Source organism: Vidua macroura, chromosome 6 (genome assembly GCF_024509145.1).
Source record: "Vidua macroura isolate BioBank_ID:100142 chromosome 6, ASM2450914v1, whole genome shotgun sequence".
Classification (NCBI taxonomy): domain Eukaryota; kingdom Metazoa; phylum Chordata; class Aves; order Passeriformes; family Viduidae; genus Vidua; species Vidua macroura.
In genome coordinates, this window is record NC_071576.1 from 4,707,758 (window position 1) to 4,849,833 (window position 142,076).

General features: G+C 43.9%; 3 protein-coding genes across 11 annotated transcripts; 2 read left to right on the forward strand and 1 right to left on the reverse strand.

Annotated features, from left to right (window-relative positions):
* Window positions 1-4,886: 4,886 nt before the first annotated feature.
* Window positions 4,887-12,035, reverse strand: TIMM9 (translocase of inner mitochondrial membrane 9). Of its 4 annotated transcripts, none has more exons than XM_053979661.1 (4): window positions 11,956-12,035; window positions 8,110-8,173; window positions 7,699-7,794; window positions 4,887-5,378 (listed from the first exon to the last, which is right to left on the reverse strand). In XM_053979661.1, the coding sequence occupies exons 2-4, from the start codon at window positions 8,146-8,148 to the stop codon at window positions 5,244-5,246; spliced, it is 270 nt and encodes an 89-aa protein (XP_053835636.1). In that variant the 5' UTR covers window positions 8,149-8,173; window positions 11,956-12,035; the 3' UTR covers window positions 4,887-5,243. The 4 variants fall into 4 exon arrangements, with proteins under 4 accessions (XP_053835636.1, XP_053835635.1, XP_053835638.1 ...); XM_053979660.1 differs by lacking the exon at window positions 11,956-12,035 and adding an exon at window positions 11,553-11,873; XM_053979663.1 differs by lacking the exon at window positions 11,956-12,035 and adding an exon at window positions 11,478-11,498.
* Window positions 11,353-80,896, forward strand: KIAA0586 (KIAA0586 ortholog). 6 transcript variants are annotated; one of them, XM_053979649.1, is made up of 32 exons: window positions 13,065-13,089; window positions 13,192-13,411; window positions 14,047-14,123; window positions 14,681-14,750; window positions 15,872-15,938; window positions 16,154-16,331; window positions 16,721-16,954; window positions 17,594-17,762; window positions 18,545-18,718; window positions 19,515-19,632; window positions 20,578-20,710; window positions 22,069-22,110; window positions 23,424-23,650; window positions 24,544-24,616; window positions 24,997-25,248; window positions 25,434-25,608; window positions 31,153-31,335; window positions 32,216-32,403; window positions 33,565-33,672; window positions 34,811-34,894; window positions 39,124-39,320; window positions 39,523-39,644; window positions 40,225-40,406; window positions 43,190-43,349; window positions 43,929-44,151; window positions 44,748-44,989; window positions 45,404-45,480; window positions 47,117-47,251; window positions 48,848-49,028; window positions 52,340-52,479; window positions 56,090-56,177; window positions 80,551-80,896. In XM_053979649.1, exons 3-32 carry the CDS (start codon window positions 14,121-14,123, stop codon window positions 80,694-80,696), a joined length of 4,371 nt encoding a protein of 1,456 aa, XP_053835624.1. In that variant the 5' UTR covers window positions 13,065-13,089; window positions 13,192-13,411; window positions 14,047-14,120; the 3' UTR covers window positions 80,697-80,896. The 6 variants fall into 6 exon arrangements, with proteins under 6 accessions (XP_053835626.1, XP_053835625.1, XP_053835623.1 ...); XM_053979651.1 differs by lacking the exons at window positions 13,065-13,089; window positions 13,192-13,411 and adding an exon at window positions 11,353-11,389; XM_053979650.1 differs by lacking the exons at window positions 13,065-13,089; window positions 13,192-13,411 and adding an exon at window positions 12,057-12,136.
* A 40,188-nt stretch (window positions 80,897-121,084) lies between these two features.
* On the forward strand, window positions 121,085-130,706 carry DACT1 (dishevelled binding antagonist of beta catenin 1). The gene is made up of 4 exons (XM_053979657.1): window positions 121,085-121,441; window positions 123,745-123,877; window positions 125,496-125,651; window positions 127,955-130,706. Exons 1-4 carry the CDS (start codon window positions 121,085-121,087, stop codon window positions 129,811-129,813), a joined length of 2,505 nt encoding a protein of 834 aa, XP_053835632.1. The 3' UTR covers window positions 129,814-130,706.
* The last annotated feature ends 11,370 nt before the right edge of the window (window positions 130,707-142,076 follow it).

Consider the following 142,076-nt stretch of genomic DNA (forward strand, 5'->3'; position numbering starts at 1 on the left):
CACACTATTAAGTTATTGCTCTGAGATTGAGAAAATCTGTCATTCTCCCATATTCACCTCACACCAAATAGGATGGGATTTCAAGAGGTCTCAGTGTTTAAAATTATTCACTTTTATCAGTTACTACTGAGTAGCTGGGACTTATTTGGGGTCTTTTGTTTGCTCTGGAGATCTGCGAGTTCTCCAAATTGCATGAGTATTTATTTATTAGTCCCATCTATTGCTTTGGGTGGATATGTAAATTTGGGTTTTGTCCCAGTGTTTTTTGGTCTGATGGTGTGTTTGTTTCAATGCTAATGAGTGGTGGATTTTAGGATTAGCCACAGCCCAATGACAAATACTCACCATGCTATCATTTAAAGAAAACTGGAAGGATCAAGGTGTTCATTGTGAAAGCAGTTTTTCTAAGAATAACACTTGTCTGGTGTCATCTTTGTTTTGAACTATCTTTGCTCTTTATGGTGTTATTCCTGCTCCTTCCCATTGCAGAGGAACCCTAAATTCTGGCTCAGAGCAGGTTGGTTCTGCTTCAGCTCTGCAGCTGTTTGCATTGCTTAACACCCTTCTGCTGCTGCTTATCCCCCACCAAGAGTTTTCAAACATGAGAAGTGGCTTTGTTTGATGCCACTTGGCCTCAGTGCACCAGCACAGCTCACTCACTGCACTAACCAGGGCAGCTTTGCTTCACTTTCCCTCTTTCAGTGTTTGCCAGCAAAGAGAAGCTGCCCTGGAGCTGTGCTGCAGCTGTGACAGCCTGCAGGGGGTTGTCACTCGTGTGTTTAACCCCGACCCTGAGCCTGCTGTGGGGGACACACTGCTCTGGGTTGGTGATGTCTCACTTTTCCTGCTCTTCAGAGTAACCCAACAGCATTTCTATTCCAGCACTGTCTGTGTCTTCAGCTGTTCCTAAACTCCTCCTCTAATCCCTCATCTGGGTACAGCTTGACCTAATTTACCAGCTATGCCAGTTTCATAAGGAGGGGTAAGATGTGGAATTTGTGTGAAATACTTCGCTATATTGCACAAGAGTGTGTTTTCTTTCTGCTTCAACAAGGAACTTGTTTATGTGTATGTGTAACTTAAAACCATCACTCTTGATGCTCCTTTATTTCCCTTCTGAATAAATAAAGCTATTTTAAAAGGAAAAATAAGGAAAGCCCCAACCCTTGATTCCTTCTGCACGTGCTCTGCTTCCCAGCCTGCAGGTGACATGGATGGGAGCAGGTGCTCGGGGGCAGTGGCTGCTCTCAGGTGGGCACGAAAATCCCTCTCTGATAAGGAAATGTTTTGGCAGTGGAACCAGTGAGAGGTAAAATTTTATGTTGGTTTGTGCAGGTATTTGTACATGATTAACTCAGAATGTGAGAGCAGCCCCACTTAATCCTGTGGGAATAATTATGGAATAATGTTATCCACAGGCAGTGCAGGAGGGAGCTGATCTTTGTGGCTGTGGTTTGGCTGCTGCTGTTCTTGTTTCCTGCTTTTCCTTTGGAGAGCCCTGAACAACTGATGAGAATGTGATTTCTCTTTGGCTCAGAGGCACTGGGCAGCATCCCTGTGCAGGGTGACACCTCTCTGTGCCTCTGAATGATCAGCTGATGTTACATTCAGCCCAGAGCTGGTTTCATAGAAAACCTTAATGTTGGACTGTCCCAGTGCCCAGGGATGACACTGCTCACTGCATCCCCTGCAATGTCCTGCCTGCCTGCCCCAGAGCCTTGCTGGAGCTGGGGATGTGCAGGCAAGCAGAGAAATGTGTTGTCTTTTCTTCCAGATCTTCCATAAGACATTTTCTTATGTCTCTGCAGAATCAAAAACCAGTTTGGATTGGAAGGGACTCTCACAGATAATCTACTTCCAAACCCACCCCCCCTCCCCCCTCCAGGAGCATCTGCTTGTGCCCCAGCAGTCTCTGTGGTCTCTCAGTGCTCCAAGGGTGACCCTGCCCCTTTCCTGGTGCCCCAGGATCCATCCTCCAAGTGCCTTCTGGTGTGACCCAGCCACCTCCCCGTGCCTTTTGGTGCAATATGGCCAGTGAGAGAACAACAGTTTAATCTGCAGAAACAGTCACTAATGTACTTCCCCAATCTAATTCCAGTTGTTGATGTAAAACTGTAACGTGCATTTTACCTGACATGCACTGTGAAGAACCTGCTGCTCCCTGACACCAAAACACAAAGGAATGTGAAGTTAAGGTAAAATGTAATTTTAAAAACCCTTCAATATGAAGCAGAATTGTGACTTTTTGAGTTCTTTTAATGCTGTCCTCTGGAAATCCAAGGTGCAGGCATGATGCAGGTTCAGGTGTCAGAGGCTTTAATTACTTTTACAGCTTTTAGAGTTTGGGCCAGACTCATTCAACAAATTTTGGAGCTGAGCTTAACAGACTTCCTAAGGTTTGAACTGGATTCCTCAAATACCATGTGCTCACTTCCCAATTAGCTAAGAGAAGATGCTGAAACAAGAGCTGTTGCTAAGCTCCAGTTCCCAGAGTGGGGAATGTCAGAGCACACAGGATTTGCCTCCTTGTTCTGAAGCTACAGCCACAGTCAGTGTTTCACCCACACTCCCTGACAGCTCTGCAGTCACTCCTTTTCTTGCCTTCCAACAGAGCTCAGCAGTTGAAGCTCTCAGCAGGGGATTACATAAATTGGGGCTTTGCTTTTTTCCTGGAGAGAATTCAAGGAGCCTCTATTATAATCTTCCAGCTGATTGATCTGATGGCTGTGCCAGCACTGTGCTGTCCAGGGCACTCTGGAGCAAGGCTCTCATCTGACCCTTGCTGCTGAAATGGTTCTGGTTTGCGTGGGCTGAGGAGGAGTTGTGTGTGTTTGCAGCGGGAAGGATCCGTGTTCCCTCACTGCTGCTGCAGTGAGCATCTCCCCCAAATGAGTGTCTGTTTACCAGCTCACTTTCCTTGAGCTGGTTTTTGGCAGGCTGCCCTCCTGCTCCCTCCCCTCCCACCTCCACTTTGGCTCACTTTTTCCACAGCTTTCTCACTACTCCTGCCTCAGCAACTTCCCACTTTTCACCCTTTGCTCCTTCTTCCAGAGTGGGATCCATTCCTGCACCTGTTGTGCCTCAGCAAGGTGATTCACCTGCTCTTCACACCCCTTAATGGCATTTAATAAAATGCTGTTGTCTCTCTGTTAGGATCCAGAGTAAAACCATTTTTATCCTATTTTCTATTATTTATTTTTGTCACCTGGATGCTTTAGTTACATGGATGCATTTTATTTCCAAGCTCAAATATATTTGTACTGTCTGTATGCAACCTGTCACCTGGATGTGAAAGACCACAAGATTTTTGTAGAGAAACAGAGCTTTGACAAAACTGGTTATCCAAACCTGAAAGTGGGTAATTTATTAACTAAGTCCCTCTAAAACTTGCTTAACCTTTTTTAAAGGAAATCTGGCCTAATATTTAAATATTTTCCTAGCTCCAAATACTGAAATGAGAGAAAATCCTCACTTCAGCCCCAACGTGCTTTGTTCAGAAGACATGAAAATCCTCCACTTCCATCAGTTAAACTCTTCAGGCACTTTTCTTTGCCCATGAAGATCGAGTGGAAAATCTCAATCATGGATTACTTTCAAATGTTTAACAAAAAGAGACTGCTTCAAGGAAAGCCTTCAGTCTTAACTATGCATGTATTGATTCTTATTTGGCTGCAACATTTGTGGCAAACAATCTGGACAGTTTTAGCCTGATACTCCTCTGAAAAAACAGGACATTGCAGACTTGCTGCCTCATTTGGGCTGGCTTTTAGCAACTTCACCATTTCAGAGTGAGCTCTCATCATCTCCACGGTAACAAGGCACAGGCAAAGGAGGAAGGGGCTGTGATAGAGCCAGTACCGACACAGGGATGTGAGACTGGAGGCTCACACTGGCTCCTTCCACCTTTGCCAGCACAGGAGCAGGGTTCCAGGGAGAGCTGCAGCACAGAGAGCAGTGGCTGTCTGCTGCAAGTGGCAGGGGCACTGTGCTGCCCTCAGGGGCCAGGAATCCACAGCCTGGACAGCTGAGTTACTCATTCAATCTGCTGCTGGAAAGAAAAAGGTAGAGAAGGTAACATAAAAAAAAAAAATCCTCCTGCTCTTTCTGTTCCTTGCTGTTGCCTCTCTATAAATAACAGAACCTGGCAGCTGACATGAAATAGCTTTGGTTCACTCCTCATCACCCGGAATCTCAAATTGGTGCTCTTGATGTTCTGTTCCCATTGTTCCTGTATTTTATGAGTGAGAACTGAAGCACAGGGTGCCTGTTGACTGTCATTCTGCTGCACTAATGCCCTGACTGCAGGTTTCCAGCTGTTAGGATCTTTCCAAAACACTGCTCTGTTTCCTAACCCAATCTAGCTGCCTTCCAAACCTCTCTCTGGGCTCATGCAGCAGCTGGACAGACCCTGTGCTGTGCAGAGCCTGTATTTCCTGCTGGCATTCACAGGAGAAAGGAGGTGTTTTAAAGACTGGATGTAGCACTCGATGCCTTGGTTTAGTTGAGGTGTTGGGGCATGGGTTGGACTCGATCTTTAAGGTCTCTTCCAACCTGGCCATTCTGTGATTCTGTGAAAACTGCAGCAAGCTCAGTGCTTGGAGTGTGTCAGGCCAGGGAGCTGGGCCCCCATGGGGCTCCCTCAGGGAAACAAAGGGTGCACAGGAGCTGCCTCAGGCACAAGTGCTGCTAATGCCCCCCTGTCCCCTGTAAATGACCCAAAGATAACCTGGGGCACCCCTGCCTGAGCTCCCTCTGGCATCTGTCAGCTCCTAAACCAGCAGTGAATGAACAGAACTCTGGAGTAGCTGAGCAAAGAGTCCCCAGCAAAGAAAATGCTGCTTTCAAATGTCCCGAAAATGGCTCTTTGGAAAGAACACACGCATGTATATGGCTCCCGTTGAGTTTATTTGAATTAAATATAAAACTGTATTCCCCACGTTACATTGATTCATCTCAACCAGTCTCAGCAAAAGGCAGGTGAGCCCTCCCACCACCCCTGAAATTCAGACACCAGTCTGTGGGCCCTGGGTAAAGTTGTATCTGCATCATTCCCCTGTGGAAACAAACTCCACTGCCAGGCCACCAGGACTGAGCTCCTGTTTAACCCTTCTGCTCCCACTGCCTGAGCAGCACCCACAGCTCTGCTCTGAGCTGCTGACACACATCCTGACAGTAGGAATCCCCCAAAGTGTTCTTGCCCAGGGAACACTGGCACAGCTTAAGTCTGAGCACAGTGCTCTGCTCTAGCGAGGTTGGCTGAGCAGTCCTGCCTTGGCTGCCAGAGCCTCGTTCTGCTGGATGTGGTACTCCTGGAATCTCATGGAGATCCTCTGTGTCATCTTTAGATACTTCTGCAGGCAGTTGTCTGAACAAGTTATCTACAGCAAGAGGGAAACACAGGGCTTCAGACAGTAAGTCAAACACATCCCCAACCAGGACACAAAATATCACCACAGACAGGGATAAACAGGTGAGTTCACCTGGTCAAGATGAGGGCAGTAGAAAATGTAAAGTTGAGTTTTTCTGGTATGCCTGAAACATTTACTAATATTCATTCTCAAAATAAAGTCTCCATGGAAAACACCCTGGACCTAGCAGATACCAACCATCCTTTTGTCTTGGGCTCCTCTTGTGGAACTGAACTACGTATTTTGAAATCAATAATAAATCTATTAAATTAGTAAATTTTGTTTTAATTCTGTTTACAAACACATACTGGCTTTGACAGCCAAATATGATCTGCTCTCTGCTAACTCAGTTTAACCCTTTTTTACTCTTGTTCCCATTGGCTCTATCAGCCTTCTGGTACCTGCCTTGCCACCAGAGTACATCAGTCAGCTGGACTGGGAAATAAATAAAGAAACAAACACCAGAGCCTATTCCATCCACAGTATTTTTCAAATTTAAAGTGTAGAGAAAGAGTTGTGAGGCTATTTCTGAGCTACAGTCCTACTAATTAGATATTCTGTGCCATGGCTCAAAACCTTGCTATGACTGCAAAGGTAACAAATTTGGGTAGAAAGGAAAACCAGTCCCTTTGCCTGGGAACGCAGACATTGCTTTGGTTCTGCTCAGTACAGAGGGATGCGAAAAGCAAAAGGGTTGAAATGAACTGGACAAAACCCCAGCAAGCTCCACACACCACCCAGCACCTGCCTTCCTCTGTCCTCAGCCTGGCACCAGCTACAGCCAAACCTGCTGAGCAGGAGTGGAGCCTCCCTAGGAAACAACTTCTGGAACTGCCCCAAGCCTCTGCTGCCAGAGGGAGCGGCGTGTGTGACACGCTGCTGGGGAGTCCAGACTTGCACTGGGACTGGGGTGAGGAAAGAGCTCAGAGGTTGGCTTTTTTCAAGTGTAGGATCCCAAAGGGGATGTGTGGAGGCATTAATCTCAATTATTTAATAAGGAACTACAACTCTCAAGAGAAACATGGGAATTTCCATAGCAGTGTCCATCTAGACAAGTGTCCTGTTTCCAGAGACAGGTGCTCTGCAGGAAATCCCATAAAGGACAATATGGGCAGAACTTGCCATAAGAAAGTTTCTTCCCAGTTCCACTGTTAACAGATGGCTCCTGTGCTACCAGACATGAACCCTCTGCAATCCACAGAAGCAAAAAAAGGCAGGTCACAATCAGAAAATGGTTTGGATTGGGATGGACTTAAAATATTATCTCATTCCAACCCCCTCCCATGGCAGGGACACCTCCTCTAGTCCAGGTTGCTTCAAGAATCTAAGAATATTTTTTGGACCTAAGTAATCTTTAATCCAGAATAATTTTGACCTGTAATAGAATTCCATTAAAGCAGATGCAGAGAAGATTAGGGAAAGAAGAAATCTGTCTTGGGAAGCTAAGACAGCTCTGTTCAGGGCAGCAGAACCAAACCTGGAAGGAGACATGAGTTTTGCCTGCAGTGAGGAGCTGAACTCCAAGGAGACAGAAAAGGCTCAAGAACAATGGTTAATTTAAAATTTTAGGCTTTTTTTTTTTTCCTGCCAGCAGAGTCAAGCACAGGTTATTACATTTTTAACCAACAAAATGATTAGGCTCTGAAACAGCCTCTCAACAGGCAAGGAGAAGCAAAACCATGCAACTACTCTTATGGAGACTTAATCTTTCTGCAGATGACGACGTGAGGGAGCTCCCTGCAGTGCAGGGAAGTGGATTTAACAGCCAGAGCTGTGTTCCCATGATTCACTACAAAGCAGGAATGTGGGCAGGTAAACAAATATTTCAGCAGGATTCCTCAAAGAATGAGATGCAGGCTGTAGGTGGGCAGCTTCCATGTCCATGGAGTTACCATCCATGAGAAGTTAAAGCACAAGAACCTCCACTGGCAGCTCAGGGAATGAAACACATGGAACTGCAATGAGCAGCCAATATTCAGTGGGGACTGGGCAGGTTCTGTGTGTGACAACCACTTCTAGAATGGTTTTGGTGGAAGGAACCCTTAAGAGCACCCAGTTCCACCCCCTGCCATGGGCAGGGACACATTCCACTGTCCCAGGCTGCTCCAAGCCCTGTCCAAGCTGGTCTGGGATGGGACACTCACTTGGAAGCAACATGCCACACACCCACACTCCACTGAAGGCTGCTGCCTGGCTTTGTATCTTAAAGATCAAAACTCTCTAAGTTGCTTCTGAAATTTGAAACGTGCACAGCAATTCTACCACAGGGTCATTAGAAGCCATCACCTACCTCTTCTGGTTTCACATCTCTGCTAGTGAAATCCTTTATGCAATCCACGAAGCAGTTTTCTGTAAGTTTATTGTATGTGCCAAGAAACTCCTTGAACTGTAAATAAAAATTGGACAATGAATATTAGAAAAAAAATTTTAAAACAGTGTTTATTTTTCTTACATGGAGCTGCATGGTATAAGAAAAAGTGAAGGACAAGTCACTAGAAAAATTTACACCCAGTCAGAAGATTTCAGCACCAAAAGCAGCTCATACACAAAACATGCTGTTTGTCAATGGTCACCTGTTGAACTTTTGGTTAATTCAGATAACTCAGAGTTTCTGTCCTTCCCTATGCACTACACCTTCCACTCCCTGTGACAGAGCAGCACAAGACTTCCAAAGCCACCCCTCCCAAATGCAGCATCTCACCTGCTTGATCTGATCAGACTCTGATATTTGTCCAGCCATGTTGCACCACCTGTGACTCAGTCACCTAAAGGCGAGGATGGAAGTCGAGTTTTAAATAAAAAACATAAATATGAACTGCAACATTTTACATCAGAATGGAATTTTGTGCATCCTTGAAGTGTGTTGAAATGCAACTTTGCTAGCAAACTTCCAAGCCATTCACTCAAAGGGAAGTTACCTGTTGGGAATGTATTCAGTTAAAAAACCATCCAAGGTAATTCCAGGTATGAAACCTTACCAGAGCCACCTGCCAATTGCTGTCCTTTAAAGACTTTTAGGGCATTTCACACAGCTGAAGTGACTTACAGAATACCTTATTTATTTTTATAAGTGCTGTCAAACTTACTGAATAAGCTAGGGCAGGAGCTGGGGAAGAAGCAAAGTCATAACACTTTCTAGCCTTAGAGTTTCAGTGACTATAGGTGTGATTTGTAAAAAGTAAGGAAAAAAGGCAAATATAAACTGGCAGTCACTGAACAGATGCAGCACAAGGTGCAGGGCCTGGTTTCTGTGTAGCTGCATCAAACACCTGAACTACAGCAAATGTGGTGGTTATTGTAGTGAATTAAATGCAAGAAAAACACAGAACAATGAAAATGGAACGAAACAGACAAAGAAAAAGGGAAGAAGTTAACAGCCATGGATCTAAGAATTTAAACAAGCATCCTCAAGGAAGACACATTCCTAATCCAACACACTGAACAAGTTAAGGCTTGAAAGCATCCCTGCAGGTTTCCTAGAAGACTGAGGCCTAGTCTCCTTTTCCCTTAATTTCCATGTTATCTAAGACCTGTTACCACAGATGACAATGCAAACTAATATCACGTGTTGGCAAGAAGAAGCTCCTTAGTTTAATTCCACTTGTGGAAGAAAAATGAGCACTGAAGTGCAATCACTTTGGGGAAAAAAAAATCTCTTAATCCTTTAGCAAGGGCTACTTACAATTAATCTTCTATTATGCTTTGCCAAGTTTTGGGCAAGATATTCATGTTTTAGAGAGCTCGAGCTATTGCAGTCTCTCAGCAGGGGGAAGGGAAGGGTTACACAAGCTGCCTGAACATGAACAAAGAGACAGCAACAATTATTTCTACAACAGAAAGAAAATGAAGCAACTAAAAATAGCATCAGGGAGCTCTCACAAGAGTGAACTGTCCCTACAGCCCCTCCCAGCAGCACAGCGATGGTGACATCTTCCTCCTGACACCACACTTTATCCCTGCACAGGGAGCCAGTTCAGAGATTGGAGGCCAAGGGCACAGATGATTCTGGGAGCTAAGATGCAAGAATTCCTCATGGGCAGGCAGCTCACACGTATCATTCTGAAGGAGAACCTGCAGGATATGGTGGCTAACAAGGAACCAGGTTTTATTCAGGTTGTCACAGAATGACAGACTGGTTTGGGATGGAAGGGACCTTCAAGATCCTCTCATTCCACCCTCCTGCCATGGCAGGGACACCTTCCACTATCCCAGGCTGCTCCAAGCCCTGTCCAACCTGGCCTGGAGCACTGCCAGGATGGGGTACCCACAGTATCTCTGGGCACCTTGTGCCAGGGCCTCACCACACTCACAGTCAAGAACTTCTTTCCAGTATCTAACCATGCCCTGTGGCAGTGCAAAGCCACCACCCCTTGTCCTGTCACCCCATGCCCTTGTCCAAAGTCCCCCTCCAGCCTCTCTCCTCTACCCTAAACCCCTAATTTGTTTCAGGAGAATGGACATGCCCATCACCTGGAGTAACCAGTGAGAAGTGATGGCAACTCCACTGTCTCTTTGCTCAGCCTGTGAGAAAACAAGAGCAGTGACAATTTTCCCAGGGCAGGGTATGTAGATAATTAAACAGAAACTGCAGGGAGCACTTTTGTCCTCTGCCAAAGGCAGGAAGCTCAAAGTTTCAACTGTGGGTGCCATTTTCCCACAGTCAGCGTTGCTTCATGAGCTGTGTTTGTAGCAAACCTGATCCCTGTCTCTCTGGGACTGATTTGGCAAGACTGGAAATGGCACACTGAAACTGTAGCTCCACAGAGCTTTGACACCTGGGAAAGGCTCTGATTCACATCAGCACAAGCTGATCTGAAGTGCCTGAAGCTCTTGACCCTGTGCAGGTATTTCACACATTCCACAGGGGAATCGCAGGGCTCTGCTGCACCCTCAGCTATAAATCAGCCTTACATCTAAAAACGAGCTACTGAACATTCCCAGGAATGTGCATATCTACTTTGTTCCAAAGTCTGCTAAATGTATGCTTTCACGATTTCCTGCTGCTTCTCCCCTTTCCCTCCAACTCTGAAAAAAGCTTTTAAAGGGTGATGAAAGAGTGCTCAGCACCTCAGCCAACCCAGCCCAGAGCTTCCTGCAGAGCTCTTCACACCACTCCTGCACGGCTCACGTTTAATCCTACAGAGCCTGGAGGACTTTCCCGTGGGCTAAACACGATTTAAAAATCCAGCACTGCCCCTCCAAGCAAGGATATTCACACTGCAGGAAGCAGAGGTGTCTGAATAAACCTCTGCTGCAGGGGACACACAGTCTGAGTGTGCTGGGTCACCAGAAAGGAGCAAGGACTGGCAAATCTCCCTTCTTGAAAGGCTCTGGGGCTCTTCCAAATATATTCTGCTGTTCTAAAGTTTCATTAAGAGGAGTCCCTCTGATCAAAATAAACAAGCCCTGTGTTTGGGATCTCTCTCACCCCAATCTTTTTGAGAAGAGCTGCATTTTTCTGGGAAGAAGAGTGATGGAGAGACACTACAAATCCCTCACACTTGTAATCCCCACTATCCATCTGAATCAGCTGTAACGACAACCTACTCCATAAAAAGAAAGCTGAAATGTCTCTTTAAACCTTTGCTTCAAGCTGCACACAGAGAACACCATGCAAGTGTTTCTGAAAAGGAAAAGGAAGGGTAAAAGCATCAAGTCAAAGAAATGTCTCAAAGAATAAAAATCTCGAGTCGAAGAATTGTGTCAAGGTAAACTCCCCACAGCTTGTAGAGAAAGTTCTTTTATCATGGGGGATTACTGGGACTGCCATCAGATTGAAAAGACACCCAAACAAATCGATTTTAAGAGGCTAGAGGCATTTAAGGAAGTGAGAAGGACAGGGTGAGATGAGAGGGGCTAGTCAGCAGCTGGATAACCAGCTGTAGCTGGTGCTCGGCTTGTTGTCATTCACTGTCTCCTGCATTTGGCCTGCAGCCTGCTCTGAAGGAGAAGGGATCAGAGGAAGAAACCGAGCACCAAAGGTGAGTGAGGAGGGTCAGCCTGACCTCAGGCACCAGGAGAGCCTCACGTGTATGGGCATCAGGCCTGAGGGGAATCACAGTTACCCACCAGCGCTCTCCTATTTACGTGAGATCACACCTGGCTGACGCTTCTCACCCGATAAAACCAAAACCTGAGGCGAACCTGTCGAGCTGTATTTTTGGGGGGGGGCTTTTCCTTCTACTCCATCCTCCAGTTCTCCCTTCCAAGGGCACATCGAGTTCCTCTCCCTCGGGAATCACTCGCTCAGCCAAGCCCAGGCCCAACACCGGGCACAGAGCGCAGATTTCCCCATTGAGGGCTCTCGGGAGCGCTCCCGGACCCTCATAGGCCACGGGGAGGCTCCCGGTGTCTCCTGGGCCCTCACGGGGAGGCTCCTGGGCCCTCTACGGCTCTCCCAGGACACAGGGAGGCTCCCGGTCCATCAGGACAGCTCCTGATCCCTCCCGGTCCCTTTCGGTCCCTCAGGACCACTCCCGGTCCCTCCCGAGCGCGCGCCCGTTCCCGCGCCCGTTCCCTCACGAGCTCCGGGCCCGCGCGCACTCACCGCCCGCGCGCCGGCCCCGCAGATTCGCCACGCGCGCGCGCGCACGAGGAGGGCCCGGCCCGGGCCCCGCAGATTCGCCACGGGCCGGCGAATCGGCCGCGCGCGGAGCCGCCGCCCGATTTACCCTCTCGGGCCGCGCGTTTCCCGCCGGACGCCGGTTAAGGCGGACGCCGTGGCCATGGTACCGCGCGCTTCCGGTGCCGCCGGCCGGGCCGGGACTGCGGGAACGGGGCTGGGATAGAGAGATCGGGGCCGGGACAGCGGGAACGGGGCCGGGATAGAGAGATCGGGGCCGGGACAGCGGGAACGGGGCTGGGATAGAGAGATCGGGGCTGGGACAGCGGGAACGGGGCCGGGATAGAGAGATCGGGGCCGGGATAGAGAGATCGGGGCCGGGATAGAGAGATCAGGGCTGGGACAGCGGGAACGGGGCTGGGATAGAGAGATTGGGGCCGGGATAGAGAGATTGGGGCCGGGATAGAGAGATCGGGGCTGGGACAGCGGGAACGGGGCTGGGATAGAGAGATCGGGGCCGGGACAGCGGGAACGGGGCCGGGACAGAGAGATCGGGGCCGGGACAGCGGGAACGGGGCTGGGATAGAGAGATCGGGGCTGGGACAGCGGGAACGGGGCCGGGATAGAGAGATCGGGGCCGGGATAGAGAGATCGGGGCCGGGACAGCGAGGTCGGGGCCGGGATCAGGGCCGGGTCGGCGGGAGCGCTGCCCTCTCGAGGACGGCAGCCGTGCCCGCGCCGTGGGAGCGAACCGCGGCCCGGAGCCTCGGAGCCGCTGCCGCGGCCGCCGCCGTGCCCGGCCCGCCCGGCCGCTGCTTTGAGGAGCGCCGCTGGCCGCAGTCCCCTGCATGGACGCGGAGAGCGGCTCCGGCGGCAGCCGGGACTCGCTGGGCAGCCCGGGGGCGGCCGAGCCGCTGCTCCGGCCCGCGGCGGCGCGCAGGGAGCAGCCCCCGGGCGGCGGCCGCGGCCCGAGGCCGGCGGCGGCTGTGCCGAAGCTCCGCGCCGGGGGCTCGCCCTGCCCGCCGGATCCGGCTGCGGACGGAGCCCGCGGTGCCGCGGTGCCAGCCCGGGCTCCGGGCGGGGCCGGGACCAGCCGCGAGTGCCCCGGCGCCGCTCCAGGTCAGTGACCGCCGGCTTCGGCACAGAGCTGGGCCGAGAGGCGATTTCAGCCGCGGAGGAGTTGCGCGGTTAAGGGAACTTTGCGTTCTTCTCGCCCCGCAGTTGTCCGCACTCTTTGTTCTCCCGAACTGTTCTGCGCGTGGAATGTGAGTTGTGAGGGTGCCCGCAGGAGCTGTGGCTGCCCCTGGATCCCTGGAAGTGTTCCAGGCCAGGCTGGACGGGGCTTGGAGCAGCCTGGGACAGTGGAAGTTGTCCCTCTCCATGGGGACAGGAATGCTCAATCCCTGTTAAACATCCCTGGTTAAAGGATGTGATGCCTCAGGTTTTGGCTTTTCTATTTTTCACATTCTGTGCTGCTTTAGTGTGCAGGTTCATATGAGGGGATGGTGAGCTCTCTGCACAGAGCAGGGAGACAAAACAATTCCTGCTCTAGCTGGACACCAAGGACAAATGATCCAAATCTCAGGGCCAAGAGCACAAACAACATGGGCTGAAGGGAGAAAAACAAGAAGGATGGGACTGCATGGGCTAAAACTGTAATTGGACAATTAACTCCAATATGCAAATGAACCAAAACTTATAAAAGTGTGAGACCCCATGACCTGTGGTCCATTTTTGTGACCATTTTGGGTTGTGCTGCCCAAGGTGGATCTATTTGAGGCCTCTTAATAAATCCCTACTTTATTCTTTAACTCCATCTAGTTTCTGTTCTAGGTCAGCCTTTACCAGGCATCAGTTGTTTAGTAATGTTCTGTTTTTCAGAGGTTTCCCCATGCTGTAAATCAAATTTCTCATTCAGACTCACAGAATTCCTTGATGTTTTTAAGCTTCAGCACAATCTCTGTGGTCATTTGTGTTATGAAGGTTGTGATGTCTAGGCCTTCAGAGGAAATGTGGAGCTGTACAGAAAATGCACCACAAGTGATTCTGACCACAGTAAAACTGCTTTTATTTTAGGAGTCCTAAGCACCAAAGCATATCCAGAATGCGTGCTTCCAGCTGAAAATTCCAAGCCCGTGTTTTTATCCCAAATGGTAAGAAAAGCTGCTGCTCCTTCCTGCAATCCTGAGCTAAGAGAGCACTGTTTTCCTCAAAAAGCTGTAGCTCCTCTAAAAGCAGCACAAGATTTTGGCTCAGCCTCTGCACCACAGCTGTGCAGCTGCTTTTTCTCTTTGAGTTGCTGCTAGTGTGGTGTTACTGCTGGTGCTTTTGGAGGGGCTTTATTTAGCACTGAGTGCTCAATTCTCTGTGTGTGAGCAATCCAAGGTTAACAACTTCTCTAAACTTCAGCAGGTACAGTTTCACTACTGCTTCTTTGGCCACAAATGAAAAGAATGAACTTCCTTAGCACATAGAATATATGGTTTTGATTTGAATTGTGTCTGTGGAGTTTTAGTCCCTAAAATTCCACATGAGTTCTTGCCAGCAATGTCCAGACCCTTCTGTGGCAGAGGTCTTCACATGTTTTGTGCCAAGACCTTTGTGTTGCTGTGTGCAAATGGTTCCATTTGTGTGCTCAGCAGTTCCATCTGCCTCCAAAATTTTGGCTTCAGAGGCTTTGATCTCTGCTTTTTCTGCTCTTGTCCTCAAGGATCCTCCTGGAGAAGCTGCAGCACAAGATGATCCTTTGGTGCTGCTGGAAGATAGCAGAGGACCTGAAGGTAAAACACACCAATCACCCTTTGTTTGTAAGGAGACTGATTAATTAAAGGAAAAGGGAAGTTTTAGGTATTATTTTTTTTCATTATAGAAACTTCTGAGTGAAAATATTCAAAGGTTGCTTTGATAAAAAGATGATAATTGTAACAAACGTTATTTAATTTTGCGAATTTTATCTCATTGCTGGCATTACATTTTTTTAATGAACTGAGTGGGACTTCTGCCAGTGTGCCAGTGTTGAGATTCCTTTTGTCAACCAGATATTCATGTCTCTGAATAGGCACTTTGGGGAAGGGGCTTGTTTTGATCCATTTTCCTCTTATGAATTATTGTACTATGAAGGCATATTTTTCTTCAAGCAGCCTGTACCAAAAAAGTGTCTTTCTAATCCTTAGGAATCCCAGAAATCACAATGTCAATGTCTTTTCCTTTAATTTCTGAATCTGCCAATTTCAATCAGATTTAGGGAAGTGAAGGCTTTTTAAAGAAAACACACTTATGCAGGTTTCTTGGATATCTGGAGCTGTGCAGAGGAGAAAAAACACAAATCAATACCCTGGTTAAGACCAAAAATCAGTACTTTTACACTCACAGGCTGCAGCTACCTGACTTAGCAGCATTTGCCTCCTCTGCCCAGCTAACAGTGGGTGAGGGAGAGCCTGCAATGCTTTTAGCATGATTTACACCTATTAAGAAAACTTGCTGTAATTTATGATGATGGCAAGGAAATACTCTTTCTGGGGTTTTCTTAATTAAACTGTTTTTCAAGTCAGAATTTGCAGCATTTTATTGACTGGGTTGTCTGAGCTCGAGTTAAAGTTATTGAGACTTTACTCAGCATTATTATATGGGCTTTATTGATAGCAGCATTCAGTGCTATAAAAATTGTGTTAAATGAAGCCTGCTCTTACTCTTACCCTTATTTAAGTTTTCTACTTACTGAAAGGAAACGATTTGTTACTGAAAGGAAACAATTTGTTGTTGCAATAGGTGATGTAATTCCTGCAGGTAACAGATTCTTCACAGTAAAATTAACTGTATTGAAGTAATACTTTGTCCCTACCTGTGAAATAGACATTTTGTGCCAATTATCTCAACAAAGGATGTTTGTCCTTCCCCGCAGATGATGTTTTTATTTCTCAGTATGCTACTGGCCAGAAGGAGGCTCTGAGAGCAGCATTAATGCAAAAGTAAGTGTGAATTGTTGTTGGTGTCTGAGGAAGAAGTGTCTTTTTACAGTTCTCTGTCAGTGTTCTTTTTCTGTGCATGAAAGTGTTTTCAGTTGATTTTATTCCCTGGAGTATCTTGTGTCAAAACTTGCAGGAGAAATACTGTGTGGGGAAAATACTTGCTGGGAGGAGATATGAAGAGAATGCTGTTTACAGGCACATTTTTATTTTTCTAGAACTCAGATTGTTCCTGTTCATAAAGAGGTGAAGGTGCAGCTCTTGGGAAGTGCCCCCACAGAAAAAAGGGAAGGTGCTGTGGGTGACACCAGGTCAGCACCCAGGGAAGTTGACTCTGCAACAACCATTGCAGCAGCCACTGCTGCTGCCATTGCCACGACAGCTCCCCTTCTCAAGGTGAGTGGGAGTAGCAGTTCTGTGTCCTCTTAAAATAGTAAATGCTCCAAACAAGCCTGAAATTATTGATAGTAGCTCCAGAGAGCCTGCATGTGTCTGCTCACTGCTTTGTGTTTGTCATCTCACACTCATCAACCAATATACCAGAGGGAGCTAATTTGGATTTAACTAAATGAGCAGAAGACAGAGAATATTTGATTTATCTATTAGAAATTCACAATATTGCTAAACCACCAAAAGTTTAAGGCTAAACAGAATTTTGTTTCTTTTGGGATGCAAATCCAGGATTCTGTGAAGGACGTTTTGTTCTTTTGATGCTCACACATTTTCTGCAATAATGGGTTCCCCCCTACCCTTTTTTTTTTTTTTTTTTTAATCCTTTCTTGCAGGTTCAAAATGATTTGGAAGCGAAAGTGAACTCAGTTTCAGAACTGCTTCAGAAACTGCAGGAGACAGACAGGCAGCTGCAACGAGTGTCTGAACAGCAAAAAAGTATGAAGGCTCAACATGAGGAACCCCACTACCACCAGAGAGTCAGCAAGCTTGAAAAACAAATGAATGCTTTCATGGTGCAAAGGATTCAGCACCTGGAAAAGCTACAGGAGCAACAAATGAATATTCAGGTATCTAAATCACAAGGCAGAAACTTCAGGTTAATAATTTCTTCTGTATCTCAGTATTAATGTTATAATAATTTGGATTGTTTCTTAGTAGTAGAAAGAAAGAAAGTTCAGTGGAAGTGGATCAAAAGAAGTGAAAGCATTCAACAATGAGAAAGACACTTAGGGGCTGGAATGTCCAGAGAAGGGAATGGAGCTGGGGAAGGGTCTGGAGCCTCAGGAATGATTGAGGAGCTGGGGAGGCTCAGCCTGGAGAAAAGGAGGATCAGGAGGGACCTTGTGGCTCTGCACAGCTCCTGACAAGAGGGTGGGGCTGGTGCAGGTCAGGCTCTGCTCCCAGGGAACAGGGACAGGACAAGGGGAAATGGCCTCAAGCTGCACCAGGGTAGGTTTTGGTTGGGTATTAGGGAAAATTCTTCACTGAGGGGTGGTCAGGCATTGGAACATGCACAGGGCAGTGGTGGAGTCACCATCCCTGGAAGTTTACAGAAATCATGGATGTGGCACTGGAGGACTTGGTTTGGTGGGGAACGTGGTGGTGCTGGGAGAAGACTTGGATTCAGTAATCTTAAAAGTCTTAATCTCATCCTTAACAATTCTGTGATTCAATGACCAGAAATACTCTGTACTTTTGTCTCCCAGTCCCATCTCATCAGCTCTGCAGTGAACACCCGTGGGCTGCAGCAGGGTCCTGTGCCTGCCCCTGGGCCCCTGGCAGGGCACTGGGAGAAGCCAGAGCAGAGATCACTCACTAATGAAGCACCTTCATCTCACAGGGGTTTATTCCCTGCCAGTGCTGCACCTGCCCAAGGTGGAGACAAATTCTTATTTTCACTCTTAGTTTTGCATTAATTTTGTGTCCATTAATACTGGATTGTGCATCACATCAGTAATGAATAGTAAACATTTCTTCTGTGTAATTTGTTTTATTGCCCAATGCTCTTTATAATTTTTCTGACATTCTGAAGATGTTCTAGTATCTTCCAGTTTAAATTAAGGTGAGACTTTTGGTTTGCTGAAATCTGCATCAGGAGGGGCCTGGACTTAAAATAATCTTATTGAGACATAATCTGTGTGGAAGCCTGTGGTGAACTGCAGTGGGGTTTTGGTTTTTTTTAAATCCCCTTATGATAGCAGTCAGAAGTATGAATTTTTTTTCCTGTTTACTTAACTAGTGCAGTAATGCTTTGCATTTTTGTGCAGAATTTATAGACCTGGCATGGAGTTTTTTCCCTAGATTTTTTTTTTTCCTAGAGTCTGCAAGGGCAGGTAGTGATAGAACAAGGGGGAATGGCTTCAAACTGAAGGAATGTAGGTTTAGATTAGATGCCAGGAAGAAATTCTTGTGAGGGTGCTGAGGCCCTGGCACAGGTTGCCCAGAGATGCTGTGGGTACCCCATCCCTGGCAGTGTTCCAAGCCAGGTTGGACAGGGCTTGGAGCAACCTGGGATAGTGGGAGGTGTCCCTGCCCATGGCAGGGGGTTGGAACTGGATAATCTTTAAAGTCCCTTCCTTCCCAAACCATTCTGTGAGTCTATGATATAATTTCCTTTCAAGAAAATTGTCAACATTTAAATAACTTTATTTTTTCAGTGTTCCCTGAAGCATATTCAAGCAATTTTCCAATTCATGGGGTTCATACACAAAAATCTCCTCTAAAGACACCAGTTCCTCGAAGATATGCTCCAGAACCTGTGCCCAAAAATGGGAAAATCTCAGAGAAAGAAAACTCTGTAGCAGAAAATATTCCCAAACCTACAAGAGAAGGTATTGTCCTCCACTGGCCTAACTAATATGGTCTGGTGGTTACTTTGTGTATTCCTCACCTTTGCTGACCTTTTCCCTTGGGTTGCTGGCACTTAAATGCATTTATTCAGAATATTTGGAATCTACATTTGGGAAGGGTTAGTTTTGTGTATAAGTCACTTGCTCATAAGTAACTAAAGACTTAAAGACAGTGCTGATTCAATCTACAGAGTTTCAGCAGGACTGCTCACTGAAATATTTTTTCAAAGTCAAGTTTCAGGAAGATTAGACAGAATAATGTAAAACTTGGGAGCTACTCAATAACTTTGTCATTATCCTTGGTTAAATTGAATTTTCATTTTATTTTTTCATGGGTCCACAAGGTCTCTGGGTTATTGTATTGAAAGCAGCAGATGTAAAGCAAATGTGATTTTCTTTTCTTGCTTTTGATCAGGTTCTGTCTGTGTTACAAAGCTGTCAGGTATTCCTATTGTTCAGTGGGTCCAGGAATAAATGAAATAAGACAAAAGAAGAAGCATGCTGTCCCTAATGTCACAGATTTGTTCTCAGTGACTCAGTTCATTGTCATCCCAGTTCCATCTAGCTTTGCTAATTTAAAGCAATCTCAGAAAGACAGATTAGTGTGTGTGGTTTTAAGTGACTTGCCTTATCTGAAATAAATCTATGTATTTAAATTTAAAAAATATTTTACTCTCCTTGGTGAGTATAGTGAAATACCTGGAAAGGAAAAGAAAATACTAAATATATTGAACTAACTTACCTTTCTTTTTTTCTCCTTCATTTCACTTCATTGTAGGTGAAGGGAAAGGTCTGGAACACGTTTTGAATTCTCAAGAAACACTAAACCAAAGAGAGTATTCCAAGAAGACAGCATTAAACAGCAATGAAAGCAGCTGGCATTCTGAGAGACACAGGTGGATAAACACAACAATCCAAAACTGAGGGAGAGTTTGTGTTTCCATGAAACTGAGAGAGGTGCATTAGACACTGATGCTCTGGCAGTCCCTGGTGTGGCCCTGCAGTCTGGCACAGCTGTGCTGGAGTATTTCTGTGTTGCCATTATTTTTGGCAGGACCTGAGGGAATGGCTGGAGCTGTGCCAGCGCAGGTTTAGGTTGGATATCAGGAAAAGTTCTTCACCAGAGAGTGCTGGGCACTGAACAGGCTCCCCAGGGAATGGGCACAGCCCCAAGCTTGACAGAGTGCAGAGTTTTGACAACACTGAGGGACAGGGTGGCATTGTTGGGGTGTCTGTGCAGGGCCAGGAGTTGGACTCTCATCCTTGTGGGTCCCTTCCAGCTCTAATATTCCAGGATTCTGTGGTTCCTGTTGAACTGCAGGCAGATGAAGTCTATCATTTTTGCTAAGGATAGCTCACAACACCTTTCTCAGAGGTCAGCAAGTTGCACTTGGAGTGTTTTACAGGAGCAGCATCCACCTAACAATTCCTAAGATTTAAAATGGGTGAAAAAATATTCTTAGCCATGCACTCTGAAGCATATTTTCCCCAGGCAATAATTTAAAGTTATAATTTCACTAATACAGTGAGGAACTGTCTAATTTAGAACAGTGTGCACAAAGATGCTAATTGCTTCAAATGGAAAGATATCCAGAGTTTAAATGTTGCTCTATTAGATGTAATTTCACTATTGAAAATAAAAGGATTGGGCTGAAGGTGTTAAGTGGTAAACAGAGAAAACCCAATAACTTCTCTATTACTTCAGATGCCAAAGCAAGTTCCAATTTATCTAAAGGTTTGGTACTTGCACTGTAAATTCCTGCTTGGTTTCACAGTTGAATCCTTTCTTGGGGCACCTCAGGAGCCACGAGAGGTGTAACCAGGAGTGTTTCTCCCCTCAGACACAATGCTTTGCCTGCAAACTCAATTTCTTCTTTTGAAAACTACAATTCAATTGAGAAAACAGTGCAAAAAGCAGATAATTTACTTCAAGATCTTGGCAAGTTGAGAAGAGAAATGCACAACATTCTGCAGGTAAAGTCAGTCTAATCACAATGAGCAGGGGTTTGAAGAAGGGAAATAAAAATGTGGAGAAAAACATAGAGGTCTGATATTAATAAAAGTGTTGCTCTTGCTTGTACACCTGTAAAATTATCCACATCTGTTTACAATTAATTGAAATATTGGAGTCTCTGTGTGTGGAAGAGCATTGAGCCTGAATAGTGCTCTGGGTGTGCAATGGACTCTGACTGCCATTGTCCCAGACATAAAATAGGTGAGAGAGGGAAGGACAGAGAGAGAAAAAAATAAGTTTGTTTATTTGTTTGTTTTAAGGTTTTGGATATTTTCAGTGCCTGTTCTCTGCAGATCTACAGAGCTGATGTAATTTTCCCATTTGGGAAAGAACAATATTCCATTTATCTCCAGTCAGCTTTAGGGCTGATTTAAGCATTTCCTTTCTCATTTTGCCACTTGTTTTTTGTCTCGAGTGCTGTTTACTAGGAATTGCCTGGCATGGAATCCTTGTGCTGTTTCTTGTGCTACTGATTTTGTTCCTTTGAGGGTGCAAGATCTGCTTCTTTGCTGGCAACATGGAGCTTTTGACAACTGAGGCTTTTATCTCTTACCCTGGTGCCATTCCTGGCTCCACCTGTCTGCTGTGGTCCTTTCTGTCCTTGTCAATATACACAGTGAGAAAGGAGAAAAGCTTGAAAATTCACCTTTGTGAATTGGCTTGAAATGTAATAACTCTAATTCTGCTGGTTCATTTCTGTGGCTGGAAGTTTCAACTTGCATATTTCCCTAAAAAATATTTTGTATTACCTGTCTGGTTTTTATTGCTGTATCTGTAGAAAAGGCAGCTTCATCTGTCATATAGCATAGCTGATGTATTTTTTATAGATTTTGTAACACTTTGTGGATTTTACATTTAACTATTCTTACTAGGAATGGAAACAGATGCCACTGAGGTTGCAAATATTTTCTTACCACTATTGCTAAAAACTTAAATAAGTCACATACCTTAGTACAGGCAACAGAGCAAGATGAGATGGGATAAGGAATGGGAAAATGACACAGTTACAGAAATTATTTGAAATCTCTCTTATGAAAAAGGTCAATAGACAGAGATGTGATGACCTAGCAAATGGAGGGGTGGGTCAATTAAACACTTAGCTACTGCCTCCTCATCACTGAGAGGTTTGTAGAGTGAGATAATGATACATTTTTGGGTAAATGATAAACCAGCTCTGTCATAAAGCAAAGGTGTGAATTAGCTGAGGACAGAAGGTGGTGCTCTAACCCAAAGAATTAATTGTGGCCAGAGGAATTGATTCACTATCTCCTATGGATTTTACCTTAAAGTTTCAACAGCTCTTCTTCTGTCTTTTTAGGAAGCAAGTTCATGGAAATCTGGCATGAATGATCTTATTAAGGTAGACCTTGAATTTTTTATGTGTGTTTCTTTTGTGGGTTTTTGAGCTTTCTATAAAATACTCAAATGCTGAAGCAGTTTTGAGCGTGTTTGCAATGAAATCTCAGTGCCTGCCTGTGGCACACCTGGATGTTTGTTAAAGGATTGCTCTTGGACAGATCACATTGCTCCTGTCTGGTTCAGTCCTAGGAAATCCCTTGAGGGGATAAGGTCAGGCAGGAAGCTGCTGTGTCAGATTGGCACAGTGTGGGCTGCTGCTGCCAGCATTTTTTACATATTTAACAGATCCAGTTACCATTTCATGATCTGAGTCTCACTAGCAAGTCCACACCATTTTACAATCAGTCATGTATCTGTATTTCTTACCTTTTCTCACAGATTTTACCTGCCTTACTCAGTTAGTATTTGTCAAAAAGTTTCATTTTTAAATGAAAGCCTATATAAAATTGATAAATAATTTGATATATTTTCTTGAACATAAACTTTAGTTTAATTCTGATTTGACAAAAAAGTAACCTTAAAGCCAAAACTGAGTTGTGATCTGTGAGATTTTTTTTTCTGTTCTTTCAGTTGATGTTTTCACAGTCTAGGCATTTTGGTTGTGATTTGAGGTGTTTTTTTTTTTTTTTTTTTTTTAATGTACCTTTATTGCTTTGATTTTTTTTTTTTTTTTTACTGTTTGATGAAGTTTTCATGGGTCTCTTGGTTTTTCCTCAGGAGCGTGAGAATGAATGTAAGAACTTGTTTCCTGTGTTTGTGTCCCTTTCTTTTGTACTTAGCAGCTAATTTATGCTCGATTTTTATCTCTGTAAAAGGGTTCTGCAAAGTGAGAGGTTTTATTGTTCCTTCTGAAAAGTGAAAATGAGTAAAAGTGGAAGAGGATCAAGGGGCTGCTGAGGGATTTAACTTGTTAAAACCTACAAATATTGCTTGGTGTTTCTTGGGGGCAGATTGATGCCAAACAAGTGCATATATTTAGAGGACTTGGGCTTTTATTAGGCTCTTAATTATATTTAATTACTGTTACATGGAGAGATTTGCTTGTGATACTTCATGGCTCTAATTGCCATCTTTTCACATGCTTATTAGCCTCATTAGCATTGCCTCTCATACTTCACATCATTTTCCATTTGAGATCTTTTGGATGTCTTTCACTTCTCGAAATATATTTGCACCATAATGAACATTCTTGAGTAATTGAAGTTGCTGCTAGTGCACATGGGCAGTATTTTATATGATGGCATTGATGTGATAACAGATTAATAGGAAATGACAATCTCTGATTAAAAGCTAGAGGTTCTGTTTCAATTTTAGGCAAAAAATCCTCCTGTTGCACCTGATCCTCCTGAACATCATCTAGTCAGCAAGCCATCCATCCTTCAAAATGTCCAAGTGCCAAGGTCTATACTGACAGATGCTGAAAGGATTTTGAGAGGAGTGCAAAACAATAAGAAAGTCCTTGAGGAGAATCTGGAAGCTGTTACTCATGCAAAAGATGGAGATGCCATGTATGCTTTCAGTAACTCCTTGACTACAAACAGGTCAGACCCTACAATTCAGTGCTTTGTGAGATTGATGCTTCCAAATCTGGGCATTGAAGAACTTGTGTTCTTCCCTGCAAAAAGGATTTATTGACTCTTGCTAGCAATCGTTGTCTGATTCTTGAAATTCAGATTTTTTTCTACCCTCGTGGTATGAACTGATTTTTGTCAGGGGCCTAAATCTGATTTATGAGGCTTTATCAGCTGGACAAACTGCTCTGCTGCCAGGACATTTAACTGTTTCCATACCAGCTTGCATTAAAAAGAAAATTGAAGCCTAATTTAATTGTTCAGTGCAGAAGAGGCTTCATAAGCTTGTAAATTTACTGAATTTAATCATTTTGCAACAGATCTTTGGCTTTTGAACTTTTGCTTTGTTAGTTGTGTTAAATACTCCTGTTTGAATCATAATGGAAATTTTCTATTAAAATACAATCTAAATTTGCATTTTGCTGAGGAAAGTAGCTATTCTGTATGCATAAGGGTTTTTTTTTTCAGGCATGTTACCTGCCCTCATTATCTTTTAGAGGATGTAGTCATTTGTCATCTGCTTTTTTGTTGAGTTGGAATATTTTTGTTTTCTTGGTTTTTCAGTTGTGATCAAAGTAGGAAATGACACATGGCTGCCTCTTATTCCTAAAATATTTGTAATGATGTCAGTATTTAGCAGCAGGGAGTGGGGTTTGCAGGTGGCACCATGCAGGAACAGGTTTGGGGCTGGGACTCTTGATGGACTTTGCTTGGTGTCTTTTAGGAAGTGTAAAGGTGCAGAATCTCACTGTCTGTGTTCAGGGCTTCTGTTTTTAGAGCATTTAAAGGTCACTACTTTCCCAGGAACAAATCTGTACAATTTGAGAAGCATTGACCTAAAATGGTTCTTTCTTCTGTTTCAGAGATGTCCTGGAAGAGATTCGTATCCGAAGGACTGTGGATGAGAGGATCAAGGCAATCAGTGAGGAAATCCAGGTAGGGCTGGAAAAATGAGTTCAGATTTTTGTGTTAGGTTTTTCCACCTTGAATTGTTCTTTCATGTCCACCTCTTAAAATTGTGATTTATTCACCTCTTAAAAACATGAGAAAGCTGCCTATTATTGCTAGCATGCAGTAAGCTATAGTAAAATAAATATAACAAATAAATGAATAAAAAAATAATAAGGGATAAATAAATAATAAATAAAATATTTACTTCTGTTTTAAAACTGTAGTTGTGTAATGAAAACCCCTGGTCTCACTTGCTGGCTAACATGAAAAACAGGCCCTTTCTCACAGCTTCAAAGTTATCCACACAGTGCTGATAACCTTGAAGACAAAAATCTCCATTTATTACATTTATGTTTTCTATTTAGGCTGAAATGGCAAGAAATTATTCAGAACAAGGGAAACATGATCAAAAAAGTAACAAGAGAGCCCAAAACCTCAGGGCAATGAAGACCAAAAAAGAAACTAAAGAGAAAACTCAAAACATCCAAGGATGCTTGACAAAAAAGCTTTCAGCTGCAGCTAAGCCATTGCAGAAGCAAGTGGAAGATAACACAAGGAAACAGAAGTTTAGAACTTACTTTTCAGAAAATGTGCAGAGCAAAGAAAGAAGGGCAGATGTGAGTTGCCAAGTAGTTGGTTTCTTTTCTGGGAAAAAACTGTTCAGTATTGACATGAAAAATGGTGTGTGCAGGTGTACTAATTCAAAATGAAAGTGATAGCTCTGTCCTGCTCCAGTTTACATAAATGAAGAATTGTAAACTACTTTTTTTTTTTTTTTTTTTTAATTTTTGGTGTCCATCAGGGAGCTGTAGGTGGAACTACACTGGTCCAATATGAAGATTATCTGTCTCAAGTTTATGGAAAACCCATTTACCAGGGCCACCGGAGCACGCTTAAAAAAGGACCTTACCTGAGATTCAACTCTCCCTCTCCCAAATCTAAACTGCCCAGACCCAAGCTGATAGAGACTGTTAGAGGTAAGTGATTCTTTGATGGGAATAAGGTGTTCCTTCCCAGTTTTTTACCAGGAATTCCTTGTGAAAATGAATCTGTTAATTTTAGTTCATCTGCTTTTCAGTATAAAGTTTAAGCAACTGCATGGGCTTTTCAGAGAGGTGGTCACTGCCTCAGGTTGGTCAGGGCTTAAGAGGCATTTGGAAAATGCCTCTAATTTAAGTTTTGGTCAGCACTAAAGTGGTCAGGCAGTTGGACTAGATGGTTGTTGTAGGTCCTGTCCATTTGAAATAGTTTATTTAAGATTCTCTTTTCAAAACTAAAAAATATCAGAAGTTTTTCAACTTTGCTTAATGTGTCTCTCACTTATTTTAGATTGTCAAATAAATACTTATTTCTAAATATGATAAATGTATTAGTATGTATTTATTGTTGTCCAGGATTTAATGAGCTGAGTTGCTAAAATTAATCACAAGTGAGTGTGTTGGAAAATGAACTTAGTTTTTGATAAAGGTCACTGGGAGTTGTATTTTTTGTGTCAGGTTTATCCAGTGATTTATCATTTAAATATTTAACTCATTCAGAGTTCAGAAATGTACTGAGACTTGAGAACTGAAGGAACTCTGATATTTAATTTCTTGTTTCAAATGCATCGATTGAAATATGAAAAATTAAATATATGGCCATGAAGATGAAAATACTGAAAGATGTAATCAGAATAATTGGTTAAGTTCACTAAGTGCAAGTAACTCCTTTTTCTTCATCCAGTTAGAGTTATAAGCAGAGTAGAAATCCTTTCTGTGATAGCTTGTTAAGGTATTTAATTGATAAAGGTTATTAGTTGGTTAATAATGAATTCTATTCCTTAGTTTTGTTGGCAAAGTGTTAGGATAAGAGGGTCCTAATTTTCTAACTAATAAAAATGTGTAAGAATAATTACAGAGGGAGACTAGATGATATCTGACATAGGTCAAAGTAGATAAACTTCATCTAGAGTTAGTAATGTTTTAATTAGATCTGTTTTATTTCTTAATTACCTTTTCAAAACTTAACTGATTCTTGATGCAGAAACTAAGAATACTTTTTAACTGGTATTAAAAAAAAAACAGTGGGGATCATTTTACTGGGGAGAAATGACATGGAAAAAGATAATGATGAAGGGAAAGTGTGGAGATGGGAGAGATGCTTAAGAGGAAGAGGTGGTTAAGGTGGTGGTGGGCACAATGGAATTAATAAGATGTGCACCCATGGAAAAATATTAACTGGCTCCCTCCATGCTTCTTGCACTTAGGCTGTTGTTACCCATGCAGGGAAAATCTACTTGATGCAGTCTTAAATGCCATGTTTAAAAATGCTGCCTGGGTTTTTATTACAGCAGTCAAAACATTACATTCTGTGTGAAACATGAGAGATTAACATCAGAAGGCAGCCAGTCACTTGATGAAATCATGTTTTTAGGCCATTGCAATGGGTGGTGTAAAACATACCTGTGTTCCTGAAGACAGGCGGTGCTGGGGTTTGAGGCTGGGGATTTAAAAACATTATTATTATTATTATTATTGTTGTTGTTGTTGTTGTTTGAGGCTGGGTATTTAAAAACATTATTATATTTCTATTTATGTATTTATTTATTTTAATATTATTGAGTAACCTGGTCTAGTGGAAGGTGTCCTTGCCCTTGGCAGGGAGTTGGAACTGCTTGACCCTGAAGGTTCCTTCCAACCCAAACCCTTCAGTGTTTCTGTGGTTATGATGTACATCCACAGTGGCAAGTCCTCAAAATAGTACAAGAATCTCTTATTTGGCCTGACCTGGTCTTCATGGCACTTTCCTTACCTGTGCTCTGGAGCCCAGTTGTGATCTGTGAAGAGGAAGTGTTATTGGTAGAAATTATTCCCAATTCTCATCACCCTCCTGGAAAATGTGGGTTATAGTCCTGGCAAAAACCTAGAAAACTTTTCAAAACTCACCATTTTTTAAAAGGTCACATGAAAACTGCCAGCCTTGTGACTTAGGTATTTTGTTTGCCCTCTCTTGAATGTCTTTTCTTTGGTGAAAAATAGTGTATCCTCTGGTATATTCACTTGAAGCATGATATTACTGTGGTTTTGACTATTGGCTGTGCTGTGCACCCATAATTTAATTTATTCTGTATAGATCTTTTTGGGTGAAATGTGTGCTAGTAAGCACTTAGGGTAGTAATAACAGTGACACAGTGACCACTAAGATTTGGATTGAGAACAGGCACTTCTTTAAAAATATTTAATCAGCAGTTCTGCTTTTGCTGAGTCCTAAATGAATTTTCTTCTCTATTTATTGGGCTCTTGTCCTTTACAGAAGGTCATAACCTTTCCAGGAAGGCCAATTTCATAATTCCAGAAACAATATCTTGTAAAGTGGCAGAAAGAGTGCCCCCCTCCTCAATCTACTTATAACAAATAGGTCATTTGATCATTTGAAATCACCAGCAGAAATTCAGTGACATGGAAAGGTGCAGCTTCTGTGCAGCTGGAACGAGCTGCTCCTGTGCTTCAGCTTTTTTCTGTTGGGGGCAAATAGAAATGAAAGGGAAAACTGCACTGGATCAATGCTGCCTTCAAGCTTGCAGAACTCCTGTGAGTGACAAACAGCTTCAAAGCTCTTTGCTGGAAAACAGAGTGAACTCTGGATAGCCTTTTCCCACAGTGGTTCCCTTCCAAGCCATGAAGTCATGCTGCAAAGAAAAACGTGTGTTTGCAACAGTAAAGCCACCATAAAATTTGTTTCTCTATTTAATATCAGGCTGAAGTTATGGTTTTGTCTCTATCCTGGCAGTAAATAAAATAAGACACCTCCTTGTGTTCTTATCTGAGGGAAAAATGGAATTTTTTGCACGTTGTGTAAAGGAGCAGCACTCCAGTGAGTGTGTCCTATTCCCAAACTTTCTGATTTTAACTGAGACTGAGGTTTGTTTGATACTGGCATTATTTATATTTGTCTCTTGGTAAGACTCTTGGTCAAACTGCTTCATTTTTGTCCTTTCCTTACCTTGCCAATAAAATGGAAAAATAATCCATGATGTTTCACGTGGGTCTCATGAAGACAAACCAGTTCAGTAATTCTGGGAGCTGCTGTTACGGCAAAGCAAAGTTTAAATAATAAAATCAGGAACAGTTCTGTGCTCCTCTATAGGAGGAGTGTCAATAAAATGCACCAAGGTTGAATGAGCACTTCAAAGCACCAGGTTCTTAAAAAAACAAAGAATAAACAAATCTCTTTCACCTTAGGCATGGTGAGTTCTTCCCTTCACAGATGTGCACCCACAGATTCCCTTCCTGGCCTTGATGTACCAGATGATAAAGGCTCCAAAATGATTGGAAGTCTTTGGCCTTGGGTTTGATTGGCTGAAAAATCCAGACTCATTAAATGACTCTATTTTGTTAGAGAAGTCCACTGAGCTGGTTTTAAATTAGTGTTAGAATAAGGATGTTTATTTAAGACTGAAATGGCCATCTGGAGAGTCTCTTTTCAGTCATTTTATAACTCTCAACCATTTTCTTTGCAAATAAACTATGGTGACTAATGCTTAGTTTCTTATGGGAAGTTAGGAAAAAATTCAACTAGCACTTTTATGAGTAAGTGATCATTTCTAAAAAAAAAGCTGGAATTATTTTCTTGCATAATACGAACTGATAAATACATGTAAAACACTGTTTTTCTAAAGCTAAGTTTAATTAAATGTCTAGTTTCTGCCCAGTGCAAATAAACTTTGCAGGGAAAAATGAAAAGTTGCAAGCAATTAAAATGAGGTGCTGTGTGTATACAGTACTTAATCATTCTCACTGTGAAAACCTTGTTTTTACAAGTTGGCAGCATTACAGATACGCTGCCAATTTCTGCTTTTACTCAAAAGTTCAAGGCCAAGGGGGACTGTTAGATCATCTAGTATGACCTCTTCTAAATCACAAACCTCTGAACTGTATCTGTTTATGTTACAGAGTCCAGTAGTTTGTCTGACTGCAGAACAGTTTTTTTTGCTAACCTGTGCTTTGCAGAAAGGTACAAGCTCATCATTTAAAGACAGAAGAAATTCTGCTTCTTCCCATGGCAAAATACCTTGTGCTTCAAAAGCAAACAGGACACTTCAGATTTATTATCTGATTTGTAGTGAGGTTTTGGCTTCAGTTTACAGCTACTTCACTTTCCAAGTGACTTTTCCTTAAAAAATGAAGAGTGCCTATTAATGGCTAATTTATTTTAATATTTGCAGAGATACAGAATTAATGCTGAATGCAGTGTTATCATCTATGGAAGTCTTCTCCTGCTCCATCTCAGACATTCTGCTGAGACATCTGGGGGTTACATTTATCCTGTTGACCAGGGCACTGTGTTGTGATTTCTCATTCCAGTGCTTACCCAACATGACCATAAAGCCTTTTCTAGAGGTGATTCTCTCTGACCTGTGTTTGCTCACTGAGGAGTTATGACTTGTTCTTGTTTCCAGGCTTACAACCCATAATTTGTCTGTACAAAAATACCACTTTATCTGCTTGTCTGCATCTAACAAAACTCGCATTATCATAATTTATTATCCTTATATTTTATAATAATTGACTTTCATTCTTTAATTAATTAGGAGGCTCTTAAATGTGAACAGAGCTAAGAAGTGCTTGTTGCCATGTGTTAACTGGCTGCAGGTACAGGGAGGTGATTATTAGAAACAACAAAGGAGCAAAATGACATTTTTTTGGCTGTAATAAAGGCATGGAGTTGGTTATCAGCATGTTTCTTTCCAAATTCATTATCCTAACACCTACAAAATAACAGTAGAAGCACTTCTGCCTGATTGACAATTGTTGACACCTTTTTGGGGGGAATTTTCAGGCAGTTTTATTAATTTATATTAAAGTTAATAATTTCCCTAATAATATTAATTGTTTGCTGTAAGTTGAGTAAGACCTCGCATGACTGTGTGGTGAGAAATGCACATTGTAGTAAATGCTCTCCTCTGCTCTTTGCTTGAGACATTTTTGCATATAAATTACTTCTGGCTGGCTATTTACAATACACTTGAAAAGCTGGACCAAAAAATCATGATGGAAGTCAAGACTTTTGGGTTTTAGCTATGGCTTGATTTTGCAGTAGCACTGAGTTGTTAAAGCAGGAATTTACAGATTATACCTGTTCCTCTGAGTACCTGTCAGTTTTGTGGCTGCATTTCAAACCTAAATCCTGGATTTCTTCTTAGCTGCTAAATCACACATTCAGTTCCAAATTTCAAACTTATATAATGGATTTCTTCTTAGCTGCTAAATCACACATTTTGTTCCAACTTACTGCTGTCCTTTGGTTCCTTTTCATATTTCTCTGTCCTTATCTGTTAGATTCAACTTAAAAATTGCAATTTTAACTCCTTCATTGCTACCAATACCGAGACATCTTTCAGGTTCTGCCCTTTGGGCCTCATTCCCTCCATCCCACAGCAAAAATTTGGAGTGGATTCAGTAGGAAGGCTTGGCTCAGTAGAGTGTTGTCACTGGGTTTGTGCATGCTTTGTGACCTTTCCAGTTTGTGTGCTCTTGTTTCAGGCACAAAAGTGAAATCAGCAAAGACCCAGACCTGCTCTCACACACAGGTGGTCATCAGCAGCCCCAGGAAGAAGAATGCTGTGTATGCCCAGCAGAGCCAGTACTTCTTCAGCCCCAGCCAGGATGTCCCTGCTGCCTCTGGTCCTCTGGAAGGCCACCTCATTCCCATGGCTGTTCCACTAGGTAGGCACAAATAACCTGGAGCAGATTGTGTGCAGGTTACCTGCTGCTATTTCATGGAAATACAGCTTTTATCTTCTTAAGTCAATGGTTTGGGGGTTGGGATTAGATCTCTGAGGTCTCTTCCCACCCAAATCATTCCATGAGGTTTGCACCTGCCCTTCTCATAGGAAATCTGAGGGATCAGTTGAAAATGTTCTGGTTTTCCTCATCCTTCATGCTGGATATCTGCTGACAACCTGACAGAGCAATTACTTGCTTAGCTGTACCTGTATTGGTTAATTTTGATTTTAGGCTTCATGTTCTTTCAGTTTGGTATTCAGGAACTGAATCACTCAACCTTGGATTCAACTTTTGCAATGACTTCAGCCCAACAGTTTCAGTAGGACTGTGCCAAGCACAGTAAATTCCTTGTCATGACTTCTGGATTTTTGCACTTTCAATAGAACCTTTATATAAGGCTTGTTTTGAGAAGGGTTAGAATTATATAGGCATTGAAATAAGGTAATTATTTTTTTAAAAGGCTGTCTCAGACAAAAATTTGTGGGTTGTTACACCAAGTGTAATAGTACTTGGGGTGTGATGGTCTGTAGTTTTTGAATGGAAACACAATTCTTGTTTTCAGCAGTAGATGTCACCAGAGTCAAGAAAAGTGAATAATTTGAAAAACAGGCAGTGTTGAGTTGACAATTTCTGCTGGGAAAGCTTAAAATTAGCTGGTGAATTACTGTAGTTTAGCTAATGTTCACAGGGGGCTTTTTAATTGGTCTGTAATTGCACACAGAATCTCGAAACACACAGAATATAATTTTAATTAATTTATTAATTTACTGCCTTTGGAGATGGATATATGAAGTTTTAATTGTTTTTCAACTGTCTTTAGGTCAAACCCAAAGCAGCAGCACATTATTGCAGCCTGCTGGAGTAATCATAGATAAACCACACCCTGTCACAGTTACAACCTCCCTTCCTCAAGTGCCACCAAAGCCTCCAGTCGAGGTAAAAAAACCAAATATAGCTGTGATAGAGATGAGATCAGAGAAAAAGGACCCACCTCAGCTCTCTGTGCAGGTACATGTCAAGAGTGATGATGATTTCTTTGTTTATTTTAATGAGTGCTAACTACAGGCAGCCTGATCCATCAGTAACACACTTGGACATCAGTAGATGGTTTCCAGTAAGAATTAGAAAAATATGGAATGGAGGGACCAAGCAGTTCTCATGCTATAGTAATATATTTATTCATATTTTAACAATTATCTTTATTAGAAAATAGGGAAGAAATACAAAACTATTTCTTCCCTAAGTCACCTATGCAGGGCATTTGTAAAATTTATGTCACTTTTTTTTTTTTGAAATGAGATCTTTGAGCCAGAGCAAACTTGGAATAAAAGAAGTATAAATATAAATGTCAGTTTTCTTGGATGATTGCTTTGGCCTTTAAGATTTCTGTTTCAAGCATGATTGTCAACCCAAGGGTTTCACTCCTGATTAATCAACCCTCGCAGTCCTTACCTTGTGGGTTGGGATTTGTTTTCATTTTTTACATGAGTCTGTTGTCAAGGAAGTGAATGTTTCTTACATGTTCCTTGTTTTGGATTCCAATTGTTGAGATGCACCCACTCCCCCCACACCTTTCAGACACAAATGATTCATGGGACTCAGAGTTAAACACAGGTAGGGTGTTCTGTGCTTTGTTCCCCTGCTGTGTCACTTCATTCCACCCACCTGCATTTTGCTGTTATTTCACCCAGTTCTTAAATATTTAAGGTGATTTTTCTTTTCCCAAAGGAATGAAGCATTGAAATCTTTGTTCTTAACAGAAATAGAACACATTTTAATGCTGGAATGGATGTGCCTTGATTACAGACTATATTGTAATTTTCTAAACCACTTGCAGGTCCAACACACCTCTGCTCTATTTTAGGTAATTATTACAGATACACTCACCTTGTGTTCCATGCAAAACAGTGTCAGGGAATTAGAGAACAGGAGAAATCAGGTACTGCAAGAGAAGAGGTGACTATTTCTCGTGTTAGTTTTTGACATTACAGTAATTTGATTTTCAGAACCAATACTGATATCAGATACAGGCATGAGAAAAGGACAGCACTGAATAATTTAGTGGCTCAGAAGCAGGTGAAAGAAAAAAAATCTAAAAAGTTCAATGATAATAGCCAAGCTAATATGTAGATTTTTCTATTGATGCTTTTTTTTTTTTTTCTGTCCTAGGTGTTACCAAATGTTGATATTGACAGTGTTTCAAGTGCCAGTGGGAGTGTAAGTCCTGCTCCTTCAGGCTCTGAGGCTCTGCTCCCTCCTGTCAATGCTGTAATACAGGTACTGATTGTCTGGGAATTCAAACTTGCTCAAAAGGAAAATATGTTAAATTGCTGCAAAGTTCTCATTGTCTTTCTTTAGTTAGAGAAATGAGACAGTTCTAGAAAAAAATGAGTAATTATTCTAAAGAATTTATAGTACAAGGTATTTGTTTAAGAAAATGAAAAATTGTAGAAAGATGCCTTCTGCCAACATTAAATGATCACCATGGTAAAACTCTAAGAAAAACAGTGTTCCTGTATCCTGTAAAGAATTATAATCCCTCTTGGCCCATGCCTGTCTTGTTTTCACTGGCTTCAGTGCTCTGAGGATGTTCCTCATCCCTCCCTCTGCTGCTTGGCTCTTCTGGAGTGGTCAGTGGTGTGGGCTCTGAGTCCCAGGAGCCTGTGGTGTTGGAGTGGCCACTCTATTCTCTTTCCCTACAACTTTTCAGAAGTGTTTTTAATCTGGATGTGAGCAGCAAGGATGGTTTTTGTGCAGCTCTGAGGGTAACTGCTGTGTGCTGAGTGATCAGCACAGAGTGTGTGAAGGCTTGGTGAGGCAGTGATTATTCTTGTGTGGTTATTGTACATTCCATTTTCCTCACTTCAGGAGTTAGGTCCTCCAGAGTCCTGTGATCCAGGTACTCACTGAATCAGACGGAGATTGTGGACAAAAATAGTGATTTGTATTTAAAATTCTATTACTCCATCCCAGCAAGTTGATTAGAGAGATGGAGCTCCTCTCCTATGAGGAAAGGCTGAGAGAATTGGGATTGTTCAGCCTGGAGAAGAGAGGGCTTTGGGGTGACCTCATTGCACCCTTCCAGTACCTGAAAGGACCCTACAAGAAAGAGAGAGACTATTTACAGGAGTAAGGACAAGGGGGAATGGCTTCAAACTGACAGAGAGCAGGTTTAGATTGGATATCAGGAAGAAATCTTGGATTGTGAGGCTGCTGAGGCCCTGGCACAGGGTGCCCACAGAAGCTGTGGCTGCCCCATCCCTGGCAGTGCTCCAGGCCAGGTTGGAGGGGGCTTGGAGCAACCTGGGATAAGGGAAGGTGTGGTTTAGTTGATTCTTGTCATGAAGGTTTCCTGCTAATGCATTTCCACCCCTCCAAGATGAAATACCTAAAAACTGCAATCTGTCTTTGTAAGGCTCCAGAAGAAATACACAGTGAAGAGGAAGACACAAAGCTTCCAGGAGCTAACTTCATTGATGTTACTGATGTCACAGATCAGGTAATCCCATTGGAAAGGTGTCTTTTCCTTTTAATGATTTTTATATTATTCTGTCAATATTGGAAACACAGTGTAAAGAAACCATTTTGCTTTCCTAGCAGCTTTAAAAGTGCACTTTTTGAGCAATACTGAACTGTTTACACTGTTATAGAGGGTATTAGAAATTACTGTGTGTTGGTGAGTACAGAAGCTTTTGAAAAATTGGCTTTTATTTGGGTATGTTAGAATCCACTAGAAATACAAGTATTTCTCTAAAATCAGCAGTGATTATAGCACTTGGACTTTACAATTTAAGACTCTGCATGTAATGAATATAGTGACAGGCTGAGAGAACTGGGGTTCTTCATCCTGGAGAAGGTTCTGAGGAGACCTTGGAGCACCTTCCACTGCCTAAAGGGGCTCCAGGAGAGCTGGAGAGGGACTTGGGACAAGGACCTGGAGTGGCAGGACAAGGGGGAATGGCTTCAAACTGATAGAGGGCAGGGTTAGAATTAGATCTTAAGAAAAAATTCTTGACAATGTTGTTGTTTCTGGTTTATGGTTACACAGGTTTATTTGAGATCCTCTTTCACAGTTTAATTTTTTTAGGTAGCAAATCCTTTCTTTGGTTAGCTGACCTCTTGTCTGGGGGCTCCTGAGAAACACCAGGTTGGTGAACCAGCCTGTATTTCACTTTACTGAGCAAAACTTACTTTGTGTAATCAAAATTTACCCAAAAATTTATTCTTTTTACTTCTTCTATGTATTCCTGATCCCAGGATTAGCATGTACATCATATATTAGCCCTAGTGCTTACAGATAGATTTACTTTTAAAATAAGTTAATAATTTAGCATTATCGGTCCATTAAAACAGCCCCAATTTGATGGTTTGTCTATCAAAAGTGTGTAAATGCTTTATTCATTTATAGTTTCAAAATTACCTTATGTTGCTGGAGGGGAGGAGTTAAATCTCTGTGGACATTGTTCTTCTGTTAGCACAAGAAAAAGCTTTAAAGAAATCGTTTTAGGAACTATCAAAAAATGCTGCAATGTTAAATTTTTATTATGTGAATAATAGTTACTCATCTTTTCTTTTTTCTTTTTTTTTTTTTTCCCTGGATTGCTTTTATCTTTCAGTTTTGGCAATGGGATGTATTTTAACCACAATACCAAAAATGTTCCAAGTGAAACATATGTTTGGCCTATGACCACACAGACAATGTTCTTAAAAATGTGCAAGGCAAACACAATGGGGAAGCATAAAATCAATCTCTGGAGTGGCAGGGGTATTTAAGACATCAAAAGAAAGCAAAGTTATTGTTATTAAAGAGTCTTCAGATTCATGAAAGTATGTGCATAAAATGCTATTAAAAAAAAAAACTTTTGTTGTCTTCTCCCCACTCCCCTTTTATTATGAAAGCTTAAATCTGTTAGAACTGAGGAGGATAAGTATTTGTGTGAAGTATCTTCGTTTTTTGTTTGTTTCTGTTTCCTTTTTCTGTGTTTGTTTTGCCTGGCAGTGTTCCAGGCCAGGTTGGACAGGGCCTGGGACAGCCTGGTTTGGTGGAAGTGTCCCTGCCCATGGCAGGGGTTTGGGACAAAATGCTCTTTGAGGTCCTTTCCCACCCAAACCATTCTGGGATTATTTCAGAGTGAGAAACTTGCTCAGATTTATTGAGTCTGCTCTCAAATTCTTACAAGCAGCCACATGCTGCAGTTCCTTCAGCAAACTCCCTGGGATTTCAGATTAAATGCACTTTTTGCTCTCTCTGAATATGCCCTAATTGCAAGGTAGGGGATTTTTTTTTCTCAGAATTTTTGCTTTCAGTTTGAATGCCACAGCAAAATATGGAACCTGCAGAGCTCAGGTATTATAAATGTAAATGTATTTTCCTCAACCCTCATTTCCCATTGATGCTCTTGGGCAGGACATTGATATTTTCACACTTCACTCTTCAGACAAAAGCTCACAGGTGACACCTGCAAGGCAGCCTGACCTTGCTCCTGGGAATTGCTTTAGAAATCCATCAAGAAGAAATCCATGGCTTAAGTTTCAGGAGTCTTTAATAGCACTCTGCATGTACATATTTGGTAATGGAACAAAACTAAACTATAATAATTTCAAACTTTTCTTTTTTTTTTTTTTTTTTTTTAATTATCTGAATGTAATTCGGGAAATAGAATTTTGGCTTGATACTTTATAAAAAAGTACAGTGATTAATATTCCAATCATATCTGAAAGACTTTCTAATTTATGCCATATTTTGATTGGGGGTTGTGATAGAGATATTTTCAACAGCCTCCAGGGAAGCAAAATGCAGAATTGAGTGCAGACTATTCAAGATTGGTCTACAAGTTGATATATGTTCAAGTTCAATCTGTATAATTAAATACTGACTATTACATTATTTTTTTATTTCAGCAGAGATAATATATCACCCCCAAATGAATATAACTTTGTGCATTATTGTGGATTTGTGTGCTATAAAATATAAAATATTTTAGAAATGCAGTAGAGCTGCAAAGGTTTGTCAGAGTTACTAAATAGATGTAAGATGTATTGTATGTACTTGCTTTATTTAACCCAGATGTTTGTATTTTGCATGCTTTCAGAGGTATTAAATAGGCAACATCAAAGAAAATTTATGGAGTAATGCAGGCAGAGAAAAATACATAATGAAATGCTGGACAAAGACATCTTTACATTTGCTGTCAGAATGAATTCTTGTTCTCAATACACATATGCCAACAGCTCGAGCTGCTGAGCAGCTTGCAAGGCACCCAGGGCCTTCTGACTTCAACTTCTCTGCTCATTTCTATGCCTAGAATGCTTTAAAATCTTTATTTATCACTCAAATACACATATCCTGGTTTCCTCCCTGCTTTGAAGATTATCACTATTTAAAGACCCAGTAGTTCTTTGTGTAATACCCATCAGGGACCTCTCTGACTCTGCAGTTTTAAAATGTGTTAAGGTAGGAGAAGTGTTAATGCTGGGGTGGGGAAGGATAGAGGGAAATGTTACTTTTTTCCCCCTTCCCTCTGTTCTTTCTCTTTTCACTTTTTTCTTTTTTCTTTTCACTTTTTCATTTTTTTCTTTTTTTTTTCATAGATAATATGAAAAAAAAATTTAAAACCCATATTTTATGGGTTGAAAGTAAGTTTAATTTATATAAGGGAAAATGAGACTTTTTTTCTCCTTTCACTGTGTTGGAGATTAATCTTAGTAAATATGGATTTACAGTGAGCTTTTATGCACCATCACATATTTGTCACTGGTAATTCAGGGCTCAGCTCCTCATCTCTTTCATTTGGCATGCCAAATTTTCTTCTCAGAGAGTCATATTACTATTAGAGACATTTGTTTTTAATATTAGAATTGGAGGTTGCAGGTTCTCATTCATCAGGAAACATTACAATATTTTGGCTTAGTGCCTGCTTTTTGGGACTTGGTGCTGTGTTTGTGCTCCAGGGGAAAAAGGAGGGAGGCATCTTCGGGGAAAACCCAAGTATTTTAACTGACCAAGTCACTTCTCTAACTTTTTAGGAATAGAACTTTAACATTAAAATCAAGATGTCTGTGAGGGGTGTCTGAATTATTGCCCAGAAATACCTTCTACCTTTCAGCAGCTGAAGTTAATGGAAGTGTAAACACACGTGTGACATATGTGTAAACTATTAATGTCTAATTTTCAGTGCTGGCAAGTTCATTAGAGTTTTGATTGACTACATGCTCGTTAACTTTTGTGAATTTGTTTTTTCAGACTGGAGACTTTAAAGGACAAGTTTGATTTATTTTAAGAAAAACAACCAAAACACCAAAACCCAAACAAACAAAAAAAAACCCCTAACCCAACAAGTAACTGTAGAATGTTTCCTAAATTTTTTTGCTCAGAGGAGGAACATTTCTGGGGTGACATTAAAGAAACCTGACGTAGGTCACAAGTAAATTTTTTAAGTATTAGCATTGCCACTGGCTCCCTGCCCTGTGCTGCACAGGCAGGAAATATGAGCCAAATCATGTTTTACTGAGAAGTTCCTATGGCTTTATACCTCTACAGATTTATGATTTGCTAAGCTTAGAGTTGTATCAATTAGCTACAACACACTGAGGAGGGAGAATGTGGTTTGTGTGCTGTCATACATCCACAAATGTGGATTTTATTCTTAAAGCAAAAACCTGACAGCTACCTCAATGACATTGCCTTCCAGAAATGTACCATAACTTAATTTACTGCTTATTTATTAGGATCAGGAAGAGGAGAAGGATGAAATTCCAGAATTCCTTGAGCCTCTTCTGGAGCTTAATGGCCAGTTTAAAGTTGCCTCACCACAATACAATGGTCCTGTGTTTCCTCCAGTGGCTTCTGCTCCTCAGCAGCCTGCTGATATTTTGGATGAACTGATTCAAAGGAGAGAAACTATAGAAAACAAGTTGATAAATTGGTGAGTTGCAATTTAACAAAGTGGCAAAGAATATATAAGGAAGAAGGAATGATTCCCTAATTATCCTCCCCTTTTTTTCTCGCCTCCATTCCCTTATCCATTTTCCTTTGAGCTGCCTTTCATTTTATGTCCAGAATGCTCTTTTGTGTGCTTTTATGTGTCTTGCTGTTTGCTGATACTTAAATGGGTTTTATTCTGCCAGGGTGGAACAAGAAATAATGGCAAAAATTATCAGTGAGATGTGCCCAGCTCAGACAGAAAGGGTGCCCAGCATTAGCAGCTCCATAAAGAGTGAAGACAGTGAGGTTGTAACCCCTGGCATTGGTAAGTAGGAATTATTGTTCTCTGCAGATGGATTATGTCAATTTTTGGCTAATTTTAACAAGCTGTGTAGGTGGCTGTTGCCTCAGCCTAAAGGTGGATAATCCTGAACCAATGAAACTGTGAAAAGCAGCAGTGCACACCTGAATTTATGTGGAGACAGAGCCACTGTTACAAGGCCATTGAAAGAAATTATCTAAAATAAAAAGAAAAAGAGGATTTAGAATAACAGCACTGTACAAATCACCTTCTATTATTGGCCACCTAAATCACATTTGGCATTTTGCTGAGCCTGTAATGTTTGTTTGCCTTTTTTTAATAGATATGTTAAAAGTGACTTCTCTTATGAATGTGTGAGAATGGAGAGAAAAAGATTTCTCCTGAGATGTCACTGCCTTTTGCTGTTGTCTTTTTTTATGCTCCTGATTTGTTTCTCTACTGTTGTTTATCTGGAAGGTTAAAAAACAAATCACTTTTTGCAAAGGAATGTTTAAAATTCCATAGAGAGTGAGTGGCTGCAGTACAGTACGTGGATTTTAGGAAGTGAGACCTGGCTGTGTGCTTCACATTCCTTCATTTTCAGTTGAAGTTGCAGGTGGTGGTGGATTTCAGCTCTTTGTCAATGCTGGTGTCCCTGTGGACTCAGAAATGATAAATCATTTTGTAAAGGAAGCTCTCAGTGAAACCATTGCAACCATGCTGGGAGACAGCCGGGCTCAGAGAGCGGTTCCTGATCCTCTTCCTCCCAGCACAACCTCAGTGATGGTAAGATCTGTTTTATTCAAGCTTTTCTGCTGAAGTTCTGATGGACTTGGTACTTAATTTCATGTTGTTGAATGATAGCTCATGTTATTTTCAACCAAAAATAGTTATTCTGCTTTCTTGCAAACAAATGAGAGATGAAGAAATGAATTTCCTCATCTAATAAGGAATGGAAGCTGAGAACAATATTATTTTTGGCCTTATGGGCTTGCAGCCATTCTTTCATATCTGTTAAAATGACTATTAATTCTTTCTGAGTTTTGACTTCAGTAGTTTTGAATAAATGCTTAATTGATGAGTAGAGCTTCCTGTAATACAAGATAATTTCCTGTGTTCCCCTTGATGATCGAATGACAGCTGGCTCTTACTTTGATAACAACATGACTGTGCTGCAATCTGGGGTTGTGTAATGTCTTTGAGATGCTTGTGGAAATTGCTGTGCTTAGAAATCCAGCTATGGAAGGCTTTGTTGAAAGAGGGATCAGTCATTCTGTTCTGCTGCAGTGCAGTTAGCCTGAAACATCTCCTCCTGCTTGCTGCAAGGGACTAAGAGGTGATTCTATAGGCAAAAATGAAGGTTTCACTGCTGAGGGCTCAACCTCAGCCCCCCAGCATCTTTTCCACTCCATTACAGATTGAGGAGGGCCTGATGTTCCTCTCAGCTTGTTCTTCTGATGCTCAGAAACCTCTTCTGCTGTCCTTTTTACGTTTACTGATCTCCCTTTTGTTTCTCTATCAGCTTAAACTGAAATATCCTTTAGCTGAAGTGGTTGGGTTTTCCTTGCTATATATGTTTGTGCACTTGAAGAGATGAGTTTTCTCATCTTTGGCCTTTTTTGGATTAGCCTAAAGAAAGCAATCATCCATTTTTTGACTCTTGCTGTTGGGCAGCACTTTGATGTTTTCCAGTTTAGCTTGGTTTCAAGCACAGGTAACACACTAAAATGCTAATTGACATTTTTAATAATAGTGTGGTCTCCAAGACGGGGTTTCCTCAATGCCTTGAGCTGTAGTAGTGATTCTCTCCTGCCTTTATTGGAACCCCAGGAAGCTAATTATGTTTTTTTAAAGTCTTTCCACATTTTGTAGCATGATAGCACAAGTTAAAGGAAAGCTAGCAAAGTTTTTGAATTCTTCTTTTTCCATTTGTACTCAGCTCACAGCAGAAGTTCTTGAATACGTAGTTTATGCATTCTTGTTTTCTCCCTTCCCACTGTGAATTTTCCTATCTAGAACTGAATTTCAGCTGTTACTGAGTTCTTTGGTGTTCACAATGTCACACAATTGGGTGTGAGCTGCCAAATGTTCCTGCAGGTTCCAATTCCCATGAGAAATTTTAATAAAAATCATCAGCCTGAGGAGATACTCTTCAGAAACTAGCCTGGAAATCTTCCTATAGCCTCATTGCCTTGTTTTTTTTTTTATGAAATGTCAGAAAAAAAAGGCTGGAAGAAACCTGCAAAGGTCCAGCATATTCTTCCACAGCAGGCCTAAAAACAACCATCATATTTGCTTGTCAGATTTATGTCCATTGCTGGCATCTTTTTAAGGAACATCCCAATTCTGTTTGTGCTTCTTTAAGTGCTTTGCTGTCTTGGTATTACTTTGTTTGTAATCTTCTTTTAGCTGGTTCTTCTTACTATAAAATCAATTTTATGACTCAATTTTATCCAGGTCATGAAATATTTTCTTGCTTAACATTGTCTCAAATGCTTTATTAAAATCCATATAATAATAGAATTTGCATTTAGATTGGACATTAGGAAGCATTTCTTTACCAAGAGGGTGGTTAAACATGGGATAGGTTTCCTGGAGAGGTGGTTGGTACCATTAAATGTTGGTTTTGGGGTTTTTTTTGCCTCTGTTAAGGTAGGGATTGAAAGTGCTTGAGATGATATTTTGTGTTCAGACTCAAATGTTTATTATTTCTTACTTATATCACAGTCTTACAAGTTGTGAGTTCTACAGCATTCTACTTACAAGCTACAAAATGGTTAATTATATTTTATAAGGTTTTTTAAGACTAAACTATCTAATTAAGAAATAACACCTAAATTATTTTCTCAATAACTTTAACTCAGTAACTAATCACCTGAAGTCTGCAATGTGGACTTTTCTAACTAATTACATAAAACCACCCAAACCCATGAAGAAGAAGGTGAAGAAGAACAACTAGCCACTGCCTTAAAACTTCTTATCTTTCTTTATATATATTGCTATATTCTAAAACTTTAAACTCTAAGTTTTCCACCCTGTGATATTGCACACTTTTATTCAAATTGCACACCCATAGTCCCAGTGCTATCAATCAATTTTGGAAGCCTTCTCCACGGCCCCAGGTCAAATACAGTATTCTCTTGTGGGTCTCTGCCCTTCTCAGCATTAAAATTCTCAGCATCCAGGGTTGCAACAGTTGGTATCCCAAACCTGTCAGTATTTCAGAGGCATTTGGACAATGCCTTTAACAAAAAAATCCAGCTTTTGGTCAGCCCTGAATTGGTCAGGCAGTTGGACTGGATGATGATTGTAGTTCCCTTCCAGCTGAAATAGTCTGTTCTGTTCTATACATAATGATTTCCCAATTTAATCATTTTAATGCTTAATTCACTGGTTTTAATTAATTTTGTCCTGGTGCAGCTTCCTGGAGGAGTTAGATCCACGGAAGCAGCAGCTGTTCTGTGATCAGCTGCCTTTCTCTCTCTTCCTCAGCTCTCTCTGGGGCTCCTGGGCAGGCAGGAATTCTGCACGGAGATCCTAACTGTGGTTATGATTTTTCTTGCCCTCAGGAGGCTCCTGTGCCTACTCCAATGCCAACACCCCAGGCCACACCACCACCAACACCACCTTCAGAAAAAGAATTGCCTCAGGTCAAAACTCCAGATTCATCTCCATCTCCTCCAGAGATGAGTGGGGATGTTCGTGGACGTGAAAAAATTAAAGAAACAGGTATTGAAAATAATAATTGAAGTTTAGAAGTAGCAAATATGCTTTAATCTACTGCCTTTAATTTGCTTCTTCAAAGAAATGTTATCTCTCAAGATAAATATTCTTGAGGCTATAATTCAAGTGGAAACTCATGTTCTACAAAAATTTATGGGCTAATTTATATAGAAAGCAAACATCTTTTATTTGGTAACAGTTCTATTTTCAAAATTAATGCACATTTCTATGGTCTGTGTGATTTCCACCCCTCCCAACCCCTCCACAATTTCTCACATCAGAAAAATAGCTGTCTTTTGCTCCTTCCTGTGCTTGTAATGTTAATTTAATCAAATGTACACTCTTCAAGTAAAGCAGCTTGATTTTTTAAAATGCAGAGCAGTCTCCCTTGAGGAAGAAATTGAGGTTTTATTCTATCTTCTTCAGGTGCCAGCACAGTACTTAAAAGCAGCAATTCTTAATCTAATCTTTATAACTATCAAAAGGTATCACAAAACTGAAAGTGCTTGGTAGAACTGACTCTCTCTGTCTCAGATATACTTCCTGCTTTCCTTTCTCATCTGAAATTTGGTTTCCCATGTGCAGGAGTCGAGATTGCAGCTGCCACGGGCCCTGTGGTCACCCCTGTGGTCACTCCTGTGGTCACCCCTGTGACCACTCCTCCCCCAGCAGCCACACCCAGCCCTCCTGCCTCAGAATGGGGCTCCCAGGCTGGAAAAAGGCAAAGTCCAAAGCTTCCAAACCCGTGGGATGGTGCAGAACTTCCTCTGGAAGAAGAGAACCCCAGTCCTGAAGAACCTAAGACTGTGTGAGTTCAAGAGGCTGCACAATTTTCTCATTTCTCAAAAACTGAAATACCTATATTCTTTCTACATATATGCTCAAAAAGTCAGCAGAAAGAAATGCTAATGTGTGTATCAGGAGGCATTTGAGATAAGCCAGGATTGGGTTTTCATTTTTTTGAGTTGCCTGAAGGGCAGTTTAGAGAAAAATATGAAATCAGGGCCTTTCTCAGGGTTCATCAGCCCTTATTCATTGCCCTGCTGAACACTGTACTTAGGAAACTTGTATTGCTACACCTGCCAGTAACACATAGAGTGACAGTGAAATATTGTGTTATTAACATTTCAATTTTTGTGTTACCTCCTTGGGAATACACATGGTAATTTTATTTATAACCAGAAACTCACAGATAACATTATTTAACCATGTTAACTCTTGAACTATTCTGTAAAGTGCTGTGCTCTTGCATTGGAAAAAATAGTTCCAAATTAGTTTCTTTTCAGAATTAGTTCTTTTCAGTAAAGAACTAGAATTAGTTTCTTTTCAGTATTGAATTAAGATGTTGGTCTGCACTGTTGAGTGCATCTTGGTGTATTCACAGTGCACGTTCTGTCCTTGCAGGGAGATGTCAGTGGCCAATGATGAGGAACCAGAGGCTTTGCTTTTCCCATCTCAGCAGCTGCCAGGGAGGCCCTTTGAACCCCTGCCCTGCCCTGCCCAGGTGCCCTCACCTGTGCCCACGCTGAGCTCTGGGGTGTCCAGCCAGGAGAGCAGCCTCACCCCCACAGGCACCGAGACCACGGACAGACCCCTCTCAGAAGGGGAGGTGCTCTTCCCCTATGGACAGCCACTGCCTGCAGCAGGTAACCAACTGTGGGAATTAGAATTTGAATTATTTCTTATTCTTACAAAGCTGCAAGCCTTAACTTGCAGTTTGTGGAAGATTGACAAGACCTCGTTGTTCTTTTTCCCGTCGCTGAACAAAATGCTGCTGTTTATTAAAGAAAAAAGATTCAATCTGCTCTTTTGTCATGAGATCAACTTGGAAAATAATTGGGGCTTGTCTTGCCTAAGTACCATGTGGTACTAAATTGCTATTGAAAGCGAAGTGTAAGAAATATGAAAAGAAATACGAAAATATGTCTTTATAATAGACATCCAGCAGTAGGAATTTCCAAATTTACTAAAGCACAGTGTTGCACTTAAAGAATGTGGCTTGGGTTTTCTGTCATGTAACTTGAATGTTTTTAATAGTTGTAACATAAAATATTTTTCAGCCTTAGCAGAAGGAGGATTGTGTCTTCCAAACCTCACTGAGAGCTTATCCAGTACTCTCCGAGATGCCAATGAAATGGTAAGGAACTCTTTCATAAAGAATCACAGATAATGTGGGTTCCACCTTGGGCATCCTGCTGAATTGGATCTGCTTTAAACATTTTCCCTCACCAGCTTTCTAAATTCACACTTTTAAACTGCATACTCACAAAGAGTGTTGGAATTTCAGAACACCAAAGGGAAAAAAACCCACATTATACAAACTAATTTATGTTTTTAAAAAGTTGGATAATTCATATCCTTCTGTAGGTGAGAGATAGCTATTATGCACTTTCATTTCTTTATTGTTTCTAGTTTTAAGGCATCTTAAACAGAATAGAACATTGCTATGCTCTGAGCTGTTGCAGCTTTGAGCCATCTTTTAATTGCTTGCATGATTAAATTATTGAAGTGGGTTAGCTGAGGCTGGAGTTATTTAAAGCTGCTTAAAACATCAGAATAGTTTCTTATCCAATGTCTGCTGTAGTCCATGGTTCTGGAAGCCTCCCAAGTCAAGATATTCTCCATCCCCTTTCTCTTCTGCTATTCCTCAAATGCCTGGACTTTCCCTCTCTGACTTTGTGTAAAGCCTCTTGGTAAGATGTAGCTGTGACATCAATTATAGGGGACATTATGGAGAAGAGAAAGCTCTGGGGGGACCTTACCAATGTATAAATATGTGGTGGAAAGAAGTAAGGAAGAGCAAGCTAGTGAAAGATGAGAGGGAGTGGACACAGGATGAAATTCAGGAAATTTGATTTAAGCATAAAAGATATTTTTACTGTGGAGTGGCCAAGCACTGAATGGAGGGCTGCCTTGGACAGCTGGGTTGGGCTAGACAGCCTCCAGAGGCTCCTTCCAAGCCCCACAAGGCAAGTTTAATGTTCTGGAGCAGGAGTCCTCTTCTCCTGGCCTATCCTTTCTGCACACTCTTGGGCACACCTCCCTGTACAGAGCTTCCCATGAACATCCATGATTTCATTCAGGTCATAGATAGCATCAGAGAACATCCTCAGCTGCAAGTGTCCCACAAGAATTATCAAGTCCAACTCCTGGCTCTGCACAGAACCCCCAAAACAACCACCACAGTTGTGAGACTGTCCTGGACTGGCAGATCTTGAGGTGCCTCCTCTGTCAGCCACACTTCTCCCCTAAACTCAGGGCTTAAAACTCTGATAACAGATGAACCTAAATTAAAGTTCTCTTCATCAGAGGAACATTGGCCTGCTGAGATGTTCTTCCCTCTCTTTGTCAGCTGGATTGTAGCTCCTTCTAGTATTTCTCCATCCTCAGACCAGGCTGTTTGGATGAGGAAGGTAATTCCTTGCTGGTGAGAGCAGCTCTGCAGCCAGATTGTTGCTAGCAAAGGATGTGTGAGGATTTAACTGTTTCCCTGATCTTTGGAGGTCTGAAGGGCCTTGTTCCTCTTTAAGTATTGCAGTCTTTTGTATCAAATAAAGAATGTGCATGTCTGTGGGTTAAAGAAAGCAGTGTGTCACCTGTTTGCTTATTTTTAAATGCTTGAATTTTCATGACATAATTTTTCAGTGTGGAAACTTACTGTTAAAAAAAGCTTAGTTGTGAACTAAAGTAAGAATGATTCAAATTCCTACCAAAAACCAGTTTTGGAGCATGTATTATATGGATTTTTTTTTTTGTTTGTTTCTTTGTTCTAGGATTATGATCCTCCAAGTGAAGGGCAGGTGGTGAGAAGAATGGATAAAGGCTATTACAGGGATCCTGTCCTGGCTCTTTTAACCAAATTAAATCAAGCACCTGTTTTTATACAAGAAGGAATAGACCACTCAGAGGTAACTTACAGTCCTTGGCTTTCCAGTACAGTAGTTTTGAAGTGATTATTTCCTACTCAAAAGTAGATAAAATATCCCAAATTTATGCTTCCTGTTGGCTGTAGAACAGCTTCATACTCTTTATCCCCTGCTGCAAGTGATCCCACTTCTGTTGGCTTCATTCTTGTGTAAAACTCTTAAGAAACACTGAAGTTTCAGTGTTACAAACAAACTGTACATCATATGAACCTGATTTTCCAGGTATGTGACTGTGCCCATGTCCCAGGTTTGTCCTGTCACTTGGAGGACCAGGGAATTTTCTGTCACTTCAGCAATACAGGTGGAATGTTCAACAGTACAAATACACTGCCTTTAACAGCCACAGGAGTGTTTTAGGGAGCTATGAAGAACAACTCAGCAAGTGTTTACATGTACTTTGCACATGCTGTTGATACTGATCTTGGAACAAAACCTCAAAAATTCCTATTCAGTTGGCAGAAAAAAAGAGACTCACAGAAAAATGTAATTATCTGCATCACAATTTTTTTGTCACACATCTTGAGTTATTTCTGTGTTGGAAAATAGCAGTTTGGACTGTTTGGTGTTAATTCTAACTGACATAGCTGGAGGAATGTTTGAAGGAAATGAACTTTGAATGCTGCAGCAATGGTTTGTGAACACATTTATTTACAGCAGATCTTTGCTTTTTTGTGATGCTACTGATGCATATGCGGTTTTTTTCCTTCTGTCTTGGTCAGTTTAGTCTAAATAATTACCAACTTGACTCACCTCCTTGGCTGTTCCTTTGTCTTTATTTTGCTAATGAGCTCTGGTGGCTGGACTTGGTGAAAAGCTTTCTCCAGTGTTAACTCCCAAGTCTGCCTGTAATTGCAATGCTATTTTCTCATCAGCACTGCCAGTTACAAATGCAGCTCTGCTTTGCTTTTTCCCTTTCCCCTAATCACAGACCACTCAGTCTGCCCATCCAAGGCATTCATAAACTCCCCCCAGATTCTGGCAAGGTGTGTGCAGGTGTTCCTTCTCCTTCAGAGGAGAATCAACATTCTCCTGGATGTTCCCTGTATGGCCTTAGAGTGATACTTTGCACATGTGTGTGTGTGTTTGTGTATTCCACCTATTTTCTGACATGGAAGTAAGCTGCAGCTTTAAAAGTCAGGATCCAGGGAACCATCCCTATTTTTAGTGCCCTCCAAACCTACTTGAAAATTGAAGCTTTTATCTGACATGCAGTGCAGAGAGTCAATAGCTTTTAGATGCTGCCAGTGTTTCAAGGTCAGGCAGTCAACAGTGGCCAAATCTATAATATCAAAGGCTTCATGTGCTAAAAATGTATCTTAGGCTCTGATCATGTAGAGATACCACTAACAAAATAAATGATGTTTGGCTGCAAGTGTTTCTTTTCTATCCTCCTGATAAATGGAGATCTTCATTTCAATCCCAGATGGTATCTCCATGGCTTGTTTTCTTCATCCAATGCAAATAGAATAAATTTAAGTTTATAAATGTTTTCAGCGTTAATGTAATTAGAAAACAATCCCTGGGTTTGGAGGACTTACTAGGTTTTCATATGTGCTGTGGTTTTGATGTTCTCTGCAGGATTCTGATGGCAGCATTGGGGAGCTCAGTGAAGGTCAGAGGCCAAGGCTGTGCAGAGCACAGGAGAGAATCCTGATGGGAAATTCCATTTTTATGGAGCATCCATCTGCTCAGAGCTCTGGAAACAGACCACGCCAGGGTCTCCGTTCTGCATCTCCAGGGCAGCTTGTCCAAATTGGAGGTACAATTAGATTCTTATTTCTTCTCTAGGATATTCAGGTGGATTCTGAGGATTTTCCATAACAGAATCTGAAATAATTTCTGACCATATGTTCAAAATCCAATATGTACAGGCAATTCCTACAATACCATTATTAGTGTTCCTCTTTCAAAAACTGGATTTAATTCAAGCCTTGTCTTCACTCTTCTTAGCAATTTCCTACAATTGGAATAAAAATCATGGCAAATACCCACTTGCCTATACAAAAGTTAACTTGTGAAGTGTGTATCTTATTCTTTTAAGTCAAATTCAGTTCTGAGTAACAGATGGAGGCAGTTTCCATTGGACAAGTGTTAGCACCAGCACTGCAAGCTGCTTCTCTCTGTCCCCTTGCTCAGCACTGCTCCTCTTTGCTTTTATCACTCCATCATGGTGGTACTGCAGTGGCTCATAAATGGCAATATATTTTAGCTTCATATATTCCTCTGATGATGTGGAAATTGATTTTTTCCCAGGTGGGTAGCAGAGGCACAAGCATCTTGTACAAAGCAGGGAGTTGCTGTTGGTAAAGCAGGGAAATTTATTTTATTTCAGTTGAAAGTAGTGCTGAAAGCAGTGGTCCATCCTTTCTCTTCCTTATTTTTTATCCCAGGTTCTCTGTTGTTATCTGAAAATGTGCTTCTATAATTGTTTAATGTAGCTGCTGCAAGCATGTATAAAGTCTTTATTTTGTTGACTGTGGTTTTAAATATGTTTAAACTAAACTGAAATAATTACTAAGCTGTTGCAACACAAACGTGGTTGCACTGATTCATCAAAAGTTGTGTAAATTAAAGTGATCAAACAGCTGGCTTTCTGTCCTTTTAATTTTCACATTTATGAATTCGACAAGAGAAGCTTATCTCACATTATTAGCCCTTGACCAGTAGGAAGTGCATTGAAATTAAATGTGTTTAACACGTGGCAAAAACAATCTTGGAGGAAATAAAATATTTTCTTGGTTTTGAAGTGATTAACATTTGAATTGGTCACACAGAGAGTAACCTTTTAAACCAGCTGTGACCTAACATTTTGGACAACTACACCAGTGTCAGCCTTGAAAATATATTCTGGTACTTTATATATTATCAAACTCTTCCTTTAAAGTAGTTTGTTGAAGGTTGTTTGGAAATTGGTTGCGTGAGGTTTCCTGAGATAAGAGATTTCTCCAAGTCACTTGTTTGACTCTGTGTTGGTAGAGGTCAGTCAGCACTAAGGACACTGATGTAGCAATAAATCAGTGATCAGATCATCTGCAGATAGTGCAGGACGAGGGGGAATGGTTTGAACTAAAGAGGAGAGATGTAGATTAAATATGGTGAAGAAATTCTTCCCTGTGAGGGTGCTGAGGCCCTGGCACAGAGAAGCTGTGGCTGCCCCTGGATCCCTGGCAGTGTTCCAGGCGAGGTTGGATGGGGCTTGGAGCAGCCTGGCATAGTGGAAGGAGTCCCTGCCCATGGCAGGTGGGTGGAACAGGGTGAGGATTAAGGTCCCTTCCAGCTCAGGCCATTCTGGGATTTCTCTGGTTCTCTAAGTCTGTAGAGGTGCTCAGGACCATGGAGCTGGAAGATGCCTGTTAATGGCAGAACCTGTCCCTGTGTCTGTCTGTCCTTCTGACTGTCCATGGCTGTATCTGGCACAACAGGGTTGTATCTCCTTGTATCTTTAAAAATAATTTGTAAAATTTATTTCATTCAATTTAGGATGCCCTTTGGCTGTCCTGTAAATATCTTAGCACTTTTCAAACCAGCTCCTGCATGTGATGATAATCCACCAGCAGTGTGTCTCTCTACTGATTTTTAAGCTTATCTCTAAATCTTGTACTGTTGTTTTTAGTCTTTATTGCAGCATATTTTTGAAAGGAGGCAAGTGCCCTGGACTAACTACCAGAAGGCAATGCCCTGTGCTTTTACATAATCTTTATAATCCCAGACTGAGTTCTGTTGCATTCTGATGATTTTTAATTTAGTTTCCCTCCCTCCCCACCTCTGAACACAGCACGGTAATTTGTTGCATTGCTAAGGAAACAACATTGTATAAAAGCTTGGATCTGCTTTCAACACAAGGGTTGTTTTCATATCAAGGAGGAACAGAAATCCTTGTTTCTAAGGCCTTTTGTTACTGAAGTCAACACTGAACAGAAAACAATCTGGTTTTGGAGGGAGGGTCAGGTGAAGGGTGAAAGGAATGATCTGTGATTGCTTCCACTTTCCTTCCAAGCCTTTTTTCTCTCTGCACTGGGATGTGATTGCTTGTCCTTCAGTGCAAGTCAACTGTTTCCTGATAGCCACAACAGCTACCATGCAGGGCCATCATTTTATTTGGTAATTATTTTCAGGGCAAATACTAAATAATAGGTACACCATGGGTGTCAGACTTCACATATTTCAGGGTGTGCATCTCTGCACATGAAACCTTGCAGTGGACACTCATTTCTTCTGTCAGAATGAGTCACTCACAGAAGAGTCTCTAGGAATTTTGGAGATTGTGTGTTTGTGAGTTGTTTTCAGGTTTGTGACCAGTTTTTATTTGTAATATGGGAACACAGTGTCCATTTGTAGGATGGAGCAGGTGTTGCTGATGTGGGTACATAACAGCATCTTGATGATCAGTCATTTATAAATCCTTGTTTTCAATGCTAAAAGTCAGGGATATAAAAACCAACATGCAAATGAAATTTGGCACATGCAGTCTTAAAGTGAACAATAATTACAGTTAATTAAGCAATGATTATAGTTAATTAGGCTTAAAATTCATTCTTTGGCTCTGTATGATAGCAGAAGGCTAAAGTTAGTTCATGAGCTGTCAGTACATTTTTCATAAAGATATTTTACACACTTGGAGGCTGCAAAACCATGATAAATGTTGGATTAGAGAGCAAATTACCCTTTTAAAAGAGACTATATACAGGTTTCTTTTAGTTCATACAGGAGTGAAACATATAATGAAGAAGCTTTTCCAATTTCTTTCCAGTAAGTGTGATAAAGCTCATTAAGCATATAATGGTATGATGAACTGTACAGCTCTGAAGCTTTCTCAAATGCTGCCACATTAGAAATCTACAGATGATAAAGCTGATTTATTTTTTCAATTTCCACAGGCATGTATTTCTTATTTCATTTTTATCCCCACAAGAGCAATTTAAGGGGTATACAATGAGCCATGTAAGGAGGAAATCATTCTCTTTAACATTGCATGTCCCCCTGTTGGAAGTTTGAAAGGCTGCACATTCTGTCACGTGAGTTGACCAGGAGATTATGGCTCCAGCTCATGAAGGAAATTTTTTCTCTCAGCAGGAATTCTTGGAGATGCAGATACAAGTCCCAGTCCAATGCTTTTGGCTGAACTGGAGTCACAGCCAGGCTCAAATCCTGCCCTGCCAGCAGCCCAGCCAAGCTGCAGAATGACACCACTCCCAGAGGATCTGTCCCAGGTGAGCTGAAAGGATTTTTCCTGTGCCTAGTTAGAAAGAGCAAACTGAAACCTGGGAAAATAAATTTTCCTGTCTCACTGTCCTGCCTGACATCACAGGACTGGTGCACTAAAGTGACACATTCAGCTGAGAAGAGTCAAAATGCATGTGTGCAGTAAAGGTGGCTGTGTTTCCTGTGACAAATCCTTACAAAATCCCTTTTTTAAAGCTCAGACCTTCTTTTTTAGCTTTTCTGCACTTCCTCACAGCTTCAGTGGTCTCACAGGATCCAGTCCTATACAACACTCATTGGGGCATTCCCATGTTTTAGGGGCACATCCTGCAAGTGCAGGATGACATCCTGGATATATGGCTGAGGAAGTGGCAAGAGAGATTTGGCCTCATGAGCTGTAACCCACTCAGCATTCCAGGAGCTTCATTTGTCCTAGCAGGGGCAGGGTTGGAAAGGCAGTGAGGATGATGAACCTCAGAGCACTAAAAGGTAGAGGAACATCCTATTGATCTCTGCTTCAAGGCTAGACAGTTAATTTTTTGCCACTTTATTAGTATGTGCTGTTACCTGGAGATGATGGTTTACTTGCTAACTAAATGCAAATTACAAGTGGCAAAAGCTAAAAATGAGGTGGCAGACTGCTCTCTAATATGTGAGGCTTCACAGTGTGTTTGAAAGCATTGTATAGTTACCATGGCTGCTGTATTCATGGATAAATTCTGTCCTTCCCTGATGTTGTTTGTTTTTTTTTTTTTATTTGGTGTTTTATTTGTATTAAAAATAATCTAAATTATCTTGCATTAAACTTCCTTTGGATTTATATTTTTGAGCCTTGATGTGCCATTGGTGTCTGAGCAGTTCTTAAATTTGTCACCTGAAGTGATGTGTTGCATCTTCAGAGAAGATTTTTAATGTTACACCTCTTTTACTTTGAGCTCACCACAAAAGACTTTCTTGGAATTACTGTTCACAGGCAAAAGTGGATTCTAGCCAAAAGTAATAGGGACAGAGAGGGTAACACATGTGCCTTTCACAGAAGATATACAGAGAGTTATCTGTGATCTTATCCTTTATCTGTAGGTAGTTATACATTATCTTATCTTTAGAAACTTTTTCTTGCATCTGAACCCTTCGTGTGGCTTTTATTTTTTTTTTTTTTGTTTGCCTGCTGGCATGTAAAACTCACCCTCCATTCAAACCACACAACCAAACCCCAGAACTTTGTGTGGTTTTGTTGTGTGTGTTTTATTCCTGAGTGTGGTTATCCCTGATTTAACTCTACATCACTTTCTCACAGGATAACTTTTTATCTGTTCTATAATGTGATCATACTTATAAGTCTTACTTATAATCTCCTGGATTGCCCCATCCAGGAGAGATCTTCACTGTGGTTAAGCCATATTCTGTAAGATCCTCTACTAGATCTTCACATCCTTCTCTGAAATTAAAAAATAACCCCTGTACCAGGTGATCTGAAAGCTTGTTGTGACAGCACTTGTGACAAGGATGAACCTTTCCCCTGCTTTAATTAAGGATGGCATCTGTGTTCAGCTCTGCCATTGGATCTGCCTTGTCACCTGCCTGCAGGAGACAGATTTTCTGGTAACATTACACCAGCTAAGAGAGCAAGAGCTACTGAGGCTTTCAGGATGATTCATTCATTCTGTGCAATGTTTAAGAGAGCAATCGCTTCAGACTTCTTGAAGGATTTCCTCACAAGTTAGTCACTGATCTCACATCTTGTTCTTCATCTCTAGACAGTGTTTACCTTCACTGAAATCAAACTGCATCACACACATACAAAGGCAGAAGACAAATCTATTTAGGAGCAAAGTTTGCTGAGAGACCTGAGAAAATGCAGGATTTCAGATGGTGTCCTGCTGGGCCTTGGCCTTGGGAGCTGGTGGCACAGCCTGGGTGGTTTCTGCAGCCCGAGTGAGCAGGATCCTCCTGTCAGGGAGGTTTGGCAAGGATGTGGAGCTGCCAGATTTGTTTGCTCCCTGGCACTGGTGTGTAGGTCAGGTTTTCACCAGCAGAAAGAGCACTGAGTTTTCACACAGGGCAGGAGCAAATGCCTTTTAGTCATGAAGAGTGAAGTCTGTGTGGTCACTCAGTCCAAAACAAATGGCTTAAGTCATACAGGAATTTTTCTTATCTACCCAAATTCCTTGGCTGCTCTTCCATTTCTGGCATTAGATTTTTTTTTTTTTTTGAGATTTATATATGCTTTTAGCCACTGTTAGACAGAAAGCCAGACTAAATGCATCTTTACTTTGACCCCTCCTTTCCATTCTTGTGCAACAATACAGGAATTGACTGTTATTTGTGGCCATCTTGCCCCCATGGTCTTAGCTCTAAGAAGCAAGAGAATGACTTGGAGGAAGCTGAGCTCTTCCTATTCTAAATAAATCATTTTGATCATGGGAGGGACAGGAACATTGAAGTCATATTTGCGTGGCTACACATTCCAGAGATGGTAAATCTAAATAATTTCAAGTCCCAAATGCATTGTTAAAATCTTAGAAAATCACTTGGTTGCAAAATATTTTCATAATATTCCTTTATAAGTATGGATGTTTTTATACAATCTGCATTTTTCAAGTGGGATTGTCACTTTGGTATTCTCATTAGTTTTCATTTTTTAGTATTTCAAAAGACATGGTTTTTTAATCTTCAGGAATGCAGAATTGTAGGTTATGAATCTGTGTTATCTCTCAACTTTTGTTTGCAGCTCGGTTCAGTTTAAACTGAATTTTTCTGTATTACAAATCCAATAGAAAAAAAAAACTAAACAAAACACTTCAGATGGAGCCATGATACCTCTTATACTGCTGACATTTAATATTCAGTTAATGTGTTGGTGTCCTTCAGTCAGTGTCCATGAGACCTTCATGCCCTCAGAAAATAATCTCAACTCTTTCTCATCTTGTCTTCTTTAAATTTTTCTGTGTTAAGAGAAAGCTAAAGTCTTCCAGATGGGCACACAGTGACAGGACAAGTGATTTTAAACTGCCAGAGGGCAGGGTTAGATTAGAGATAAGGAAGGAATTCTCCCCTGTGAGGGTGGAGAGGCCCTGGCACAGGGTGCTCAGAGAAGCTGTGGCTGCCCCATCCCTGGAAGTGTCCAAGACCAGCCTGGATGGGCTTGGAGCAACCAGTTCTAAAAACATGGCCAAGGAAATAAATTTTAGATTTGGTTTGGGTTTTCCAACCTGTGTGCTGAAATTTTTATATTTCTTTTCTCTTTCATCTTTCTCTTACTAGTCAGGAAGGTAATACCTAGGGAGATATCCTGGGTATTGAAGAAAGACAGGGAAATTTTATGTTCTTTCCACTACATGCTTTGAGTATAAATTGAAAGTCTCCTGTGTCTTCAGGTCTGAAATGCCACTTTTCCCTCCATTCCTGCTGCTCCCAGGATGTTTGTCTAGAGGGAATAGCTGTAATAGGCTAATTCAGAGCTGAATTCTCTTGAAGTCAGATGTAGGGAGAACAAGTGCACATGTTTAATGAATCTTTAAAAACTTCTTTGGATGTTTCTTGAAGCTGAATGTGATTTTGCTTTGCTTTTACATCAAAAGTGAGATTTGTAATGTGATTTTAATGCATGATACCTAGGAAGAAAGCCAAGGAGCTGCAGATGGTCAGACTGTGAGACCCCGAGTTATCTTTGTGAGAAGGAAATCTGAGGAGATGCAACAAGAAGGTAAATCAGTGTCAATATGCAGAGTTCTCTCAGTTAAGCACATCACTTCTAAGTATTGTTGTATACTGACATAATAGTGCTGATTTTTTAAAATTTGGTTTTCATTGCTACAACATTTCCAGACATTTCTCTATACAGAGGTTATACATGTGTACAAAGTTTTGGCTGTATGGGTACACATTTATGTTATTGTTGGGGTGCACTGAAAGTATTGGAAATTCATCCTAGAGAAGAGAAGGCTCCAGGGAGACCTTAGAGTCCCTTCCAATGCTCACATGGGCTCCAAGAGATCTGGAGAGGGACCTGGGACAAGGGATGGAATGGCAGGACAGTGGGCAGTGGCTTCACACTGACAGAGGGCAGGGTCAGATGAAATATTAGGAAGAAATTCTTCCCTGTGAGGGTGGGCAGGCCCTGGCACAGGGTGCCCAGAGAAGTTGTGGCTGCCCCTGGATCCCTGGAAGTGTTCCAGGCCATGCTGGATGGGGCTTGGAGCAACCTGGGATGTCCCAGGTGTCCCTGCCCATGGCAGGATAAGCTTTAAGTTCCCTTCCAACCCAATGCATTCTATGGTTCTATGAACTGTATCTGTATGGAAGTCATGAGAATCTTGGCAATTAAGTATTTATTTAAATTTGGATTTGCCAAGAGCATTGCAACGTGCATTTTCTGTAGTTAACTGAATCTTAATTGCTTTATAGAGTGCTGTTCAGCAAAGGAGATGTTCATAATGTTGTGATAAAGGGAGTGGCTCACATGCTTGAGAAAACACAGGAGTGCTGCAGGAGAACTGAAAGTGTCCTAGGGTGATAATGTGAAGTTAAGATCATGCAAATATGGAAAAAAAAATTAAAAAAGATATTTTCAATGTTAAAATGACCTGGTTTGAGATGGGCTACAAGCTGGTGTGTAACAGATAAAGATTTTCTGTTCTGAATGACACTAAGTATTATCTCTGCTATTTTTGGAGGTTGCTTAACAGTGTTTGTAAAGGTGTTCAGGATGATGAAAGAGAGGGAGAGAATATCTTTTGTTTATTGTAGTTCAAGTCAGTGTGGGAATAACATAAACTGTGCACATGACTGCCATGGGTAATTGTTTTAGCAGATAAGAAGTTTGTGGAGGTGCTGCAATGAGATGTGTAGCAGTTTTAATCTCACATTCTAAGAACAAGAATCTAAAAACCTGCCTGTCTACAATGTATGCAATTATAATTGCTCCACCCTAGCACTGAGAAATTCTTCCTTCAAGCCCTTTTAAAAATAATTCTTTGAACTTCTTCCATTTAATTTTTTTAAAAACATTTCATCGAATTCTGAGGGAATTATTCTGCTTCAAATATTTATAAGTGGTAAGAAAAGCCCCAGGCCAATGTTATTGGTCGTGGGACTTGGAACCTAATTTCAAAACCGTGGTTTGCATATGAAGAAAGTTATGAATAATGTAAAAATTATCTATGGATAATTAGTGGAAAAGCTTCCAGAGCTGAAGTGGCACAACTTAGTGCAGGTCTGTTTACCTGTTTTTACCTCTGCATTTATCTGTACTGTAACACAAGGAATTTGGGCACCGTCCAGCTGTGTCTTTGAGCTGGAAACGTGTGACCAGGAGATGGCAGTAGTCAATTTTCTTTGAGAGTTAAAAAAAAAAGAAAAAAAAGGATGATTTATATACCAGGATAATTGAAATCTCATTCGAAGTATACATATTTAATATGCCAATAAAAATCTCAAGGATTAGAGAATGGAAACAACTGTCTGTCACTTTTAACCAGAATGTCTTCTCTCTCTAAGCTTCACCACAGAGACCTTAATCAGGCTGAAAGTTGAGGGTAAAAATTAATAAGAAGCATTTGAAAGAAAAAGGAAAGCTTGCAACATGATAAGTGTACGTGGGTTTAAGTAAATACAACATTTTAAAATTAAGCACATCTGTTACTGCAAGTTCAAAGCACCTTGTTTATAAAAGCTTCATGTCAGATGGTTGCCTTCCCTGGGATAGCAAGGGACAAGGAATGCTTGCCTGGAAATGGAGAAGCATTCTGGAGGCAGGAATATTTAGGTACTCTCTCAGGGCTTAAAGGGTAAGTGGTTGGGTTGGTATTAGACTTTAGGAAATCCAAAGCCCTGAGATGAAGTGTGAATTTGCAGTATTGGGAGAAAAGGCAAATTGTTTTGGACTTCAAGCTGGATGTTGAAAAGCCATTTTTATATAATTGATAAGAACATTACAAGATTTGATTCATCTTTTGGTGGCCATAAACATTTATACACATTAGAGCTTTCTTTTGTTGTTTAAAAATTTCTGTGGTCTGCAGTGAACATGTGTTTTTACTGAAAGAAAGTTGATTGATGGCTTCTAATGAAAGTTGAAGTTCAGGACTGCTACAATATCATGCCTGAAAGGGTAAAGTCTCCTGAAAAGTTACAACTGAAAATCAAGCCTGGATGTATTATTAATTGAAATGTGTGCCTTCTCTAGACACAGTGGAGACAGTGGTTTGAAAACACAAGAGTTGTAGTACATAATATACATGCATATATATTTTTGGCTTTATAATACCCTTTAATCTTTGTACCATTCTTTCATATATCTTCATGAATTTAATAGGAGAGTAATTGTTGTGGTTGGTGAATGCTCATATTTCCAGGATTTAAGCATTTTCAGGCTTACATTAAAGGGATTCAGAATTTTTTAAATTAAAATGAAAGAACAGGTGGCAATGCTTGAGTACAGAGCAATTTTAAACTTTAATATGAGCAGCTCAGAGGTAGATGTATCTTCACTTAATTATTTTCCTACAGCATAGACTCTCAATATGTGACCTAGAGAGCACAACTTGGTGATAGTAATTCCTTTTTATCTCCAGCTAGTGAATTATGTTCAGGCAGTGTAAATACATGGGAAAGGAATATTGGGACACTAAGCAATTGGCTTTGTTGCCACGGAGAGATTGCACAACTGCTTGTGGGAGGAGATGATCTGTGCAATAAATGAATAAGATGACAAGAGGCCCTTAAAACAATCTGTATAAAAACCCAAAAATTCCATAGTCCTTGTTCAGTATTGAAAATGGGCTGCTTCTGTGTTAACATCGACATTAGGCTGTACTGAAAGCTGTAATACTAAAAATATGGCTATAACTAAATACTTCTTTGTCTTTCTTCTTCAGCCAGGAATTGCTCTGAGTTAGGTTTTGGGTTATTCTTTCTTAAAACTATTCTGGAGTGAGGCAAATCTGTAACAGATGCTTCAAGGAAGGAAGAAGATTAGGATAAGGCTAAAGGTCTTTCTTTTTTTCTTAGAACTGGAACTGTTTTGGTCAAACTCAGTGACTATTCTACTGAAAGCTTACTTTTCCTTTAATATCCTGCTGTTTCTTTTTTTGGCCTGAATTTCACTGAAGGCTTTTGCTAAAGGCTCTCCACAGCACCCTGGATATATCAACCAGTGAAGCAAAGCAGAGCTCTTCTTCCAGAGTAGGGAGAACCACCACAACCTGAGAGGCTGAAATAGTTTGTGTAGCCTGTATTGCTCCTTGAATTTGCCTCATTTCTGAGAGAAGATCTTGGAAATTGGAGGAATGAAATCACTTGGCTGTAATTAAGGCATTTTTCAGGCAAGTGTTTCATGTAAGTTTTTTTCAGGGCTTCTTCAGAATTCTTGTCACAGACTCACAGGATGGTGGGGGTTGTAAAGGACCTCGAAGATCATTTAGTTCCACCCCCTGCCATGGGCAGGGACACTTCCACTTGACCAGGTTGCTCCAAGCCCCATCCAGCCTGGCCTTGAACTCTTCCAGGGATGTTTCTGATCTATTTTTTCTCTGGTTTTCCTACCCAGTTACCTCTCTGTGCTATCAGATGGCTCATTGGCATCACTGAGTGAATGTATTTTACATTTGGGCAAGTCAGGAAATGCAGGGCTGCATTTCCCACAGAAGCTCTGGCTTTTCTATAAGTAGCCATCAGCTTTTAGGTGCTCCAGGTGGTTTAGAATGCCAGTTCTCAGGGAGATTTTGTTTATTCTGCATGTGTCCATAGAAGCTACACAATAGCCCATGCAGTAGAAAGCATGCATGTTAGTAATAAAGTGTGAATTCTGAATAATATCCCACATAAAATCCTCAGTAGCCACACTTGAGAGTCTCTACTGTGAATTCCTCTAAGTAAATATTGAGCTGTGTTATAGTACATTTGGAACAGGAGCTTTTAATTTCTTGGCTTTTGTAAATATTATTTATCTATTAACAAGTGTCATTTATATCTGTGGCTGCTTCTTTTCCCACTGAGTTACTTCAGTTATTTTTCAAACAAAATGTTAAACCAGAAGTTGGATTTTTCATAGCTTAAGGCAAAATCTTGTGTAAATTTGTCACTGTGGATGATGATGACCTGCTGTGGGTGTGTTCTGCTGCTTCAGGTTTGAGTCATGAGGAACCAAACAGCAGGAATTGCTGGAATTTCATGGGGCTGTGCACATCTTTGTAGCCATTCCCAAAAGATCTCTTGCAGGGAAATGCTCCTCTGGTCTCATACAGTTGTCATTTTTTCCCCTCACTTGTCCTAAAGGTGTGAAGAATAGTAACTACAAGCAGGTGAAGCACAGCTCTATTTGCTTTTTGGATTCTTAGAATGCAATTTGATTTTTTGAGGCGGCTAAATGAATTGAAATACAAGTGGTCAGATGGAGAAATTAAAAAAAAACCAAGACAACACAGTTCATACTTGAAGAAAACTGTACCAAGCAGTGTCACATTGCCCTGCAGTCTGAGGGTTTGCTGCTGAGTGCTGTGCTCAGGGAGAAGGGATTCTCCTCTGGAGGCCAGTTCCACACCGTGTATTGCCAGTCTTTCCCTTCTTGGCAATTTCCTTCAACTTCTGAGAAGCTGAGAGTTTGTTCTTCTCTTCCTGCAGCCCTCCTTAAGTGTCACATCTCTCCCTGCTGCAGTGGCATTGCTGTGACCTTGCACTGAGGCTTTTGCCATGTGCAAAGGCAGGAAATTTCCCTTTTTACCTTCCCTTGGTGCCTGTGTGCTGGTGCTGTGCACCCATCACGAAACCTGCACAGCTTTCTGTATCCTCACACCTCCCTCATCCATGCCAGCCTGCTGGGTGTGTGTTTGAGTGATCTCTGGAGGGAACCATTTTGCACTTTTCATACAGTAAAAAGAGAAAAGCTGCCCTTTTGAGAAGATCTTTGTGTTTAAATACATTTATTTTGCTGAATTTCAGGGTGTGTACCAAGCCTCTCCTCTGCTCTGAACACAGCAGCAGGGATTTTCAGTGAAATTCCAGCACCAGATGGGGTTTTTTTGTGCAGAAAGGGAAAGAAAAACTTCTTCAAAGTGACGTGACTGAAAGCATTACTTCCTATGGTGACTGTCAAATATTTAGATTTTTTGCTTGTCTTTATTCACATTTTCTGGGGCTCAAAAGTAAATATTTCAAAATGTCATCTGATTCCTTCTTCAAGCCTAGATTTTAAAGGATTCCAGGTGATCTAATCCAGTGACCTGTGGCACCCCTCTAAGTGTGTTGTATAGATCACAAGTTAAACTTCAGTTAAACTGCTATTTCAGTCACATATGGGGGCTGTAATGTGAAAATATTGAGGCTCCTGCCCCTTTTTCATGCAGATAAGCTGAAAACCTGTGACACTGCTGCACAGAGCACCCAATGTACATTTGGATTTTGAACTTTTTCATGGAATCACGGAATCACAGACAGGTCTGGGTTGGAAAGGATCTTAAAGATCATCCAGTTCCACCCCTGCCATGGCAGAGACACCTTCCACTGTCCCAGGCTGCTCCAAGCCCCATCCACCCTGGCCTAGGACAATTCCAGGGATCCAGGGGCAGCCACAGCTCCTCTGGGAAATCTGTGCCAGGGCCTGCCCACCCATAAAAAGAGTTTCATCCCAATATCTAAGTTAAATCTACCCTCCTTCAGCTTAAGGCTAGTCCCCCTTTTCTTATCACTTGATATCCTTTTTATCTCAAAATATCATGTGGTGCCTAGTCCAGGTGCCTGCTGAGCTGCCTTCATCACATCACCCAGACACCAGAAGCATCAGAGGATCTTCTGTTCTGAAGTATATCATAAAAATGTACAGGATTACACATCCAAATTAATTGGAATTTGTTTTTTTAAAAATTATTCATAATTACATTTACTTTTCAAACACTTGTGACGACCTGGAACCAAAACAGCACAGTTCTACCACTGCAATTCTCTGTATTTTCCTTTTTTTCCCCTTCTTTTTACGTTTTTTGCAATTGTTTAATTGTTTGGGGTTTTTTTGATATTTTGTTTCATTTCAGGAGTTTTGGTAGCTTGTGTCTCTAGTGGCCAGGCATATCCTAGGCAGAATCCTCCTGAAAGGAAAGGCTACCTCTTGCTGCTGCATATCCACTCTTAGGAGTTGGAATGTACTAGCTGAAAGCTCTAAATTGCTATTTCCACTTTGGCAGCCTACCTTTGATCTCTCACCAGTTCCAGTTTTAGTTATATAAATCCATCTATTGTCAGCCTGTCTGGGGGTGAAGCTCCAGTGTGAGGCTTTTTCTTTTGTCGAAGACTCTCGTGGTGGTGAATCAGCTGGAGTTGCTGTGGATTGCAAACAGGGGATGGAATTGATAACAACTATTAAATACAAGTCTCTGATCTCCTGGACACTACCACACTTCTCCCCAGTCTGTGGAAGTTGTTGTGCCAGGACAGCTTTTCTCACAGCCTGTCTAGGATTTGTAAACACGCTGGGGTCTGACTGAAGCAGCTTTGTATTGAGGAATATGATTTGTATGCACTTTTACAAACTTACAGTAATTGCTGTTGCCTTCATTGTAAAGAGCAAAAAATAAACACACACAATAAACCCCTTTAATGGGCACTGATCCCACTGGCACTGATCTTGAGCAACTCTGAATAAAAGCAGATGGTGGCAGGCTGACTAGGCTGACCTGCTTTCCCCTTTCATGCAAACATTGCTTATATAAATGGGGGACACACACAAAAAATTAATGGGCTTGGGCAAGCCACCTAAGGACAGAGACTCCCCATGTACTTAATGCTTACATCAGCCCCAGGGCTGTTTCCAGTTAGTTCTTCTCTGGAGGGAGAAGTTTCTCACAAATTAGTGGTTCCACAGCTCTGAGCCCATGGTTTAACAAGAAAGAACTGATGTGCAACTAGAAAGTAAGCATGTTTAGCTGTTCTGTGGCCTGTGTGTTGTGGTGGGTCGTGGAAAAGAATCAGAACAGTCTCTCCTGAACCTGTTGCTCATTTGTAGGCAAATAATTGAGTCTGAAGTCCCTTTGCAAATCATCTGCTGTCATAATGTTGTGAAGAGGCATTTGATTTTTGTGGTCTTGTACTAGCTTAATTCACATGCCTATTTGTTAGCAGTGATGGTAAAAGAATGTAAATTGGGATTCCTGGTTGTTCTAAAGGATGTGCCTCAGTGTGTCACTGCAACAAGATGTGACCAGAGGGCTGGAGCACCTCTGCTGTGGAGACAGGCTGAGAGAGCTGCCATCGTTCAGCCTGGAGAAGAGAAGGCTCCAGGGACACCTCACTGTGGCCTTCCAGTACCTTAAAGGGGTCATAAAAAGGAGGGAGATGGACTTTTTATAGATAGAGAGTGACAAGACGAGGGGCAATGGTTTAAAACTGAAAAGAGTCAGGTTTAGATTCGACGTGAAGAATGTTTTTTTTTGCTGTGAGGGTGCTGAGGCCCTGGCACAGGTTGCTCACAGAAGCTGTGGTTGCTCCATCCCTGGAGCTGTTCCAGGCCAGGTTGAGTGGGGCTGGAACAGCCTGGGATAGTGGAAAGTGTTCCTGCCCATATGACAGAGATTTGGAACTGGATGATCTTTAAGGGTCCCTTCCAACCCAAATAATTTTGTGGTTCCATGATTCAAAGAGCATTCCCTTTCCAGCAGGGCATTTGGTTGGAGTTACTGCATCCAGAATTATTCTGCAGCTTCTCACACAGATTACAGCCTACAAAGGCAGTTTTCTGAATAAGATACATTTCCACTTCTCAGTCACTCTCTGTGTACAGCCTGATGCATCCAGCCCAGCTGAGCTGTGTCAGGAACCATCCCAGGTCTCAGGCAGACCTGCTGCTGGCTGGGTTAGTTCAGCTGGCACACACACCACAGGATCTCCTAGGATGACCATCCTTACTTGGATTAACAGTCATTTAAGTAGGTCTCTTATCTCCCAGTTTTCTTTTTTTTTTCTTTTTTCTTTTTTTTTTTATAAAAGGCATCAGTATCAGAGCAGGAAGTCTTGATGCTTTTGGGTGCTGGCAGCACATTGCCTGGATACTGTTTGGTGACAGGTGAAGACAAGGAGTATTGCAAATACATATTTCAACTTGGAGAAACATATATAGCACTGTGATAGGAGAAATGCAGGCTTTATGTCTTCAGCATGTGCTGAGTTGGTTACATTTTTCTGGTTGGTAGGGAAGGCAGATGTTGCCTTTTATAATTCAGTGGCTCGTGCAAGTCTGAGAGCAGCACAACAGAAGGAGCAGCTTCTGCTCTCCCCACTGTGCTGGGTTTGCTGAGCCCTGGGCAGAGGCAGCTGGACTCCCTTCAGCTTTACCTGTTCTTAAATTGCTCTCAACTCAGCTTTTTTAAGCTACATAAAAGCTGGAAGGAGCCAGCTGTTAGTGTGGGGGGTGAGTAGGAGAGAAATCCCTGAGACAAGAGTGTGTATGAGGTGAGTGATGAATGACTCACAAATTCTGACTGTCTGCTCCCAGACCTCTTCTACGAAACAGACAGAAGCTGTCATCCTCAGACGATAAATTTCATTTTCTTTTTCTTTTTTAATGCTTTGTAAATTTTTGGAACTGCTAAGGAGAGGCAAGGCACAGCTGTAAAGTTATGATGGGAACCAAAGTGGCCAATAAAGATGGATATTTAGACAATTTGTGTCCACAATCAAATTGTATTTTTAAAATTCTACTGCTTATTAGATTGTGAAAGGGCTTGACTTACAGGCACTTTTCATGCTGGTGACCAGTGTTGTTACTAGGTACTTTATTTCTTGTTTTTCTACATGCTTGGGAGTAAACAGACCTTCGACTTCATGCACCAAAGAGAAGCCAGGTTTGTGCAGCTCCACCTTCTCAATACAGTGATACAAAGGCTGCTTATAATTAAATATAAATATAGGGTTCCTGAGCCCACAGGATTAATTTCTTAAGAATAGGAGCCCATGAAATTTTCAAATAAAGCAACAGCATGGAGTAAATGTAATCTAGGATGTCTTCCAAATGAAGAACACTATGTAAATAGCAATAATGCTCCTCTGTGATAACATGCTGATTTTGAGAAATGCAGGCTGCCAAAGTAGCATTCTTGTTAAAAAATAGGGTAAGGACTGGTGAGTGAAGATTAAAGTTGTCATGCATGACCTGTTGCTCAGGGCTGAGGCTGCAGATGGGGCTGTGTTTTGTAACTCTGTGGAATAACATTTCCTAACATAAAGCTGGAGTAAAACCCTCTTCATCTTCCATGCAACTGATTCTGTAAGTGAAGTACAACAAATCCTCATCTCATCTCTGAAATACCACTTGCAAATGTGCTTTTGGTGACTGCCTTTGCAAGGAACAGTAGTAAATGATGGAGATGGGTTAAACTTTGTCTGTGGACTACTGTGCTCTGGTTTTTATCATAGTTCTGTCATTCAGGAGAGAAAAAAAACCCTACACCTACAAAAACTTAAATTTAGACCCTTTGTATGTCCTGTCGTTCTGCTCTAATCTAAAACTTATGTTTAGCTTTTAAAGAAGGAAGAGCTGGTTTTAAGCACAGTTCTAAACAACCTGAGTGAAAGTTGTTGAGTGTGACACAAAATATGAAGCAGGTCTGTGAAATGCATTTTTTTCCCCCAGTGCTTTAGCTGCAGAGAAGTAACTGTTCCTCTTTGTGTACAGCATGACTTTGCCTTCCAGTTAACTCTTTCTTTTTTTAATGTCATATAGGCATGTATTTTTAATACAAATTAATAAATTATCAACCAGATGTGAACAATGAAAATGTATCTCACCTTTTCTAGGTCTGGTAGAATTATGTTTATATTTTGGCTCAAAAATAGCCAGTCAAGGTGGCTTAGACTTATTAGGTTATCTGCTGCTCTCCATCCTAACTCAGGTTGTTACACTAAAGTAATAATCTCAGGGTTGCATATCATGACCTCATTTTAGGCACTGTGCATATTGCAAGAGTTAGGCAGAGCTGTGTTTGTTTAAAGACAGTAAAACAGCTGCAGTGTCTGTCCTTGTCAGGCCATTGTATCTTCAGGAGAAGTAAAAAGCACAGAATTCATTGCAAATTGCTTAATTTCTGACTTTTTTTTTTTAGTGTGTTTTTATTATCCTGAAACCATAATTACAGATCTTGAGAAAATTGTTTAATTTACTTAACAGCTGCCATTGTGCCCTGTTCCATAAATCAGAGTTATAAATGGGAAATATTTACTAGTTTGAGTTACAGTGTAAATGCACGAGTGACTTCTCAGAAGCGCACGTTGCTTATTTCAGTAATTGGACCCGCTCCTAGACACAGCCAGGCAGGGATATTACACAGGGAATGCTTGTTTCTGAAGATGAAGCTTCCTTCCTGATTAAAAAGGAAAAAAAAAAAAAAAAGAGAGAAAGGGGGGAGCAGTTTCCTGTTGGAATCCTCACTTTGAGGCAGCCGTGCCCCCCCTGCTCCAGCTGCCCTTTATGTGCAGGCGTTCTCTGACAGACCATGTCCAAACCCCTTTTTATAGCAGCAATTGGGGTTTGCCTCTGCAGGCAGACCTGGGGTTTACAGAGGTTTCTGCTCCTCTCTCATCTGCTTTTAATGCAGGACTATGACTGCCAGTATCTCTGAGGTTTTCAGGCTTGATAAATAAAGGCTGTTCTGTTCCTAAGCTTCGGCATTTTCTGGTAACGACCTAACAGAGGGACTCAACCCAAAATTTCAGCTGCACGGAGAAAATGTGGTCTGACCTCGATATATATGATGTGAAAAATGAATAATAGCAGCACTGCAGGCAGTCTTCTCTTGCTATGATGTGACAGCCCAGCCCTGAAGTGGAGGGTTCAAGAATTTGGCTGTGCTTTTGGAAGTCAGCCCTGTGGTTCTGCCGGGGAGATGTTTTAGCTCAGAGGGAGCACAGCACACAATGGCTTTGTTGGCTCTGTGTTTATGGCAGGACACTGAAGTAAAACCTGGTTTTTATACCTACAGTACGTGGTACTTTGGTTTTTTTTGGCCTTTTTTTGAAGTGAAGCCATGCTCAAAGGCTGGAGAACCACAGCAGCTGAAGGCAAGAACCACTTAAGGGGACGATTAGGGCCTCTGAATCTCTGATTCATTAGTTCAGAGAGGGTTTTTTTTACTTTCTTAAAGGACAAACTCCCTCTGTCATTCCAGAATCAGCCTGTTAAATAAGAGCCATACGTTCAGACTGGGTTTAGATTAGGTATTAGGAAAAAAAAAATCTTCAGTGTGAGGGTGGTGAGGCCCTGACACAGGCTGCCCACAGAAGCTGTGGCTACCCCATCCATGGAAGTGTCCAAGGCCAGGTTGGACATTGGAGCTTGGAGTAACCTGGGATGGTGGAAGGTGTTAAGGAGTTAAAACAAGATGTTTTTTTAGGTTCCTTCCACCCCAAACCATTCTGTGATTTCATGATGTGTGGGACACTGATGTCACAAGGTATCCAGGACATCTCCAAGCCCAGGTCCTCACTTGGGTTTCCAGGTGTGGCTTCCTTGGTGCCATCCAAGTGCTCACACTGGTGTGCAGCTCCACAGTGCAGGGCCTGCCAGAGGGAACAGTCTGAAGTATATGAAAAGAAAGTTCAGATGTTTTCAGTCTGAGAGTGAAATTGCAGAAGGCCCTTAGAGGTCTGAGTTATTGTGCAATCTCTGTAAGTAATTTGTAATCAAAATACCTTTGCACATGTCACTTTCATATTTCCTGTAATAAAACAGCAAGAGCAATTAAGATTTTGGACCATAATCTTCTACAAGCTTCTAAAAATGAGTGGGCTGGGGATTTTTTGAATCATGGCTGAAATAGGCAGTTTTAAAATTTTTGATTGCTTCAAAAAGGTTTGGTAATAGCTATTTTAATAGATTTTTTTAACTGTAGCCTGACAAAACTCTTATGTGGCAACATAATTGATCTGAAGTTTGCTTAAAAAAAAAACCTAAGTAAGAAACCAGAAGAACTCTTCACAAAACTGGAGGACATCTGTACTCTGGTAACCCAGCATGTGACCTGTTGGGCTTTATGCATTTCAAATCAAAAAGAATCAGTAAATATATTGCCATATGCATGCAAATATGTCTAATAAAGCTCTGTGTATCTGTAATGTTGTTCTGCCACGGTTCAGAAAGTTGTCTCTGGTCTTGGCATTCCTCAGGAAACATTAGATTAATACAGCTGCCTTTGTCATAGATTTTTTTTTTTCCTTGTTTAAGTAGGTGTGTGAAGGCTGGTGCTACATAAATGAATTACACGGAAGACTTTGGAGGAAGAAGGGGCTTGTAAACGAGACTGAAATTAATGAATATGAGAATTAGAAATCAAAACTTTATGTTTAGTCTGAGGAGAAACAATTCCTTAAACCCTAACCACATGGCTGTTTCTTGTTTGCATCAACTCTGGTTGACTGTTATTGTCTTCTGTTAATTCTCTGGGGCAGTGGCCTGACTTTGTTGAATGAGCCAATTGTTTTCCTTTGTGTTGCCCATGAAGTGAGTCCCCATCTGGTTTGTATCAGACTGTTTTCACAGCCAACAACTGCTGCCTTTTCTATATCCTGACACTTAAGGGCCCCATGCTATCAAAGCATTGCTGTGATAGCCTGTCTGGCTGGGCCCATACAGCTGTGCCTTGCAGCTTGAAGCCATTACCCAAGTAATGGTAACTTAGAACTTGAACTGGCTCTTATTCCCATTGGTGTCGTGTGTACAGTGAACAGAATACATTTTTGTTGAACTCCATGTTCCATTAAAAAAAAAAAATTCTCTCGTTTGAGTTTATGCAATAGGTTCCTTTTTATTTTCCAGCAGCTTCCTGTATCTACAGGCAGTTTTGTGTTCTTCTGAAATTAATGAATACAAGACAAGCAGTATTTAGTTAAGGCACTGTTGTTATTACTTTTATGCTGCATTAAAGCTCAATAAGTGGAAATTAAACAAGCAAATGATTCTTAATGAGGATTTTTCTTATCAGATTTAGAATAGGTTTCCAGAAAACTTTCTGTGTGTGATAAATGTAGGTTGTGTGAATAAAACTACACCTTGGATGCTCCACTACTCCCTTTCCAAGTAGCTCTCTAAAAATACAGAGCAATGCACAATGAGTCTGCATCAACCTGTTTGCTTCTCATCTGAAGGAACAGGGAATGATTGGAGAACTCTGTAATAGCAGAGTTAAAACTACATTGCAGTTTGCATTGCAGAATTAGTGAGAGAGGCCCCAGGCATGATCCAGACCCTTTCCAGGCTTCCAGCAATGTAGGAGACAGTCCTGTTGCAAGAGATTTTGCAACACGTGTATTCTATGCCTCCAAGATTTAAAAAAAACCCACTATTGCATTAAATAACAGTGACACTTAAATGTTGTGTTTAAAGAAAGATGATCTTTAAGCGTTTGTTCTCTCCTGCTCTTGTGTAGGCAGCATAATGCTCAGTGACAGAGTAGTAACGAGGGAAAACATATTCCCCAACTTGGAGATGTATTGAATTTTAAGTGTATTCCAGACTGAGTTCTTCCCTGATATTTAAGAGGCAGAAAGAAAGAAAATAATGGATAACATTTCTTAAAATCCTGGTCTTATTGTAGCATGTGAGGGAAATTGCCAGAAAACAGATTGCTTTATCTGATGCTTGCAGAGAAAGTGTTCCTGAACTTGGGAGTGTGTTGTGTGTATAATGTGAATGAATTTGCTTCAGGTAACATATTGGGAGCCATTAAATTCCATGAGGCACAGGAGATAAGGCTTCCTTTGCCATTGTGCTTTTCCTGCTGGCACACGCTGGGTGTCATCATGTCAGATCAGGATTGTGCTGAATAATTGAGTCTGTGGCATTGGCAGGTGTGTGAAGGGTTGGCAAAAGCCACTTTTCTGAGGAGCTTTGTGTAATTGCTGTTCCTATAACAGCTCCTGAATTCAGGTGTGTGCTCTGTAATGATGCACAGAGCCACGTGTCTGTGCCCTTCACCTTAGAGGACTTTTCCAGCCTCAGTGGTTGGATAATTCCAAGTTGTGTCCATCATCAGGCAGAGCCCACACTGTGCTCCCACACATGCAGACTGGATTTCCATCTATGCTCCTTTGCAGTGCAGACCTCCTTGTATTTTGGCCAGGGATATTTAAACCCAGAGAACTGATAAATTATTTTCCCTCAGATGCCAACAAGCTCTGTTAGTCCTGCTCGTGACCTGAAGCACTGAGGGATGATCTGGGTGCTCACCAGGTTCGAGCTGGGAAGAGTCAAAGAGCTGCAGAGCTTCCTGAAGGAAATTGGTGCAGCCAGCATCCCAAATTTCAACTTGTGTGCGTGTGGCTGCAGCTTCAGAGGCAAAGAGCATCTGCCCAAATGAGAACCTCATGGAAAAGGGTCTGTCCAAGGCTCTGCTTGACACCAGCTCCAAGGGTTGTGCAGAGCTGCTCCTGACAAGAGCTGTTGGTTTCTCTGCTGCTGCTGGGAACTGTTCAGTGGCAGAGAATGCTTCGAGAGGCACGGTGCTGGTGGGAGCTGCAGTTCCCCTGTGTTTTGTACCACTTAGCACAGATGGAGGGGGTGTGGTATTATTAAAATCACTGATGTGGCTAAGAGAGAGTAGAGAAGGTGGTGCACTGTGCTTAATGTGCAACGTAAATGTAGGGCAATGCATTTCTCCAGCTCATTTATTCTACTCATTTAGAGCTCAGATTCACCCAAGTTTTGCAGAGGAATTTTGGTTTTACTCTTTCCCATGTAACAGGCCAAGGTTTTTGTATTTTTTTTTTTTCTTTAAGGAGGAATTCTTATCTCTATTGCACAAAGTTTAATCATTTTAGATTTTAGCAAACTTTAAAATAGCACAAGATAAAATCATATATTTACTCTCAGGCCTTTCCAAGTTTCTGGTCCCAGGCATTAGATTGTGAAGGCAGAGTTACTTGTCATCACACTGAGTGCTCATTTCAAGAGCAGGTCAAAATAGGATCTGGACACAGACAGGACCAGAGGAAATGGTCTCAAGTTGCACCAAGGGAGGTTTAGATCGGATATTAAGAAAAATTTCTGCACTGAAAGGGTGGTCAGACATTGAAACAGGCTGCCCAGGGGAGTGCTGGAATCACCATTCCTGAAAATGTTAAAAAAATATGTTAGATGTGGTATTGGGAACATTGTTTAGGGATGAACATGGTGGTGGTGGGTTAATGGTTGGACTTGAAGAAGTTAGAAGTGTTTTCTAACTTAAATGATTTTATGTTTCTATAACAATGAGCTCCCAGATTGTCCAGTAAAGCCATCTAATGTTTTCCTTGTTTGAACATGTGCTTACTTAATCCTCTTTCTGAGCTGGCAGAAAAGTTTTTTGCCTCTCTAAGCTTCCTAGAAATGCTTATTCCTACCCATTGTCCAAAGCACATTGATATCTACAAATGGTAAGACCTGCAGTGGCCACCCTCTACTGCTAAACAAAAGGCTGGCAAACATGTATTTTTTATAAATTTGTTTGTCCATGTACTAGAAATGTGCATGGAGATGTTCTGGAATTTATTAGACTGACCATTGGAAAATGCAAACTCTGTCGGGCTGGCTTTTGTTCTGTCTTGTTTTGTTTTGTTCCTGGGGAAAATGTTCATAATTTTCTTTTGAAAAGGTGTAATTACAAAAATTTGGGGTAATTGTGCTGTAGGTATAAGCATTTTTAATATGCCAGATGATGGTAATGGTAGTACAGTAATGGGAATCTTGGCAAACTGTTTCTATATGGGGAATCCCATGACTTTGTTAGTGAAAATCATCAAAACAAATCACAGGATCATGTGAATATTTAAGTATTCAGAGTAGAGAAATAAAGCTATTTTGCTTGTGGTCATCTAGAAAAACATTTTTTATTTGAAATTCTTTATACTGAGTATTCCTTATTTAATTTTTTATTATAAGAATGCATTTAGTGACTCCATTATATGCGAGGAGTGACTTGCAGTGAGAAAATTCTGCCCTGCAGCACTGCCCTTCAGGCAGAAAGTTTTCTCTTTTCTTTCTGATACCCATTCCCTGACTTTTCAGTCAAATCTGGGTGCAGATTGCAGCCATGGGATAAAACCTCCTTGCCCAGGAAATCCTCTTGCCTGTTTGAGACCTCATCAAGGTCTCTCACTGAAATTTTAGTGGTGAAAAGTAACTTGTGACTTCTTCCAGGGCTTCACTGAAACTTGTCCTCTGAGATTCCTAAGGATTTTTTTGGGTATTTGGTATCAGGGGATCTGGCAGGACAGCTTGGAATTGTCCAGTTTCATCCTCCTGTGATGGGCAGGGACACCTTCCACTATCCCCCCAAGATCCAACCTGGCCTTGGGCACTTCAAAGGATGGAGATCCACAGCCTCCCAGGGACATCCCACCTGCATTTTAGCTGTGAACTGGGAAGATGTTCATTTTCAGATCTTAATTGATGGTGAAACATCACTTGACTTTGGTCACTCAACTTTAATTATTCATGTAAAAATATTTTTAATTGTTTTTCAATAAAAGGAGGCCATGTAACCTCTAAGAATTAAAAAGATGCTTTGATTTTTATTTCTTTTCCTTGCCACTCCCCAAGAAGGCTGTGAATGCTGCTATGTCTGGCACTGTGGCACGATGCAGATAAGCTGCAGGCAGTATTGCTGCAATTAATATCATTAAGATAGGAGGTCTCAGTGGAGCCAGTCCTACTGCTGGCTTTGCACTGACTGACTCTGCATCCTAAGGGAATTCAGCAGAACTTTATCTTAGAATTAAGTGTGAATTCCCACAATTGATCATTCCAGTTCCTTTTTTTTTTTTTTTTTTTAGCTTCTTTATTTTGTTTCGGATACAGGCATTAAAATATCTTTTGGAGCCCCAAACATAAAGGTGCAAATAACAGAGCTGAATATATTCTAGAAATATGCTTTTGAAATTACCTTTCTGTCCACTTGCTGGTTAGATTGTGCATAAAATTAGAAGAAAAAAAATTGGTATGTAGGTGATATTTAGTTTTACTGAATAAGTAAAATATTAATTACACTATTAGATCTGCAGATTTTTAATTATCACTTGTCAAATTCTCCTGATTCCACCAGCTATTTACCTAGGTTATCTCTTGTGGATTTAGGGATTACTCCTCCCCCTGGCCCTTGCACAAGATAGACATTTTCCTGGTGGTTTTTCAAAGACTCTGGACCAGTAAGAAACCAACTCCTTCTCCTTTTTTTTATTTTGAAATAAAAGCTGCAACTTCAATATTTGCCACAGAGCCTCATCTGAGTTTTCCTCAGGAAAATGGTTGCTGCCTAGAGAGAGCAGTGCTTAAATGTTAAACTATTTGTTCTGAGCCAACTGCACATCCAAAAATCACAGCCATCTGTATGGAAAAAATCAAATTCACTTTTAATATTTCTTCTTAGTGTTAATAATTATTGTAGTTATTTGGAAATATTATTACATGTGTTTTGGAAGGGATTTGTGGGAAACAGCAGCAAGAGATGTGGCCAGGGAGTGAATTTGTTAAGGTGTGAGAGGTTCTACAGAGCAAAAGATGCCAGATCTAAAGGAGCAGAGTAGATTTTAGGCACCAAAAGGAAATATTTATTTAGTAAACTCTGCAATCTCATTTCTAGATGTTTTTGGAGCTGCTTTCTGTCTGCCCTTCCCTGCTGGTCTCTGTGTTAGGATTTTGAAAAGTCTGGTTCTAGTTTATTTAATGTATTTCTAGTTTTTGTTCTGTTTAGTGTTGCTGTTGGTGGGAATATAGAGTGTTTTGGAAAAACCACTGAACCCTGAGCTCCAACTTGAGAGGAGGAGAAAACCATTTTCAAATATTCTGCTATGAAATATTTGTTAGCTGCTGAGCCTGGCCCCACCCTCCTTTACTGGCTGGGGATCTGCATTTATTTTCTTTTTGGAAATATTTATAGCTGGGCTATACATTGGGGGTTACACAAACAAACAGCAAAAGCACAGTGTGTGTATACACGTGTTTATTTTCTGTGTGCTTGTGTGCAGGGTTTTTGTAAGTACATGACACCAAGGGGAAGGTGGAATTTGCCAAGTTTAGGTCAGAACTTGAACTGAACTCATATTATATAGTTTTCTGTCTCCACTGGTGTCTGTGGCCCACTTATGGAAGTTTATGACTTGGCTGCAGCCTTTGAGAATGAAACCATGTTTTTTCAGCTCCAGCAGTAGACTCATGCTTTTAAATCCAGACATTTTTGGCTCAATTCCTCCAGATGTCTGTCCATTTCTGGAAAACAGCTCAAGTGTTTTAATTGTAAATGTACCCCTTTCATGTAACTCAGCCCTAGAAATTTGGCCTTGTTTTGCCTCGAGTCTTTTCTGTTTGTCATGAAACAGCTAAGTTGGGGCAGTGTGGGTTGGGGGTGAAAAAAGAGAACTGCAGGCAGTTGCTGGACATCTTGTTCTTGTTTTCTGTGTTTCTGTCCCAGTGGAAGGCAGAGCTTTCACCTGCAGCCAGGTAAATGGCAAAGCATTCACACAACACCAAGAGAGCCCCTGCCCTAAAAAGCACATTTCTGGCAGAGCTGAGAAAGGCCAGCTTCTCCACAATAACCTAAACAAGCCCATGGACTCAAGGTGACAAGAGCAAGAAAAGCTCTGGAGGAGGAACTCTCATTTCTAATAAATGGAGAATAATTTTCCCAAAACTTTGGATTATTTGAGAACCTGTTGATGGTCCTGTTTATTCCTGAAAAGATTGTGTTCATTTAGTTCTATAACCTACCCACTTTCATCTTTATAAGCCATTGAATCCAGGAACATTCAATAGCCAGTATGCACAATACAGCTAAATGTGACTCTGAACTGGAAATGCTAAATATCATTATAATTAGCAGCATGACTGACATTGAAGTGTAATTTCTTTTTTCAGTGCAGCCTTCAGAATTACTTACATCAAAATATGGATGTTTCTTATCCAAGAATGTGTTAGCTAGCCCAGCAAGCCTGGAATAATTTTGATTTTGCCAAAAATGCCACTTCTTGGGTTGCTCTGCTTGGTAACTCACCTGCACAACCACATATGAAAGTGAGTGAATTTCAGTGTGGTACCACACAAACCCATGGAGACATGGCCAGGACACATATTGGTCCAAAATGTACATCACAGGTTTGCTTACAAGTAAAAGGAGCAGATAGCAGAGGCTGAGAGAGGAGAAAAGAGAGGAACAGATAAGAGAGTTGAGGTGCAGATAAGAGAGGCTGACAGGCTGAGAGCTGGGGGTGTTTGACCTGGAGAAGACTCCAGGGAGACTTTAAAGGCCCTTCCAGTGTCTAAAGGAGCTCCAGGAGAGCTGGAGAGGGACTTTGGACAAGAGCCTGGACTGACAGAACAATGGACAATGGCTTCAAACTGACAGAGGGCAGGGTTAGGCGAGATCTTAGAAAAAAATTCTTCCCTGTGAGGGTGGGGAGGCCCTGGAACAGGTTGCCCAGAGAAGCTGTAGCTGCCCCATCCATGTAAGTGTTCCAGGACAGGCTGAATGGAGCCTGGAGCAACCTGGGATTGTGGAAGGTTCCCTGCCCATGGCAGGGGGTGGAACTGGATGGTCTTGAAGGTCCCTCCCAACCCAAACCATTGTGTGACTATAAAATGTTCCTAGTGCCAGTGCTTCTGTTACCTTTGAGCCTGTAGACATTTGTTCTTCTACTTAGCTTTAGAATTTCTGACAACTCTCTTTCCCTTCTAATAGTCTTTATAACTGTATGCCAGATGTAAATCTTTTTATGTAGGGAAAAAGCAAAACGGGGAAATGACAGAAAAAACCAAGGCACGTTCAATGAAGATTTTAAGATGCTGAGTTAGATCTGCAGGTGCTGTGCTATCCCAGTGCTCAGAGCACTTGAGCTAATGCCATCTGGAGGAAGTTATTTGTTGGGACAGGACAGTGTTTGAAACTTTGAAGTCAGGAATAAACAAAGAAAAAGCAGCTGGAATCTGGCAGAAGAAGAAACAAGCCATTCCTATCAGCCCCTGCTATTAAAGGAATGAGAGCACTGCACTGGAGTTGTTTTTACAATCTTGGAAGTTTATTCTTGCTCTTGAAGAGAGCTGCTTCAGTTGGGGAATAGAAGGAGGATTGTTTTGAAATTTTAGGAAGCAATATGTAGGTAATTACAGTAATTATACTTCTGGTTTTATACTGAAAAATAACCTGGGTCCTGATCCTTCAAACCCTCCCAATTTATTGCCTTGATGGCAAGAGATGATTTACAGGAGCATGGACAGACAGGGTAAGGGGGAATGGCTTCAAAATGAAAGAGAGTAGGTTTAGATTAGATACTGGAAAAAAATCCTAGACTGTGAGGGTGGTGGGACGCTGGCACAGGGTGCCCAGAGGAGCTGTGGCTGCCCCATCCCTTGCAGAGTTCCAGGCCAGGTTGGACACTGAGGCTTGGAGCAACCTGGGATAGTGGAAGGTGTCCCTGCCTTTGGCAGGGGGTTGGAACTGGATTGTCTTTAAGGTCCCTTCCAACCCAAACCATTTTGTGATCCCATGATTACAATTTCACTTGCAAGATATGGCTCTCTTTCATCCCTACATAGTTTTAAAATAGTTTTATTTAATATATGGACACCCAGTCAGAGGAGTTAAAGCACATGGTTTTAATTTGGCTTAAAAGTCAGACTTGTTTAGTCTTTTTATTTTGCCAAATAGAAAAATTCAAAAAGAAAGATTTTAAACATTTTTCTTTGTTCTTGCTGTTGCTATACGGTGTGAGTAACCAAACCTCCTTTCAGTGTGGTTAATTCCTTTTTCCTTTGGCACACATTCATGACACCCTTTGTATATGGCATATTCTTAGTGTGACAGTACCTTTTAGAGAAAAACTCCCTTCACAGGTCACTGGATGGTTGACACACCATTAATTTTTATGCTTCTGTTAAACAAAGGTCTGGAAATTAAGCACTGTACATGAATTTGTTACAGAGTGCCAAGAACAGGAAAAATCTCTGATCTGAAATGTGACCTTTTCCATCAGTGGGTCACCAAGATGTTTTCAGTCACTGATGAGTTTCTACCAGCCAAGGACTCCCTTACCAAGAGTGTCAGTTTTCACAGTTCATAGGAATTCATTCTATTAGATGGTGACAATGAATTTGGAAAACTGGAGGTCATCTAAGGTCACACGCTCCATTCATTGGATTTTAACAAGGAAGATTTTTATAAATACACCTAACTACATGATTACAAAATTGTACTCCCAGAGCCTCTAAAAAAGGAGGGGGGGGGGGGGGGAAGCCATGAAGATTATCTGCCTGCTCGCCCTTTTGTGCTTTGTAAAGGAAAAAAATTTCATTTCCATTTTTATAGTGTATCAAAAGATTTTAAGCATTCTGGTAAGGAACTCAGTGTTAAAGAGGAAACCATCTTAATATTGGTTATGAGCTGCTCTCTGATGAGGGGAAGACATAAAATGGAATATCACATTATTAAAGAAGGAGCAGACCAGGGGCTATACAAGGATTTAAACCAGTCTGCCTCTATTTGTGTCTTTATTCCCAAACCCCTCCCTGGATGTGTATATAAAGTGTTTTATGCACTGTGTGTGCACGAGGTTACACTCAGCAAAAGGTAATAATGATAAAACACATGTGAGAGTAACTTGGTAGTTGTATTTTTGGGGCCAATGTAGAGTTTCAGGACTAGCAGCTTTCTATCCTGGGAAGTTACAGTCATGGAGCAGAATCTCCCATTTAACTGAAATAAGATATCCACAGTTTTTTCACAGTTAAAATGCTGAAAATGCACGTTCTGTATTTTCTGTGTGAATTTAAAAAAGTCAGAGACTTCAGATTTCTGCCATAAAAAAGGGCAGTGTTGACTTTGGGTATTTTTAAGTTAAAGATATTTTGATAGCTCAGGAACTGGTAAATTTTCTGTTGAGCACGTAGATGGAATTACTATTTTTAATTTTTTCTGTCTTTTAGCACTTTATAACTATAGTAAAATTGATCTGTAATATATCTGTAAAATATATTAGAGGATGTGTTGGAGGAATGCAGACTAATATGATACTTTCTTTTAGCACTCCCAGAATCAAAGACTTGAGAAGTTCCGACAGAGCCTTGGAATAAGGGAATATTCCTTTCTTTTTTCCTTTAATTTTTTCTTTTTTCCTTTTTTTCCCTTTTTTTTTAACAAACCTGAAAACAGCTGTTGAAACAATGACATCATGGAATGTGACATGACTGTGGAAATTATTAAGAAAGTCAACCTTTGAAAGCATCAAACTACATCTAGTGTTGGAGAGGGGCTTTAGTAGAGGATGATTTGCCAGGTTTCCTTGGGCATTGCACAGTCACGTCTTCACTGTGTCATTTTCATGTCTGACCAAACAAACCCTTGGCTTTTCTTCTCAGCAGCCTTTTTGTATCACCCAAACACAGCTACAGACTGGAATCCCAAAATCCCAGAATGGTTTGGGTTGGAAGGGACTTTAAAGCCCATCTCCTTCCAACCCCCTGCCATGGGCATGGACCTTCCACTATCCAAGCCCTGTCCAACCTCACCTTGGACACTTCCAGGGATCCAGGGGCAGCCACAGCTTCTCTGGGCACCCTGTGCCAGGGCTTCTCCACCCTCACAGCCAAGACCCTCTTCCCAATATTCCATCCAATTCTGCTCTTGTTAATTTAAAGCCACTCCCCCTTGTTCCATCATTCCATACCCTTGTGGAAAATCCCTTTCCAGCTCTCTTCCACTTAGGTGCTGGAAGGCTGCTCTAAGATCTCCCCAAATCCTTTTCCTCTCCAGGTGATGTGCTGATTCCCTGAGGACACAAGAAATGCTCCTGTGCTCCTGCTGCCTTCCTGAATAGCAAGAGGCTGTGCTGGCACAGGTCACTGCCTGTCCTGCCTTTACTGTCTTTGGCCTCACTCATGTTTGATTTTCCAGGCTGTTGGCTGCTGTTCTAGCAGGAAAATCACCAATGGAATTTTATTTTGGCAGTGGGGTTTTGTTTTAATTAGCCATTCGAAGTGTGCTTTGCTGCCAGTCAGGTGAATGCAGATGACTGCTTCAGTGACATAGTAGATAATTAACTGGGGTGAAAGAAAGCCTAACTTTTTTGTTTTATTGGGAAAGTAGTGTTTTAATTACCTAGTCTATCGGAGAAGAAGGAAGAATTGTTACAGCTTATTGGAATAAGAACAAGCTCCAAGACTTTGCTGTTGTACATGGACTCAGATATGTTTGTTTTGCTTGTAGCTGCTGCACTTAAACACCCCCAGGACAACTGAAATCTCAAAATGCTCTTTCTGTGCTTGAGTGCCAGTGCAATTTCTCCTGAGTTCCTTAATTCTTTGTTTCTACCGTGATCCATGACTTCCTCTCCTTGCTCCATGAATTGATTCAGCTGGTCTCCTTCCTTTGGCTAAATACATAAACTTTTGCCCATGACTTTTCTATGGATCCCATTCCAATGCTGTGGAAAACACCAGAAACACCAGTATAGATATTTGAAATTATTCTGGGCCTACTGGAGATTATAGATCCATGTGTGTGTGTGGTTGTATGTAAATATAACTCAGTGTATATATAAAACTCAACTCCTTCCAGTACTTAAAGGGCATCCAAAAATCTGGAAAGGGACTTCATACAAGGGCATGGACTGACAGGACAAAGGGGAATGGCTTGAAACTAACAGAGAGTAAGGTTAAATTGGAGATTAGGAAGAAATTCTTCCCTGTGAGGGTGGTGGGGCCCTGGCACAGGGTGCCCAGAGGAGCTGTGGCTGCCCCTGGATCCCTGGAAGTGCTCCAGGCCAGGTTGGATGGGGCTTGGAGCACCCTGGGATAGTGGAAGGGACTTGGAATGAGGTGGTCTTGAAGGTCCCTTCTAACCCAAACCATTCTGGGATTCTGTGTGTGCACAGAAATTCATCCCTTTGTTTCCTGGTCAGGAGAGTTCTGCTGGCTAAAGCAGCAGCCTCTGAAGTGCCTCAGAACTGTGGGCAGCAGGGGTGTCTGTGTACCTGTATTTCCATGGAAAAATGGAGATGACTTCAGCAGAGTTCAGTCATTTGTCACAGACAGCAAATAACGACTTTAATTTTCCTTTTTTTTTTTTTTTTTTTTTTTTTAGGAGAGGATGCTGCCCCTCACCTGAATCCACATCTTCCTGCAGCAAGGGTGTCAGTGCAGCTGCCTGGCTCGAGCACAGATAATGAAACACAGAGTCTGAGCAGTGCACGTGAAGATTCTGATTCTTCAGGGACAGACACATTTTAAAGCTTAGGGCTGTTTATGGCAGTCTCTGTCTGAAGATGCTGTCTAGTGTGATAGTCTGGCTGTTCCATCAAAAAAACAGTCTTTCAGTACTGTTTATTTTCTACTATTTTTTTCTTATAATTTTGTTATTATTTTAAATGATTCTGTCTGTGAATATAGCAATTATTTTTAAGCAAATAAAATTCAGTTTTTTTCCAGAATCGTTGTGAGTTGAAGTCAATAAAGACCTTTTAAATATTTATTATTATATAGGTGAATGTGGAGGTGGTTGGTATTAAAATCCACTGCAAAAGCGTGTCTCACTTATGGAAAACCTCTTGGCTCAATATCACATCAGTACTGTCAAAATGTTGAGCCAAAGGGAAATGCATTTGGAACCAAAGTCTGCAAGAGAAATTTCTCTTTTTAGGCATCATCAGAGGTTGTTCATCCTTAGAAGACCACTATGACAAGCCAGTAATTCAAAACTGTGTGTGAAAAAGACCTCTAGAATTTGTATGTTTATTATGAAGAATTAATTTTTTTAGACTTACAAGATTTTCTCAGCATTTCATGTTTGTTTCCCTAAAGATTTTTTTCCCATCTTGAAGCCTGCGAATGAGAGTCTGTAAGGCAGGCTATTTCTTTACACTTTTAATGTAATTTTTTTTTCCTTCTCATGTAACAGAATCAATTCCTGCAGTCTCAGCCTTCAGAATCATGACAGTCTCATCTGGGAATGCCACAGTAATGGTTAACAGCAGGAGTTGGACACAGTGCCACTCTCCCAGGGACTGCTCCACCTTTGTGGAGCCTCTGTCAGGACAAGGTGGTTGATCCAGGAGAAAGGTGGGATCACCCGTCCCAAACAGCATCCAAGCAAAGTGAAAAAGAGGAATTCGGATATGTTCCAGTAGAAAAACTGGGAAAGAAGCTGTTTTCTAAGCAGGGAAAACAGCTTTTTGCTCTGATCCTCATCATTTATGAGCGTTGCAGATACTCATACTGCAGTTGTTGCATGTACTCATAACCCTGAACAGTTCCCATTACTCTTATTTTCTGGAGCCTGCACTGATTTCTTCTCTCCTTAACAGAGAAATATTCAAAGTTCCTTTTGGCTTTATGTTGATCTCATTGACCACAAGGTTCAGTAAATTTGCTGCAGCCTCTGCAAGGGTAAATGGAAAAGAGAGAGAGCTTCAGCCTCCAAGATCAGTAATATCCCCAGGATTCAGCTTTCAAGGGTGTCTCTTAAGCACCTTGCAGGGTTGTGCTTCTCTGTTGTGACAGACACATAAATAGCAGATTTGGGTGGGGGTAAAAGAGTGTCAGGCTTTGTGCAAAATGAACATCACTTAAAAAAAAAAGGAAAAGCACAAGTGAGAATTACAGAACCATGGAGTGGTGTAAGTTGGAAGGAAACTTAAAGACCATCCAGTTCCAACTCCCCTGCCAAGGGCAGGGACACCTTCCACTATTCCAGGGTGCTCCAAGCCCCATCCAACTTGGCCTGGAACACTGCCAGGGATCCAGGGGCAGCCACAGCTCCTCTGGGCACCCTGTGCCAGGGCCTCACAATCAAGAATTTCTTCCTAAAATCCAGTCTATGGGATGGCATCTCTGGGAGCTGGGTTCCAGCATGTGATGCCACAACCCCTGGCACCAGCAGGGAGCTGCTTCTCAGTGTTCCTGGTGCTGTGACAAGGATCTGCACAGTTCTGTTCATTGCTGCTCTCTGTGGAACTGCACTTTAAATCCCACTATTGACCCAATCAATGCTTTGTATTAACAACAGCTTCTCTGAGGAGGATGGAGATGTTCTTTTACTCTGCCGTAAAAGTTGCTACAAGTTGCACTAAAACAAGTGAGAGGATAAGGAAATGCAGTGGAGAGAGCAAGAGCTTCTTAAACTTAAAGCTTTCCTGCAAGAGCAAACCTTCCTGGAGCTGTGTTCCAAGGGCTCTGTCAGTCTCCTGCCTGGCTCAGGGTGCTGATGTATAATTTAGGTGCCCTTTGTTGCAGTGCAAAGAGCAGTTGAGCTGTTCCTGTGCCCAGGGCTGCAAGGCTGGGTCAGGACTGTGCTTTGCTAAACAAAGTGCAGTAATTGAATTGAGAACATGCAGAGAGCTGACAGATGAGGGATGGGGTTGGGATGGGAGGCAGCAGATGGATACACAGGCAAGGAGACTGTTTAGGAAAGGATGAGGCAGCCCAACCAGTGGGAGAGGCCATCAGCTCATAATCCCAGGAAAATTACTGCGTGGGGTTTTATTGTCTGCAATGCTGAGCATCTCACATTTTGTTCCAATTATCTTCTCTTGCAATTAATCAAAGGTGTTGTCATTGTCATTGACAGAACTGTGGAAAAATTTTGAGGAAAATATGTCAGGAAATGCCCAGTGAATACCATTTTCAGTCAGTTTTTAAAATTCCCTACAGGGCTGTGTTCTCTCCCAGCTTGTTGTGACTGGCTGATCGTTTTGGAAGCTTCTGGGTTCCTGGCACTGAGCTTTGAAGATGTGCTGCTGGTGGGGATTACACCATGGATGGCAGTGGGATCTGCTAATCCTTCATCCCCACTGCAACCTCTGCTGTTCCTATTCAAAGAGCATTTTGGAGAGGTGAAAAAAGGGCAAACTCTTGGCTTTTCCTTCCTCCAGGCTTCCCCAAAACAGTGTCCTGCCACAGAAACATAAGGGAACCTATGTAAATCTGGCACTCCATGCATGGATCATATTACAATTCTTTATATTCCTAGGAAAAGCCAAGGGGAGCAGGGAGGGTTGCTTTAGTTTTTATCTGAGTCTCCATTTTAACTTTGAAATGGAAAAAAAAAAAAAAAAAAAACAAACCCTAAACGTATCTTCTAGAAATTTATCTATTTCTTACTTTTGGATTCAGTCTTGTATTTCAGGTTCCTGTAAATAGTTTTCCGGAGTTGGAAATGGTAAACACATGTTCTGTGAGCACAGCCAAGCCTTGATAAGGAATTTTTCTGTCTGCATCTCCAAGTTCCATTTTGTTTCTACAGCTTTTATGATTGAAAATGCACATTTCTCATGGGCACTCACGGAACTGAAACAGCGTGATTTGCAAGCTTGCTAAATGGATTTCTTCCAAGCCAGTCATTGGGCTATGTCATCAAAGCTTAACAGCATCAAATAGAATTCCATCCAGGAAAAGTATTAAAAAACCACCTCTATACAGCTCTATTTTTCAGTTAAATCTCAGCAGCAGAGAGGTGAGGGGGTAGGGAGGGTGTTATTGGATTTCAGAGTTGTAGCATGGAAACCAAACCCCTGGCTTTATTTTTGGGTTTGTTTGAATTCCTGGTGAAGTTTGCTCGTGTCTTACATTGGGAAAGCTCTGGAATGAGGCTGTTTGTTCATGGATTGGACTGGCAGTGCTAGGAAAGCATGAAACTGAAATGTCAGAAGCTTTTATATTTGCAGAGAATCTTTTTCTGACTTTGATGAGGAGAATCTGGCATTTTGAAAGGTGCTCAAGAATCCAAGGCTTTTTTCCCCTTTTCTCCCCTTGCTGAAGATAAAAGAGAGCTGCTGTATGGTGAGAGTGGAAGGACATGAGATTCCTGGCACAGGGGGAGATCCCAGCTCCCAGGCCAGCCCTGGCTCTGGGACAGGACTCCAGCTGATGTCACCCTTCCCTGCTCAGCCTATCTGGGTTTTTAATATCAGAAGCAGAAAATTTCACGTGCACACTTCCATCTTATCTGAATTGTGGGAAATAGGATAAAATTGAGGTTTTTGTTATTCCTGTTCATAGCTCAGAGATGGAAGTTGTCAAAATTAGCTGCTAAAAACATGAGCTGACCTTCCCAGGTGCTTTATGAATCGCTGCAGGATAACATTTCTGTCCTGATGGAGGAAAGATGTGTGTGCCAACCTCCTCCCAGTGGATTAAGCACTCAGATGTGTAAAATGACACATGTGCAAAAATTCTGTTGGATTCCAGTCTGAAATGCAGCCACAGAAGAGCTGGAACCCTGCAACTGTTTAACAGCTCACTGTGAACACTTGGCACAAGCACTGGGGGCAGGATTGCATCCTGTGGGATTGTTACAGCTTGGGAAATCCATCCTTCCCAGAGGTGTCCCAGTGGTGTTTTGTACGTGGAACTGAAAGCTTCTGTATAGCATTGAGATACTTGCCTGCTTGGCAGGATTGTTCCTATGGAGATCTCTTTTTTATTCCCCTTTTTCTGCTGCATTCCTGAATTAGATGCATGTCTTTCATAAGTTACCTCAAAATATTCATTATTTTGATTGTGTGTTGATGCCTCCCCCAGCCCTCCAGGACTTGGATGGGATTTTGGTTCTTTGCTCTTGTGAATGTGACCAGATCCCTTATCCAAATCTCAATGCTGTGGCATCCTTGAGCCAGGTCAGGGAACTGCAACAAAAGGTTTTTCCAGAAATCCCAAATAAAATTATGGAAATCTCACTGTGGTGCTGTGGCCAGCTGAGCAGAGGCCAGAATAAGGCCTGGGCTTTGTTCCTGTAATGTCAATAACACAAACCCACAGTTCTGTATCCATGTCTGCAGCTTTTGTTGTATTTTGGGTGGAAGGGGAGGCCTGGTTTTGTCTTTTGCTCTCATTCTATGCCTTGAGAGGTGAGTACAGAAAGGGGATTCTTATAGTACTGGGATTATTTTGTTCTTTATTCCTATTTAGGTTCTTTAGGTTCTTTCTATTCTTTACTTCCTATTTAGGTTAAAATAGAGAAAGGAAAGGAAAGTCAAGTAAGAAGTGGAATCAGAAGCCTGTGAGGTGCCTCAATCACGGGGGAGGTAATGCCCCAATATTTCCAGTGCAAGAAAGGGAAGAGGTGCTTTTTCACCCGCTCTGTAGGATTTACTTGGGGCAGAGAATCATTGTCCTCCTGGTCAGACTTCATCTCAAAGGCCCCAGGCAGGCAGATCCGGCACCAAAGTTGTTGAGGAGAAGGGAGATGGGAAGCCCCTGAAATTTCTTGAACTAAAAGCCAGTGGGGCTCTTGCCCATGGTCTAGACAGCTCCCAAAAAAACAGTTGGGAAGAAGAGATACAAAAATCACTCACATGAAGAGCTGAGCAGGTGCTGAGCAAAGAACTTCAATAAAACCCAAAAAAGCAGCTGGGAAGCAGCAGTCCTGCCTACTCTGCTGATGAGCTGGAATCCCAACCAGCTTCCAGGAGGGAGGTTTGGGAGGAGGGCAATGAACTCCCAGCAGTGCCAGTCTTCATCCTGCCTGCCCTGGCAGCAGCTTCGACTCTTCAGACCACTCTCAGCTCTGTTCTCTCCTGGCAGGGGTGCCCAGCCCTGCAAATTAGGGTTGCTAACACTTCCTATTCCTTGACCTGGCTGCAGGCAGGGATGCAGTGGGGTCTTCTAGAGATCTCAGCACTCCAATTTGTTACTGCCAGGTGAAAAAGTCTCCCCTGGTCGGTGCCTGTTCCTTACTGCAGGTGCAGTTGTACTTCCCTGCAGCCTGTTATCACCTAGAGAGCTGTTTGATCACCATGGAAAAATCTTGCCACTGAAATGAGGACTTAGAGTTTATTTTTAATGGGTTCTGGGAGCTGCTGCTTGCAGCGATGGGGGATTTGGCTGGGTGAGTGGCATCCTGTCATTTTTTTTTTTTTCCTCCCTTCCTTTTATCCTGACAGTCTGGGAAATCTCTGCTCCCGTGCAATGTGCCCTTGGCCAAGGGTATTCAGCATCCTGCACTTCGCACAAACAAACACCAGAATCACATCTTCCTCTCTGCTTCCCCGCTGTGTCCACGGGCACACTCGCTGTGACACCCAGACCTGCTTCAGGAGCACTCAGGGCTGCTAATGCCGGCTGTTTAAAGCAGCTTTCAGGCAGCACCTGCCAGGTGCTGGGGACTCAGGGATTCCTCTGGCCTTTAAGCTCTGCAGCTCAAGGCTGAGGGGGGATTTCCTGTGCTGGGGCTGCTGAGCTGTTGCCTCTTTGCACAGCTGGTTTCGAGTCACAGAATCCAAAGGGACCTTAAAGACCATCCAGTTCCAATCTAGGGACTCCTTCCACTAGCCCAGGTTGCTGCAAGCCCCATCCAGCCTGGCCTTTTGCTTTGTTTTGTTTCCCCAGAACAATTAACTAAACTCATCTTTGCCGTAAGCGTTTTCTTTTTAAAAGCAGTTGCATTCTTGCTTCCTCTGACTGTGGTAAGGATGTTTTCCAGGGTGTGAAATGCCAGTTTAGGTTCTTTATACAGACAATAGTGGCTGATTTCTGCAAGTCCTGCTAAATCCAGGAGGCTCCAAAGGGTTGAGATGGGGACCATACCGCAAAGAGGCATTCTTATGGAAAATAAAAAGAGCAGAAGTGTGAGTCAGAGGGTGACAGAGGGTGACAGATTCTGCTTTCACGCTTGTAGCAACAGTTCTGCATCTTCTCCTTGTACTGTTTGACAAGTAAAGGTCTTTGAGGGAGTAACTCCTTGTTTTTCTCTGCACTGGGCCAGTAAATAACAGCAAAGAACTGTTCATCCCTGCCTACCCTGAACTACTTGTGTTCTTATCTTAATTGCTTCGTTCTCACAACCCACACTCAATCTTCTCAGAAAATCACAGCCTTGAACTTCATTCCAGGATCTTGAGGAAATCTCACATCTCCCTGCCACTTCCCAGCCCCTCTCATCTAGGAGAACAAACCCCATCTCTCCCCACTTGATGTACTCCGAATTTCCTCGGGGATTATCTAAACAGAGCCCACGTGATCCATCTCTCTCAACCCCTCTACAAATGGGGAAGGCATAAATCACAGGGCCCTACAAATAAACACAATTGGCAAGATGTTATTTTCCCCTGTCTGAAGTACCACCAGTTCTTTCATCTGCCGCCTCCTGGCAACGTGTCTGTTCAGAGAAAGTACAACCCTTCCCGTGTACACACAGTGGTTTTCTGCCACTTCTCCTCACAAGCTGTAATGGGAACCCTGCACCAGAAACACTCAAAGAAATGCAGCCAAGTGAATACCTCTTACTGTTTTCACTTCTCTTCAGCTTGGCTCTGAAAGCTGAAAGCATTCCTGTTTGTGAGGAAAGGAATGGTTGGCTAAGAAAGGGAAAATCCTGACCGTGAAATCCCACTGCAGCTTCATTTTCAGACTTGTGACTTTTCGTGTTAGAGTTGGGGGGTGTTGGGCATCATTAAATCTGAAAATATTCTCTGTAAGCTGAAGAAAGGGTAAGTTCTTGCCCTAACGAAAACAACTCGGAGCTGAACACTTAAAAATGCTACAAGAACTGGAGATGTTTTTACGGTTAAGCCTCGTCTGGAGTTCATTTAAAATAATCATGTTTACATGGAGGTGAATTAGTGAGCTGAGCTCTGCCAGTGCCTCACCAGAGTTAGAAGTACCCAGCCAAGAATTATAACCCTGCTAATTCAGTCCCTGCCTGCTGCACCCCCAGACATGGGCAAGAACCCAGAGGCAGAAAGGCCAGTCTGGGGTTGGGGGGGGGGGGGGGTTTGGTGGCACCCAAATTCACTTTAATCAGCGATGAATGTTGTAGAAATACTCCTTGGGGAATAAGTGCTGGATCCATGCTTTCCCTTTCAGTGCAGAACAACTATTTTTCTGTGTGTAACAGGTAAGGCCAGACAGGGGTCCTGTTGCTGTGACTCTGCTGAGAGTGGGATTCTGTTTGGTGGGCAGTGAAGGTGTCCACTCCTCTGCTATCCCTCTGCACCTCCTAATGGTTTTTGGAACAGGCTCTCCAGGATGTGAGCCACCTCTGCTCTTGGAGACTCCTCCTTTGGGGTAAGGTGGGTTTTTCTGTTCATTCCCCACATCCCTGGATAGCTGGGATCAGGGCTGGTAGAGATGAGCCCACCCCAGTGGTTATTTTCCACTAGGACCATTGTTCTGAGAGCCTCTACGTGAGCAAACCTCATCTTCCAACCTTTCTTTGAGGAGTGTTGGCTGTTAGATCTGTATTTGGAATGAGCAGTGGCCCAGAGGGCTTCATGCAAGAATTACTGCTCCACTCTTATCCTTAATTCAGCTACCCTTGCTTGAGAGTAAAATACACTTATGGAATGAGTTTTGCATCTGATACACATATATAAAACCAGGGAATGGCTCTGGCATGTCTGGGCTGTGTGATCCTTTCAGGAGCCTCAGAAAGCATTTCTCTCCCTGAACTTGTGAGTGGCAGGACGCCTTCCCAGAGAAGGTCTGTGAGCAATCGCAGAGAGCAAAAGCTTTTTGGTTTTGCTTTGATGATCAAAAATGCAGTTGCCTTGAGTGTCAGCTGATATGAGGAGCTTTATTTCAGGCAGCCTCTGCTGTTTTCAGTTAATTGAAGCTCGTGGTTGTAGCAGTGCCTCTCCTGACCCTCGTCTCGTCTCCTATCTCTGTCTGCCACTAGTGAGCTGTCACCGGAGATGCTCTTCCTGCCTGGGCTCTCAGCCTGCTCCTGGAGATGCTGTTCCTGCTCAGCCTGGTCCTGGCAGACTGGACCTGTCCTTGCCAGGCTGTGTGTCAGCAGGGACACGTGGCCTGGCAGCTGCTCCATGCTGGAAGCTCGGCTGTTGTCGTTTTCCTTGTTACTGCACCCTGTGCTGGCCAGGAAATGTCAGCCATGGGGCTGCCAGCTCGGGCTTGGCTCATCCCCCCTCATCCCTCTGAAGGGAAAGGCAGACACGGGAAATCATGGAATGGGTTGGGTTGGAAGGGACCTTAAAGATCATCTCATTCCAACCCCCTGCCATGGGCAGGGATACCTCCTGCTAAACCAGGTTGCTCCAAGGGAAGAAAAGGTGTTGACCAGGAGCAGGTTACAAAGGTACACAAGGTTACAAATGGCACCAGAAGGTGCCAAGCAGGTAGGGACAAGCAGGGGGTGTGTGTTGGTGGCAGATGGACTCTGTGCTGGGTGCTCACTCCTTTGGTCTGGATCTGTATGACCATGAGATCTCTTCCTCCAAGTAGAAACAGGCTGGAGTAATCTCCATGAGATAAAAAGGAAATAATTTTATTACAATGGCCTGCAAGTTCCTTTTTTTTGTGGGAATTACTGCTGCTTAATGTCGGAGATCAAATTCTTCCCTGATATAAATCTGCTTGTGGCTCCTTTGGCTTTTATGGCACCAAAACCATTTACTGCACCTTGTTATTCACTGGGTCTGTGCCTGGATGGTTCCCAAGCCATTGCTGCAGATGACTGGAATCCCAGCCATGGGTCCGGTGCTCTGCTGGGTGTTTGCAATCCAGAGCATCTGCCCAGGGAAGCTGTGGCTGCCCCTGGATCCCTGGAAGTGTCCAAGGCCAGGCTGGATGGGCTTGGAGCACCCTGGGACAGTGGAAGGTGTCCCTGCCCACGGCAGAGGGTTGGAACTGGATGAGCTTTAAGGTCTCTTCCAACCCAACCATTCTAGGATTCTATGATTCCATTAAGAACTTATTAATTAGGCTGCCTTGTATTGCACAGTAAATTGGGTGTGTTGACAGCAGCCTGTGGTCCAAAAGCTACAGGTGCCACTGCTCTGAACATTCCTCACTAACCCATACCCATTAGCTTTTAATTTGTGTAAATAAAGATTCTCCTTACTTCTTCTTTCTTTTTTTTTTGCTTTTTTTTTTTTTTTTTTTTGCTTTTTTGTCACTTTTGGGGCTGGGAGAGCTCTTTGCCAGCTGCTCTGCCCACAGATCTTCTTCTCCAGATAACAAATCTTGGGACCAGCAGCTGAACCACGACATGCTGCCATTTTAACGAGCTGTAAATTTAGAGCATCTTGGCATATTTGGGAAAAGTATAAATCATAGATTACTCCTGATTTCTTTTTTTTTAATTTTTTTTTTTTTTTTTTTTTTTTTTTTTTTTTTTTTTTTATTTCCAAAGTGAACAAGTAGCCAAGCATTAGGTTTCTTCCAGCAGTGACAGGCTAATTGTTTCAAAATGGGGCTGTGAAATACATTGAGTGCTGCAATGTGGGATCAGCTGGAACATCTGTTCCTGAAAAACGCCATGTAGGAACATGGCTTCTAAACAGAGATAAGCCAGCTCAAACAGGATATGAGGGAACCTTGCAAAGCTGAGAAAATTGCTGTCATGACAGCTGTGAAACCAAAAACCTCTTGGAAATGCAGCCTGGGAATGCTGCTCCTAAACAGAAGCAGAGAAGAACCAATCTGGGTTTCCAGGGCTGGTCCTCTTGCAAAACCTTTAAAAAATTCCTTGCCCGTTCCTGTCTGTGAGAGCATTTTGTAAGCTCTGAGATGGCTTGGAAAGGCAGAGCTCACATGAAGAAATTTGCTGGGAATTCATGTGGTTTTCAGGAAATGCAAGACAATTGTCACAGGTTGGATTTTGTCTGCATTGTGGCCACCACCAGAAACATGGCACGAACTTGGATGGAGGCAGGACAGTTGTTGTGCTTCTTCTGTTATTTGTACAGCTATTTCTGCATCCTGCTAGGTGCTTTGTTAGGGAAAAGACCATCTTGGATTACATTTTTTTCCAAAAAGTGTTTGATGTAATGGAAATTGAACTGTGATAATTAATTTTCACATGGCAAATGAAACATCTGGATATTAGGATAAAGATTTTTGGATCTTAGGAAAAGGTTTGGACTTGAATATGAGGAAAAAGTTTCTCACTCAGAGAGTGGTTGGGCACTGGAACAGTCTCCCCAGGGCAATGGTCACAGCACCAAGCCTGACAGAGCTCAAGGAACATTTGGATAATGCTCTCAGGCACAGGGTGGGATTCTTGGGGTTGTCCTGTACAGGGCCAGGAGTTGGACTGGATGATCCTTGTGGGTCCCTTCCATCTCAGAATATTCCATGATTCTACAATCTGAAGAAAACAGTGCTTGGATATTGGATAGTTTAGGGTTAGGTAAAAGTAATACAGAAATTTCTGATGCAACCCAAGCACCTGATCAAATACTGGTTTTCCACGTCCCTGGGAATATTTGAATTGTTTGGGTGGCTGCTGCTGCTGGTAAAATCAAATGGAAAATTAATCCACACCAAATGGAAAACTTAAGTGTGTAAACCTTTTGAGTAACATGCAAGAAGCTCTGAAAGGAGCAGGGCTGGGGACAAGCTTAGAAACGTGGAAGTATTTTGAGTTACTGTGCCCAAGCTTCAGTTTCACAAGATATTTCAAACACATCCCTACATTTAAATATAAGAATACTTGTACCAGCTTCAGTGAGCCCCTTCTCTTGTGTAAATTTAGGCATAGGCTCAGATGTCTCCGTGGATGAGGAAGGAGAAGGAGTCAGCATGTTTCCTCCTCAGAGCCCAAATAGTGACAACTCCAAGTAAATCTTGGTTGAGTACATAAAGCAGATGAGTGCAAAAACCACTGTGATAAATGCTCTAGCAGTCCTTAAATCTTGCTGATCTTTAATCTGATAACTTTTCCTCCCTCAGACAAACTGGTGGGTGTAGGATTTCAGCCCTCAGACTGTGCTGGTGTGTGTGGATTTACACGTTGTGCCTCAGGGCAGCCAGAGCATGCAGAAATTAGGAATCTGGGCTTTTCAGTAAGATATAGACAGTTTTTAATCTGTCTTTTGTTAAGTTTATTCTTTAGCAGAGAGCTTTCTCACTCATCCAGGAAATGCTGCTTTAGAGGTGTTGGTGCTGCAAAGCCAGCTTACACACAGGTTCCTGATGCTTGCAGTGAAGATTAAATAAAATAATTTCTTTTGCTGCTCCCAGTCCTCTGTTCCTGTCCCTGCTGAGGGATTTGTTCCAGATGTTGGTGGGTGAGGAGGGAGGTGTGCTCTGCCCCCTGTGCACCCCTCACAGGTGATGTCCAAAGGATGAATGTGCCAAACCCCACCACCCTCTGCTCCAGCTGAGCTGAGATGGGGCTGCAGAAGGACCTCCTGCTCCTGTCTCCCTGCCAACATCATCTGACCCTTCCCTGCATCCTTCAGGCATCAGAGGTAGCAGGAAATGACTGAAAATCCCTGGGTTTGTGCTAGAGGAGGGAACAAACCATCCATCTACAGCTTCCTGAAAGGAGGTTGGAGTGACGTGGGGTCAGTCTCCTCTCCCAGGTAACAAGTAAAGGACCAGAGAAAACAACCTCAAGTTGCACCTGGGGAAGTTTAGGTTGGATATTAGGGAAATTTCTTTGTGGAATGCCTTGTCAAGCACTGGAACAGGCTGCCCAGGAATGTGGGGGAATCACCATCCTGGAGGGACGTAAAAGGCCCCTGGATGTGGCACTTGGGGACGTGGGTGGGTTTGGCTCTTGCAAGGCCATGGCGAGGTGCCCAGCTCGGCCCATTTCACTGCTGCTTTCCATTGCCTCTGCCCTCCTGTGCTGGTGCTCCCTGGGTGATGCACCCAGCCTTGGGGTACTCAGACCTCACAGTGCCTCAGCTTTGTGCTCCTGCATCCCCTCAGCTGGGACTGAGCTGGGCTGGGCTGAGCTGAGCTGAGCTGGGCTGGGCTGAGCTGGGCTGAGCTGAGCTGAGCTGAGCTGGGCTGAGCTGAGCTGGGCTGGGCTGGGCTGAGCTGGGCTGCTCTGTCCTCTGTGGACTGGCACTGCAGCTCACTGCTGCAGCACCACCTCCTTTAAACCCCAAATATCCCCATTTTTGAGGGTGATGAGTGTTCAAAGAGCAGCATTATGAGGAGTTTCAAAGTCTGCTCTTCAGCACTGAAGTCACCAGTGTTACATGTGCTCACTGATTAGGACTGGCTGCAATGCCAAAATGTCTGTATGAACTAAAATAGCAGAGCCTGTTCCTGGTGCCTTCTGTTTGTAAAGAGAATTTCAGAAAGCCATGGTTCCTGCAGCCAAAAAGTAGTGACAGTGATACAGGAACTTTGTGGAAGAGCTGATTTAAACCTTTTCTTTGGTTACAGGTTAATAAAGGCTGCTTGGGGCTTCACACATTGACTTTATACCAGTAGGAGCTCAGGAACTGAATTTAAATCCCAGCTTGGAAGACGTCTCTCCATCAGGGGTGAGAGCTACTGCCACAAATCACTCTGTCCCTGCTTTTGTGTGTGTCTTTTCCAGGATATTTTGGTGCTCCCTGTGCTCTCTGCCATTCAAACACCTTCCAACTACCCCAGCAGTGTGGTTGCTGTGATTTTTGTGTGGGGTTACTCCTCACTCAGCGAGGAGATGAGATCAGCCTTGATTCCAGCCTTATTTCCCAAGTGCTGGTTGTGACCCAGGCAGCCCATGGCTCTCACTAACTGGCCACTGCTCACGCAGCCCCACTGACCCACTCTCGTGTCCAGCTTTGGCTGCTCTGGCTACTCCATTGATCCCCAAATTAATCTTTCCACAGACTCCTCTTTGCAGCTCCTCAGCAGCTCTGCCTGGAGCAGGAGAGTATTTTTCATCTCTGCTGAGTTTACACGAGGTGAATTCTCAGAGCTGCCAGCGCCGGCGAACTTCCCAGGCTGCAGCAGAGACATTCCTGCCTCTGAGTGAAAACCCAAGGCTGAATTGGATTTCTCTTGTTTCACTAATTGGCTCAGCACTGTGGTTGGTATTTATGGCTTTTGTGCTGCTCCTGGATTTCTGGCTCTGTCTGTTTTGTTATGCTGCTCCTACGAAACACGGGAATATCATGCTCTCTTTGGGATATGCCAACAACTCGAGGAGTGGGTGAGTGTAGCCAAACAGATTTTCCACCTTCAGGAGCAGGGAAGCTGCTGAACTGTTGCCTGCCTTTTGTTTAGCATGGGAGCTGCTGTGTAGATTGTGTTTGCTGTGTGCACTTCTGCAAAGGGAGCCAGCAGGGAAAGACTTCTGCCTCCATCATCTGTAGATCCAGGCATTTTCACAAGGGGGAATGGCCTTAAGATGAAACAGGGCAGATTTAGATTAGATTTAAGGAAGAAATTCTTCCTTGTGAGGGAGAGGCCCTGGCACAGGGTGCTCAGAGAAGCTGTGGCTGCCCCAACCCAGCAGTGCTCCAGGCCAGGTTGGACACTGGGGCTTGGAGCAACCTGGGATAGTGGAAGGTGTCCCTGCCCATGGCAGGGGGTGGAACTGGATGTTCTTGAAGGTCCCTTCCAATCCAAACCATTCTGTGATTCCATGAATCTCCTTCTGAGATTGTTTTCAGCTCCAGACTAGGCAGGAGCCCAGCCAAGTACTGGGGGTCTCATCCTACTGTAGAATTATTTCCTTTCATAACTGTGATCTTCCCTGTTTTGGAGGCCCCCTGCTCCTCCAGAAGAAGTGGTTTTAAGTGGTTATGAGGCTATAAAAAGAGAAAATCAAGGGGAGAAATTTTGCAGACCTTTCAATGACACTTCTGTGAGCAGCAGTGGAAAAATGCACCTGGGCTGTTCTCCTGGAGCTTTTTTTGACTCCTAGCAAAATCTGTCTTCAACCAGCCTGGTCTTAATGGCAGTGCTGCACCATCATGGAAGTCCCTGAACCCCTCCAGAAACAAAAATGGAAACAAATAATTTCTCTTTTTTTGTTTGTTTGTTTGTCTGTTTGTTTGTTTTTTGTATTCCAATTCTTCCATTTACTCTTGGCCAACACAGCTGGAAAGAGAGAGGGGAAGTGTTGGGGGTGTGACTGGAGGTGATGCCACCACTGATGCAGGTGCTCCTGCATCTGTTGTAAATTGAGCCTTTTGAAACCATCCCTGAGTGGAAGTCAACCTGCAGCAGGTCCTTTGCAGGGGGGGTGGTGGGGATTTTGGGGTGGGTGAAGGCAAGAATGATGGACCTCAGCTGCCAGTTTGGCCACTTCCCCCAGGATCAGCTTCCCTGAGTTCATCAGAAGTGTGCCAGAGCCCTCTGGATTCCTTCTCATGGTTTAAAGTAAGGCCTTTTTCCCCAAGGAGCTGCTAAAAAGTAAAAAAAAAAAAAAAAAAACCAAAAAAAACCTCAGCGGCCTCTTTATAACTTTTTATGCAGCCACATTCTAATTAAGAAACAAAACTCATCATAAATTGCTTTCCAAGGGACCTACTCCAAGTGGGGATTGAGGGCATTTGCCATGTGCCAGCAGAAACATTTAAAAATGTGTTTTTAGAGTGCAGCAATTTCAGCACAAGGGAACAGGCTATTCCAGCTCAGGGGATTTGACTATTCCCCATCTGGGGGCCCTGAACAGTGCTTTGCTGAGGACAAAAATGTCTTAAGCAAGTACAAAAGTCCCCTTTATCTCAAGGATTTAGTGGATGGCCATGCTGGAAAACTGAAGCATCAGCAGGGAAAGTTGTTCCCTTGATGCTCTGGTCAGATGTTGGCACTTCTGAGACCCAGCCATCCCAAGGGATTCTGGATTAATTTAAAGCCATTATTTAATTTTTTTTTTTTTTTTTAAAGTAGAAATGCTTCCACGGCAAGCAAAACACAATTTTTGAATAAAGAATTTCATTTAAATTCCATTTAAATTTCATTTAAATTCATTTAAATTCCTCAGAGAGGCCTCTGAGCTGACAGCCAGGGCTGGGGGGGTGACTCCTCTCCCTGCCCCATGTCAGGAGTGAACAGCCCAGCAGCCTCACAGCCCCTCTGCCAGCTCCGAGCCCTCCCACCCCTCAAACCCCTCCTTGCCCAGCTCTGAGAGCAGCCACACCTCACCCCAGGGCAAGGCAAGGCAGGGAAGCAGCCCCTGAGAAAAAGAAAATTATTAAACCACCTGTTTCTAACCCCTGCAGGGAGAAGGGGTTCTGAAACACTTTGGAGCTTTTCTCTGTGGCCTCAAGCCTCTCCAGAGGATGCTTCCCAGCTCTCCAGGCTTTTTTTTTTTTTTTTTTTTCAGTCAATTGCATCCAAATTTATCATCCAGTATTCCATCCTGACAGAGGGAGGGCTTCATCCCATCTTCCTGGGCTGGTGGGGGAGTGAGGAGGGGGCAGCCAGAGGAGACAGGCACTCTCTGTGAGCCAGGAACTCTTGTGGGAGGGAAGAGAGGGAGGGCTTTGGGGCTTAAGAAAAATCTGCAAAAGGTTTTTTTTTTTTTTTCCATCCCTGGCTCCCTCTCTGGTGGTGCTGCTTTGTGGGCAGCACCATCAAACTCATCACCTCCTGCCCCAGCCATGCAGGGACTTTCCAGGAGCCTCTGCCAACTGCAAAGGGCTGCAGGAAAGCAAACTGGCAGCAGGAAGAGGCAAGAGCTCTGCCAGGCACAGAGGCAAGTGGGGAAAGAGGAGAAAAACAAAGAGAAAAGCAAAACCTCAAGCTGCACATCAGTCCTTTTTTTTTCACCTTAATTTTCTGAGATGAGTTCTGCATCCTCCTCCCTTTTCTCAGCAGAGTCCAGCTGATGTTTCCCTGCTGGGGAAGGACTGGGCTGCCCCTGTCAGCAGCTGCAGACAGGCTGATTGCAATGTGTCACACATGCATATGTACAGGTGTATTTATATGCACATCTCTGTGTGGGTGCTGCCCTGAGACTCTCTGAGACTATCCAAGGGCACAGTCCCACATCACCAAGCCCCCTCAAACTTCTCCCTGCCTTACCCCAAACTGGAAAACATTTCAAAGTCGGGTTGAAGGTCTTCCATTTCTGCCCTGCCTTGGAAAACTTCCCTGCTGCTGGAATCAGCATCTCCATGGAGGCACTGCAGTCCTGGCATCCACAAGCTCTGCTCATCCCGACCCAGATCCTGGTACAAGAATTGTACAGTGAAAAATGTGACAGCCCATTTATGGGCAGGCAGGATTTGGGAAGAGCCCCGACCTGCAGCAGTGGAGTTTCAACATTACCTTTTGAACAGCAGGAAAATTGAAGCCCTTCTCTGCTCTGGGAATGGGGAAGTTCTGCCATGGATATGGATGGGTGATTTAAGAGAAGAAAACGCTTTGAGTGCTGCATCCAACTCTGGGGACCCAAACATCAGAAGGACATGGACCTGATGGAGCAAAGATGTGACCAGGGGGCTGGGGAGCCTCTGCTTTGGAGACAGGCTGAGGGTTGGGGTTGTTCAGCCTGGAGAAGAGAAGGCTCTGGGGAGACCTCAAAGCCTCTTGCAAAGCTTAAAGGGGCTCCAGGAGAGCTGGAAAGGGATTTTGGACAAGGGCATGGAGTGACTGGAAAAGGAGAAATTCCTTTAAACTCAAAGAGTGTAGGTTTAGATTGGATATTAGAAAGAAATTCTTGTCTGTGAGGGTGGAGAGGCCCTGGCACAGGGTGCCCACAGAAGCTGTGGCTGCCCCTGGATCCCTGGCAGTGCTCCAGGCCAGGCTGGACAAGGCTTGGAACAACCTGGGATAGTGGAAGGTGTCCCTGCCCATGGCAGGGGGTTGAAACTAGATGTTCTTGAAGGTCCCTTCCAACCCCAACCATTCTGTGATTCTCTGATTCTCTTGCTGAGTTTGTTTTCAAAGCAGAACCAGGAAGGAACACAGCCAAGTTACCAGAGGCCTCATCCTACCAGAGAATGAATTTTCTTTCATGACTCTTACCTTGCCTTTTTCTCTTAGGTGCTTTCCCCCTTGTGCTGTTGGCTCAGCCAATCCATAAGACCAATGCCACATTTTTCTTCTGGTCACCAAAATTTAATCTGGGGCTCAGAGGGACCATTAACACCAGTGTGTGGGGACACCTGTGCCTTTGATTTATCCCAGTGTGGAGGGAAAGGCCTCATGTGCTGCCAGGTTCCAGAGTCCCCCCATCAGATCTATTATTAAAGATACTCCTGCCACTGAGCTCATTAAAAAATACTTTCCTCAGCTCCTTCTGGCCTGGCCCTGCCTCTTTTAAAATTGAACCTTTTAATTTTCATGAATCTTTAATTTGATTTTGTGCTCTCCCCGTAAAGAGCTATTCCCCAGGATCCTTAGGATGAGGAGTAATTTGATAAGGTTTAAAGAGGAAGTGAAGCCATGGAATTGATCTAATTTTGTTGATGTGGCTGCAGGATTTTATTACCTGCTTGTAGCGGGGTTGGGTAATCATAAAAGAGAGAGGGAGTGGGAAGTCCTGGGGTTTCTGGGTCTGAGCTGCTCATCTCCAATGGATTTAGCACATGGAACAGTGAAGGGAAGGGCTCACTCCTGGGTTGGTTTCCTGGTTTTCTCAGGGGGACGCTTCGTTTTCAGCTGTGCATTTTTTTTGTGCTCAAGCTCTCCATGCAACAAGATTCCAGGAGAAAGGGGGAGCAGGGAGAGAACATTTAGCAACAAAAAGTAATCTATGGGGACATTTTGGAGGGGGGGTTAATGGCTACTTTTAGGTCCTGATCCTATTTCTGGGAAGTAAATGGCCAAAGGTTTGAGCCTTTTGCTGGGAAGCAGAGCCAGGCTGGAGTGTGGCTCTGGGTTTGGGGTCTTTTGGTTTTGACCCCAGGTTTGATCTGCAGCTGGTGAGCGCTGGATAAATGCACACAGCTGCAAACCTGATCCAGGCAGAGCACCTCTGATGCAGGGAAACCATCAACATGTGCCGTGGTGTGGGGTGATAGGGACGAAATCCCCTTCCTGCCCAGACCACAGCACCTTCCTGCAAACCCTTTCTTGTCTGACAGCAGAGATGGAGGAGGTGGTTGTGGCTGATAAACGGGAAATCCTGCGGGTTCCCTTCCTTCCCCTCCTGGATGTCTCCTTAACCACAACACCGTGTTTGTCAAACCAGCACACAGAAAAGCACCTTCCCTGCTTCCCATCACCTCTGGGCAAACCCTGCCCTGCAGATGGAGGCTCTGAGTGCACTCCTGATTTACACCCTTGGAGGTGAGGGCTGGGCCCTCACCGTGCTCACCCCAAAATGACAAAAGTCAGCTCAGCTTTCAGCCATCCCCGGATGAGCTGGTGCCTCTGCAGCACCCCTGGCCTCTCCAGTTCCCAAAATGCTGAAAGCTTTCCTTAAAATCCCCCCCACAGGTGGCTTTTCCCCAGGGGCCCTGCTCTGTGTGTGTGTGTGTCCCTGTAAGCAGCTCCTGGGCCAACCTTTAATGGTTGCTCCATCCTTCTGAGGCCAGACCCTGCTCCCTCCCTGCTCCCTCCCTGCCAGGTGCTGCAGTTGGGTTTGGGGGTGCAGATCCTGCCCTGGGAGCAGCCCAGCTCAGCTGCTGCAGGTCTGTGTGTCCCCCAGCAGCAGCACAGCTGGGATCAGGCATGGCTCAGCTTGGCTCTGACGGCCTGGGGCAGTCTGGGGGGCTCTGGCCTGTGGCAGAGCTGGTGTCGCCTTCTCCTGGGTCTGCAAGGTCTGCACCACGTGAGCTCACGTCTCCCAGAGGGGCTCCTGGGGGTGATGGCCCTGCTGGGCACTTTTCTCCCTGTTCAGGTGCTAAACCACCCTGAAATCTCTCTTTAACTGGTCCCACAGCGTGCTGAGGCAGGAAAAAAACGCCATAACCAACCTCAAGCCAGTGAGCTGGGCAAAGGGATGGACTTGCAGTGACCATACCCCAAAGGGATGCACCCAGAAGCAGCCCCTTGGCTCCAGAGAAGCTCCCAGGCACTCCCTGCATCCTCATGCTCCTCAAGGAGAGCTGGGACCAGGCTGCAGCGTTTTGCCTTCACTTTCCACAGACAATTCCCAGCTGCCCGAGCTCCCCTGCCTGCTGGGACCAGCAGCACTGGCACCCCACTTGGAAGGACACAGCAGGATTGCTCCCAGGGGATGTGGATCATGGCACTTTTGGAGCCTTAAGCTAGGCCTAAACCCTGGGCCTGGATTCCTGCATGAATAATCTTGTGTAAACCCTCCTCTGCTGAAGAGCTCATTTCCCATCCAGGCTAAAGTGGACAGAACAGTGGGAAAAAAAAAAAAAAATGCAGCTTTTGTGCTGCTGGATCCAAGTCTCCATCTGTGTGTAAGAGCTTGGCTACTAAAAACAGGGATGGGGAAACCTGGTTAACCCATGCCTGGCAGCCAAAATCTGCATGTGGCTGTGCCTGTCCTGGCTCTGGGGGTGGGAAGACAGAGCTCCTCCAGACTTCTTTATTTTTAGGTGCCATCAGTACAGATAAAATCAGACTTCGCTGCTGATTTAGATGAAATTTGACCAGCAACACCATTCCTGGCCTAATTTTATACCTTTTTGAATCTCCCCTGAATTCCTGCCCTTAAAATGTTTTATGGATTATGCAGCTCCTGCCAGAAGATTTGAGTTTGAAAGCTTACTGTATTTTGGCCTGTAAAGATGTTGAATGAACAGTTTAAAACTCTGAGTCATTAAAACTGTCTGGGAGAACCTAATGAATGTTATTTACTGTGCTTCCCAGCTCAGCAAAAATCCAACTCTTTCTTCTCTTCCTTTCTATACTTTACTTTTTAAAACAGCAGCCAAAGTTGTCTGGAAACCATTCCTTGCTAGAGACAAACTGGATCAGTAAGTGGAAATGTCAGGTTTTTAAGAATCTCCACCACTGCTTTGAAGTAGCTTAATTTTTTTGTTTGATTGTTCTAATTCAAAAGCTTTATCTTCTAGGCTATCTCAAAAAAAAAAAAAAAAAAAAAAAAAAAAAAAAAGGAAATTTAGGGGCTGCAGCTCCCTTTTAAAAGGAGAAAAAAGCAAAAAAAAAAGCTGCCAAATCCTGATCTTTTGATGATAGTCTCTTCAGAAGGCTGCCTAGGTGGGCTGGGCAGCACTGCTGAGCTGAGCTCAGTTACTCTCCCTTCCTGTGATCCTGGAGAGGTCAGAATAGGACCCCCTATCCTCTTTAATTTCTGTTTGTGTTGCTGAGCTTAGCCTTGGAAATGGAAATCTGACTTGAAAAGAAACTACTTGCGATTAGAGGCTGTGAAAAAAAAATAATCTAATGAGCTGCTGCTTTTAATTCCACATCTGAAAGGCAATCTATTACTGTCTTTTATCACTCCTGTCTCCTATTAGGGAAGCAATCTCATGCTGGGACTCTTTCAACACCCAGGCAGTTAATATACATTATAATTATTGCCTAATGTATGAATAGCCTGGTGTGCTCAAGTTGCCTGTTCATTTTTACTCAGCTCCTGGAAAAGCCCATGCAGTACCTAAGCAGGGCTGGAGAAGGGATCTTATGAGATTGATCAAGGTTTGATTTTAAATTATTTATTTTTTGCATCATGCTGTTGCCCCGGGGGCTGTGTTTGAGAACAAATGCAGAGTGCTCATGTAGGAACAGAAAATTCCTGTCCCAGAGGGGTTGCAGAGTGATGGGTAGATGTTGGAATCCTGGATGCTGAGAATTTTAAACTTTCTGTGCTTAAAGGCACAGACTTACAAGAGAGCACTACATTTAACCTGAAGCTGTGGAGAAGACTTTAAAAATTGATTGATTGATAGTACTAAGATTACTGAGTATGTAGTTGGTTAGAAGTGTGTAATATCACAAGGTGGAAAACTTAGAGTTTAGGTTTTTAGAATATAGTAATGGATATAAAACAAGATGGAGAGTATAGGGTGTTGTCTCGAGTTCCTTTCTCTTCCTTCTCCTTCCTTCTCCTTCATGGGTTTGGATAATGTTTTGTAATTAGACAAAAAATTCCACATTACAAGCTTCAAAAGATCAGTTATTAAGTTAAAAGAGAAAATAATCTAAGTATCATTTCTTAATTAAGTAGTTTGGTTTTAGTTCAGCCTTAAAAAACCTTAAAACTCTACATCTAAGACCATTTTTGTACTGTTTTTCCTACATACAAAGTCTAGTACAAACAACATACTAAAGTTTTGATAAAATAACAATAAACAAAAGCTAAAAACAAAAAAAGTCCAATACATCTCTCATTCCTAATACGGAACTACTCCAAAAGAGCTTCCCCAGTCAGGACAGCCCCCAAAGAGAAGCCCAACATATGACCAACAAAGCCATAGGTAGAGGAGGGAAAAAAGGGGAGAAATCCCAAGAGATCAACAGGGAATGGTCTGCCAGCAGTGAGCTCAGAAGGTCTGAGCTTAGGGTGGACTTCCCAGTGCTGCTAAAAATCATTAAAAAAAAAAAATTAAAAAAAATTTAAAAAAAAGAAAAAAGGAAGTGATTCGCAATGTTTCACTTAATTTTTTTTTTTTGGGCCCCGATTTGCAAGTCTCAAATTTCAGGTTATTTAGCCAGTTTTAAAGCAAAAAGCAGAAGAAAAAAGGCCAGTATTTTTGAGGCACCATGCAACAGCAGAACCTCCCTGCCCACAGACCCAGAGGGGCCTGACTGTGCCCTGGGTCCCCAGCTGGGGATGCTGCTCAGTGCCCTGGCCCAGCAGTGATGTGACCACTGAGCCCCAGCCCCTGGGTGACCTGGCAGGTGGGGTTTCAGACAAGCCAGAAGCTCACAGCAGGTTATGAAAATCCTTTTTTCCTCACCACATGTCAGGACAGCTCGATGCAGTGATGGGTTTTTGGTGCAGCAACAAGCACTGGGCAGCGTGGCACAGCTTTATGCGCCAAACCCTTCTCCCAAGGCTGTCTGCACACTCCTGCTTCTCCCTCTTCCCCATGGCAGATTCCCAAAGGTCCATCCACCCCCAAGGATGGTGTGAACCATCACTGAGGGACTGAGGTCTGGGTGATTCCTCACAGCCCATCATCCTGCCAGGAACTCACATTGGTCACAGCACCAGGGAGGGTTGGAGCAGCCTGAACCCCCAGGACAACTTATTCACCCTTTCCTAAAACTCTTGGAGTGCAGTTAATTATTTACAAGCCTTAACGCTTAGGGTCACGTGGAGCCAAGGATAGAAGGGCATTAAAATGCCACTTGATGCTCACCAGGCCTGACTAATAAAATAATGTCCAACAAGGACATCAATTAGCTGCCAATTCGCCAACACTCAGAGAGGCTAATGACAGCTGGAGCGAGGAATGTGAAACCCGAGTCTCTCTGCAGCCTGCACTGGGGTGCCAGGGATAAAAGGTTAGTCATGTGTACCAAATGCAGCGTGAGCTCCTCCATTATTTATGTGTGTCAAACACACAAGGAGCGTTTCAATGCCTGCAGTCACTCTGTGGTAATTTGTATTATATAAACAGATATAATCTGGTCATTAATACACATAATTCTGAGTGAGCTGACAGTAATGAATCTGGAGTAGGTTATTCCATTGGCTTGTTCCCTTGCTAGATAACAGTCTGGGGTAAAAAGGGCTGATGCAGCAGGGCCAGCAGCGTTAGGAGTGTGGTGGGTTCAGGGTGGACTCTTTATGGTGGGTTCATGGTGGATTCAAGGCTGGTGAGGGGCTGGGAACACAAACCCTGTGAGGAATGGCTGAGGGAGCTGGGGGTGCTCAGCCTGGAGAAAAGGAGACTCAGGGGTGACCTCATCACTCTGTACAGCTCCTGAAAGGTGGCTGTGCTCAGCTGGGGTTGGGCTCTCTCTCCAGGCAGCACTGACAGAACCAGAGGACACAGTCTGAAGCTGTGCCAAGGGAAATACAGGTTGGATATCGGGAAAAAGTTTTTTACAGGAAGGGTGATAAAGTTCTAGAATTGTCTGCCCAGGGAGGTGGTGGAGTCACCATCCCTGGGTGTGTTTAACAAAGCCTGGATGTGGCACTGGGTGCCAGGGTTTAGTTGGGGTGTTTGGGCTGGGTTGGACTCAATGATCTTTAAGGTCTCTTCCAACCTGGTCATTCTGTGAATTCTGTGACTCAAGCTGTGCCCTTCGCTTTTTGTCCTGAATTTTTTTTTTTTTCCAGGCCCTGGCTATGCACTGCAGGGATTTTTACTCCTCTTTCCCCATCCCCTGAGTTTGCTGGCTCAGGGCTGCTCACGTTGCATCAATCTCTGCTTGGCACTGCACGCCCCATGTCCCTGGCTCTGGTAAGCTGGGCCGGGCTCATCAGCTTTCCTGCTCCTTCCCACCTCTTGGAAGAATGCTTTCATTAATAGTCAATAAATGAGGTTTTTTTGTAGTGGTGTAGCAGGCGTTTTCTGGGAAAGTGGAGTGGGTGTGTGTGGACATTGCTTAGAGCCTTGTCTCACCACAAATGCAGCAGATCTGTGCCTCTCTCTGTAGATTGCCTTATTTTTTTAAGGCACTGGAAGGTGAAGATACCAACTGGTGATGCCTCCCCACACGTGCCAGGAGTGGGGCAGCTCAGCTCCTGACAGCTGAGCCAACAGTGCCCGTGGGATGTGTTTAGATGAGCTGATTTCCCTGCAGCTGCAGTGGAAATGGGAACAGCTTTGTGGGACAATAGCAGGATGGCCACTATCCTCCACATAGGTGACATGAGACATCAGTGCCCCTCTCTGACAAGAGGATCTGCCATTCCCTCTTGGCAAGGTGGCTCCAGGCAGGGAGATAGGGAGCACAGTGGTGCCTTGTCCTGGGAGAGCCTGGCCATATGCTCACTGAGCTGCCCTGGGCTCACCCATGCTCTGGATCTGTCTCCATCAGTAAAAGGTTTCATGACTAACTCTGCCTTTCTGGTAACTCTGAGGATGTTTTGGGAGCTCCCTGAAGGGCTGCAGCTCTGCCAAAGAGCAGGGAAGGGGCCGAGCAGGATTTGTATGGAGTTTCTAAACTGGATTGGCAATAAGCAATCTGTTAACAAACCCAGATGAGGTGGGTTTGGGAGTGTCCAGCTGGAAAGGCAAACTCTTGATCCCACAGTGAGTCTCAAGCCCAGGAGCTGTAGGGGAGTGTCTCCAAGATCCTGTCCCACCCAATGCCCTGGTCCTTCTTGCTGCTCCAAGGGCAGTATCCAGCAACAACAGCACAGGCTCCTCCTGAGATTTAATCTCCGGGATCCAGGAGGCCAATCCTGCTGCTCTTTAGGAGGACAGGAAAGATCTGTTTGCCAATGGCACAGCTGGCTCATAACTACCAGTGGAGATGGGGGAGAGATTTACTGGAAGGCTACTCCCAGTGTTTTAGGTGTTGCACCCATGTTGTTGTTACCCAGTGTTACCTCACACACTTTCTGGCCTCTCCTCTGCATGGGAATTCCCAGAGCTGCCTCTGTTAGCAAAGCATCAACGGGAAATTGGAAGGCAAAAGCCCAGCACAGACAGTTCTGCCTTGCTGCAGGTTGCACAAGCCCTTTTATTTAAAAATACCTAATCTCTGCCTAATGATCACCCTATTGCCCACTGGGGGCAAAGCTCTGTCATCAGCCCCAGGTGATGTCACTTTACCCTATGGCTGTTTTCAAAGGGCACACACAAAAATTGGTGCTTTTCTGCTGCTGCCTTTTCTGCAGGGCTATTGCCCCCCACATGGAAAACAAGAAGTTTCCCTGTACTTTAAAAAAAAATAAAAATTGCTGCAGTTGCTCAAATTCTCTTGGCTGTCTCTTACCCTTTTGTTTCCCATATGGATGATCTATAGATCCTACCTTTGGATTTGTACTCACTGCCTTCAGCACTCTGTTCCCCATTTGTTTGTAAAGGATATCTCTGTTCTCCTCTTGATGAAGAGGTATTGTTTTAACTACTAGAACAGTCCCTCACTTGTCAGATTGTGGCTTTTGGTCAGTATAGAGAAATGTTCTTCATTATTCCCTATTATAATTCTTGGGATTTTTTGGTTTGTTTTTTTTTTTTTTTTTTTTTTTGTTTTTTTTTTTATTTTTTTTTTTTTTTATTTTTTTTTCCTGTTTAAATTCTTACTCTGAACTCAGTTAGCCCATGATTGTTTTCAGGTTGGTAACAGCAGCCTGAGAAAGCAGCAAGGCAATGTCTGACTGGGTTTGATTTTATTCCATCTGCACATAACAAATGTTTTCAAGTGGCAATCACTTCCCACCTAAGCTACTGTGTGTTTTCAGTGCTGTGATCAAATTCTCTGTATCTGCCAAGAAAAAAAGGTCTGATCCACAGTTCTCCCCTGTTGGATATGTGAATTCTTTTGAGATAGCAAATAATCACCATCATCCCTCACAAGCACGGTGCCTGTCTCGGTGCTGGAGGCAGCTTTCCTGCAGATTTGCTTCATTTGAAGTTTCCCTGTGACAATCTGGCCCTTTTCCTCTCCTTGCCTTTGGCAGCTGCTCGGGGGGATGTTCAGATGGTTCACAGGTTTGATTTTGTGCTCCACTGCAGATACTGGCTGGTCTGTTCTGTACTTTCTATTTTAGATGATTGAGCCATCAATTTTCAGATTCATTTACTACTGAGTCCATTGACCTGGATGTTCATGATCCCGTTTCTAACAGGTCCCTATCTTATCCTCACTTCAGCCTCCCTAAAAGCCATGGTTTTAACACTCCAATGAGCTTCCCTTCAGGTTTCCATCTCGGCCAAATTTTTGCTGTACAACAGAGATTCCTGTTTATTAGCCAGGACCTACCTTTGGTGAATAGGTGATGAAAGCGTTTTTCTCCACTTCCTTCTTTGCTTTGATTAATTTTGTTCTCAGCACCTTACATTATGTGTTAAATGAGCTTCCATTTGTTCCCTCTTTGCACCTTTCCCTTTTGTTGTTAGTTTAACACCTCCCTGCCCAAGGCAGCCTGCCTTTGCCTCAGAAAATTGGTTTCTAATTTGGGAAGGAAGCTACCAAAATCCTCCAAATCCTCTCATGGAGGTTTGAGGTAAGTGCTCTGTAAACAACACTCATCTTGCCATTTCCACGCTCAGTTTTCCCATCAAAAACCTTCTGTTTTTCTTCATCTACAGGAGAGGACAGATCTCTGAGAGCTCCTTTAGAAACCTTTTTAACATCCTTTCAAGTGATGCAGCCTAGAAAACATGAGAGAGGCTGAGATTTAGGGATGCTGGTGCCAGTATTGAGCTGCAGCTGAGCTCCTGCCTTCCTGTCTCAGTGTTCTACCTGCTGGAGCCATCACAAGGGAGCTGTGGCTTTCTTTTGGAATGGATCCAACCTCTTGGAAAGATGGTTGTGCTTGGTAAATTAGCAGAAAACTAACCTGGCTGGAAATGGACAGAGTTTCTCATTATCTTTTTCTTCAGGACAGAAATGATATTGTGGATTGATCCCCACAGATCATCCCACTGATTTTGGCTGCCATTGGGAAAGATGCTTCCTCTTCCTCCCAGACCTTAAGCATCTGTGCATGTCCTATTCATCAAACATTCCAGCAGATTCCAAGCGTCCCTTGGACTCTCACCACGCTGAGAGCCACACACAAGCTCAGGTGCTCCACTGAGCTGGGGCCTCTCTAAACAAGAAGAGACCATTAGTTTTGGCTCATTAGCTTAACTGAGCTGACTATTAAATCCCACTCCTCCCGCCACTTTCTGTAAAATAAACTTAGAAATGAGCCATCTTTGCAGCTGTGAGAGTAATAAATCCAATTAATTTCCATGTCTTTAGTGTTAATATATGCATTAGACGTGTCAGCTCTGCCTTTCTGTTTCCTTTGTGGAAAAGATTGTCTCAGAGATTCCCTTCTAATTAGGATGGGAGTTTAATCCTTTGTGGATATATTCCTCCAGGAAGCCACTTGCTGAGATGCAGAATCTTCAGTCCCAGGGAATTGTGTTACTGTTTGTTCGGGAGCTTTTAGTTTCTTTTTTTTTGTTTGGGTTTTTTTTTTTGTTTTGTTTTGTTTTGTTTTTGTGCATATGACAACTACTATCACAACAAATTCATACTTCCCCTGCTAATGTAAGAGTTAAGGAAAAAAAACCTCCACTTTGTCCTGTGAAGATGTCACCAAACAAAGCAGAAAGCCAGGCACAGATGCAGCTCTCTTTGAAATCTGCATAGTAATGATTGTTTACCCTCCTTTCTCCATTGCTGATGACTCCAACACCAAGGGTACAGCAAACAGCTGTGTGGCATTCATGGTCAGACCCATCAGCAGGATGAAGCAGTGGCTGAGTGCAAGTCTCATGCCAGTCGTTCAGGGCAAGCTGAGAGGAAAACCACAGAGATCACAGAGAAGTGTTAGAAGTGTTGCTGGTAGTGCTCTTGGTTCCAGGGAGATCAGAGCCCCTGCACAGATGGAAGGGCAAAGTGCACGGGCTCCAGAGAATCCTTTGAAAGTTTATCAGCCCTTCTACTCCAAAAGATGCCTGTAGGTGCCTCATAGCTGTGTGTCACAGAGTGCAGCCCACTCAAAACAGGAGCTGCTGGTGCAGGTCTCAAGGCACCCTGGGCTCTGTAGATAGAAGAAGGAGCTGGAACGTGGATCCTGTGCAGAAGCACTTTTAATTGTGTCACAACCAAGAGAAAATCGGCCCAGAAGCCAAATTTACATGAACAAACTCTGCTACCTACCTGTTCTTGCTGCCCCATGACCTCTCCTCTCCACCCTTACAAATATTGCAAACTCCCAGCTTCGTATTCTGAGATTTCCCAGAGCACTGCGGATTCTTTTCTTCCTGCCTGTCTCTCCTGTTACATCCAGGAATGGCCATTTCTCCTCCCAAAGGTTATCTAGGTTGTATCCTCCTCCCCATGGACACAATCATAAGGTCTCTGATGAGGAACAGCAGGGCTTTGTTCACTCTCAGTGCACAGGGGCTGTAAATCCTCAGTGGGTGACCAGAGAAACCAAGAGCTGGCTGCCCCAATAAATCTCCCAGAGTGGCTGCTGCAGTGCTCTCTGCGAGCTGCAGGTTCCCAATGCAGCTGTGGGATAGAAAAGAAGCCAGTGTTTGCACTAAGGAAAAGAAGGAAAGATGGTTTTGGTCCCTTTAGTTAAAAGGTTGCCTGGATAAGCTGCTGGGAAAGGCAGCAGAGGGTAAAGAGGGTAACAGCCTTTGGAGCTTTCCCCTCCTTCGTGGTTAATCCAGCGTGGGTCACCAGGGCTTTGTGCCTTAAGCTGGAAGTGCTGGCAAAGCCCCTGCTGTGGTAAACCCGGGGTCCCACCCACACTGGGGCTTGGGCACTCCCTTGGACATGACCTGGGGTCTGGGGACAGCTGGGGAGGGTCTGAGGGATCAGCACAATCCAGCCAGCACCCTGCAGTCTGGATGTTGCTCTTGGGCTGGGTCCAACCTCTCCTCACCTTTTCATAGAATATCCTAATTTGAAAGGGACCCACAAGGACCATCGAGTCCTGGCCTTGCACAGGACAGCCCCAAGAATCCCACCCTGTGCCTGGCAGTGTTGTCCAAACACTTCTTGAACTCTGGCAGGCTTGCTGCTGTGACCACTTTCCTGGGGAGCCTGTTCTTTTTATCTTGCTCCAGCTCCAGGGAGGCTGAGAGAGGACAGGGAATGGCCTGTAGGGCACAGAGTGACACCCAGGAGCCAAACCCTTGTTGTTGTGCCAACACTTGCCACCCAGTCCTCCCCAGCACTGCAGCCAGCTGTGGTTGGTGCCTTCATGGGCCTGCCCATGCAAGGTGAAGCTCTTGCCTCATCACAGCAGTGCTGTGAGGTTATTTTGAGAGCTTCTTGCTCCAGGATGTGGCCCATTTGCAAAGCTGGGAAAACTTCTGTGGGACCAGCAGGCCTCAGCATCACCACCTCAAAGGCAGAGAGGCAGAGTCTGACAGTGCCCAGCCCAGCCTGACAGCTCTCACAGCTCTGCTGGGCTGCCAGGAGCTGCTGCTTGACTTATTTTAATTATTTATTACTGTTTTCCAAGTCTGCTCCTTCCCAGGAGTAATCCTAGTTCCACTGTGTCATCCAGGGGTGTGAAGGAGCCTGATTTTGTGTCAGTAGTGCCAGATGGTGGCTGGTCAGATGCCAGCTCTGCTCTCATCTCTGTGCCTTAGCTCAGGCAGGTCTCCCCATCCCTGTTTCCCACTTGGTCAGATGGGGCATTCACTCTTCATCTGCCTCTGGAATGAAGGATTCTTGGTGCCTCCAGCCCACATGCTCTGGGTCAGAGCAGATACAGTGGAAAGCACATTCACAGGGCAAGTTTGAGGCAGGTGTTGCCCAAGGCAGTTGTCATTCCTGCCTCTCCTCATCCCTGGTCAGTCTCTGTGCCAGGCTCCCTTTGGCTCTGGCTGTCTGGGAAGGACCAGAGCATGGATATATGAGGAATATTGTGGCTGTTGTGGCAAAGCCATGTAACAGAAAGCAACAGCACACGCCCTAAGAGACGTTCCAGGCAGAGTCATCTGTCACATCAGGGACACTCAGTGAGTACCACCACCAGAAACCCCTGTAGATAACCCTCCAAGACCATAAAGGGCTTCCAGTAAGGCACAGATGCATGCAAATGAGTTCTAGGAAAGGCTGTTTATGGATTAGCTAGGAAGTGTGCTGTAGTGAGTGTGTGATGGAATAAAAAGTGATGGAATAAATACCCTGTTGTAAATTTCACAACACACCTGATTAGAGGAAATAGCCCCTGGATGTCCAGCATGCTGAAAATAGAGAAAGCCTTCTTTATAAGACTTCAAATTGTATTAGAAAGTTTGGTTTCTAGCCATTTTCAGTATCATGACCAGCAAGGAAAGTCCTGCTGGTTCCCTGAGCCTCTTTTTGCTCCAAGTGACAGCTCCTCCTGGGCCTTATAGCCCTTGGATGCTCCTTCCTCCTCTCATCTTCTGGCAACCACTTCATCAGCAAATCCTTCAGTGATACTCTTATTGGCAGGCCCGAGATGCAGCTATTTGAATTCTGCCTTTTGTTTTTAACCAGGTTCATTATCTTCCCCCTCCAGACCATTGGTAATGCGCGTGGAGGGGCTCCTGATTCCTCCTGCTGCCTCAGACATCTGACTGCCACTTGCCCTGCTCACCCAGACAACTGCCAGTCCATTTGTTTCCAGTCTCCCTGGAACAAGCCTGGCCTTTTATTTCCTAGCTCTCTTCTGCCCTGCCAGCAGCCCTGAAGCTGCCTTGTCAAAGCAAGAGAGGAGAAGAGTTATGCTCCACACACTGGCACTGGTGTGAGATGGGAAGCAGGCCTGGATTTGGCCATGTGGCCCAGATGTTTTGGGTTTGATTTATTTGTTTGCTACTTTTCTTGATGCCTGCTGCTCTGCTCTGGAGGATCTCAGCTTGTGTTAGAAGCAAATTAAAATGAATAATAAAAGAAAAAAAAAAAACCAACAGGGAAAAAAAGAAGAACAGAAAGTGTTGGAGGAAGCAGTGACATTTGGAAATGTACACGAGGCAACGTGGTGATGTTTGCTTCAGTCTGCTGAAAGCTTGAGACAACAGCTTGGAGGAAGATGGAGGATCTCCCTCTTGGCTGCCATCCCTTTCCTCTGCTGCATCCCCCAGTTGGGCCGGGCTCATTCCCTTTGCTCTTTCCCCCTGCAGCTCCTAAGTGGGTGCTGGATGGCATTTGGATATTAACCAGACCTGAGGATTTCACTCAGTTCTGGGAGCTGTGCTGCAGAGGCTTGAAATTTTTGGAGGAGCAGCCAAACTGGAGGAGCTTTGCAAGTCCCGTACACTCCTGGGCTGAGCATCCACCCACTGAACACTGAGCTGGTGCCTCAGCTGTGCATCCCAGGGAGGTGGAGTTGGGGAAAAGCATCATCAACTCAAACCTTGCATAGAAACAGGGTTTAACAGCTCCCTGCCTGCACTTCAACCTCTATAATCAACACAAGCATCGATCAGAGTGAGGCACAAGCTGAAAAATTCAGGTCCCAGTCCAAAATATGAATGTGCCAGCACTTGGGTGTGTAGTTCTGGAGCTAGAATCTGACTCATTTGCAAATAGGGACCCTCTAAAACATGGATCAAGGTTCGAATTCCTGTCCCTCCAAAATTAAAGACTGAAGAAATTCTGAGAACTCAGTGTTTTGGTTCTGGGCCATCTAAGAGAGGTGAAGCATGTGCTTAAGTGCTTTGTTGAATAGGAAGAGACTTGAGCACGTGCTTAATGTTATTAAGTGCTTAACTGTTTCTGTTGAATCAACACCCCCCCCCCCCCCCCATAGCTTTTAAAGTCAATTCTAAACCCTTAGGCTGCATCTGAAAGGATTTGGAAAAGAAGTGGCTCCAGATACTGCTGGGTGTTTGACTGCTGAGCCCTGCATTCCTGCTTTGAAGGCTGGTTCCTCTGAATCTGCTCTCGTTGCTATTCCAAACCATCTCCACGGCTTGTCCCTGCCATCAGGTGACTAAGGAGAGAGCACAGAGGGTTATGGACATTTAACACAGGCCTTGGCACAACTCCTGCAGAAGTTTGGATGTCCTGCAGTTTCCATCAGTGATCCCAAGGCAGCGTGGTAACACCAGGACTGCTGCCTGAGGGGCTTGCTTGTCTCCAGGACCCTCACCAATCCCAGCAGGGACTGTTAGGGTTCAGTTTAACTTTCTCTGTAGCTCAGACCACGAAAAAACTCACCTAGGGTCCCTTCATCAAACATCTACTTGCTGTGTGAGCTGTGTCTGTTTTTAAGGCACCTGCCTGAAGATAAAGGTTTAAGTTTATAAACCAAAATGTTTAAATTAAAAAAAAAAAAAAAACCAAAAAAAACCAGCAAAACTGAAACCAAAACAACTCTGTAGTGTCAGCTGGTCTAGTGGTAGATGCCCCTGCTCATGGCTGAGGGTTTGAACGAGATGATTTTTAAGGTGCCTTCCAACCCTTTCCAAGCCATTCTGTGATTCTGTGATTCTGTGATGCCTGTTGTGCTGGCCCAGCTGAAGAGACACTGCAGGCCTCCTGATGGCCTCTTTTGGTGCTTGTAAGCACCTTCCCCTTGTTGTGAGAGCCCCTGAAGCCAGGGTGGCTACAAGGAGTGGGTGACATGAGCTAAGCTGGCTCACTGTGGCTGAGGGAGTGATCCCAGGAATGCAATTGATCCCTCACCAGCAGCAGGGAACTGGGAGTAGCTGCAGGCAGTGGGCTTTGCAGCCAGCAGAGATGCTGCTGGAAAGAAGGTGTCCCCAAAAATCTGCAGCAAGAGGATGTGAACCTCATCCCCCTGAAACAGCCTTTTGGTGGCAAAAAAGCTGGAGCTGTGTTTGAGAGGAATGAGACTCCAGAAAATAAGTGGGAAAAGTAGAACTTTTCCTGCTTTACAGGTAGAAGAGTATCTGAGACCAGGATGGAAATAGATGGAAAACTTATGCACAGATGAAAAGCTTGAAATGAAATACATTATGCATGAGACTAACAGCTGGAATCTGAGAAGCACTGGGAGGTAATCATCTGCAAAGTGGGAACAGTTCTGGGCAACAATACCAGCCTATTTCAGGGGCACCCAAAAGGTTCCCAGGAACTGCCTTTGGAAGGAGCTGAAATTGCAGGGCTGGAGTGGCCTTCTCTGGGCAAACCAGACCCTCCTTCCCCCATGTCCTCTCCCAGGTCTGGAGGGCTCCTGGCTCAGTCCAGGACACTGCTGTCCCATGACAATGCCATATGAGAGAGGCTTTGATTGGCAATTTTGAAATGGAATAACGTCCCCAGTGCTGCCTTGCTGTTCCAGGCTATTTTTCTATGAAGAAACAGTCCTGCCTGCACATCTGATGGCAATGTAGCAAACAGTAATGTAAAAGATGCAGCATGCCCTGAATGAACAGTTCAGCTGTGAGAATCAGATCAAAGCTTTTGGGCCAATAATTTCTGGAAATTGAAATGCCATTCTTTCCTCTTGCAGGTTTACATGTGCCTGGGTTGATAGAAAATGCGTTCTTCCAGGACAAAAGCTTTCATTAGAGAAGATTAAAAAGTGTTATTCCCTCTTATGCCAAGATTGATAAGAGGGTCAATACTGAAAAAAAACCAAAAACCAGCAGAAATTCAGGTACCTCTGTGTGTCAGTTTGCACCTGACTTCAAACCCAGCCTTCCACAGAACCATAAAATAATTTAGGTTGGAAAAGACTTTTAAGGAGTCAGGCAAACATGAGGATGGAGTGACATACAGGGAAGAATTGCAGAAATAAATGTTTCCATGGCAGGGACCAGAGCTGCTCCCATCCTGCAAGGTGGGAAAAGAGTTGCACAGGTTTCTCAAAGGAGAATGGAGCAGACTAGTGGGTCATTCTGCTAAAACCTGCAGCTCTTCAGCTCAGATTTTAAGTTAAGGCTCAGAGGCTGGCAGCAAGAACCTCCAGAGCCCTTTCAGCCCCTGCAGTTTTTGTGCCCTGGGCTCTGTGGCTGCACACCTGACCTTCCCAGCATCATGGGACTCACTGGTGCAAAGCCTGGGGCCAGTGACACCTCCCTTTCTCTTAAGCCCAGCAAGAGGTCTGTGTTTGTTCTCCTCAGAGCAGTGGAAAAGGAACTTTTTCATGCAAAATGATCTATGGTTTTTGGGCTTTTTAGTGATTCCTCGACCTGCTGTTGTTATACACTAAAGAGACTTACTCCTGTTATTTCCTCTGAGTATTTTGCCCAGCTCCAGGCTCCCATCATGTGCCAGCTTCAGCTGAGGGGTCCCAAGGCCATCCAAAGAGCACAACCTGTGCCTTCTTCACAATTTGAATGCAAATTGTACTGCAGGTTATGTCTTTTTTTCTTTTTTTCTCTGGAAAAGTTCCTTCTGTTGGGAATTTCTCCCAGGCTGTCTAAACCTCAAGTTGTAATTTAAGTCCCAGTGGCTGATTGTTCAGTTTAATAGGTATTCTTCCACAAAATCCATGCTGCTGAGGGCTGTCCCCAGCCCAGTGTGCTCGATGAACACTGGCAGCATGGGTGTAAGAAGGCATTAAACTAAGCAGAAGTTCATGCCTCCAAATTTAGGCACTTTAAGACATACATATGAAACCCAGTCCAGGACAAGAAAAGGAATCAAAACACAAGAACATCAGACATGATATTGTAAGGATGAATTGAAACTAACTGGAGCAGAACTCAACTGACATTGTCTGCTTGGTGGTGAGGGAAAGAAATTTAAAGAAGGGAGAAAGGAAGTGTCACTTGGAACAGTCCAGCTCTGACTTTTTTGAAATGTCCATGAGCCTGAGGAGGGAATGCAGTCCCATCAGTTAGCATCAGGGCATGATGAATTAGGTGGTTTGCTGAAATGCTGGTGAAGTTTCTTTATGGTGAACAACGAGGGTGGTAGCTTCAAGCTCTGGTTCTTGTCAGCTGTGAACATCATAAGTGACACCGGTTTGTTGAACTCCATTTTCTCCCTCCCTGTGCTGTCCTTATCAGACCTTCTCTTATCCTTAGAAAACAGGTTAAAATGGAGCTGATCTGGCCTGGCTTTCATAGAATCACAGAATGGTTAATGTTGGAAAAGATCTGTATGATCTTCGAGTCCAACCACACACACATCACCACTGTGCTCACCACTATCCCATGTCCCCAAGTGCCACATCCACAATGCGTTTTGAACACTTCCAGCACCCCATGCTGCCCTGGGCACCCTGTTCCAACGCCTGACCACCCTGTCAGTGAAGAAATCTTTCCCAATATCCAATCTAAACCTACCTTGGTGCAACCAGAGGCCATTTCCTATGGTCCTGCCTGGCTACAGCCTCCTTTAAGGTGGTTGTAGAGAGTGAGAAGGTCACCCTTGAGTCTTTTCTGCTTTTCCATTACATTTTCTCACAGATCTTCCCTAATCAAGGGACTAGAAGCAAGTTTTACATCACCTTTGCCAGTGTGACACCTGACAGGCACTGGGCATTGCTGAGCAGCAGTGACACCTCGCTGGGCTCGGGGCTCACCACTCCACAGGTTCTGCATGAAGTGGCTCTCTCATGGCCTTGGGGAGCAGCACAGTGCTGGAGGCAGCAGTGGGTGATCCAAAATCAGCCCTTTCCCTGACACAACAGATGGGCTGCTGCTGTGAAAAGGAAATGAATGTCATTGCATGGCTTGTAGTCTGACAGGAATGTCTGGAGAAGCTCTAATGTTGCTTCCCCACAAGCAGCTGTTGTCTGCATCCTCTTCCATGGCCTCCTGGGTGACTTCTTATTTTGAAAACAGTCCATCTTTCCTTCCACAATTCCGTCTGGATGGAGGTTTTTGCTGGAGGGTTTCCTGCTCTTGTCTCCCCATTCCTGCACAGCTCTGCTTTCTCACTCGTGCCAGTGCAACTGCTCACCCTTAAAAGTGGATCACTGAAATATCAGCAAAAAAATGAAAGAAGTTGTTATTTTGGGTTTTTTTAAACTCAGACCAGAATAGAGATCTGTTTTCCAGCCACAGTCCCAGCACAGCTGGTGGAACAATGCTCTGCAGCAGAGGAACAGCAGAAAATGCCCAAATGAACAGTCTGGAGCAGGGAAGGGCAGTGCTGCCCTCACTGGATCCATCACATCTCCTCCTCTCCTGCATCAGCTGAGGGGAGTTGGACCCTCACAGTGACTCTCTGGGAAATGTCTTTTGATGGGAGACCACAGCCACAGCAGATGAGACCAGCCCTTGAGAAACTGGCCCCTTGAGGGACCTAATCAAGCAGGCAGGGGTTCCCAATGCAGCAGTTTTTGTCACAACAGTACAAACGTGGCAGTGTTTTGACAGGCTGGGGCAGTGCTTGTCATCTGAATACCGTGAGTTTGTGTTAAAGATTCTATTCCACTTTCCAAGAATCTGGCCTCTGCGCCTTCTTGACAGCAGGGAAATGTTTCAGTGCTGTACAAATGCAAGTAAATAAATGCAGAAGGTTGAAAATGCATTGTAGGTATGCTGCCGTTACCTAGCACCCAGAGAAATTAGTTTTGTTTGACAAAAAATGGAAACACCGCCAGGATATTTTGCTCCAGTTTAGCTTGTTTGCTAGAATTGTTTGTGGTTAGTAATGAGCACAAGGTTCACTTGTAATAATAATGTAACCATGGTAATATGATAACACAGGCTGATGCCAGGCTGATTTGCTGATAAGATTTATGCCCTATTATATTATCCAATGCAATTAAGAAATACTTGGACAATTAACATTAGAATAGATTAAAATAAAGGATCAGACAGCTGTGGGTCTTAGGCATAGTCCCCAAGTGTTTGTGTCACCCTGCTGTGTTTCAATGAGCAAGGAAAGCATTTACTTTTATTTCACCAACAGGGAATTGTCATGTTCCTAATTTTTTTGCCAATTCCCTACACTCATTTTAGTGTGACAGGTCAGAAATGAACCTAGGAAAAGCAACAAGTGTTAATTGGCCTCATTCAATCTAAATTGAATTTGATGATCAGCAGGGTGAAAGACAAATGTGTGGGTTGGAATTGTAGGGGTTTGCTCCCAGTAGGAAGGAAATGACCAGGAGATGGGGGCCAGAATCTCTCGCCCCGTGCCTGTGTGTTGGGAACTCACTGTGCCAACCACTACTTTCCCAGGACTCCTTTTATATTACCAGAGGCAGCTCTTTCTTGTCTTGTAAGCTCTGTGGGGCAGAGACCATCTCTTCATTCCCCATCTCTGAATCCTGAAGGAACACAGCATTTCTACCACTTAATAATAAAAGCACAGGAGATGAGGCAGGATAATCATAAGAGATGAACCATTTCATAACCGCCTCTGTAGCAGACAGAATTACATCTCTCATAACTTCCTAGCAACAGAGCTCCTCAATCATCAGCTCTTCTCCTTACCTGCAGACATCTCACTGCCTCACCCCTTGCTGTTTCCACATTCAGTGGGGAATCTGGGATTATTTGTGGACAATTTAATCTGAATACCCCAGTGAAGGGATAGCAGCTTTCCAAAGGAGTGTAAGAGTGAGTCCTTCAGCTGTTGCCATAAGCCAGGAGATGATTGGAAGACAATTTTGGACTCAATTTTTTTTCATTTGAGAGTCCCATTATTCAGCCCTTGTGAAGAGTTTTGAGATGTTTGGTTTGCTGAGACAGAGGCCTCCAAAGGTCCAGTCAGAGCTAATATGGGGACTGGGGCCTCTCTCTTCTCTCAGACTGGTTTTTCATTGGGATGATCAACTGCAGTGTAACTGAGAGGGGAGAAATCAATCTCAGTCTCTTGTTCCTCTTATTTTTAAAATCCCCATTTTATTAAAGAATGGCACCTTGTCCTTTCTCCATCTTCTCACCTTATTGTCCCCTCTTGCTGCTTATGAGCCTTTCATTTTGCTGTTTTCTGAGCGGCTTCCTGAGTAAATTAAAAGGCCTGTATTTTAAGCTCATTCTCTTTGCTCTTTCTCCTGCCTTCATACCCTGCCTTTCCAGGCTCTCTCCTCCCTTGTCTGCATGACCTACACTCTGCTGAGCTGCATCCTAGCTCTCAAAGGGTCTCTGTGGCCCTCCCCTCCCTTGTTTTGTCTTAGGTGATGCCTTGTTTTCCTTCTGTTATTTACATAAATTGTCAATTTTGCTGGCTGCTCAGTTGCACATCTCCTCCTCTCATGCCGTCCAACCTCCCCAGTCCCACTGCTTCCTCTATGGAGAAAAACCTCAGTTTCTCTCCATCAGATCCTCCTTCCCTTCCTCTTTGCTGATCCTATAACCACATGGTGAGTCTGGTTCACTCAAAGCTGCATTCTCCTCTCCGTGTGATGTAGGGAGTTGACTGTTCTGGCAGTTCCTGTGTTTCTTTTCCTTCCTGGAACTAATGCACTGTGAAGGATGAACACAGAAATGTCAGTAGAGAGTCCTGGAGACAGCACCTTATACTCCTCAGAGTGGAAGAGGTGACTTGGGAGGGAGGAATCGGGCTGAAATCTACAAGATGATGAGTGGCAAAATTTAAAAAAAAATATAATTAAGACAGATTTTATTCAGCCGTATTTCATTTTGGAAGCGACTTACACATTGTACAGCGCACAACAGCTCAGAAGGAGCTGAAATAGCTTTGCATAAATATTGCATGAAGCTTTGTGTGCAAACACATACGAGGCACAGAGCTACATGCAAAACCTGGCTACAAAGAGTGAAGGAAAATGTGGAAGCCTTTGCTTCTGTATCTGGAGAGCTTCTGGTGCCCTTGGAAAAGTCACTCTGCATTGCAATACAAGTTTCAGCATCAACACGCTCAGGGGTGCTGTGAGCCAAGATCCACGCAAGAGGGAAAGCCATGGAGAGGATTTTTAGGTCAGCAGGGGTGGCCTAAATGCTGTGGGGCAGGGGTTGAACCTACTTCTGGGCCTTTTATGGGCCCAGATACATAAAAGGAATAGAGAGACAGAGGTCCAACATGTGGCTTCTTTTTATTTCCAGTTTTTCCTAGCAACCTCAGGTGACCTGGGATGATGTGGAGAGACCCTTTGAAAAGTCACTCCCAATTCAAACTAAAAGATGACCATAGATGCCCTGCACTGCCACAGCTGTCGGCTGAAGCTGCAAAAAGAAACAGAGCTGGCTTTAGCTTCAACCATCCTCTGAACATGTGCCCTCACCAGCATCTGGGCCAGGATTTGGGAGGGCTGGTTTTAAGCTGCAAGAGGAAGTGGATGTCCTTTTTTGAAAGCACTTTACAGTGGTTTAAGAAGACAGTGAAGTAAGGATTTTGCCAGTTGTGGGCTCTCAGGACAAGGACCCACCAGGTGAAGCAGGGGTATGGCACAGCACTATGTGTTGTGTGTTGCAAACAGCATGGGAGTGAGGAGCCAAATTCCATCTGAGACCTTCCAGTACCACAAACATTCATAATCTTCTGATGGATACTGAGAAAGAGCATTCATTATGCTCATAATGTCCATGAGAGCTGCTGTACAGTGGGCTCACATTTTCCCAAACAAACCCCATATTGTGGAGGACTCCCTCGATGCTTGTTTCCTCCTCTTCCATTTTCTCCCCTTAGTACATGCCTGCAACTCAATTTTCACTCTATTTTGAAACTAACATTTTCTTTTTTTTTTTTCCCTTCAGCATCTGCATTCCACTCTCCGCCTCTTTCCACCACATGCCCATTGAAAACCTAATTGCAGATCCTTTGCTGCAATTAGTCTGCGTGCTGCTGCAAAGTTCACTTCATTATGGCTTTTTTGGACTGGTTTACTCACACAGGCTTTGAAGCAACTGCTCACCAGTGCTTTGATCCCACTGCCCATGCCATGGTCAGCACCCCAGTGCAAGGATTTCCATGTTCTCCTCTGCTTTCCACTTCTCCCTCTCCTTACACCCTCATCTCTTCATGCCTGGATTTTTTTTTTCCCCCCAGATGCATCGTTTTTGCTCCTGGTTTGGATGTGCTGATCTGTTTAAGTGTTTGACTTTAAACTGAGAGAGGGCAGGTTTAGATCAGGAATTAGGAAGAACTTCTTCCCTGTGAGGGTGTGAGGTACAGGTTGCTGTGGATGCTCCATCCCTGGCAGTGTTCCAGGCCAGCTTGGACGGGGCTTGGAGCAGCCAGGTCTAGTGGAGGTGTCCCTGCCCATGGCACGGGGCGATCGGAAGGAGGTGGTTTTTAATATCCCAATTCAAACCATTCTGCGATTCTACAATAATAATTCCTTCATCACTCTGGGATGGCCCGTGACTACGCCGTGCAGGGCTCCAGAGGTCACGAATGGAGTTTTTGGGAAGGTCAGCGGTTTGCACTCCCGCATCCTCCACCTTCCCGCACCCCGCGGCGAGCGGGCGACGGAGGTGAGAGGAGGAGGAGGAAGAAGATGAAGAAGGAGCGAGACGACCACGGGCGTGGAGCCGCGGCCGGGCGGGGAGGAAGGCGGGCAGGAAGGAGGGATGGAGGAGGGATGGAGGAGGGATGGAGGAGGGATGGAGGCGGGCGGTGGGCGGGCGCGGGGCGGTGGCAGCCGGGGAGGCAGCCGGGCGCCCCGCGGACCATTCGCGACCGGCGGCGGCAGCGGCGGCATCGGCGCGGGGCTCGGCGCGGTGCCCCCGCGGGCAGGGCTGGCAGCGGCGGCCGCCCCCTCCCCGGCGATGAAGGCGAGCCCCGTGGCGAGCGCCGCGGCGGCGGCGGGGCCGGGGCAGGCGGCGGGGGGACCCGCGGGGGCGCCGCGGGAGCCCGATGCGCGCTGGCGGGAGAAGGGCGAAGCGGAGGCGGAGCGGCAGCGCACCCGGGAGCGGCTGGAGGCCACGCTGGCCGGGCTGGGCGAGCTGGAGTACCTGCGGCAGCGGCAGGAGCTGCTGGTGAAGAGCCTCCTGCTGCGGCGGCCGGCGGGAGCGGGGCCCGGGGCGCAGGGCGGCCGCGGGGAGCCGCCGGGAGAGGGGCCGCCGCCGCGCAGCCTGGAGGAGAAGTTCCTGGAGGAGAACATCCTCCTCCTGCGGAGGCAGCTGGTGAGCGGGGGCGGGGGGCGCCGCGGGATGCGAGTGGCGAACGCCGCGGGATGCGAGTGGCGAACGCCGCGGGATGCGGGCGGAGAGAGCCGGGGATGCGGGCGGGGAGCGCCGGGGAGGGATGCGGGCGAGGAGTGCTGGGGATGCGCGCCCGCTCGGTGCTCCCGGGGTCGCTGTGACCCGCGGGTCCTGCCCGCGGAGAGGCGAGAAAGGAGCTGGGAACCCCCGCGGGCGGCACCCCCGGCCCGCTGTCACCCGGCACGGCGGCAGGTGAGGCGGCGGGCCGGTGACAGCTCGGAGGTGCGCGGGTCGTGCCGGCGTTGTGCCGGTGGCCGCACAGTTCCCCTCGGGTCCCGGAGCCAGGCCAGCGGTGCCACTTCCATTCATGGCAAGAGAGGCGCCGCCGTTGCCATGAATGGAAGTTGGGAGCCAGCTCCCGGGTCCAGCCCCGAGAGGAGGCAGCGGGCGCTCGGGCACCGGCAGGATCGGGCCCGTAAAGAAGGGATGCTTTTGTTGGAGGACGCGCTTTGGAGCTGGTGTGGGAAGAGATGGAGGGCGGCATGAAGCGGCAGATCATTTTTCAATGAAAATAGCGTACAGCTGTGCCTGGCGCTCTTTGTGCGCGGCTCAGCATTTGCTTTCACCCAGGGAGAAGTTGGATTGCGTGATTTATTTCCCTGATTTTTTCTTTTCCCCACCCCCCGTTTTTCCTCCTTCCTTTTTTCTTTTTTTTTTTTTTTCTTTTTTTTTTTTTTTTCTTATTACCCTTTTGATTTAGTTAGGTTAGGGTTATTTCCCTTTTAAAAAGATAAAAAGAAATTATTTTGTCTGCTGAAAAGGGGCTGGCTGGCAGCCGAGAGCCGTAGTGAAGGACCACGGAATCATTACTCAAAAAAAAAAAAAAAAAAAGTCGGAGATTTGTGGTAGCGCTTTAATTTGTGCACTTGACATTGCAGATTGGAACCAGATGCGGTGCTGACTGGGGGAGGGGGCGCTGGTGGCAGTAGGTGGCGCAGCGAAGTCATCCCTTGAACCCATCACCTCCTCCAGCCTGGCTGCCAGCCAGCCCTGGCTCCCGCAGGAATGGGGGAGAAGGCTTAGGATCACCCCTTTGCTTCTCCAAAGGATGGCCTTAAGCGCCAGCACATCTTCAGCCAGTGCTTGCCAGTGCTTTTAGCATTTGCTCTCCCGTTGCCCAAGGCCAGGCTGGACAGGGATCTGAGCAACCTGGTCCAGTGGAAGCTGTCCCTGCCCATGGCAAGGAGGTTGGAACGAGATGATCTCTAGGGTTCCTTCCAACCCAAACCCTTCTATGAATCTATGATTCTATGACTGGTCCACTCCATGGAAAAGATTATCCTGGATTTAATGGGCTCAGAACTAGTCCAGCTATGAGCATCAAAACTCATTGCAATGAATGTATCAGAGCACCCCGGGTGCCAGTCAAATTATGCACTTGAAGAAACAAAAGTAGATGAACCTTCCTCCTGCCTCCTCCCCTTTCCCCAAAGCCAGAGCAATTAAAGGGTATGAAGCTGAACAGATGATGGATAAGCAACGTTATAATGCACAGGGGGAAACTGATTGTGTTGACCGTGGGTTAATGAGTGCCTTGCAAAATAATTTCTTATTGCTTATTTTATGCCATCAAATTACCTTCATAAATAGCCTTAAAATTCGTCTCGCAGCAATTTCATACAATTATAATGGGAGAAGAGGAAGAATTACTCTTCCTTCCTGCTGCACTGCAAAACTAATAAAAGGGCTGTGATCCCAGCGCTGGGAATCTTGCTATTTGGATGGTGGACTCTAAGCTCATAACGTGCAGCAGAACAAGGCGGTTCCCACACCACAGGCACTTGTTGGCAGAGCTGTTTGGTGCCATTGTGTGTGCAGATGTGATCTCTGAGTAACACCAGTGTGGTGGGGAACGTGCCCTGCTAGGCTGGCACGGCTGTCCTTGCCCGTTCCACGTGCACAGGTCTGGTTGGGCCGTGTCACACAATCCAGCTTTGTTCTTCCAGCTGTGGTCAGCACAGCCCATTGGTCTTCCTGAACTGTGAAACATGCTCCTCATGCAGAAATGGCTGGAACAGGCTGGGATGAAGTGCCTGAATAATTTTTCACTGGAGTATTTATCTAGAGCATCCATCTAAAATGTCAGGGCTTTGTTCGGTTTTTATTTAAAAGAATATCGACGAGGTGTTTCACAAGGCTCGGACAGAGAAGTCTGTTGGTCCTTGGGACTCCTTCACATCTGCCCCACTGAAGGAGCTGATGTTCTTTGTCCTCTTCTTTTGCAGAATTGCTTGAGGAGGAGGGATGCTGGGTTATTAAATCAGTTGCAAGAGCTGGATAAGCAAATAAGTGATCTCCGCCTGGACGTGGAAAAAACGACAGATGAACACCTGGAGACAGACAGTCGTCCAAGTTCAGGTAAGGGCAGTGCTCAGCAAAATGCAGCCTCCCTTGGGACCTGGAATTAAACTGGCTGTAGATTTTAGTGCTGGAGTTTTCAGTACTGCAGCAGTAAATGTCTACATCTCGTTCACACTCTGATAATTAATTCCTACTAACCGAGTTCACTGACCACTGGAAAGGCTGCTGTTTGCTTCTTTCAGAGGAGCATTTCAAGCTTAATTAGATTTTTAGTGTTTGGGGCATTTGTTTTTTCAAGGCCACCCTCACATTAGTTCGAAAAATTCTAATTATCCTATATATTAGGGAGGAGGCTGAAGGAAAAATGGTGAAAAGAAGCACCACCATCAGGAGGAAGATATTACAAAAGTGGTCATACAGCCAGAAAGGAGCATGGAATCAAACAATTCAATCCTCCAAATATTGAATTTCATCTCATTCTAACTGTGTTGAAGCCAGTAAGTGGTATTTAACTATGGGGAGCCTTTCCTAGAGGTCCCTAGACTTGTTCTGAACACACTAAAATGTGGAGAATCCTCCAAGTAGCAATTGTTAAAGCCATTGCTAATTTCTAGTCTGAATCTGTCTTGTTCCAGCACCGATATTTTTGTATCCTTTTCTCCCCTAAAGAAAGGTCTTTTCTAATACCCAGTTTTTCCTTCTCTTGGAGGTGCTATACAGTATAATTCTTGGCTTTTATTTGATGAGCTAAACAGGTCAGGTTCTTGAAGTCATTCATTTTAAGGCATTTTTCCAAGCTCCTAAATAGCTTGGTGGCCTCTTTCCAATTTTTAGCTTTGTTTTAAGCATGCTGGATTCAAGCACTGGGCTCACTGTTCCAGTGTTTCTTACCAGGGCCATGTAGACTGCTGAAGTCATTTCCCTGCTGCTATTCATTAGCCTCTTTGTACATCCAACAATCTCATTAGCTTTTTTTTTTTTTTTTGCCATATCATTAAGCTTGATTGAGCTGCTTTTCCACGTTGACTAAGCCCTTTCCAGGATTATTGTTTTCCAGGATGCATCCCCATTCTGTAGGCATGCTCTGCATTCCTTATTCCTAAATGAACAATTTAAATTTTGGTTGTGCTGTGTCATTTTTCCTTGAGTAGTCCCCGTTTACCAGGAAATTTAATTTGATGTGTCTGCACATTATTTGCCATTTTTCTTCTTTCCTGTCATCCACAAATATTATGTTTATCTCCAGAACTTTGAGGAAAGTAATGGATAGCATTGGGCCCAACACTTTTGTAGTTAAGTAATAGTTGGAGAGTCTGTCTTGGAAGTATAACACTCTATTAAATGAGTGAGCTGCCAAACACAGCCTGGATCCTTGTTGCTAAAATCTGAAAATCCCTGTAAAGGTGAGAACCCCAACCCTTCTAAAGTTAAAAAAAAATCCATATGCTAAGATAAGTTCTTCTGTTTTAAGTGCTTTACTTTTAAACAAAGTAAATGTATGGCAATAAGGATATTACTAAATTGTTGGCTGTTTTGGGGGTGACTGAATGAAATCCAATAACTACTTGTGTTAGAGTAAGCCAACTCAAACACCAGCTTGACTGCCTTTCTAGGGACACAAATAGTAACTTTGTGTAGACATAACTAATATAAATCCAAACTCTTATTTTTATAGGGTTTTATGAGCTGAGTGATGGAGCTTCTGGATCGCTTTCCAATTCATCTAACTCTGTCTTCAGTGAGTGTTTATCCAGTTGCCATTCTAGCACTTGCTTTTGCAGCCCTTTGGAGGCAACACTGAATATCTCAGATGGACGCCCTAAATCTGCAGGTATAGTAAAAGCAGGTCAAATACACCATACTCCAGGAGGTGGCTTTGGCTTTGGAAATACTGCCTCAGGAGTACCTGGGTTGGATTAACCCTTCTTCCTTTCATGTGCCATATTATGCTCTGAAAAGATCCCAGTGCCTCTTATGTACATGGGTCATGAGGCAGGGCTGTTTGCCCTCCACTGCTTTAGCTTTGCACATGAATATGTCACTCTAAACACATAAAAATGGCATGTGAAGATCTGACAGCTGCACTACCCAGCAGAGGGCAGTGGTACCTGTACACAGAAACACGTCAATCAGCTGATTTCTCTTGCTTTAGAAAAGCATTTTTAGTGAATAGCAATAATTAACAATAGCTCTTAGCCATGCCAGCATTGAGGTCACAGAGTAAGGAGCAGGGTACAGGTTTTAGGGGGTCAGGGCACATATGTTTAACAGTCATTTTGTCAATTCTGATGGTTCTTGACCCCCGGGTGAGCATGGTGAGGTGTGATCTGTATTTATATAGTACAGACAGACACCATGAACAGGCCAGGTACATTTTGTCTCTTTGGCAGAGAGCTGTGAACTTTCCTTGGACACCAGTCTAAAGATGCAAGCCTTGATCTGTGGGACGGTTCAATAGGAAGGCCTCCTCTGTTCTCCAGAAGAGACTCTTCAATAGGGCTGTTGTGGTCCAGTGTTACTGACTACAGACATTTTCTGAAGCTTTAGCTCATTCTGGGCTGAGGAGGATGATTCCAACCACAGTATTTCCACTTTGCATTCTGCTCTTTAAGGTTAACTTACAGTGATTTGTTGTGAATCGAGGACAGAATAACTCATGCTCTTCTGTTCCTGAACTGGGAAAATGCAGCCTGGAATACATTCATTCTGAGATGCTGACAAGTCCTCTAAGTTTTCCTGTGAGCAGCTCGAGGTAATTTAATGCTCCCTGTTGTAAGGTATATGTGATCTTCATGGGCCATACATTAAAAAAAGAAAAAAAAAAAACCAACCCACACAAGGAATTCCAGCTGATTGCATTGCTTTTTTTTCTGTATCCATCACAAAAACCTAAAGCTCTCATTATTCATAGAGTCTCACTTTTGCGGATGAAATTTCACAAACTGACAAATTTCAAAAATATCTTTTTGTTAACATTCCTTGAAGCCAACATAGAGTTTAGGAAATGTAAGAAAACTGAGAGGTTATCTGGAGGAAGTTTATGGTCTTAACTTCCCTGTTCTTCCTCTCCTGCTCACACAGGAACATCATCTCTATCAGCAAATTTCATCAATGCCCATGAGACCTCTTTGAAATAAGCCTTAGATAAGTGATGAGCACTGAGCATTCCAATTGGAATAGCCTGGCTGAAGTTTCCAGCCCAAGGGCAGAAAACAGGACTGGCAGAGGATCATTTAGATTGTACCCCTACCCAAGAAGACAAGGGCAACTTAAGCTTAAAAAATAATAATAATCTTAGGTGCTTGAGTGGAAGACCTGCTCTTAAGGTTGCTTACCTCTCTAGTAAGCTCCTTAGCCATTAAATCTGACTCATGCATCGTGAAATGCACTGGATTTCTCTGGCAGAACTCTCTTTGCAGAGCCAAGGCTAGGATGTCAGCTGGATTGACCTGCACTCCTTGTACTTGTGTGAAAACATGAGCCTGTTTCCCATTCTTTAACCCCTTATAATTCAAAAGGAGCATCTGTTATTACTATTAGCATTGCTATAAATATTATTATAATAAAAGTAGTAACAATAATAAAAACAACAATAAAATTAAGCCTGGATTTTTTTTGCCTGACCCAAGACATGTTTGAAAGAATCCAGAAGTGAAATTTGTCGATAAGCTACAAGGATTAATTGTTCTCTTGTCTGTATTTTTTATGTTTCTCTTTGGATTTAAAATTCATATGTGCTGAGGCCTGCAGAGAGTTTCACAGGTGACTGTGTAACAAATAAGAGACCCTTGCAGACTTCTGGGTGGCTTGAAAGGAAGATAGGAAGATCTTAACAACCTGGGCACAGGTTTGAAACCAATGTACACGTTCTCATTAGGGCTGTGATTTTTATTGTTTTAACCATGTGGTCCTAGTGGGGTAAATCCCACATAGATGCAATGACAGGGAGACCCACAGAAGGATAGTGCTGCTTTTTGTATGGCTTGAACAGGACCCCTGGCTGCAAAATTGCTGCCGCTGTAGTTAAAGCTTTGCATCGTGTGCCTAGATGGACCGGCGTCCTTGGCAGCACATTAAAAACGTAGCACAGCTGTCCCTGGCAGGCTCTCTAAACTCTCCTAAAATGCCTTTCAGATCTCATAGGCTGGATGGACTATAATAAGGAAGGCCAGCATGAGGACCAGACCGCAGGCTCTGTCTGTCGCTCTTTATCCACACCGCACTCAAATTCCCTCGATGTCGTTGCAGATGTACATCCCAAGTACCAGTGCGATCTGGTGTCTAAAAACGGGAACGACATCTACCGCTACCCCAGCCCGCTCCACGCCGTGGCTGTGCAGAGCCCCATGTTCCTTCTCCCCGTGACTGAGAACCCCCAGCGAGAAGAGGAGAGGCTGGCTTGCGATATGAGCGACGTTTGCACCCCATCCGAAACAGACTCGGGACAATCCGCCAACGCCTTCCCCCCGCAGAGCTCCTGGCCGGCTCCGTGCCCTTCCACCAGCAAGAGGATAGACAGCTACATCTTAAGCCTGGTTCAGAAAAAGACTCACGCAGTAAGGACTAACAAACCCCGGACGAGCCTCAACGCCGATGCCACCAAAGGGATCTTGAGGCATGGGAGCATGTGCGTCCGGCAGCCGGCAGCAATGGTGGCCCACGGCAACGTGGTGAACCTGAAGAGCTCCAAGCCGGTGTGTTTGCCTGCCGGTGGGGCCCCCGCTCCGGACCACACGGCTCCCTCCCCGTTAAAGCAGAGGCCAAGGGAGCCGGCTGGGGAGCAGCTGGAGAGTAGGAAGGCCCCTTTGCCAGCAGCTTTCCCACCCAGCACAACAACGGAGCTCCAGAGCAAGCACCTGCCACGGGGCGTCAAACCGGCACCGCCGGAGCTGGGCCGCAACATCGCGGCCACGGCCGGGGATGCCCCCAAGGAGAATGGCCAGCTCTTTGCTGCATCTCCCAAAGAGACCCCAGGGAAGGCGGTGGTGCTGCAGCCAGAGAACAGGGTCAGCCAGCCTCCCAAAAAGATCCTGTTGAAGAGCAGCTTGCAGGCAGCTCGCTCCTCGTCGCCGGCTGTCGAGGAGAGGCCTGCGCTGGATTTCAAAAGCGAGGGCTCTTCCTCGCAGAGCCTGGATGATGGGCTGCTGGTGAACGCCCAGTACATCCCGGCCCAGCAGCAAAGCATGAAGCTTCACAAAGGCACCCGGAACGTCAAGATTTTGAAAAGCTCTGCACTGAAACACAGGTCCCACCTTGCCAACGGGGTGGAAAACAGCTCGCAGACCTTGAGGGAGAAAGCCAAACTGGTCGGCAAGAAGTGCCGCTTTCCCGAGGAATTGGATACAAATAAGAAACTGAAAAAGCCCTCGTCGCGGGGGAAGAGAGGCAGCGGCCTGCCGCTGGAGCCGAGCCTCCCGGGCCGGCAGGCCGGCCTGCACAGATCCGCCCTCCGCTCCCATGGGCACGGCCGGGACGTTGTGGTGGCCAAGCCCAAACACAAGCGTGCCGACTACCGCCGCTGGAAGTCCTCGGCGGAGATCTCCTACGAGGAGGCCCTGCGGAGGGCGAGGAGGAACCGGCGGGAGGGCGTGGGGGTCTACTCACAGGTGCCCCTGCCCTATGTCAGCCCCTACGCCTACGTGGCCAGCGACTCTGAGTACTCAGCCGAGTGCGAGTCCTTGTTCCACTCCACCGTGGTGGACACGAGCGAGGACGAGCAGAGCAACTACACCACGAACTGCTTTGGAGACAGCGAGTCAAGCCTGAGCGAGGTGGAGTTTGTAGGGGAGAGCACGACCACCAGCGACTCTGATGAGAGCGGGGGCCTGATTTGGTCCCAGTTTGTCCAGACGCTCCCCATCCAAACAGTCACGGCGCCGGAGCTGCATGAAAATGCGGCCAAGGCCTTTGTCAAAATCAAAGCCTCCCATAACCTCAAGAAGAAGATCCTTCGCTTTCGGTCAGGCTCCCTGAAACTCATGACGACCGTCTAGTGAGGTGACTTGGTGGAATGTATCTGCTTCTGCTTTTGGAAGCAAGGTGCTTTTTTTTGTACATATTTCCACAGATTTTTTTTTTTTTTTTAATAATACAAATATTTAAAACTTAAGGTAAATTATGTCACTTGTCTTCAGAACTTGGGTGGATACTAGTGCCTTTTATGTGGAAATAAAAGACCGTTACACTTGTTTAAAAAAACCCAACAACACAACACTGCCATTTCAGTGGTGAACAGCCTCCAGCGCGTGGTGTCAGAAGGCTTTGAGAAAAGGCTAAAATGTTTCTGGGAATGGATCTTCCTTGCCTAGTTTTTCCACTTCTGGGTCTTATACAGGATATTGACACCTTAAGGTCATAAGTTTCTAGGGAATAAAGGGGAGGGAGTGAGGGTGGTTCTTCATGGTTTTGCTTGTCCCTTTCTGCTGCTGCTGTTGCCACATCTTGAACTTTTTCCTTCTGGTACTCTGGTCTGTTTTTTTTTTTCCTTTTCTTGTTGATTCTTTTCTTGAAACTCACTCCTGTCCTCCCCCAGCCTTCCCCTACCAGGAAAGGGCTCCTGTTCAATCTGTTAAATCGCCTTCCCTGGAGTGCACCTCTGCTCCGATCTCCTGTGAGTCCCACTGCGGACGGCGGTGGTGTCCAGAGTAAACTGCAGCTGGAGCAGCTGACCAAGGCTTAGTAACTTCATTATATTGTGTAAAACTGCTTTTGAAAAAGAAAAAAAAAATCCATATGCATGTCATGTGCATGAGTATCAGTAGTTTTAATATTCCTGTTGATGTCCAATTTACTGTACATCATCAATGGCTGTTTTTATATATATATATCATTGTGTAAATTAATATAACACATCATATGCTGTAATAAACAGTCTGTTTTAATACTTTTTAAAGTTTGTTACGTTGGTGCAGACCCAGTCAGTGCTTTTATATTGGTGTTGTCACCACTTAGATGTCTCCTGATGTGACCTGATAACGTTCCTTGCATTTAGCCATGCAGGAAAAGGGGCAATTCTAAAATGCTGCTGTGGATATGACTTGTGCTTTGAGGGAATTGGCTTGTCACAGCTTCTCTTGTTCTTCTTGTAGCTTGCATTTTTCCAAGGGCAAGGTGGGATTTAGGAGCTCAGAGGCATCTTGAGGCATCAGGTTGTTGCTGATGGGCAGCTCATGTTTCAGAGCAGATGGAAGTAGAACATTAATCCTGCTCTCTGTCTGGGTGCTTGCAGACTTTGGTTAGTACAACATGGGGGCAGATGGTTGGTTTCTGTTACCAAATCGATCTGTGGGACACAACAGGTGTCCCCATGGAATGTCCAGTAAGTGAATCCCCAAGAGCTGTGTGCTCTGGGAGCTGGGCTGGGTGGAGGAGAGCATAGGCTGCCTGTCCATGGTGTCCTCCGTAGCTTTGGCTGTTGGCTCTGTTACAGCCCTAGCAAGGTCATGGAAGGTGACAATTGGGTCACCCACTGGTCTCTGTCTCAGGTTGTTGCCATGGGACTTGAGGGGAGTCTGGCAGCAAAGGAGAAAGGAGCCCTCCATAGGCAGCACTGCTTCCATTCACAATAAAATCTTTGGAGCTGCCAGCCTTTGTTGGGAAGGTTGGAGGTTTTGGGCAGGTTGTGCTGGTTGCTGCAGGTTCATCTTCTGCTTTGGCATCCACAAAGTAATGGACAAACAACTGGAGTGGGTGCTGTGGCTGGTGTGGATTTCAGGGATATGTGTGCAGCCTGTCCATTCCATAGCAAGGTCTGAGCAGAGCTTTCTTTTGTGGTTCCTCTGTGTCCTTCCTGCTGTCACCCACCTGAAAGGCAGAGCAGGTTTTTTTTTTCCCCCAGGTTTCCTTGCATCACAAATGTGGGAAGGAAGGATCCACTCAGAATTAAACATCTCAGGGAGCAGCTTCTGAGACAGTGGGAACACTTTTCCTAAGAAGCACATTTTATTTTTTAATCTGCAGCATAGTAAATCCCTATTTATAATGTCGCATATTATTATTTTCCTATTTGTGGTTTGTTTGTTTGCTTTTATAAGGAGTGGAAAATCAGTTTCTGTAAGGGTTTTGCAGTACATCACCAGGCTGTGGATTCAATGACCCAGAAAGTCCTTGCACTTCCACCTCCCATGAAACAGCAAAAGCTGTAACTCCCCTTATCTGCTCATAACTTTCCTATTACTTTATACACGGAAAGGCAGCCTGTGTGTGTATATATATACATATATATATGTATGTATGTGTCTATGTATGAAAAAATTATATATTGGTTTAAAATTATTAATCCAGAAATTGCTGGATGGAGGCTGCCACTACAGAGAGAGGAGAGAAGTAATGTTTGTTGTTAAATATGGCATTACTGAGGCTAAGCAACAGCTTAAAGCCATCCCATTAATAACTTATGGGTGTTATATCAAACAAAGGGAATGTCTTGTGGAAGCTGGTAGTTTCTTTCCTTGAAGATCTCTTAATGATGCCACATAATCTCTCTTTGAGCGAGAAAAACATGTGCAAATCCCTGTAAATCTCCTCAAAGGTGTGGAAGAGCAGCAGAGAGGATCCTCAGCCGTGCACTCTCTCTGGCTGTAAAGGAGCTGCTGGTGGAAAGACAAACCAACACCCAGTGGCATTGGGCTGATGAGTTTTTAATTGCAGTGCTATAGCAGATTGCCTTGTACTGAGTGAGGGAGGCTGCCTTTCAAAAGTGAGCTGCTGAATGGTTTCTTTTCAGATAATTGAGTAAAAAAAGAAAATAAAATAACCACCTAAATATCGCTAAGACTGGATCAGCTGCAGCCACTGTATTCTGCAGCTCTCTTGTTGAATAGCTTAATACCAGACTTGGAAATGGGCTGATGGTATCTCCCTCTTAATTGCATCCGAGTCTTTTCAGTTTGGGGAAGGAATTTTCCTTTTCTTCCGTGATTTAGGTAAGCATTCAGAATCCTTTACCCAGGCCTAGTTTTTTCTATCAACACCCAACCCCCTCATTTTTTTCCTTTTTTTTCCTTTTTTTTTTTTAATAACATATCTTAACAGTGCAGGAAAAGTACTTGATATGGTCCCAATACACAACACACATTCTCATCTCTGGTTCTGATTTAGGAAACACATCTGAGTTAGTAAGTTTTTGCAACGTTAGGTTGAAAAACATCTGCTTGTCTTGGAGACCAGTTGAATATCTGGCACTTCTTTAAGCTACCTGGCTTTCCAGCTTCACAGCTTGCCAGTGTATTTTTCATGATGTTCACTTTTTAATTATCCCCAGTGTTTATGGTTGATTTTGGAAGCCTGAAGCAGGAACATTTCATTGCACTGGGAGCTGTTTCAAGGTGGGGGTAGGTGGTAGAGGGATTGGGATTAGGTATCCCTATGCTCCTTATGTGCAGGAAAATACAAGAGCATAATGGAACACGAGCAGAGCCCTTTGAGCTGGATTCCTTGTGGTTCAGATAATGCAGTGTTTCTGCACACCTCTGGAATACCATCACTCTCACTGAGGGGATGAGTGTGTCCCTGGGCTGTCTGCCTTCCAGCAGGCTTTCTGGGTCTATCCTCTGCTCCCTCACCCCAGCCAGCAGCTGTGGGTCAGCAAATAAAGAATGAAGCTGTGTCTGGTGAGTGTGGGGTCAGGGAGAGGCTCTGGCGTGGTGCCCAGACGTCCCAACTGCGTGGGGCCCCTGCTGTGGACCTCCTGCTTGCTGTGAGAAATCCAATGTGCCTGTGGAGCAAGGGCTCAGACAGCTGGCTCTGAGGGAAAGGAGTGGAGAGTCCCATAAATAGAGTAGTCTGATCCTGGATCATCTGCATTTCCAGAAGAAGTGGGAAGAGGAGGTGTTTTCAGCCTAACACCTCGCTCAGTAAGTTAGACTGGACTAAATGGAGTCCTCCCAGGGACTCTGCCTCATTTCTTCCAGAAAAACCATCTGACCAAGTCCTGTAGGAACTGGGGACAAGAGATGAGCTTCCATTCCCCAGGACTGGGTTTGGCCTTCCACAGCACAGCCCCTGCTTGCAGAGAGCCTGTAGGTCCCAGCCCTTTGCAGCTTTCCTGGTCCTGGGGCTTCAGCAGGAATCTGTCCATCCCTTACAAGTGTTCTGCTTTTCTCATGGCTTGGGGTTCATGCTGGATAAGCACCGAAAACAGATTCTCCACAACAGCTCTGTGCCTTCAGTAATCCCAAATCTGTTTGTTGGCTCAGAGGAAGGTCAGGCACTCCTCAGGTGGGAGCCAACAAAGCCATCCCTGAGGGACCTGCACCCCTTCCTGTCACAAAGGGCAGCAAAGGCTTTGATGAGCAGTGGTGGCCACTTGGCAGGTGACTCACCACACTGGGCATGGCTTTCCCCAGGCTCGTGGTTCTTCTTACAAGAGGGAACAAGTGCATTTTTGAGGAAGCAGGAACAGCTAAATACATTTTTAATAGCTAACTTCAGAGTATGTACCTTTGGAGTGGCCAACAAAAATAAATATGACTGAGCTGCTAATAACGGAACCTTTCTCAGTTTAACATTACAGATGGGGAACTGTGGTGAGAAACAATTGATGCTGGGGCATATCCAGAGAAGGGTGATGGAATGGATGAAAAGACTGGACTAGAGCAGAAGTATTGAGAGAAGTGGCTGAGGGGGCTGGGAGCCTCAGCCTGGAGAAAAGGAGGCTTAGGGGGGACCTTATCACCTTCTACAACTCCCTGAAAGCAGGGTGGAGCCAGGTGGGGTTGATATCTTCTCCCAATTAACATGCAATAGGACATGAGGAAATGGCCTCAAGTTGCACCGGGGGAGGTTTGGATTGGATAGTAGGAGAAAATTCTTCACTGAAAGGATGTTCAAGCATTGGAACAAGCATCCCAGGGAAGTGATGGAGTGACCATCCCTGGAAGTGTTAAAAAAAAAAGTGGCACTTGGGGACTTGATTTAGTGGTGAACAAGGTGGTGCTTGAGTTAAAAGTTGGACTTGATCTTATGGGTCTTTTCCAGCCTTAACTATTCTATGATTCTATGAGTTGCTTTGGGGTTTGAAAATTCTCACAGTTCTGGAATGAGGGAAGATACATGAAAACCAGAGGGATCTATTTAAAAGGGATACTAGAAAGTGCTTTTTTACACAGCAGGGAATTAGTTTCTGCTGGAAATAGTGAGATGGATGTAACATCAGCAAGTTCAGAGGGAAAGAGAAGGTAGGGATGGATGTACTCTACCAATGATGGTGGATGCTAGGAAGAGTGTGAGGTGACTGGACTGCAGACAGTGGCCAGGCTTCTGTGCTCCTCCTCAAGACTGTCTTTTCCTGCAGCTGCTGAAGCACCATTAGCTGGGGGAGATGCATCATCCTGCTGACCCAGCAGACCATTTCCTGTGTTTCTCTGATCTTGAAGTAACTAATGGGACTTGTCTTTGCAATTGAATTTTCCTCACTCTAATATTTATTAGTCTTTTGCCCTCCCAACTTCTGCTGAAGGCAAGTTTTGCATTGCTTTGCCAAGAAGTTCACTTTCCACACTTGGCTGATGGTGACATGCATTTATCCAGACTATGGACACATGGTTTTGGTCACTCTTGTCCTCTGGCACAATAAATTCATCCACCCTTTCAGGCAGGCACTCTAAATCCTCTGTTCTGGTGAACATCATCCTCTGTACCACAAATATGGTTATGGACACAATCTGTGTGTGTTCCTCACAACTTCAGTCCATGAATGAGTCTACCTTGGGAGTTACTGTTGGGCAGCAGTTTTACACCCTGCAGTTGCTTATAAACTGCAGGAAAAGCTGCTGACCTACAAACCAAATGAACCATCCTAGAGCCTGAGTGCCTCCACTGCTCTTTGTCTTGGGAATTTGCTGTCCTTGGGGAGTTTTTCTCTTCATCTGACTGTGTCTCCGCTTGTGCCTTGGTTTGGAGCAACAGAGCAGTCTGGAAGTGTGTCTCATGGTCATCTCCACTTGACCAGTGTTGGTTGGGGCAGCAGAACAGTTTTAGAGCACACTGACCCAGGGGCAAGGCAAATATGCTTCCCCCTGAGCAGGGATCTGGGGATATGACCCAGTGATGGCTGCCTGGAATAGCTTCCAGTCAAAAATGGGCAAGCTTAGTCCAAATGACATTGGGGACCAGTCTAAGTCTAGGCTGAAGTAAACACTTGAACTTTGTACATTGTTCTTGTGGGGACCTCAGTTTGGATCTGCTCCTTTCATTCCTTTCATGCTGTGTGACTTGTTGATGTAAACAGAGCCTCTCTCTTAATTAACGGCCTTTGTTTCCATGCTGTATTCCTTTAAGATCAATAAAGTGTATTAACATTAACAACTTGATTTCACTGAGCCAAGCTCTAAAAATCTGGATTTTGTTTGTTCTAAAGGAGTTGTAAGTCCTGGGAACTAAGACTTCCTTGACAATACTAAAGGAGAACCCGTATGACTTGGACTCTGACCTCGTGATGGGGTTCATGCCATCAGGCTTTGGAAGTAAATTGTTTTATCCCCCCTTTAAAAGGTCAAGTCTTCCGTGGTCAAGGGGCAGGAAGCTGGAAAATTTTCAGCCTGTTGAAAAATGTGTTCCCTGTGTCTCCTTATGAGCTTCATGCCCTCAGAAATGAGATTTTCACAAAGAGGGGAGGTATGAGGTACAGGTAGGAGAAGGACCTAATCAATCTTAATCTCTGAAGTGCTCATGCAGTAAGTGTTTAAGCATGTGATTAAGCCCATTCTTACTCAGCGAAGCATTTCAGCACACGCTTTGGGGTGAATTAAGCATGTGCTCAGGAATGCTGGATCAAGGTCACTGAGCTTCCAAGAGTCCCATGCCTGTTTGTACAAACTGTCCCAATTACTTTTTTTGGCTCATGTTGGAAGGAACTCCCTGCTCTTCCTTAAAATCCAGACTGAAAATCTAGTTTCACCAGCCATGGTGAAACTGGGTTCAAACTGTTAATTTGAATTTGGGAGAAGCAGTGCCTTGAGTCCTTGATTTAAGCAGTAATAGCAAGGAGAGCTTTTAAAGGAAGAAATTAATTTTGTTGTATTTGAGGACACAGAGCTAAAACCACTTCAATTATATGAATAAATGTGCTTTATACTCTGTATCAGTAGCAGGACTTTTTGTAAACCCTGGGAATGGCACTTGGGAAGTGACAGAATGGCCCTTTCTGTATCTGCTCCCTTCTCTTCCCCTGGATGCCCAGGGAGAGCTGGGAAAATGAGGCAAGCACAAACACCAAATGTGGAGGGTCTGGAGCCCCACTCATTCATCTGCCTGGCTAATCCAACTTTAATCCCAGTTTCAGGCAGTGAGATTAGCAAAACAGCAGGATCTCTGGGCTAGAGAGCAGAACGAGAAAGCAGAGAGGGTAACTTTGCCTGGCTTCAAAGGAAAGATGCAGTTCAACTGAGCAAGCAGTGGAGGCAAGGGAATGGTTAGAGGTTTGCCTTCTCTTCCCAGACACATTATTTACAGTGGTTTGGTTTTCTTTTGGAAGGGCCCTCTGTAAAAGGAGACGTTCCCAGCGTTTCTGCGGGTTAGACTTGTCTCACATTACAGTTTTCTTTCCTGGACTCTTGACTGACATGATTTCCTGGAGTTGCTCTTCTCTCGGGAGGGTGAACTCGGGAAAGAGTAGGTGTTTGCTAAAAATCCAGAGTCTTGGAAAGCAGAATCATGGTGATGGTCTCCTCATTCTAGACCTGAGGTCAGTCCTCAGTGCTGCATCATTCTCTGTATCTCCCAGTGCAGGGCAAGGGCTGGGAAAGGAGTGGGAGAGGAAATCCAGCAGGTTTGATAAGAGAGAGGTCTGTAAATCCTGTTGGAGCAGCTTGCAGAGGCCATGGCAGGAGCCACAGGAGCTGTGCCAGGCGAGTGGCCATCCCACCTGGTGGGTAGTGAGGTCAAGGGCAGTGTTGGCCACTGACCTGGATTTCCTGATCCCTGCCTTTGCTTAAGCCACCTTCCTGCCTCCAGGCCACAGCAGACAGCGTGTTCATCCTGGTAAGTGTTTCCTTTACTGCTTTTTTTTCTTCCTTGTGAAATAAATTGTGGCTTGGCATTAAAGCCCGAGTGCTGAATGAAAGTGAAGTTCTGGCTTGTTTCTCCTGTCAAACACCTCATGAGAGTGTTTTCCTTGATGTTCAGTTGCTTGGAAGGAAGAGATGTGATCCTCTTCTCATCTGCAACATATCCATGTTTTTTTACAGGTGTCTTCTGAGTGCTTTGTATGGGACAACAAACACATGGAGGTAACACATCACTGTCTTCAACACTGTGGGACACCCTGCAGCAGCCCTATAGCTGCACAATCCACAGCTACCCCAAAGTATTTTTCTCTGACAGGAATATTGGGATTGAGAGGTTTGGATCTGACTGTTCCCACCTGAAGCCCATCAGGGCTTAGGGTGAAGATGCTCATGCAGGGAGAGGAGGAAGCACACTCCAAAGTGTTTATTATTGCTGTTAAAGACAAGCTCCCTTTCCTTCCCCTCCCCTTCCCTGCCATGGAGATAGAGATCTCTGCTGTGGTTCCTGCTGCTTTCTTTTTCCTGTGTTGATCCACAGTGAGACTTGCTGCCTTTGAAGGATGGTCTCAGCCCCGAGAGAGGCTTTTATTGCTGAGCCACTGACATTTGATTCAGAGCATGTGTCCTCCCCATTGCAGATGCCCACTGCCACCCTGGGTAGGTTTCTTGGGCTCATGTAGATGGTAATTATTCATTACAGAAATATGAAACAAACAATTAATTTCATATTTAACAACAAAGAAAAAGGCAAGTGGGGAGCTGTGTTTTCTTTCTGTTGTGTTCCCACCCTTTATTAGCTACTCAAAGCAAGCATCATAATATGGACAGGAAACACAGCAAAGTGAAAATAATAAATCACCCTCCCTAAATATATATCAGAGTTAATGGATTTGTGTGGGGCACAGAAAAAAAAGGCCTTTTATCCTGCCGAAAGGTCCTCACTGACATTGATCTAAAAACCCAAATAACTTACTGATCTACAGCTAGGAGAGATGGCAAAATGGACAAAGTGTCCCTGTGCTAGAAACTGATTCCTCTGGCTGCTGGATCCACTCCTGTTCCTGTTGACTGATTCTGGGGCCGTTTTCCTGGTGGTCAGGGCTGCTTTCAGAACCTGCTTCTGGTGCACTGATGAAAAGGCCACTTTTGTGAGTAAACATCCTAATAAGCAGGTCCTGACAGATGGTTTGTTGCTCAAGCCCTACATAACCCTTCAGCTGGTGTCAGAGTCTCCCACAGATGTTTCCCAGGAGAACTTCCCACGGCGTGCTCAGGAGCTCTCAGCTTTCACAGCACGTCCGGCTGCATCCCAAGGAGGAGCCTCGGTGCTTGTTCAACACGTTGCAGGTATGTCTTGGGAACAACAGGCTTCCAGCAACGTGTTTCTCACAGTATAGATAAATTTAGGCTCCCAGTGGAGCCTGTTGGTGGCTGAACAGGTGCCTTGGCACAGTGGCTGCTGCTGCTGTCACTTGGTTTGTGAGCAGTGAGAAATGTTTGGTCTTACATGAAGCAGAACAAGACACTTTTAAGTATCTTTCAGTCCCTTTTGTTTTGGTATTGCTTCATATCAATCTTTCCAGAATCTGTCCCCATATTTTCCAGGAAATCAGAGAATAAATGTAATTTAGGCAAGTGAATCTCTTCTTTTTGCCCCATTTCCTTTGTCTGAGTTTCCTGAACTGCTCTGAGCCCCATGACACTGTGGTTACAATATCAGGTGTTCAGTCCTCAGGCAGATCAAATATTTCCATTAGATGGATAAATACAGAGATTTTACCTCATTCTCCTCCCACGGTGAGCTCATGGGACTGTAAGATTGTTCATATCATCTGTCTTCTAGAGCAGATAATTTAGATTTGGCTGATTTGTATATCCCTGCAATGTTCCTGGTGGGCTGTACAGGATGTACAACTCTCTGCCCCTGACCTGAGAGCAGCTGGAACTGGACTGATGTGCAGAGGCTGCTGTTGAGAGGAAAATGAGCTGTCCTGAGAGGGTGTCTGCTAGGAAGGGGCTTAAATAGGAGATTATGGTTTGGATAAAAGTTTAATTTTGATGAAATTAGGCTGAATTCCTGCCAAAGTAGAGCAGAACACAACCAGGTAGAAATTCTGCAGAAGGGAATAGTGCATCAGCTTGCACTGTGGGTTGTCTCAAGAGCTGATCCATGGATCTCTCAGCCTCTCCACTGGGTTTCATGGGTTCTCCTGCCTGAGATGGTCTAATGTCTGAGACACCTCAAGATGAGCAGTGTGGGAGCAGTGAAATCCCCTCTTGCTAAGCAGCCTATTTGGCAGCAGGCTGCCCCAGGGCCCTGGAAACCTGAACGGTGGAGGAACCAGATGGGTGACCAGGCAGGAAACTCAGCAGGTTTCTGATGTTTGGAGCCCTGTGCAAGTTTCATGGGAACCTGGGCAAAATTGACTCACCTTGCTGAGATTTTGCTGAATTGGTGAATTCCTCTGAAATGCTGTTTTGCCTGAAACCTTCTGAGCAGGTGCAGTATCTCCAGATATCTCTTGAAGACAGAGACAAGGCATTGCCCTGTGCTTCCAGAGAGGGCTTTGGGAGTCAAAGGCACACTTGCCTTTGCTACTGAGCCCTCTGCCAGCATTCTTGAAGTGGTGTCAAGGAGGGAGGACACAGGAACCTGGCATTGATGAGTAAAGGATGCTGACAGGTTATTCTGATCTTTAGAAAATCATTGTGTTCTCATTGCACTACACCCCATCCACCTACTCTGTCTTGTCCTGTAGACTGTAAATTCTCCATATTAAATTAATTCCCCAAGTTCTCCATTTGTTTTCACAGCCTCTAGCTGAGTTTCCTAGGTGCTACCCTCATACAAACAATAATAAAGACGGCTCTGTCCTGCTGCAAACCACTTCTAAGGATGTTCCCTTTAATTCTCTTCCTTGTTCAGCGTTGTATCATTAAAAGGCATGAGGTGGTTAATTGGAGGCTCACAGCTTTTGTGACTGATGCAAACCAGTGTGTGTGTGTGGGTAATTGCTTGCTGCAAATGCTCAGGTGAATGCTTGAAAAGAAAAGGACGCAGATGGCCACGAGCAGAAGGTTCCCTGCAAAAGGTCAGTGGAAAAGGTTAGTGATAGGGCTGCCCCGAAGCTGGAAAAAAGAACCTAATACCTGGACAACTGGTGAGGAGCCCGGCTAGAGCAGGGCTTTGTTCCCTGAAGGGGGCTGCCGCTGCGAGGAGATCGTACATCAAAGCTCTCATAAGAAAACACAGCAGAGATCGGTATCACCCAGCCTGTGGCACTGGGGGAAATGGATTGGTTGACAAGTCGGAGGCCCTCTCTGGGCAGATGGCTGGGTAGGAGTTACTGGCTGCTTGCAAAATCTCGGAAGGAGCCTTTAATTGCGTGTGATACTGTATGTTTTAGCGAGCATCTAGATGCTTATCTCGGCTGCATTAGTCACCAGGAGAGTCTGCTCTCAACCTTTCCTCTGCCATACCTCAGCTGCAGGCTTCTTCCCCCAGCTTTTGGAAGAGATGTGAGCTGAGCACTGTAGGATTAGTTGGGTTTTTTGTAATTTTGACAAGGAAATATAAGAGGGGCAGGTTTTCTTGGTAATGCTCTGCAGAGCATGTTTGGTGCTGTGGCTTCACATGTGCTGTGATAGACTTTCAGAGCCTTGCCCGGGGAGCCAGTGGTCTGAAAAGTCTTATCACGCTCCAAAACAAATAGTTCTGTCTTGAAGCCCATTAGAATAACAACTACAAAGCTTCTCCCAACCTGATGTTAAATGCCTTGCTGTGCCAAAGGTAAACAGGATCAATCACTCATCCTCCCAGGGACCCTCTGATGGCAGTCCATGCATCAAGCTTGGCTTTTGAGGTCATTTTTATCTGCCTTGGGGAGCACAAGCTGACCAAACTGTGGTCTTGCTCTGTATGTGCAGGCTGAAGAGTGCAAGCTTGGGTCTGGCAGGGTGTGTTAATTAGGCGTATCCAGTGTAAATATATCTGTTGTGATGAGGTCTGCAAAGCGGTGAGACCTGGGCGTGCAGGCTCTGGCCACCTCTGCTCTCCTACAAAGCCAATATTGCCACCATGCATCTGCTGGCTTGGCCAAACAACAGCTTGATGCTGCTTTTCCTCCTGTGCCTTTGTACCTGCACTGTTTTGTTTGTCTTCCTTTGACTATGCCAAAAAAGAGCTTAGCTCAGTGGGGAAACCAAACTCCCAGCAATGCCTGAAGACTACAGACGATGTAATAGTCTGG

Bases quoted from the DNA above. Each gene is read 5' to 3' on its own strand.
- TIMM9 (XM_053979661.1), bottom strand. From the start codon at position 8,148: ATGGCTGGACAAATATCAGAGTCTGATCAGATCAAGCAG. The intron at 7,795-8,109 runs GTGAGATGCTGC...TTTTATTTACAG, and splicing joins AGTCTGATCAGATCAAGCAG to TTCAAGGAGTTTCTTGGCAC. The intron at 5,379-7,698 runs GTAGGTGATGGC...CTCTTGCTGTAG, and splicing joins GAGATGTGAAACCAGAAGAG to ATAACTTGTTCAGACAACTG.
- KIAA0586 (XM_053979646.1), top strand. From the start codon at position 12,819: ATGGACGCGGAGAGCGGCTCCGGCGGCAGCCGGGACTCGCTGGGCAGC. The intron at 31,336-32,215 runs GTAGGCACAAAT...AACTGTCTTTAG, and splicing joins TCCCATGGCTGTTCCACTAG to GTCAAACCCAAAGCAGCAGC. The intron at 34,895-39,123 runs GTAATCCCATTG...CTTATTTATTAG, and splicing joins TTACTGATGTCACAGATCAG to GATCAGGAAGAGGAGAAGGA.
- DACT1 (XM_053979657.1), top strand. From the start codon at position 121,085: ATGAAGGCGAGCCCCGTGGCGAGCGCCGCGGCGGCGGCGGGGCCGGGG. The intron at 123,878-125,495 runs GTAAGGGCAGTG...TTATTTTTATAG, and splicing joins AGACAGTCGTCCAAGTTCAG to GGTTTTATGAGCTGAGTGAT. The intron at 125,652-127,954 runs GTATAGTAAAAG...AATGCCTTTCAG, and splicing joins TGGACGCCCTAAATCTGCAG to ATCTCATAGGCTGGATGGAC.